Here is a 144179-nt window from a genome sequence, read left to right as displayed (position 1 = left end):
GCTTTTCCCACCGCTGGAAGAGCAGGGGCCCCTGCCTCCCTCACCTCTTCCGATGGCAGTCCCCTGACAGAGCCAAATGCTGGTGGTGGGGTGGGTGTGTTCATTTTCTGGAATACTGGCATATGTTATTCAATTAAACCACACTGCGGTAAAGCTATCTTTCTTGGTCTGTCCACGTGTCAACTGTGCTTATTTGCTAATCTCTCAAGGAGGACTGTTTCCAAGACTGTTGGAATTTTTGTGCATGCCCACCAAATGTGGAGATATGTACCAGGTGTAGGGTAGTCCCTCTAGCAACGTGGTGAAGTGCCAGGATGGATCATTTCCAGCTTCCTAGGGGTTAGATACCACCTGCATATGAGTTTTAGGGTTAGTTTTCTACTGTTCACTCAATTTATACACCTGTTCTAGCTCTACTGTATCATTTTTCAGGTGAGGCAACCAGGACTCTACATAATATTCCAAGTGTGGTTGCATAATAGATTTGTATAAGGGGATTATGATTTGGGCAGTTTTATTCACTTCCTTTTCTAATGATCCTAAACCTCAAATCCACCCTTTTCACAGCAGCTGCACACTGGATCAACATTTTCAGTGAGCTAACCACCATGAATGACTCTAAGATCTCTTCCCTGGTGAATCCTGATATTCTTTGCTTTTAGCTCTATAGAGATGGAAGACTGGAAACAGATATTTCTGAATCAATATATGAAAAATGTTGCTTCAGATCTTTGTGATTTCATGCGTTTGCATGGACCAGATCCAGATTTGAGTACTGTATCCTTCGAGTTAAGATTGTCATTTATTAATCTGAAAATCTCAGTTTGTTCTTTTCAAGACTATGCCTACTTTGTTGTTGTTGTTTAGTCGTTTAGTCGTGTCCGACTCTTCGTGACCCCATGGACCAGAGCACGCCAGGCACCTCTGTCCTCCACTACCTCCCGCAGTTTGGTCAAACTCATGCTGGTAACCTCGAAAACACTATCCAACCATCTCGTCCTCTGTCGTGCCCTTCTCCTTGTGCCCTCCATCTTTCCCAACATCAGGGTCTTTCCCAGGGAGTCTTCTCTTCTCATGAGGTGGCCAAAGTACTGGAGCCTCAGCTTCACAATCTGTCCTTCCAGTGAGCACTCAGGGCTGATTTCCTTCAGAATGGATGTGTGCCTACTACAAGCCATGATCAGCTACTTGTAGTGAGAAAAATTATTAGCATCTGACTTAGAGGACAACAGTAGAACTTACTAGCTTTGGTTAAACAGAAGTGCTGAGTGCATAGGTTTAGAGGATTAGATGAGGAATTCACTGTGAATTTTGGTACCTATTGGCTTTCAACCATGCTGGCTTAAATAATAATTTAAGCCAGATTTAAGCACATGGGTGGTTAGTATTGCTCAGACAGAAGCGTTTTGTGGTCCAAGGTGCACCTCCTTTCAAACACTCATAGATTGGGAAGTTCCCTGGGAAGAGGTATTGATTGTCAAACCATTCCAAGAATTGTAGCTCTTTGAGTTGAATAGGGGTCTCCTAACTACTCTCAGTGCTCTTAAACTGCAGTTGCCAGAGTTCTTTGCAGGGAAAGCATTTAAAGTGGTAAAGCACTGCTTTGGATGTATGGGGTTTAAGATATTTCCCAACTGCATGGAAAAGTCACCACAATTTGAGTTGGTGGCACTGCAACGTTAAGCTTCCAGGTTTGCCCAGGTTTCTGTGCCACAGCATAATTAGCACAATGATTACTCCAGTCCTATTCTGCATTCACCTATACAGATCTATACCCAAGCCACCCATTATCTGCTTTAATGACCATCATCCAAACAAAATGTATATACTGTACATTGAATATTCAGCTTCTAAATTCATTGGCAAATCTTTGGGACATAAAATGGTAAACCAAGCATTTTGGGGATGGGGGAGTTGGAGGGGAACCGCTAGATTGTTACTGAACCAGCGGGATGCATTACCAAACGACAATAGGTTCACTTTCATGTGGATGCTGCAGCAGGCAAGGCCGTCCGAGGGGAAAAAAGATCTGAATGTGAATTTAGCTAGTTTTGGATAAAGACGCCTTTCAGCGTCAATAAACAGCATGAATGCAGCCACGGTAGAGTTACAACTTAATGAGATGAGGGGAAGTGCACAGGGTCAGGCCTCATCTCCCAGCCTCTGTGATGGTAATGAGCCGGGCAGCCCGCAGCTGAAAAACTGCTGGAATTTTTATTTGCATTTCATTTAGTTGGAAGGAAATTGACCCAGATGGTCCACAAAGGCAATGGAAGGCTGGCAAACAGTCCAGTGCTGCACACTTTTCGGAGGGATCACTCTTGTCTCCCCGTCCCTTTCGGAGCCGGAGGCATAAAAGAGTAAAACAGCGTAAGGGAATTGATTTCATGATTTTTTTAAAGATAATTTCCCCAAGATTTGAGAAAGGGGACTTGGAGAAACTAATTTAATCAGCCAGGACCTCAATAGTAATTAAAGGGAAGAAAAGCCAGGCTAATGAAAGAGGTGGTAGGGATTTTTTTTGCTGTTGCTGGTGGGAACCTTTCTTAATTAGGAAAAGTCTAAAAACTAAATGATGTTAATAGAGACAACCATGAACATTTATTGCAGAGCCCCCGTAGTCATGGTTAGCTTGGATGATTGATTGCCCAAACAGCTGACGGTACTTCATGAAAGCTTGAAATGAATGGCTGAGCCAAAGACTGGTCTAGAGCTGAGGAACATCAGAGCTGTTGTCCACCAAAGTTTGTAGAGCCGACCATGAGGTTATACACCTTCTGTTTGTGGTTCTCCCTGCCAGGCTTCTTAGATGGTGCTACCTAGATATGCAGGTGATTTGCTAATAAGACGGGGAGGCCCTTTCTGATGCAGAGTCAAGGAAGCTGACAAAAGCATTGCTTTGAGTGTTTGTTGCATGATATGCTTTGCTACAACAATATAAATGGAAAGCGTAATGGTCAACAAAAGAGGTTTATAGACTCTCTCAAGGCAAATCTATTTTTTAAAAAAAGTAGTATAAACACAGACAACTGGGAATCACTGGCCTGCAGTTGCTCCAATTGGAGAACAGGCTTTACCAAAGGTGTGATGGGCTTTGAAGATGCTCAAACTCAGGACGAAAGGGAGAAACATGTTAAGAAGAGTTTGGATTTGATATCCCGCTTTATCACTACCCAAAGGAGTCTCAAAGCGGCTAACATTCTCCTTTCCCTTCCTCCCCCACAACAAACACTCTGTGAGGTGAGTGGGGCTGAGAGACTTCAAAGAAGTGTGACTAGCCCAAGGTCACCCAGCAGCTGCATGTGGAGGAGCGGAGACACGAACCCGGTTCACCAGATTATGAGTCTACCGCTCTTAACCACTACACCACACTGGCATGCTTTGCAAACCCTCACCATGATCAACTCCCACCCGGAAACCTACGTCCCCACTGTGGAAGGACGTGTAGATCTAGAATTGGCCTCCACAGTCACATATGGACTCACTGTTAAAACAGTGTTGATGGAAGACAATCTTACTCGGCTACGAGGGATAGAAGAAGAAGAAGAAGAAGAAGAAGAAGAAGAAGAAGAAGAAGAAGAAGAAGAAGAAGAAGAAGAAGAAGAAGAATTACTTGAAAACCAACAAGATGTAGCATCTATGCCTAACATACTTATGAATAAGGAGCACAGGGCAGGCTCAACTCTATCGCCAGTTGCTGGGAATCACAAGTGAGGAGAGTGTCCTGCGCAGGTCCTGCTTGCAGGCTTCCCCCAGGCATCTGGTGGACCACTGTGAGAACAGGATGCTGGACTAGATGAGTCATTAGCTTGATCCAGCAGGGCTTTTATGTTACATCAGTGGTTCCCAACTAGCTAATTACTGAGGACCCCTTATTTTTCAAAGTACCACCTACTTTTGAAAATTTTGGTAACTATGGCAGTTACCTGTGCAAAGCAATTTTTGGAAGAAAATGTGGGGTGGACCCTAGTAAGCAAGGGATTTTAGGTATATGGGGGGGGGGGGAGAGACCATACAATTTGTGATATTATCAAAAATTGCCTATCTCCAGACAGTCCCTCCATTGCTCCACTACAACTGAATAATAACAACAACAACAATAATAATAATAATCAATTGTGCCCCTCACTTGCAAGTGTTCTATATGCAGGAGGCATTTTATATGAGAGAGTATGCTATTCCTTACTTGTAAACTGAGATGGTACATCTTATAAAACTTTGCAGCATGTGGTTCTGCTAACTGAGGGATCTTGCACCTTCAAGACATAGGTGAAGGCTTGGTCAGGGCTTGATACAGTATTAGTGAAGACTGAGCAGAAAACAGCTGGAATTTTGTAATGTTGGTAATAGTAGTAGTAGCAGCAGCAATTATAATAATTTATTATTATGATTTAGTCCACACTTGAGCCTGAGAGGCATCGGGACTCGCTCACCATTTAGGGCTGGGTCATGTATCTCAGAAGAAGCAGCCAAGATAAATTCCAGTCATCGTGATATATCAGCATATTTATACTGTTATTTAGCTGCTGATATATCACGATGTTGAAAACAAAGTATTGCCCGGCCATAGCACTAAACTAAATCATCAGAGGGTGAGCTGTTATGCTAACCATAGTGGCAATTTGCTTAGCTATTTCCCCTGTTGGACTTCCAAGATGAGACATGAATCCCAAACGCATAAGGCAAGATTCACTGAAAACCCTCCCTACAAGCAGTGGGAGAGTCCTCTAAACCGGATAGACCTCAGGGGTCCCAGGATGCCTAATTGGGAACCACTGTGTTAAGTAGTAAACTCCAAGTGATTCTAGGTTAATCAGGAAAAGCCTACAGCACAGATGGGGAACTTGTGACCCTCCAAATGTTCTTATATTAAAACTACCACAACCCATAACTATTGACCATATTACTGGGGCTGATGGAAGATGGAGTTCAACAGCATAGGGTGGACCAGAGGTTGCACTGAGCTGCCCTGCCAGGAGAAACACAATGGTCCACTCTAACCTGTAGGACAACAGGGTGTAGGAGGAAGGTGTAAAGGCATTTCTCAAACTCCCATAATTTCCTTAGACAGATTTTTCTCTCTTTTTTTCATTGAAGGAGCAGGGGAAATGGACTGCAAATTGTACGACTACAAAATGGCAGGGCACGTTGGAGAAGAAACACAGTTGCCACCACCAACTTCCCCACCTCAAAGAAAACAAGATCCGATGAGAATCTTGCAAAGCTGCATGAGGATTCTGCTCTGAGGATCTTGCATTCATTTCATCAGGGCTTTCATAGAATCGTAGAATTGTAGAGTGGGAAGGAATCCCGAGGGTCAGTGCAGGAATCTCCACTAAAGCAGCCAAGGCAGATGGTCACTCAACCTCCCAAAGGAGTCCATTCCACTGTTAAACAACTCTCCACCCCCATTGTTCAGCCCGGACACTGAGGTCCAGCGCCGAGGGCCTTCTGGTGGTTCCCTCACTGCGAGAAACGAGGTTACAGGGAACCAGGCAGAGGGCCTTCTAGGTAGTGGCACCCTCCCTGTGGAACGCCCTCCCATCAGATATCAAGGAAATAAACAACTACCAGTATATGACTTTTAGAAGATATCTGAAGGCAGCCCTGTTTAGGGAAGTTTTAAATGTTTGAAGTTTTATTCTGTTTAATATTTTGTTGGGAGCCACCCAGAGTGGCTGGGGAAACCCAGCCAGATGCGTGGGCTATAAATAAATAAATAAATTATTATTATTATTATTATTATTATTATTATTATTATTAGTTCTTCCTGATGCTTAGTCGAAGTCTCCTTTCCATTGAGATGTGATTAGATGCTAGGAGAGTATATAATTATTAGATATTATCCTTCCTCCCTCAAGTTTATCCATTCAGCAGTGCCATCCCTTTGCATCTTAAAAGAGAAGCTTAGATTAGCCAGTGTTAGCCTTTTAGCTAACAGATACAGCAGCTTTGTTCAGGAAGGCTTAAAATGGTAATTCAGTTACCAAGACATACTTAAGGACTTCGCTATACAGCTGCAAATACAGTGGTACCTCGGGTTAAGAACTTAATTCGTTCTGGAAGTCCGTTCTTAACCTGAAACTGTTCTTAACCTGAGGTACCACTTTAGCTAATGGGGCCTTCTGCTGCTGTCACCGCACCACTACCGCACAATTTCTGTTCTCATCCTGAAGCAAAGTTCTTAACCCGAGGTACTATTTCTGGGTTGGCGGAGTCTGTAACCTGAAGCGTCTGTAACCCGAGGTACCACTGTAAAAGGTTTTAAGTGGGTTTTAAGTGCAATATACAATGTGACACTAGATGGTGATAGTGAGCCTTATGGAAAATTCTATGTATTTTTTTAACATGCTTTTTTAAAAAAAGAACTTTCATAACATTTTAAAAATATGTGTGTAGATTCCACCTAAGCCTAGCTTAAAATGGTGTCTGAGCATTGGTGTTTTTCAGACATGCAGGTGTTCTTCACATTTCTGGCTTGGTGATGAAAGAAGAGGAAGAGAAGAAAGAAGAAGAAGAAGAAGAAGAAGAAGAAGAAGAAGAAGAAGAAGAAGAAGAAGAAGAAGAAGAAGAAGAAGAGTAGTAGTAGTAGTAGTAGTAGTAGTAGTAGTAGTAGTAGTAGTTTGGATTTGATATCCCGCCTTTCACTCCCTTTAAGGAGTCTCAAAGCGGCTAACATTCTCCTTTCCCTTCCTCCCCCACAACAAACACTCTGTGAGGTGAGTGGGGCTGAGAGACTTCAGAGAAGTGTGACTAGCCCAAGGTCACCCAGCAGCTGCATGTGGAGGAGCGGAGACGCAAACCCGGTTGCCCAGATTACAAGTCTATCGCTCTTAACCACTACACCACAAGGCTCTCAAGAGGGTGTGCCCAGGCAGGTAAGAGAATCTATAGGAACGCACTTCTGCCTGTTAGGGCACAGTGGGAGTGTCTCTCACAGAGCCCCCTCTAGCAAACTTGCAGGAAAACTCTGTGAGCTTCAGCTCCTATTATGTACCTATCTAGCAAAACATGACTTGTTGGTTTGACTGCATTTTAAATATCCCACAGTTCTGTAGGCTCCCTCTGGAACAGATTTGAGGAGGACACTAAGGGCCTGTGCAGGGGAGAGAGGGAAAGTTTTGTTGCACAAGCCTTGTGGTAGCAGAAACACTTAGTTGGATATGGTCCAAGGTAATCAAATCCCCAAAACAATTCCATCATCCCACAACACAGGTTTAGCCACCAGTGAAAGCCACCCCCAAAATGGGGAAGGTATACAAAATTCAGAGAAGTGAGACTTTGGAGGGATAATTTGTTTTGGTTTGCATATTGGTTTGAGCAGGGCAAAGAGAAGTTATTTTCTCCCCCTTTCCTAACTGGAGTATAAAAATAAAGAGGGATGCTCGGCTGCCTGTGCATGCAGTAAGGAACTTTTAAAGGATACAGTGGTACCTCGGGTTAAGAACTTAATTCGGTCCGGAGGTCCGTTCTTAACCTGAAACTTAATTTATTCTGGAGATCTGTTCTTAACCTGAAACTGTTCTTAACCTGAGGTACCACTTTAGGTAATGGGGCCTCCCGCTGCTGCTGCGCTGCTGCTGCGCGATTTCTGTTCTCATCCTGAAGCAAAGTTCTTAACCCGAGGTACCATTTCTGGGTTAGTGGAGTCTTAACCTGAAGCGCCTGTATCCCAAGGTACCACTGTATAACATCATTATGAATAATATCTTAATGAACCCCAGCGTTACAAGTCTGTCTTCATGGCATGCACTGTTAATAGGGCAAATGTCTACATGAAAATAATTATTGTATTGTATTGGCAGTCACTATGAGTTTTCATGTTTTATCAAATGCATAGGATTTATTAAGTGCTGTGCAAAGCTTGAAAAACAAGACAGTCCCGCTGCCCACAGGCTTCAGAGGAATAATTGCTGAGGAGAGAAGAGGAAAACGAGGAACACGTAGGGACCAATTTTTAAAGTAACATACAGTGGTACCTCTGGTTATGAACTTAATTTGTTCCGGAGGTCCGTTCTTAAGCTGAAACGGTTCTTACCCTGAGGTGCACTTTCGCTAATGGGGCCTCCTGCTGCTCACGTGCCTCTGGTGCGCGACTTCCATTCACATCCTGGGGAAAAGTTCACAACCAGGAGGAGCTACTTCCCGGTTAGCGGAGCTCATAACCTGAAGCGTTATAACCAGAAGCATTCATGACCAGAGGTACCACTGGAGTTGGAATGGCTTCAAATAGAGCTCAGTTCTAGAAAGAGGAGGTGACATATGAACCCATGTTGAAAACATTTAACCAAATTCGATTTTAATGAAATCCAACGGTACTGTGTCCTTCACAATTTTTGTCTACCCTTATACCATTCCTGCTAGCCTGAGAGCCTGTCACTCGCAGCATTCTATCTAAGCATCTTAAAAGGGTGTCAGATGCTGGAAAGGCCAGAATCTAGTTTTACATGAATGAACAAAGCAAAAAGGGGGAAAGCAAAAGCATCTGCAGGTGAAGCCTTCAAAAGCCCCTCCCCTCCTCCTTGGCATAACACCATTTCTCCTTTTTCAAACCGGTCCTTAATTTATTGCCATTGACCTGGAGCAGAGGGAGGTGATGGATGCTTCCTCTTTTATTGCAATGTCACTGGGCAGCTTCTTGCTTTCAATGCCATTCTCCCTGGGTATGGAAGCAGGCAGTAGATCATGGGGGCTTTGGCATGCTTTGTCCTGGTTTGACTACAGCTTGGCAAAAGAGGCTGGCGGCTGCTTTACAGAGCTATAAACGCAAGAGAAACCCGCCCAGCATCTTCCGAGTGCCTTTTGCACATGAAAGTGAAGGCCACGCCAAAAGCCAGCTCACACAAGCCAAGTACATCACTTGATCTTTTGCCATCTCTGTGACTCACTTGGAGTTTTTTAAAAAAAACACAAAACAAAACACTATGGTCTAGGGCTTAGATTGCTTTTTGCAGGTGGGGGAAGTTGTGGGGGAGCCTTGCCTTGCCTTGGGGTGTGGGGCTGCTTTGGTCTGAATATGCTCTCCTCAGGATTCAGACAAAGCAGACACACAGCCCTACACATAGGTTCTCACACCCCAGTAGCTAAGCTAAGCCTGAGTTTCTTGTGTTAACCAAATGTATGAGATTACTCAAAGAAGAAGAAGAAGAAGAAGAAGAAGAAGAAGAAGAAGAAGAAGAAGAAGAAGAAGAGAACAAATATATGTATTTTTCATGTGGGTTCTGATAGGTATTGTCAGTGCTTTTTTCGGGGGTACTCAGGGGTACTCATACCCTAAACATTTTGTGAATCTAACAGGAGAAGAAACTAAAAAAATACTAAATTTTAGTTTCTTCTCTAGCATGGTGAATCATCAGTTCCATTGCTACCCCCAATGGCAGCCTCATTTCCTGTCACGGTGCTTCCTGATTCTTAGACGGAATGAGTGCTTTTTAGAAAAAAAGCACTGGGTATTGTACAGACATTAAAATATGAATTGAACCAAGCAAGCAACATTTGCAAGATCAGATGTTATGGTATGAGAGCGTGAAACACACACAATAATGGTAATTATAATGAGCAAATGCATTTCAAGGAAAAGCTCTCTAAGGATGCTTAAGAAGCTAGTCTTTCCTTTAGAATACTTACTCCTATGATCTCCCTGAGCTTACCTCAAAGATGGACAAGAGAAGAAGCCAAGAGGTTGTGCGCAGATGTCCAGAGCCTCCTGAAATTCTCTATGAACTGACTCTAACATTTGTAACTTTAAACTCACATAGATCAGCAATAATTTCTAATTTAAATGGTTTACCTCACTTAAGTAACGACGTCCAGTTTCATCATCTACATATTAGCATTTCCTAAGCAATGGATTTAAACTAAGATTCCAAATACAACACATGTCTTTAGATCATGTTCAGTTCCCTACCTCTGATTTCCAACGTGATTGCTCTGAAGCAGCAATGCTATTTTCACTATATATTCTTTTATTATTATTATTAGCAAGCAATATTAACAATGCTAGCTAAACCAAGTTCCTTTCAAAAATACTCATTTTCTCTTCTCTTTATTCAGGAATAAAGCAAGTGAAATGCGGATGAACAAATAAATCAAATACCGATTAGAAAATGTTTCGCTAAGAGGAAACAGGTAGCTGAAGAGAACAGGCCAAAACTGGGAAGTTAATTATACCAGTCATTATTAAAGTGAATACTCATTTTCATCATTTTCATCAAGACAATAGGCAATAGCTCAGTTCCTGAGCAAAGACTACTAGGCATTTAACAATGAGCAAAGACATGCAGCAAGAATTTACAAAGTTCATTTTAAACTAAGCGAAATGATGCATTAAGCATCACTGTAGAGACTTTTGGGATGAAAATCAATCTACTTTCCCACTTATATCCATGGCACATTCACTGGGGCAGTGCTTTTTTGCTTTGTGCTGCAAAACAAGGAGTGTGGGAATCTTCTGTGTAGTGATAAAACAGCAGCCTCATACAACATCACGGGGTCAGCACTTTGGACTGTCCCTTGTGTTTGAAATGGGGATTGGGCACCCCTGCTTTGCATGGCCACCTTGGGAAGTTCTTTGTGGTTACACGAGATGCCCAACCAAAGATCAGAAAGGGGAGCATGTGACATACAAAGGGGGTAGACCAATTGTGGGGGTGCAGCACAGGCCCAGGAAGAGGTGAACACCCAAAGCAAGAGTCACAATGAGTAGGCTTTGGGTGACATTTTCAACAAATAGCTCTGAATAATTAACAGATTAGTAGAAAATGAAAGTCTTTTTCCAGCTAACTCACAAATATAAAAGGGGATCAATTTGTTGAATAAACTGGTTTTGAATAGATCTCCTTCCCCCCCCCCTCCTCAGCTCCAGTCCCAGCTTATAATTTATATTCTGAACAGGATGGTTGGGGGAATGAAAATAAAAGTTTTCTTCTCTCTCCTAAAAGTGAACCAAAGATCCATGGGAGGTACCTGATTGACAAGTCTTGGAAGTGCAGATCCCGGTTGTTGTTGTTTTTAGAAGCGTTTCCACCGCCCCCTTTATTTTTCTCTTTAAATTGTCGCAGGGCTGAAGGAGCCCCTGTTCCCATATCCCCGCAGCTGCTATTTTTCATTAGCCGAAGTAATGGCCAAGCAATGCATTGCTGATGAGCTGGTAGGGAGGATGAAACACATATCTGTGTGGGTCATCGTTTCATCCCAGGGATTCAGGGCCCAGAAGGCTTTGCACAGAATTGTTTCCATTGACACACACAGTTTACAAAACCTTTTGTCCTGCTTTGTATGAAGACACCAAGACTTCCATGGTTTCATGTGTCCCAAGAAACGTCCCGAATTTACTGAAGGCTTTTTAGACCTTCGCTTACTTTCAAAACACATCTTTTGCCACCGTTTGCTAATTAAAGGCTTGGTAGGAATGTAACACGGCCATGTCCGCAGACCTAGCCAGAGGCTCAGACCTTGCTCATGCATACAGCAGACTGAAGTAGCAATAAGGTGGTAGAAAGAGGTTCAGCGGTAAATTTTGAAGTGCAGGAGCTGTTTGTGACATCCCATATAGACCCTAACCCTTGGCCAGCCACACCCCAAAGGCCCATTCCCAAAACATACTTATTTAGAGATTAATTTTAAAGTACAGCTAGGACTAAACTGCAAGGAAAGTTGCTATATTACTCTGTATTATTTCTTTTCTCTGTAATGTGTGTGCGGTTTGGCTTACGAACTCAAGTTGTCTGGGATTGTTTTTAGCTCAGAGTTTCTTTCTCTGTGGTGTATGATTAACTCCACTATGAGGAAAGCTTAAAAAAATTTTTTTAGAAAATTATTTTATTGAAAAATACAAAATACAAAATAACAAGTGCACAGAGTAAGAAAAGACACAAGAAAGAAACAAAAAATAGTACCCCTGTAATAAACAAAACATAACAACAACAACATAGTGTACATTATAAAAAAGAGGAACAATTGTTATTGTAGTTAACCAGACCTTAATCTAATATATTTATAAAAATGAATTCCAAATGTTGTTAAGTTTGCCCATGGCAAGTCTACACAACTTGTTCATGTGTAGCGAGTTTGTACATATTTTCAATCCAATCATTAAAGGGAGCTGCATTTTAATTGTTTCAGTTCATCGCTTTGAGGAAAGCTGACCACACAAGGGACTTTTTTTTAGTTTGGGGGGGAGAAGGAATAGTGAGCAAGAGGAGGACATGATAGAGCTGCACAAAATTAGATACGATGCAGATAAAGTAGACACAGATAAATTTTTCTTCCTCTCTCATAATGCTAAAACTCAGTATCATCTGCCAAAACCAAATGGTAGCAGATTTAGGACTGGACAAAAGGAACATAGGACATAGGAACCTAAGGCAGACCATTGTTTCACGTACCTTAGAATTAAGTAGATTGCCTGGCAGTGGCTCTCCAGGATTTCAGGCAGCAGCTTTTCCCAGCCCTGCCAAGTGATACTGAACCTGAGAACTTCTGGCACATAAGGCTGATGGACTACCAATAAGCTGCGGCTCTCACCGTCCATAGCTAAACTATGGTTTTCACTACCACACCAGCCACTAACTTGGATTGTTTCTAAATGTTTTAGACAAATTTGTGGAGGATAAGACTACTTGCCATGATGGATGGCTATGAGCTACCTCCAGTGATGGAGGTAGCATGCTTCTAAGTACAGTGGTACCTCGGGTTACGGACCATAGCTGTCTACCTTCCCTTTTTTTGTGGGAAATTCCCTTATTCCAGTGCCGTTTCCTGCTGCTTTCCTGCTGCTATCCTGGATTGTTAGATATCCCGTAGACTATCCCCAGGACAGGTGAGGCTCCTGATCCCTTATTTTCAAATCTGAAAGTTGACAGCTATGTTACAGACACTTCAGGTTACAGACACTTCAGATTACAGACTCCGCTAACCCAGAAATAGTTAAGAACTTTGCTTCAGGATGAGAACAGAAATTGTGTTGCGGCGGCGGCAGCAGGAGGCCCCATTAGCTAAAGTGGTGCCTCAGGTTAAGAACAGTTTCAGGTTAAGAACGGACCTCCAGAATAAATTAAGTTCTTAACCCGAGGTACCACTGTACTAGCTGGTGGGGAAGACGAGTGGAGAGGGTGCTGCTGCATTTACATCCTGCTTGCAGGCTTTTCATGGGCATTTGGGTGGCCACTGTGAAGAGGATGCTAGACTAGATGGGCCTTTGACAAGGCTGTTGTTATGGGCTGTATTCAGTGAAGTCATCTCATTCATGCAAGGACATCCACTTGCACAACCAAATTTTCCTTCCCTCTTCTCTCCCCACCCAACCATGGTGAATCTGCTCTGAAGGGTTGGGTGAACCTCCAGAACAGATCTGGGGAGGTTGCAGGGGAAGAAGTGGGAGCAGAAGTTCTGTTGCGCAAGTCTTTGCCTAGCTGGGACAACTTTGTTGGACAGAGGCCTATGCTCTTGTGTTCTTGCCCGCTCTCTGATTGCGTGTGGAGTGCAGCGATTACTCGACAGGTGACCCCACCTTTAGGAGAGGAGACAGATTGTCCAAAAGTCTTTTCCTACCTCCTTTCCCAACGCTAGGATTCTGTTTACTCAAGAGTTAGACTGCTCCACAGTAAAAAGGGTGGCACCAGGAGGGACCCAACCTTTTTGCAGGTGTGTAGATCTTGCAGTGCTGCAGCCGGCTTCTTGGGCTGCCTGAAGCTGCAATCCAAAAACATTTCTTTTTTAACATTATTTCATTCCTCCCAGTTCATGCCGGTAGTTTGACATGTTAAAACTGAGTGACTGCCGCAGAAAACTTGCAAAACTAGATGTGGGTCTATTTTACATAATTGGTGCTAGCATCACTTCCCCACCAGTGGCAGAGAAAGTGGGGTGGGCGAGGTGCCCACAGGGCTGCTTCGCCCCACCTCATGGGTGTGCCAGCCCTGCCCAGAATGCAATGCTGTAGAAATGGCATTACATTATGAGTAAATTAAAATGATGACAAGGGTGAAATTCTATTCAGTGCCACTGGATGTTTGCTGCTTCTGATGTCTCCCTCAAGGCAGACATTCAGGCCTACTTCAGTCATGAGCCAGTTACTTGACCAAAGTATTTCTTCCATTCCACTCCACAGCTTCTGGAGTGATTACGTTCCCCATATTAGACCCCAAATAGCCCCCTGACCAGGAAAGACAATAACAGCTTCCCGTTCAAGCTGGGGCTGTGTGTACACACTATACATTTAAAGCACATTTGTAGCACATTCTTTCCTTCAAGGAATTCTGGTCATTGAAGTTAGAGTTAGAGTTCCCAACAACCCTTAAACTGGCGTCTCCCGTTAAAAAAGGATCCAGTAGCAGGAGAAGTTAAAAGCTTCTGCCTGAGACCTCAGAGAGCTGCTTCCAATTAGAGTCGGAAACACTGGCTTAGAGGGACAAATTCCAATAGTCTGGATAAGACAGTTTCCCACAAAGTGAGTGCTCTGTTGCGAGGGTCCCAGATCTGGTCAATCCAGGGCTTCATACTGTCTGCAGCTCATTCTTTCCCTCAAATAATTCTGGGCACTAATTTGTTGAAAGTTGCTGGGAATTGTAACTCTGTGAGAGGTAAAATACAGTGACCAGAATTCTTTGAGGGAAAGAATAATCTTTAAGTGTGCTTTAAGGGCATAACATACAGCCTAGGAGTGGGAAGGCATGGACCCAAATAGCCACTCAGTCACAAAGCTCCCTGTGTGGCTTTGAGCCAGATACTATTTAAAATTACCTATTTATTATATTTAACAAAGTTTATATGCTGCTTGATTGTAATAAACCTCTTGGCAGTTTACAATGAATATTAAAATTATATATAAAAGACCCAGTTAAAAACAAGTAATTAACAAACATTTAAAATATAATCTAAATTAACAGTAGACTAAACAGAGATTAAAACATGTCAGCATCTATGTGTCTGAACAGGGTTGCCTAGACAGAACTGTTTTAAGCAGGTGCCAAAAATAGCACAGAAGAGGCACATGCCTGATGTCAATAGACAAGTGTGGAATGAGTATTGTGTCGCACCTGTAACAGTGCTGGTTCTCATGGCACCACCTGTTTTAATAGGGTTGTTCTGAAGAGAAAAGGTGGAGGGAGACTTATGTACACTGCCCTGAGCTTCTTAAAGGAAGGCAGGTTAAGGGTGCAGTAAATGAATTGTTGCCCAATCTGCACTATTTCATTTTATATTTAATTTGTATACCGCCTTTCTATTTCACTATACCCAAGGTGGTTTACAAGCTGAAGAAACAAAGAATGTACACATTATAACAATCTAATCCAATACAAAAATATGATAATAAAACATAACTTTAAAATAAGCAACATATCAAATACAGTAATATTCAACAACCCATTAGAATAGTATAGAATATTAAATATCAGCATATAAAAATTAAACAGAAATCCACTCTTAACAATTACAATAAATAATTTCTAACCTATAATCAATAAAAACAAAGGCAAGTCACAGTGCATAAAATAATACAATACAAACTGAGAAGCAGAGACTGGAAGGCAGATGGAAAGGGCCTTGGCTGATGCATGGCTGGAAGTCTCTCCCCTCACAGTTCTTCCTCTAAGCACAGCTCCCTTATGACTCCTAGGGCTGGAGGGTGGGGCAAGGCATTTAAAGCAGCATCACACCAATTTAAGCAGCCATTCTGGGAACTGTAGTTTGTTAAGGGTGCACTGCTGAGAGTTGTTAGGAAACCTCTGCTCCCTGAACAGAGCGACAATTCTCAGAGTTCACTGGGATGGCAAATTGATTGTTAAACCTCTCAGGAAATTGTAACTCTGTGATGGAAATAACATAACCTCCAACATTTCTCTGATGAAAATAGGGACTCCTATTTTTTTATTATTATATTGGTTGCTCCAGTCACTCTGCTCAACATATATAAAAACATATATATATATATAAATAAAACATTAAACATTAAAAAACTTCCCTATACAGGGCTGCTTTCAGATGTCTTCTAAAGGTTATATCTCCTTGGCTCAGGGGTCGCATAACTCCATATCCTCCAACATTTCTCCATTAAAATAGGGAGATCCCAAGGAAAAGAGGGACATTCTGGGATCAAATCAGAAACCGGGGCGACTTCTGTAAATCCAGAACTGTCCCTGGAAAATAGGGACACTTGGGCTGTATCTAGACACATCAAAAAAGCATTTCAGGAAAACGCGTCGTAAACCTTATACAGTGGTCCCTCAGGTTAAGTACTTAATTCGTTCCGGAGGTCTGTTCTTAACCTGAAGCACCACTTTAGCTAATGGGGCCTCCTGCTGCCGCTGCACCGCCGGAGCACGATTTCTGTTCTATTCCTGAAGCAAAGTTCTTAACCTGACGCACTATTTCTGGGTTAGCGGAGCGTGTAACCTGAAGTGTATGTAACCTGAAGCGTATGTAACTCGAGGTACCACTGTAGTGGAAAATCACGTTGGCGAACGACAGGACTCCACAGCACCATCTGGTGTCGCAGTGTTATAACGCATATTGAACGCTTTTTCTTTACTAATGTAGCTGAGTCCTTGGAGGGTCTGGAATAGATATCTCCTAACAACTCTCAGCAATGCACCCTTAGTGAAATACAGTTCCCATGATTCCTTGGGGGGGGGACTATGACTGTTTAAAATGGTATTTATACTGTATAGTACAGTGGTGCCTCGCAAGACGAAATTAATTCGTTCCGCAAGTCTCTTCGTCTTGCGGTTTTTTCGTCTTGCGATGCACGGTTTCCCATAGGAATGCATTGAAAATCAATTAATGCGTTCCTAGGGAAACCGCCTTCAGACCAGGTCCGGGGACAGTCTGTCCCCCGACCTCTTCTGAAGGATGGGGGGGGGGGGACAAGGGCTTTTCTTCCCACTGCCAGCATTTTAAAAAACCCTGGGACAGCGGAGGGCTTCTCCGCTGTCCGGGGCGATCTTAAAATGCTGGCGGGAGGCATTTTAAAATCGCCCCGGGACAGCAGAGGACTTCTCCGTTGTCTGGGGTGATTTAAAAGCCCCTGGGAAGGCAGGCAGGGGGGACAAAGACTTTCGCCCCCTGCCCGCCTTCAGAAGGTGTTCCCGCCCCCCGCCCCGCTTCGGAACAGCGTTCCGAAGTGGGGCGGCTGGGGCAGGTGTCCCCGCCCCCCCGCCCCGCTTCGGAACAGCGTTCCGAAGTGGGGCGGCTGGGGCAGGTGATCCCGCCCCCCCTCCCCGCTTCGGAACAGCGTTCCGAAGTGGGGCGGCTGGGGCAGGTGATCCCGCCCCCCCTCCCCGCTTCGGAACAGCGTTCCGAAGTGGGGCGGCTGGGGCTGGTGTCCACGCCCCCCCGCCCCGCTTCCGAACAGCGTTCCGAAGTGGGGCGGCTGGGGCAGGTGATCCCGCCCCCCCTCCCCGCTTCGGAACAGCGTTCCGAAGTGGGGCGGCTGGGGCAGGTGTTCCCGCCCCCCCTCCCCGCTTCGGAACAGCGTTCCGAAGTGGGGCGGCTGGGGCAGGTGTTCCCGCCCCCCCTCCCCGCTTCGGAACAGCGTTCCGAAGTGGGGCGGCTGGGGCAGGTGATCCCGCCCCCCCTCCCCGCTTCGGAACAGCGTTCCGAAGTGGGGCGGCTGGGGCAGGTCTTCCCGCCCCCCCTCCCCGCTTCGGAACAGCGTTCCGAAGTGGGGCGGCTGGGGCAGGTGTCCCCGCCCCCCCTCCCCGCTTCGGAACAGCGTTCCGAAGTGGGGCGGCTGGGGCAGGTGATCCCGCCCCCCCTCCCCACTTCGGAACAGCGTTCCGAAGTGGGGCGGCTGGGGCAGGTGATCCCGCCCCCCCCCCTTCGGAACAGCGTTTTAAAATGCTGGGGGTCGGGAGCGAAGCGCTGCCGACCCCAGCATTTTAAAATCTCCCCGTGTCCCGGGAAGGTTTTAAAATGCTGGGGGTCGGGAGCGAAGCGTTCGCTGCCGACCCCAGCATTTTAAAATCTCCCCGTGTCCCTTGGAGATTTTAAAATGCTGGGGGTCGGCAGCGAACGCTTCGCTCCCGCCCGCCAGCATTTTAAGATCGCCCGGGGCAGGCGGGGGGAAGGCAGGCGGGGGGGAGCAAAGACTTTTGCCCCCCGCCGGCCTTCAGAAGAGGTCCTCTTCTGAAGGCCGGCTGTGGGCGAAAGTCTTTGCTCCCGACCGCCAGCATTTCCCTATGGGCTTTCGTCTTGCGATGCAAGCCCATAGGGAAATTCGTCTTGCGAAGCGCCTCCAAAACAGAAAACCCTTTCGTCTTGCGGGTTTTCCGTCTTGCGAGGCATTCATCTTGCGGGGTACCACTGTATAGATGGACCCTCAGTGAATAGTAAAATAAAATGTGTGTACAGTGCCTGGGTCTGATTTTGTATTGAGATTTGAGTTCACTTTTTATTCCAGTAATAAATCGCATCCTAGATTAATAAAACCCTTGATAATATATCAGTAATTGGTGAATAAATGACTGGCATAAACTGGCAAATTTTATTCTTGAGGCCACCTTTGCCTCAAAGTAGCACTTTGTTGGCAGTAGGGATAAACACAAAAAATGACGACCTTCAACCATAACCTATTTTTTGCTACTCATGCCGAAGAGGGCTGAGGAAAGAATTATATCATTCCCCCCCTAAATGTCACAAGGAACTGCACAAAAACAGCCTCCTCCCTACATAACTCACAATTCCAATGGCCAGAAGATGTCCTTTCCCCCATTGAATGCTATATAGTTCAAGGAGGCAGAAAAATACCCTAAAGAAGGTTTTTGTATGGGCACTTTAGCTTCCCATCCCATTTGCCTTTTGGTCTTTAAAATACAGGTCAAATCAATGAATTTAATGAAGGCCATTTAGCACAATAGCTTTGCCTTGCATTTTGACCCAGATAAAGGAGAGTCAGTCTAGGTCAAAAAGCTTTAGCAAAACTTTAAGTGGTTAGTACACAAATGTGACAGAATGTTTAGAATCTCAGAGTCTTGGAAGTGCCATTGACAAGCAGTTAAAAGTATTTGAAATGGCTGCATGAATGAACTTTGATAAGGTAGAGCCATTGTCTTCCATTGTCCCTTCCTCTTCATACTAAAACACCCCCCAGAAAAGAACAAGAGTCGATGAATGTATAATGCAGTCTCACTTTTAATGGAGTTCTTTGGACTTTTTCCTGTGGGCTGTTCACTCTATTTAAATGCCTCGCCACACATTAAAATCTTCCTCAGTTGACTGTGACTGTCAAGACTACAAACCCCTTTGATTATGCTTAGGAAACTATGGAGGGTTTATAGAAATCAAGATTTAAATTAGGGATCCTCTGCCTTTCTCACAAAATGGCCAAAAAGAAAATGAAAAATTCCACCGGTGCCAAGTTGCTTAGATACCACAATGTTAGGCAGTGTTTGACAAAACAAAATTTGATGAGGAGCCCGGGTGCAGATTCATATTTAATGCTCAAATGATAGCTTTCCGCACTTTGGCGACCTCACAAGAGTTTTCTGCAATGTAGTCAATATCCGTTTCAGCTCAAATAAACGTGTCTCAAGCTTAAGGTGGAAAAATGGAAGAACTTCAGAGATGCTCCGTCCTGATGAAAAGTCCTGTTCGCTTTAGAGGGAGAGGGAAAACTTCAGCTGCATGATCTGCAGTCTAATAAGGCTTGTGTGAAGTGGGCAAGAAATGTGATTTAAAAAAGAAAAACCATAACTTTGCCAGGTCAAAGATTAGGTTGATCTTTTATTTTGGTCTTGGAAGCCCTATTCCAAAGCAGCACATGTTGATTTCACATACGTTCTAGTGCTAAGGTCTAGGGAATGACCCCCCTTTTTTTCTCTTAGAGGCTTTTACCCCCAGTAATTCTCTATAGCTAGATTTTTATTGTATTTTACCCTTTTGTCTAGTTTTTGTGTTTGAAAATTCACTCCCCCCCCCACTTCATTCATTGACCGGCAACTTTCTGTCACCCATCTTTGACTTTTCTCCTTACATCTGCATTAAAGGCTGTCATTTACTTCTACTTCTCTCCCCCCCCACCCCACAATCCCCTCTCCATATTTGACAGCCAAAAGCCCTCGTTTGCTTTTATAAGCTTTTTGTTCGCATTATGACATAACCTGTGCGAAGTGGCAACTGCTCCCCGATCCCCGCGTGTAAAATTTGCAACATTTTTCGAGACGGGTCAGTGCCCATTTTGGGGACGCTTTTCTTTATTTGAGGACCGTGTTAAAACTTTTTGCAGATGTGAGCCATTCAGGAGCAGTCTGTGGCTGCACGCAGAGATGGGAAAAGAAGAAAAGGCTTTCCTATTTTGCGATTGCCATAGTAACTCAAACATTGCCAGTGTGTTGTGGGGGGGGGGGGGGAGTGTTTTTTTGTTTTGTTTTTGTTGGAAGTTTCTTCTTCTCTTTTTTTGGCTTTCTAGGCCAGAGCCAGTGAATTTTGATTTCCTGTGCAATCAAGCCATCTACTGGAGATCATGGCTTGCAGGACACAAGGTTACCACGAGCACAGTGTGCTTGTTAAGTCTGAAATTAAAGCATTTCGGTTTAAAATAATACCCATTTGTATCCATTTTGTTCAGCATAACAACAGCTGCTGTCCCCGGGATGACAGGCTTGCCTTTTAAACCAAAGCCTCATATGACATTTATGAATGAGGCAGACCCTATTCATTTTCACTTTGAATTCATAGTCATTATTTTGCGTTGTTCGCTGCTATTTCTCCGTCTTCTCTCGCCGCCCTGCTTTAGGCACCATGCACGATATCTAGCTTTGTGTGTATGGTTAGCTACACACTTTAGGGATGGAAATAGCTTTATTTGAGAAATCAAGTAATTTACGTTCAGAGAAAGAAAGAAAGAAAGAAAGAAAGAAAGAAAGAAAGAAATGTATACCCTCTAACATTTATCTGATAAAAATAAGGACATCTTATTCCATAATAATAATAATTTTACTATTTATACCCCATCTGTCTGAATCGGTTGCCCCAGCCACCCTGGGCAGCTTCCAACATATATAAAAACATAATAAAACATCAAACATTTAAAAACTTCCCTATACAGGATTGCCTTCAGACGGCTGGTGCATCAAATAACTCCATACCCTCCAACATTTCTCTGATGAAAATAGGGATGTCCTAAGGAAAAGCAGGACAATCTGGGATCAAATCATAAACCAGGATGGCTTCTGTAAATCTGAGACTGTCCCTGTGCTAGATAGGCACGATAGGAGCTGAGGCTCACCGAGTTTTCCTGTAAAGTTGCTAGAGAAAACACTGTAAAAGAGGGAGGGTGGGGGGGGAAACCCCATTTCACAAGCAGAAGTCATGCCATAGGGTTTCCATTGATGGTGGATGTTAGGTGAATCCCTCTCATAAGGTGGGAGTAGCTCCCTTTTATTCAGAGTTAGACCCAGAGAAATTATTGAACCCAAATAAGTTAGGTCCATTAATTTCAATAGGTCTACTTTGAGTATATTTGTTGGCATATCACCCATAAATTATAATATGCAAATGTTATGCTAATCAGTGCTCTCTATTGTCCTCATTTGGGGGATTCCTTTCACCTGTTTTGGTGAGAACACCCTAGTGTGTATACAGCCCACTGTTGTGAGAGAGGATCTTCAGATCAGAACATTTGCAATGTATCTTCCATTAATGAGGAAGCCACTGGATGAGGGTCTAAGTGCTGTTATTCTAAAATAACCCTCCTGTCCACACAAACAAAGAACTCGAAATCATTTCTCCAACCCTCTACACTGGACTAGCTTGGGACATTCACAGGTCACTGTATTTAACCATAGAACTGTGAACTCCATCCAAACATGGCGACTCTCCTGGCCACAAACCAGAAAGAAGTTTGCTTATGCATGTTCCACTGGAACAAATGGAAAATATGAGAGCATTGAAGGAAGTGGACATTTTATTCAATGAGATTGAAAGTTTTGGGAATCCTTGATTATTTTTATGCTATTTCGCTTCTAGTGTGTTAATAGTGTTGTTAGTATTATTATTATCATCTGTTGTTGGCATCCGTCTATCTTGGGCAGGGGTCAGCAAACCTTTTCAGCAGGGGGCCGGTCCACTGTCCCTCAGACCTTGTGGGGGGCCAGACTATATTTAAAAATAAAATAAAAAAATGAACAAATTCCTATGCCCCACAAATAACCCAGAGATGCATTTTAAATAAAAGGACACATTCTACTCACGTAAAAACATGCTGATTCCCAGACCGTCCGTGGGCCAGATTTAGAAGGCGATTGGGCCGGATCTGGCCCCCGGGTCTTAGTTTGCCTGCCCATGATCTTGAGAGACAATAGATGAGTGTGCTTTTGGGGGTGAAGTCAAACTATTGGAAGGATACAGCGGGAGATATGTGTTTTGTTGCAGTTAACTTTAACCCTCCCATCAGATGTCAAAGCGATAAATAACTACCTGACATTCAGAAGGCATCTTAAGGCAGCCCTGTTCAGGGAAGTTTTTAATCTGTGATATTTTACTGTATCTTTGGTTTTTATGGAAGCCGCCCAGAGTGGCTGGGGAAACCCAGCCAGATGGGCGGGGTACAAATAATAAATTATTATTATTATTATTATTATTATTATTATTATTAACTGGGGCAGTTAAAGGCACTCTGATGTGCAGTTCTGGGGCAGATTGCACTGTTCGGTTCGGTTTGTGTTCGGTTGCACTGCTGCATCATCTAACTGGGACCATTGCAAGAACCAATGCAGTTTTTTAATGTAGCCTTTTACACATTAGAGATACCTGGCAGGGGCGGGGCAGGCAGACAAACACAGATGACAGACAAGCACAGCCATCCTTTTATCATATTGACAGGTGATCAAGCCGAGCCATCTTCCTTGTTAAATGTAAAGGTAAAGGGGCCCCTGACCATTAGGTCCAGTCGCGGACGACTCTGGGGTCGAGAGGAGTGATTACGGGAGCCGGCATGCAGTCATGTGGCCAGCATGACTAAGCCACTTCTGGCGAACCAGAGCAGCGTACAGAAACGCCGTTTACCTTCCCGCCGGAGCGGTACTTATTTATCGACTTGCACTTTGACGAGCTTTTGAACTGCTAGGTTGGCAGGAGCTGAGACCGAGCAACGGGAGCTCACCCCGCCGTGAGGATTCGAACCGCAGACCTTCTGATCGGCAAGCCCTAGGCCACAATTTTGACCTTAAGCAAAGCGCTTGAAAGTCTGTACCACCGTCCAGGAGTAACACTGGACAAAGCAAATGAAGTTTCCAGCCATCGCTATTGGTAGTGGCGGCGAGCGTGGAGTCGAATAGCTGGTTTGACAAATAGCTGTGCTTCTTTTCATATCTGTGAGGGTGGGGGGTTCTGGTAGCTTGCAATAGATATTAAAGAGTTAAAAAATGGTTTGCAGGGGGAAATGGAATAATCTTCATTCCCCCCCACCCCAAACTCAGTTCTGTGTTTAAGCTTGATTGTATTGACACCTGCACTGTGAGGAGGAGAGTGGGATGGTCTTCCTTTGTCACTTATAATAGCTCATCATTATTGTCCTAACATGCTTTTAAAAAGAAAAGAACGGGGGGGGGGGGGGGTAGGGAAACCCAAGAAACCCTAATCTTCCCCTTGGTGCCAGTGACGGTTACAATGGCGAGATAGTTTGTTTCCTTCCTCCTCCCCCCCAACCCCCTTGCTTTCTTCTGTTATTCTCTCCCTTAACCTCCTATTGTCCGTGTAGTCAGAATACTCTGGCACAGGGCGGCTAGTTTGGGGGTGGGGGCACTTTCTTCTACTGTACTGCCCTGTTCTTGATTGCTTAAATCTTTCAGATTCAACTGTTCTGAAGATTTACATTTTTAATGGCTCATTTATGTAATCCCATAAATAAAAGCAGGAAAAGCACCCCGCACACAAATGAGCGAATTGGGGGGCCTGCGAGGAAGGGGCGGCGGGGGTGCGGGGGGTGGGTGGAAGCCGCTGGCGCAGGTCACCCGGGGTCTCAGCTGCGGAGGCCTTGATTGGTATCAACCCTCCATAGCCACTGTGGCAATGGACTTAAGACCACCCAGTCAGGCCCCAAACCGTGCATTACCAAGGAATCGGAGGAGGATGGTTCTATAGTTCAGGCTCTCCTATTTAGAGTTCTGCGGCGAAGTCTCATTTACCTTATTGCTTGGACAGCTGCATGTCTGCAAAAAAAAGGGGGGGGGGAGTTGCCATGATTAGCTTGCCTTTCTGCTAGCAAGCAGCTGATGTTGTCAGGGTTTCGCTGACAGCTACCCGCCCCCCCCTTCCTTAAGCAATGTCTTCCTCGGACCGATATATTCCCTTTTAAAGAGTCTGTGAATTCAACCACCTGCCTGAAGATTCTATTTGACATCCCAGGCAGGAAATAAAAAGGAACTATATTTCTATGACCTCCATTCCACCGACACCTCCGCCCTGCTTTTTCCCTTTTAAAGACAAATCCCAGAAGGATAAATACATGAGATATATTTATAAGTTGGTGGGGAGTGGAGAGAAACCTGCAAATGGCAACTTGATGGAGATACTTTACCTTTAATAGCCCCTTCCATTTACAGTGCAGCTGTGTTTCTGCTCCATACAAAAGCCATTTAGTCCTGCGTGTTCACTTTTGTGAATTCAAACACTGCTTAGCTGGCATCTCCAAACACGCCGAAGTTGCTGAGGACAACAATGATCAGCGAGTTGCTGTGACTGATATGTGCTGGTGGAACTGTACTGAACCCATTTTGGAGTGCATCGATCGTGGATTAGACCAGCAACCTCCTGGATATATAAGGGATAAGGTGGTCTCTCAAGTAAACTGGTTCTGAGCTGTATAGGGCCTTATTATGTCAGTGCCAACATATTGAACTTGCCCAGGTAGCAGATTGGCAGCCAGTGCAAATCTCATTCAGTAAGGCCTCACATGCTGGTGGTAGTTTGGCCCCACAAGCAGCTTAGCCACTGTTTTGCTTCAACTGCAGCTTTCTGGTATGGTGCTTTATGTTACTGCATGCACTGTTGTATATTGTTTTATAAAATATATTGTATTGTATATATTGTTAACACCACCGTTTTATATTGTAGTATTTGGTGGTATACCAATTTATTAATTTCATATTCATTGCTCTGCTTACTTTTCCCCCTCCCACCATTTGCCAAGAAGGGAACATGGTCTCGTGTTGATAAAGGTTTTTCTGCTCTGTCTTTAAAGTCTAGCTCCATCTGTCTGGGTGCTTGCCTGATCTCTCATGCTCATCTTATGTATGAGTAATTATACTTGTTTCGTGTATATACATATCCTGCTTGCATATTCATTATTTTTTAAAAAATAGCTATTACGGACACCATACGGCTTCAGAATTTAGTCTTGTAAATGGGAAATGGCCTGCAAATAGCTGGTCCTGGAAATTCCTACCAACTCAGGGAAAAGGGAAAAACACAAAGCAACATGCTGAATCAAACACATTCTCCTACAGTACAGCTTGTGTTCGAAAGCAGGTAATCCACATGCTTCAGAATTAGCTTGATAAAAGCAACTAGTTAAAATAGATTAAGGCGGCCTTAAACTACAGAGTAGTCTGTTATACTGGGACAGCAAGCAAACAGCATATGCAAGTCATTGCCAGAGGCTCTCATTCCTAGGGTAACCTATTAAATATTTTTGGAAAGCTTTGATTGACCCAGTGATCTGGCCCAGGACCCCCATAAATGCATGGAGTTCTGTCACCTGCAAGCGGTTTCTCCCTATGCTTTAATGGGATATGGAACTGCATTAGCAGACAAAGACATACACAACGCCTGCACAAACCTATATGGAGGGTTTTCTCCTTTCAATACAAGGAACTCTGGATACAGGCACTCAGCTGTTTCCAGATACCAGTTGCTGCAGACCACAGGAGACATACTCAGATCCTGCTCGCGGGTTTCTCACAGGCATCAGGTTGGCCACTGTGAGACTAGGATGTTGGGCAAGAGGGGCCATTGGCCTGATCCAGCGGTATCTTACGTTCTTAACACCTAAAACGAATGCAGTGCTGATTCCTACCTTCATATTTCCAGATCATCTTCACCTTGTGAAAAAGAGGTTGGTTTTTCTTGCCTGTTCTTTTATATTTTCATTTTAACATTAGTGCTGAAAGATTTGCCCTCAAGACCCTATTGTCTCTCCAACACTATTAAAAATTATTCTCTTTTTTGTGCCTCCCCTTTGAGATAAATCTGAGCTTTCCTAACATCTTCCCATACTCTCCGTTCAACATCCAAGGTCCTGCTTTGGGTCTCCTTGACCAAGATTCAGCAGGAGAAAAAAGGAACAGGATATTATTGGCTGTCAAGTGGAGGCTGTGTAGTAATGATATGCTGCTGTGTGTCTTCCGGCACCTGCTGATGACCTGGCTCTTTAAGAGAGAAGGCTGGACCAATAAACCATTCCTAATGCAGTCCATTACTGTAGTGGTGTTGTTGTTTTAAAACCAACCACCTTATTTTCTATTTCTTCTTGGTTAACACTTTTGAGTTCCCCTACTGCAAGGGTAGCCAACCTAGAATCATAGAACTGTAGAGTTGGAAGGGACCCCAAGGGTGATCTATAGTCCAACCTGCTGCAATGAAACCTCCCAGTTGTTGTTGGACTACAACTCCCACCATTCCAGATGGTTGAGGGAGCTGTAATCCACATCTAAAATGCCACAGGTTAGCCTGCTCTAGTGGATGAAATGCAGGATAGAATGATTAAAAAATAAATACCCATGGCAGCAGGCTGGCTTCCCTCTTCCTTCCCCATTCATTTTTCCTTCTGTGTTGAGCCTTATTAGACCCTAACCAAGGGATTGCCTTGTTTTTAAATATCTGTACAGAGCTTTATTACTGATTATAATTTTAAGGTACTAGTAACAGGAATGATTTATTTCTGCCCATATAAAATAAAAACATTGACTAACTCGGTTAACAAGATTGCTAGCTTGTTGTTTATTTGTTGCCATCATCAATTAATTGGGGACTGTTTACAAGAGGATTAGACAAATTCATAGAAGGGAAGGCTATCAGAGACTCCCAGCCAGAATGGTTAGTACTGTTGCTGGGATTCACAGGTGGGAAGAATGCTGTGTTCTCTAGTCCAGTTTGGGGCTTCCCATCAGCATCTGGTCACTGTGAGAGCAGAATGCTAGACTAGAGGTGTCATTGGCCTGAGCCAGCAGGCTTGTTTTATGCTATTAAGTGCTTTTGAGTACATTAAGGACTAAGACTGTACTAAAACAACTATTTTAAAGTTAACATTTCAAAGCTTAAGACCTCTTTTTTTTTCTCCCCAAGAAACAAGTTCTAGGATGACCATTTGCAGTATGCTTAATAAACCGAATATGTGTTTTGTTTGTCTTTGGCAACAGAATGTGTATTAATTCTGAAAGACTGATGAATCTGTTAACATATAAAGGAAATGAACACAACACATTTTAGTAACACAGTTCAAGTTTAATGTTAACTCAGGAAAACTACCCAAGGTTGAAAACAGCTTAACCATACAAACAACTTTGCCTAAGGATTTAAATGTTAATGTTTCCATACAATAGAGAAATGACAAGGATCAATTATCTGCAGGTAAGGAAACACTGAGAACTTGACCAATACAACTGTAACTAGACAGCAGTCAGACTTTAGGTGGCAATTGTCTGTATTGTTTTGCAAAAGCATTCAGCAATTTGTGATGAAAAATGTATCCCTCAAGACTTTTCATTCCATTGCCATTCAAGAGATGTCCCAATGCAGTTGCATTCATTATTGATCCTTCACAAATCATCATTTACACCAATGGATGCAAAACAATGAAAGCCAATTTCAGATCCAGCCCACAGCTGTGATTTCACAGGTTCCAAGTGTACACACAACTCTAGGTCAAAAAAGGGTGCCAGAATTCACTTCAGCATTGGGAAATATTCTGTGCACACAAACAGATAACATGTCCGATGCCTTCTCCCCAAGTTTGAAGTGAATGAGGATCTATTGTTCATGCACAGTTCCATGTGGGCAGTGGAGTTCCCACATGGACACAAGAGTCACTCAGTCTGGGTAGTTTGTTTACCAATATACATTTAGCCTAACCTGCATTTACTTATCTGTAATATCCAGGTGCCACATCAGTCATTTTCAGGTTACAAGCACAGTAAACTTATTCAAATTCATCTATGTGCAGGCCAAGAAGCATATCACATTTTCTGTACCTGGAGTATCTTTGTTTTGTTTTTTGCTTTTACAAACTAAGATTTAGTAGCTTCCTTGAAGGAATTGGGAAGCAAAATAACTTACCATGTACCGAATACACCGCCGTGTATATTTGTCTAAATAAATTGTTTCCAAACGGTTTGTGCAAAGCACTCAACATGTTACAACTATACAAAGTAACAACTTTAATTGGTTGAAGACTGGAGGGCAGGGGGAGAAACAGAAGGAACACACTGACAGCTTTAAAGAATACAAGAACTCCTCAAAGAAAGTTCATGAGAAGCGGGATTTGCTTGTCTCTAAAAAGCTGTTGCCAACATGGACATCTGTACTGAACAATGCCCTCTATTACAAAATAGTTAAACATTCTCACCCACCCACCCAAACAGTTCAGTGTTTAATTTCATTCTTGGAATGGCACGGGTTCCTCCTCATTTGCTTGATCGCTGTTCATGCTTGTCCTTTGAGTGCTGGTTCCTGTTCCGGTGGTGCCTAGGAGGAGAAGAGCTCACCCTTCTTCTGGACCGAAAGCTAGGTTTGTATGGGTGGGATCTCTGTCTCTTTGGCTTGCTTTCCTCCCTGCTCTGGTTTGGTTCAGATTCCTTATCGTCTTCTTGATTGTTTTGTCCCTGCTCTTGCTCCTTCGGGGAGTGCAGTGTGTTCTTAATAGTATTAATCAGAAACCTTTTATTTGTGCTGGCAAGAGGGCACTTCATCCTGCATTAGAAAGCAACAACATAAATATCTCACACAAGAGACACAGATGCTGCGAATATCCAAATCAAGTAGCTCAACTATGCACGCTTTTGGCTTTCCTTGCATGCCACCTAGTGTAAACTTGGAGTACAGAAAGAAACAATCAAGATGTTTGCCTTTTAACACTGGCTTCAAAGCAACAGCCAGATTCTATACAGAGGAGAAATATATTAAGATAACATAGTAAGATTTTATGACACAGATTTCACAGCCACAGACCTGAGAAAAACATCACATGAGCTACAAATTGTATTCTATTGTCGTCTTCCATAGCCCCAAGACAGTTTAAAATGCTAAAGAGTTGAGAGTATTGTTGGCATTTGCCATTCCTCCTCTTTGGTAAATGGCTACCTGAATACTCCTTTTGCTTGAGTGCTCTGGAGATGGTAGAAAGTCCACTCTTAAAAAAAAAAAGTTTGCCAGTGGTAGCGCACATTATTTGCATGCAAATGGTTTTGGGTTAATTTCCTGGCAACTCCAGCTAAAAAGCAGAGCTAGGAAGGACTTTTGCTTGAGACCTCAGAAAGTCAACGCCCATCAAAGCAAGTTAATAAGAAAATCATCATATACAGAAATGCAGTTCAAGAATGCTATGAACTTGGGACCTTGATTAAGAACAGGCTTTATAGCAGTTTTAAGTAGCAGGCTTCATTGAAACAATTATTTCAATATGGCAAAATTAAGAAACCCTGTGTATTCTACACTTCTAAGCAGTTGCTAGATATTTAAGTCCAATTTATGCTGCTCATCGAATCACACTGTTGCTGTTAAGGGATCTCTGACAACTAAAAAAAAAACTTTTTTTAAAAAAAGCCAGCTCACCATGAACCTTTGGACATAGCCACCTTTCTCTTCCCCTGCCTCAAGGCCCGTTATTTATCTTAGAGAAAGGGAATGAGATGGAAGAGGTTCTGGAAGAGCTTGCTTCCACATTGGGTTTGGGATAATCCGTAGGGAGGAAACAAGCTCTGCTGGTTTCTTGAGGCATCTCAAAGGAAAAAGAAAATGGTAAAAAAAAATAGGAGTGGTGGCAGAGTTGGACACCTCTTGAAGCAACTAATGGAATGCTTCTGCACTGGGGTGTTCTACTACTTTCAACAGCACAGAAACATAGGAGTATTTTGCCAGGAAAGTGTAAAAATGTTTGCCTAGCATGATCCATGGTCACTAACTATAACAGACTATGTTTGCTTTCAGAAAAATGAACGCTTGCTCTAACAGGAATTACGTGGACTTAATTCTCATTAATTTCAATGGAATTTCTTGCACGTGCACTTAACATAAAACAGCAAAAGATTATCATCCAATTCAGCTATGGAAGATTAACAGTGCTGTCTATATGCATGTTCAATATAACATATTTCCCACCATGTCCAGTGGGGCTTACTGTCTAATAAACATATTTACGATTGCAGCCACAGTGTCTGTTTTCCCCCCAAAACCGTATTTTAGAATAACACCAACATTGGTTTAGCTTCAATAACTTACCAGCCCATGGCTCCCATAGTTTCTGCTCTGGTTTTCCCACGCTTCGCCTCTGTTAGAAGTTCTTCCACTGCCTTCCTAAACATTTAAGGATATTAAAAATAATAATTAAATTTGATCAATTTTCCACTATTTTTGCAGTTGCTGATGGAAAAAGAAAGCTAGTGCAAACTACTGACCCACTGCAAGCTCATTAAAGCTACTGTTCTAGAATCAAAACAAACTGAAACTGTAAAGTAAGCATTTAAAGGCTGTTTATCCTCATTCAATTAGCCATACAGACCTGCAAGATATAACCATTTCTTTTCAAACAGCAGTTTATCCAGAGGAAAGACCCAAACTGGGATGGAAAGATTCAGCACCAATGGGGGACTGAAGCAATCTCACTCCATTTATTTATATAATAGTCTATTCAGTTACATATCAAGACAGTTTAAAATGGTCAGTTCTGCGCCACTGTTTAACAAACATATGCAGTTATAAAGAGGAAATTTGATTTAAATTGGTCTTTACCATTGCCACTTTAAATTGCTTTGATTTAAATCCCTCCATCCTGCTATCCTTCTTTGAAGGCTTCTACCTTCAGCCCCAATTACTTTCTCCTTTTCCCCTTATCCGGCTTTAGGACTTCTTATGCCATTATCCTCTGTACCTCCCCAGGAGTTCTTAAGCTCCCTACCTGTTCAAGAATCGCCTCCTGTTCCTAGGCCCTGCATGAGGCTTTTCCAAATCCCAACTATCCAAGGCGATAAAGTGAATGTGGTGCTGTGATTATTCCCCAGGCACTTAACCGAAGTGAATAGGAAAAGATGAGGAATACAGGAGGATGCTACACTTAGAATGGGCCTGTCACTGCCCCATAGAACTCTGAATCACAACTTAGTGTTTTGAGGCCATGAGACGAGTAATATGAGAACCTCTGTTGAACTGCTGGCTTGCCTACTAGCTTTGCTTCAAGATGTCCCGAAATGGATGCCAAATCCTTCAGGACTCCCATCTAGCACATTATATGTTTCCATGCAGGATCCACCTATTGGTCCCACTTGCTTCCTTTCAAGTCTTTCAAAAAGCAATTCCAGAGCGGGTAACAATAAAATATACATAAACTGACAGCATAAATGGGGATTCCCTTGAAGATGGCCTGAAAGCTGTGGCTGATGCAGAATGCCACTGCCTGGATGTTGTTGAGCACAGTGAGATGGGATCATATTGCATCGATCCTGAAAGAACAGCACTGTGAGCTACAAGACCCTTGTAGCCAGTGAGCTACAAGACCCAATCCCAAGGCATTGGTATTAATGTACAAAGCCCCTAAATGGCTGAGGACCAAAGTACTTGAAGGATCACCTTCCTACTACCAGCCAGCCCAAGTTTTAAAACTGCCTGGGGATGCTTTGCTGGTGGTACCTTTGAGTGCAGTCCACAGGGCTACCATATCATGCAGGGCCTCCTTGGTAGTAGCACCCTAGTGATGAACTCCCTATAGGAAGTCAGTTGCCCCCAACACTGGCATTGTTCAGGAATCAACTAAAAACTTATTTGTTGCTGCATGCCTTCAGAACCTAAGCGAAAATGGTGTTACCTCTTCATGATCTAACATGCTGTTAACTGTTATACCCATTGTATTTTGTTGATATGTGGTTTTAATTGTGATTTTAAGATTGTGTTTAATGCTGCTTTATTATGGATGTTAGCCACCCTGCAAGAGCCGGTTTCAAGATAAATAAATAAATACCAACCTAAAACAAGGCAAATACACTGCATGCCTTTGGGGTTGTAATTGGACCTAACACTCCTGCAAAGGCCTGGGTGAATAACCAAGGCTTTACCTGATGCCAGAGTTCCTGTACCTCAACAGTCGTGCATGGATGAGAGTCCACACGAACTGATCTAGAAACATTAATTTGCTCAAAGTAACACCGAGATGTTGGAGTGAGAGCCACTGAGCAGTTTACTCTTCTAAGTAAAGATGCATAAGATTGTACTGGAAAATACCTAAATATTTATTATATTTAAATATATTGACAACATTATTATCATTATTATTACATTAATTATTCTGTATACTTTCACTACAACTACTACCAAATACTGCTATGCTAATGCTGTGATTCTTAACCCATTTTCCATGGGCGTAAGGCCCATGGAACTCAATGGAATTTACTTTTCACTGCAGTGGTTTGTGCATTGTAAACTTCAGTACTGGATTACTGCAATGCACTCCACATGGGGCTTCCCCTGTGCTCCGTTTGAAAGCTGTAGTTAGTGCAAAAGGCAGCAGCACAATTGCTGACAGGAGTAAGAATCTGTCAGTGTATTACACCTGTGCTTAAAGATGTACATTGGCTGCCAGTTTGCTGCTGGGCTGAGTTCAAGGTGTTATTATTAGTATATAAAGCCCTGAATGGCTTGGGACCGATTTACTTACCCCATACAGAGGTGGATTTAGGAGAGCCCAACTGGTTCAGTCACATGGGGTGCGGAGCCTCAGGGACGCTGCAACTATGCTTTAGAATGGAGCATGAGATGTGGGGAGGGGGCACCAAATTTTGGTGTTGCGCAGGGTGCTGCTGAAATTTGAGACCCAAGCTCCACCACTGCCCCACACAGACTTGATCACTTTCATCTGCAGAACTTGCACTTCTAGAAGTCCAAGAAGTGAATGTTCTGCATTTGGCAGTACCTATAAAGTACTTTTGGGACGCGGGTGGTGCTGTGGGTTAAACCACAGAGCCTAGGACTTGCCAATCAGAAGGTTGGCGGTTCAAATCCCCGCGGCGGGGTGAGCTCCCATTGCTCGGTCCCTGCTCCTGCCAACCTAGCAGTTTGAAAGCACGTCAAAGTGCAAGTAGATAATAGGTACCGCTACGGCGGGAAGGTACACGGCATTTCCGTGCGCTGCTCTACTTCGCCAGAAGTGACTTAGCCATGCTGGCCACATGACCCGGAAGCTGTACGCTGGCTCCCTCGGCCAATAAAGCGAAATGAGTGCCGCAACCCCAGAGTCGGCCACGACTGGACCTAACGGTCGGGGGTCCCTTTACCCTTTTATAATGTACTTTGGAAAACTCTGCCTATTGATGTTAGGCAGGCAACACTTTTAGACACCCGCTGAAAACACTTCCGTTTTGGCAGTTTTATCCAGACATATGGTTCGGTTACATCTGTTTTTACAGATGTTCCGTTGCTTTTTTAACAGTTTTAAACGTATTTTTATTTTTTATCGTATTTGCTATTATTATCATACTACACATGCACTTGCCACCCATGAGCTCCTCCGGGAGGGTGGGATATAAACGAAATAAACGAACAAAATAACAAATATTAGGCGTGTACTCAAGTACTCCAGATGCATAGCGATAATTCATTAAAAAAGTCACTGCTGTGCGGAAGATTGAAGGGAGGGCAATAAAATGCGAGACCTCGACATTCCAAAGTCTGTCTTGAAGCTTGCTCCGCCATAAATATAAATAAAGGGCCGAAAAAAAGCTGCAGCTTTAGACACGCTGCCCAACCTGGGCGTAAGCACCGTTGAATTCAGCAGGGCTTACTTCCAAGGAGACAACGTATACAGGATTGCAAGGCCGGCCTGCGAGGGGGAACCATGTTTATTACGTAATAAACGGTATTTTTTAAAGTCGGCCTGCCGAGGTCCCCCCCCCCCCCGCTCGCTTCTCCCCGTTGGATTTAAGGCAAGGCGCTGGTTCCGCTTCTAGTCAGGCGCCCACCGACTCACGAAAGCAGCTTCTGCGCAGCGCAACGAGGGAGCCCTTTTCCCCGAGGCCTACCTTGGCGCCTCACCACTGCCCACCTCCGCCTATTCGAGGAGTAACCCTCCGCCTTCTCCCGCCGCCCCACCCGGCGCCTCTCCCCACCCGCCAGCCTCACCTTTCCAGCTCCGAATCCTCCGCCATGGCGGCCGGTGGGGTCGGTCGTTCGGTCGTGCGGCCTGGCTGCCTCTCAAGCGCCTCCGTCGCCCGTCATCTCTTCCTGCCCCAGCGGCGGAAACGGAGACGAGCGCTCGCGACAAGTCCAAGCAGCCGCTCGCGATGACCCCCGGGAAGGGGGAGGAGGCTCCTCTTCAAGGCGAAGCGGAAGCGCCGCCCTTCCCCTGCTACTCATTGCCTGCCTTCCCGGGCGGGAGGGGAGGAAAGGTTGGCCGTTCACACGTTACGGATCTCGCTCCGCACGGCGGGCACCCGCGAAGGTTGCCTTGCATTGGTGTTCGCGCCCTAGGGTGCTGCTCGGGCCGCAGTCCTACGCACGCTCCATGATTCATCCCAGCCAAAAAAACAACAACAACCCAAAAGCTTTGCGCTTCTTTCTTTGATGGTGATGTTGGTTTATTGATTCACGGTGTATGTTCCCCTCCACACACACTCCCTGTATTGTTTCGGCATGATTAATCACCTTTGTAACACCACCCTGTCATCTGTATGGATAAAGGGTGGGTTATACTTAACTTTTAGTACATGATTTGCAGGTTGCAACCATACACACTGAACTGAGAGTAAGGTGGTGTACACACCCTGTATTTAAAGCACATCACACACACACACCAATAATTGTGGAAACCCTCGTTTATCCCCCATGGAGCTACAATTCCCGGCACCCATAATACACCACAGTTCCCAGGATTCTGCGGACGGGGGAGAGCTATTCAGTGTATGGTGTCTTTGCAGCCTATGTCCCACTGAATTTGCTAGGAAATGACTTCGGAGCAGGCAAGGCATAGGTTTGCAGTGCAATAGATCTGTGGCTGTAATGCAGGGTGGTGGCCTTTTTCAGCCCAAGCACCACATTCCTTAATGAGGGCTGCATTCCCATTGTTGATGTAGCCAGATGCACAGCAATGGCACAGCAATGGATGCAGCTCCTATGTTTGCACGGTAGGATACATTCCAGCCATGCAAAAGTTGGAGGTTTCTACTTAAGCATACAACTATGCAGTGGTACCTCGGGTTATAGACGCTGCTAACCCAGAAAAAGTACCTTGGGTTAAGAACTTTGCTTCAGGATGAGAACAGAAATCGCATGGCGGCAGCAGTAGGAGGCATCAGTGGGAGGCCCCATTAGCTAGAGTGGTACCTCAGGTTAAGAACGGACCTCCAGAACGAATTAAGTTCTTAACCCGAGGTACCACTGTACTACGCACCTCTACAAACCCCCTTCAAGGCAAGCGAGAGGCATGATCACAGCTTAAAAGACACATTCTAGCCAGGTCAAAGTACTCAAGGAGTGTGGGGCCTGGAGAGAAACCATATTTGTTCCCTGAAAATGAGGCTCCTTGCCTCTCTTGTAAAAATTTATGCTACAGTAAAGCTGTTCAGTGTTTTAAAGGCAGTGATGAGGAGCCTCCAGATGTTATTGGAATCTAACTCCTAACAGCCCCAGCCAGCAAGGCAAATGAAGATGATGGGAGCACATTTTGGAGGACCAGAAATTCCACATTCTTGCTTGAAAGTGGCTCAGAACACTTGGGTTTATGTAATCCAAGAAGATATTATTGGAAGAAAGTCCCTTTGACATCAATGTAGTCTGCTTCTTGGGTAAGCATGGATGAGAATGGGTTGTAACTGAATTTTCCTTGTAACTGAGTCACACCCTGTAGTTGTAATGTGAAAAAGCCAGTTATAGGGTTCCATTTTGAGAGCCTTAAAAAAAACCAACCCACTACAAAACACATAAACAACATAATCCTGCACAGGTTTACTCAGAAGTAGCCCACATTATCTTCAGTGGGTAAATGTGTTTTGGACTGCAGTCTAAATCAATTGGTACTATTTTTGTTGTTGCTGGCATCCATCTGTCTTGGGAGATGACGGAAGAGTGAACCTTTGGAGGTAAATTAAACCTGTTGGAGAGAATTTATTTAGTAAGTCTGGTACTAAATAACACAGCTAATAAAGTTGCTTATTTGATTTGTAAACCACGCTTTAAATATATAGCTGATTAAGCTAATAAAAATGATATTTGGTTCATACGATAAATAGTAACCCATTAAAAATGCAAAACTTAAATGTAGAAGCCAGTAACCCCACATCAAATCAATGCAACAGTGACCACAGTAGAGATCTTAATTCCATCACAGTATACATAAACAACTAACTTGGTCCCAAAGCACTTATTTAAAAGCCATGCCTGAAACTCAGTAATGAGGTAGCCAACCACACTTCTTGGGAGGGAATTGCACAGATGAAGTGCCATAACTGACACAAGTGATCATCCAATGAGCAATGCTTGCTGTGAGGATAATGGGAAGAGTCTCTTCAGCAGATCTTAGAGCATGGTCTGGCAGTTAATTGGGACAAGTAACTAAGACCCAAGTAGTTCAGAACTATGTAAGTTAGCATTTGGACTAGTAGAACAAACTATCACAGTTTGCCCAGAGCTGATGTAATATGGTCCCATTTAGAAGCACCACTTACCAATGGTAGCCATGTTCTGCACCAACTGAAGCTGCTGGACTGTCTTCATATGTAAACTCCCTGTTTCCAAGACAGCATTACAGCAATACAGCATAAGGTTACCAGAACAGTGGTAACTGTGGCCAGGCTATGCCAGTCTGTGAACAGCCATAGCTAGAACTTGGCACTCATTGCTGCTGAGGTTCCCTAGGCAGTTCAGAATCAAAGAGTGCCCCCAACTATGAACATGCTTTCTCAGATGGGAGAGTGATCCTATATAGAAGAGGCTTTCTCCTCAGATTCTGAACCTATCACCCTTTCACAGTACCATTTAGCTTCATTTTATTGGTCCTCACCCAGCTCATTACTGCCTCCAGACACCAATCTTGCACCTACAGAGATTCAGCAAATTTAGATGGTATGGAGAGATAGAGCAGGGTGTCCATGCAACACACGATACTTGAATAAGCTTTGGGGTGGACATGCTGCTAGGGAACCCACTTCAAAGTGTCCCAGTAGTAGGAAGCCATGATTTGTATTTCATTGCTTTAAGAGTTGCCTCATTTAATTTCAACAACAGTCATCCAGAGGTCTCTGAATACTCACAAGCAGCATGATAAGGAAGACACCACCATTCTCTAACAGAACTCATTGCCACAAGATGTGGTGCCAGCTGCTGGCTTAGAGATAGTTTTAAGAGAGAAACAGATAAATCCATTGAGGATATTTCTGTCAATTGTGATAAGGCAGGATAACAAAATCCAGATAAGGAATGGCTGTTGTCTAAGTGGATTTCCTAAAGGCACCTGACTGGTGCTTACAAAAAACAGTATGCTGGCCTAGATGGATCTTTATTATATGACCCAGCAGGCCTCTTCTTATATTCTTACAATGGCCTTCCTCTACCTGTTTGTCCTCAGCAGTAAGCATCCGGATGCAAAAATCCCAAGCATTTTTTGGAAACACTTCTGCACTCACTGAATGAGAGTGTAGAAGCCTCCTCTTTAGCCCTATGGACATTTTGCTGCAACAAGCAGGTACCACACAAAATGTAAAAATAAAGAACTCTTGTGGCATCTTAAAGAGTAACACATTTATTATGTCACAAGCTTTTGCTCCATGAAACCTTATGCCAATATGTCAGCCTTTACAGTGCCACAAGACCCTTGGTTTCCATAAGAAGAGATTAACATGGCCACCCCTCTAGAAACAAAATAAAGCACAAATAACACCATTAAAACACAAATAACACCTCTAAAAAACCTTACATTATGGAATCAACCTTTTGCATGAAGCTGGGTATCATGCCCTAATCTGTTCAGTTTTGTCATCAGATTCTTGGCTGGTTTTGTTGAAACACCTATCAACGGCTCTGCACTTAGCTAGCCCGGCCAGCATGGCTTGCATAAACTAACCCAATAATTTCTTGTCTGGCACAGCTCTGCAGCTTGTATTTTTCTCTTCGCATCCAAATATGATCTAAATGCTACCATTTATCAACTTCCACCCTTCCCTAACAGACTCTTGTTACCTCAGATCTACGATGACAACAGCTGTGGTTAAGGCATACCAATACTATAAGGCAGCCTGCCCACTTGACAGTTTTCAGACTTATTAAAATGCAACATAATAGTCACATTTTAAAAACAACAACGGCAACAGCAACCCTGCAAAGTATTATTTTATTAAAACCCTGTACACTGAAGGAGACCAGAGCAGCGTGAATGGAAAGCAGTACAAGGTGAGCAAGGAGGACTGAGCATCCCGCCTGCCCTTTCCACCCTCTTCCTCCTCCTCCTTCCTTCTTCCCTCGCTGCTCCGTTGGAATCAGGCGGCTGACAGGGACAACCCCAGCGAAAGCCAGGACTCCGCTGGCCTGCGCAGCCGGCTCCCGCCCCGGCCGGGCTCCCATAGGCGGCAGGCGCTTCCTCCCCCGGCTCAGGGGCGGCGCTGAGTGGCTGAGACGCGCCGCCAGCCCCGGGGAGGAGGAGCGAGAGGAGCAGGAGGCGGAGGCCACGCGCAATCAAGAGAGACGCGCCTGCTAAGTCCTGCCTGGAGTTTGGCTGCTTCCAGGAGCTCCGCGGCGGCGGCGGCAGCAGCAGCGGAGCCAGAAGGAGGAGCCAGAGGCACGGCCGCTTGCAGCAGCGGGGCCAGCAGCTGCCCCGCTCCCGGTGGCGGCTCCCCGCACACCCCGCTGCCCTACGGAGCGCGATGGGACGGTGCAACGAGACGGGAGCTCCTGCCCGCCGAGGTGAGTAACTTCCATGGGCAGCAACAGCCGCTGGCTGGAGGGACCAGCGCTACCCCCTCCCCATGCAGCCCAACCTTCTGGCCAGGGATGGTCTCCTGGTCCACCGCACCGTTCCGGTGACAACGTGTTTCAGACCAAATCCCATCTCCTCCCCCTCCTCTCCCGCCGCCGCCTTTCACCTCTCTCCGAGGCACTGCGGTTCCAGAGTGTTCCTTCCTTGTGAATGTTGATCTGGCAGAGCTCTAGCTCTCTGCAGTGGGTGCTGCCCTATGCCTCTACCCCGTGACCAGCTGCACTGTCCCCAGGGCGCCTCTCTGTGTCCTTACCTTTCCTGGGTTCAGCTTTGATCTGCTTGCACCTCCGTTCATAGCCTTTTTTTTGTTTTTTTTTTTTGCCCGCAGGTCTTGTGACACCGACGCCTTCCCTCTCCCTCCTTCAGGCGTTTCTCTCCCAGTTTTTGTCTGCACGCTAACACAGTTTAGCAGGGTCCCCCAGGGCAGTGGAAAAAGAGATGCGGATGGTGGCTCCTTGTTATTAAAGGAGATGAAGTTCTCTCTTTTCCGCCCCTTATTAGATCTAGGGGTGGTTGGATTGGGAATCAGTCCCGATATACCTATAAGAATGGAAGGCCGGGTGATCAGTTGTTTCTCCAAGTTACAGTAATTTCCCCCCTATTTATTAATATTTGTTTTAGGTTGGAAGTGAGATTTAGCATTGCTTCTTAGGCTGAGAAAAGATGGTCAGCTCTGGCATTTTGAGGGCCTTCCCCAGCTTCTTCATCCTGCTTAATACTGCTCAGTGATAAATCATCACACCACCTTTGATAAACCAACAGCCTTCTAAAAGGACAGTCCTCAAAAAGTTTGTGAGGTGGGTCTCTCCCTGAAGGCACTCTTGGTTGTTATGACACAAATGTGCCCCCGCCTCAGTAGGGTGCCCAGATGGAGAAGAGGGTGGGACTCCTGCACCTTTAATAATGGTATAGAAGAAAAGAATTTCCCTCTTCTACCCAACTATTAAACATGCCCAAGTCCTGTCCTTGTTTTCTGTCTGGCCAACCTACTTCCAGACCAGTTTTGGAGTGTTGAAAGAGATAGATGCCCTGATGAGCTGTTCTCAGCTTGTAATTCTGATATGTGGTTCTCTGTTAACAGGACCTCCATGTTTTCCAAGTTAAGCACTGCCTTTTTGCTCCCATAATATCCCACAATTAAGGTGGATCGTGTATCCTCTTGCAGACATGTAAAGTTCTCTCCTTCCTAGGCTACTCTGCCTGTTTCCTGACGTGAACTGAGCCTCTAGCTGAACTCCTGGACTTTATTTTGATAATTGAATACTGTATCTACAAATCTCTCCCTTCCATGACTTGACAAAGCTCAGGGAACAGAATCTGAGAAGTCTGAGATCTATGATTGGGTCGCTGGTCTGTTGGTAGCAGATAATGTAGCATGGGGGACAACAAGCCCATGAAACAAGCCGACAAGTCACAAACCAACACGGAACTCTCTTGTTGAACTCTTTTTCAGGCAGGGGTTTAGAAACCACACATGAGTTGGGGTGTCCATCCAAAAGGTTGTCAGCAGGAGCCTGTTGCTTTGTTCAGTCTTTATAGGGCCAGCCTCTGCCCTCAAGCAATGGGCAATTTTAAGACATAGGTGGTGCGTGGGATCTCTGACCTGCATATATGTGTAAGAGCCTTATGTCAGGTGGATAGGGGACCATGGGGTAGGCTACTTGGTGGAGTATGTAAAATAATAGCCTACAACATAGAATGTATGGGGTGTTAGTGAAGAGGTAGTACCTCTGGTGGGGGGCATGTTGTGTTCCTTCTGGGGTAGTTTTCCCACCTTTGGTTCCCACCCTGCACTCAGTTCTCACCTGTGGCTCCTAGAAGCTGTCAGCATGGGACAGCAGCCACACCCTGGGAAATGGCTTTAACTGGCCAGCTAAACCAGGTGAGGGTAGCCGATGGGTCTCAAACCCACTGTGAGGGGTCCCCTGCATGCGAATACAGGCTCTGGTGGACGAGACCAATAGTGGGTCTGGTGGTCAGGAAGACGGTTTCTGCATGTGTTGTAGAGGGAAGTGATGGGCAGATGGGGCTTACCAACCTGGGAAGGCTGCCCATCTAAGAGAAGGAAAACTCTGATTCTAAACCTCCACTGCTTTGCATTGCGGGATAACTTTGGGAGAAGAAAAGGCTAAGGAGTAAATCCGGCACAAATCTGGAGTGGAGTCCCTAAGGCGGTTGGATGGCGTCTTGTACACCTCCTGCCAGGAACTCCTGCAGCCAAGCTGGTGCCAACTGTATTTCTCTGTTTTCCTTTGAACCACATCAGCGAGGCCGAGAGGGGGCAGATCTTGTCATCTGGGCAGCGCAGGACCTCCATACACATGGCCCAGGCTTGCGCCCCAGGGAGGTCACTTGAGTGCTGCAAATGTAGCATTCTGACTTCACTCCTGGAGGAGCACTCCATTGTCTCTTGAGACAGACGGATGTCAACAACAACATAAAACTGGGATGAACATGACTGTGGCCGTGAGAACTTGCTTTTATGCCAGTGCATAGAAACATAGGTAGCTGCTTTGCACTGAGTCAGACCAATGGCCCATCTAGTGCACAATCTTCTACCCCGGCTGCCAGTCACTCTCCCAGAGTTTCAGATAGGAGCCTTTCCTAGTCCTACCTGGACATGCCAAGCATTAAATCTGGGACCTTCCACATTAAAACCATGTGCTCTGTCACTGAGCTAGGACCCGCAGTAATATATTATACTGGTGTGCAAGGATGAGAAGGAACACGAGTTATTTTACCAAGACAACTTTAAGAAAAGATCCTTCATTCAGATTACTGTGTGCCATTGGCAGAGAGTAAAAATGAGCAGCGTTAATGATGCCAAGATGACTTGATTCAATCCCTTTCTCTTCCTTCTTCCTTACACCTCAGTCTTAGGGAATGGATTGAAAGACAATCCAACTATTAAACATGCCCAAGTCCTGTCCTTGTTTTCTGTCTGGCCAACCTACTTCCAGACCAGTTTTGGAGTGTTGAAAGAGATAGATGCCCTGATGAGCTGTTCTCAGCTTGTAATTCTGATATGTGGTTCTCTGTTAACAGGACCTCCATGTTTTCCAAGTTAAGCACTGCCTTTTTGCTCCCATAATATCCCACAATTAAGGTGGATCGTGTATCCTCTTGCAGACATGTAAAGTTCTCTCCTTCCTAGGCTACTCTGCCTGTTTCCTGACGTGAACTGAGCCTCTAGCTGAACTCCTGGACTTTATTTTGATAATTGAATACTGTATCTACAAATCTCTCCCTTCCATGACTTGACAAAGCTCAGGGAACAGAATCTGAGAAGTCTGAGATCTATGATTGGGTCGCTGGTCTGTTGGTAGCAGATAATGTAGCATGGGGGACAACAAGCCCATGAAACAAGCCGACAAGTCACAAACCAACACGGAACTCTCTTGTTGAACTCTTTTTCAGGCAGGGGTTTAGAAACCACACATGAGTTGGGGTGTCCATCCAAAAGGTTGTCAGCAGGAGCCTGTTGCTTTGTTCAGTCTTTATAGGGCCAGCCTCTGCCCTCAAGCAATGGGCAATTTTAAGACATAGGTGGTGCGTGGGATCTCTGACCTGCATATATGTGTAAGAGCCTTATGTCAGGTGGATAGGGGACCATGGGGTAGGCTACTTGGTGGAGTATGTAAAATAATAGCCTACAACATAGAATGTATGGGGTGTTAGTGAAGAGGTAGTACCTCTGGTGGGGGGCATGTTGTGTTCCTTCTGGGGTAGTTTTCCCACCTTTGGTTCCCACCCTGCACTCAGTTCTCACCTGTGGCTCCTAGAAGCTGTCAGCATGGGACAGCAGCCACACCCTGGGAAATGGCTTTAACTGGCCAGCTAAACCAGGTGAGGGTAGCCGATGGGTCTCAAACCCACTGTGAGGGGTCCCCTGCATGCGAATACAGGCTCTGGTGGACGAGACCAATAGTGGGTCTGGTGGTCAGGAAGACGGTTTCTGCATGTGTTGTAGAGGGAAGTGATGGGCAGATGGGGCTTACCAACCTGGGAAGGCTGCCCATCTAAGAGAAGGAAAACTCTGATTCTAAACCTCCACTGCTTTGCATTGCGGGATAACTTTGGGAGAAGAAAAGGCTAAGGAGTAAATCCGGCACAAATCTGGAGTGGAGTCCCTAAGGCGGTTGGATGGCGTCTTGTACACCTCCTGCCAGGAACTCCTGCAGCCAAGCTGGTGCCAACTGTATTTCTCTGTTTTCCTTTGAACCACATCAGCGAGGCCGAGAGGGGGCAGATCTTGTCATCTGGGCAGCGCAGGACCTCCATACACATGGCCCAGGCTTGCGCCCCAGGGAGGTCACTTGAGTGCTGCAAATGTAGCATTCTGACTTCACTCCTGGAGGAGCACTCCATTGTCTCTTGAGACAGACGGATGTCAACAACAACATAAAACTGGGATGAACATGACTGTGGCCGTGAGAACTTGCTTTTATGCCAGTGCATAGAAACATAGGTAGCTGCTTTGCACTGAGTCAGACCAATGGCCCATCTAGTGCACAATCTTCTACCCCGGCTGCCAGTCACTCTCCCAGAGTTTCAGATAGGAGCCTTTCCTAGTCCTACCTGGACATGCCAAGCATTAAATCTGGGACCTTCCACATTAAAACCATGTGCTCTGTCACTGAGCTAGGACCCGCAGTAATATATTATACTGGTGTGCAAGGATGAGAAGGAACACGAGTTATTTTACCAAGACAACTTTAAGAAAAGATCCTTCATTCAGATTACTGTGTGCCATTGGCAGAGAGTAAAAATGAGCAGCGTTAATGATGCCAAGATGACTTGATTCAATCCCTTTCTCTTCCTTCTTCCTTACACCTCAGTCTTAGGGAATGGATTGAAAGACAATCCAACTATTAAACATGCCCAAGTCCTGTCCTTGTTTTCTGTCTGGCCAACCTACTTCCAGACCAGTTTTGGAGTGTTGAAAGAGATAGATGCCCTGATGAGCTGTTCTCAGCTTGTAATTCTGATATGTGGTTCTCTGTTAACAGGACCTCCATGTTTTCCAAGTTAAGCACTGCCTTTTTGCTCCCATAATATCCCACAATTAAGGTGGATCGTGTATCCTCTTGCAGACATGTAAAGTTCTCTCCTTCCTAGGCTACTCTGCCTGTTTCCTGACGTGAACTGAGCCTCTAGCTGAACTCCTGGACTTTATTTTGATAATTGAATACTGTATCTACAAATCTCTCCCTTCCATGACTTGACAAAGCTCAGGGAACAGAATCTGAGAAGTCTGAGATCTATGATTGGGTCGCTGGTCTGTTGGTAGCAGATAATGTAGCATGGGGGACAACAAGCCCATGAAACAAGCCGACAAGTCACAAACCAACACGGAACTCTCTTGTTGAACTCTTTTTCAGGCAGGGGTTTAGAAACCACACATGAGTTGGGGTGTCCATCCAAAAGGTTGTCAGCAGGAGCCTGTTGCTTTGTTCAGTCTTTATAGGGCCAGCCTCTGCCCTCAAGCAATGGGCAATTTTAAGACATAGGTGGTGCGTGGGATCTCTGACCTGCATATATGTGTAAGAGCCTTATGTCAGGTGGATAGGGGACCATGGGGTAGGCTACTTGGTGGAGTATGTAAAATAATAGCCTACAACATAGAATGTATGGGGTGTTAGTGAAGAGGTAGTACCTCTGGTGGGGGGCATGTTGTGTTCCTTCTGGGGTAGTTTTCCCACCTTTGGTTCCCACCCTGCACTCAGTTCTCACCTGTGGCTCCTAGAAGCTGTCAGCATGGGACAGCAGCCACACCCTGGGAAATGGCTTTAACTGGCCAGCTAAACCAGGTGAGGGTAGCCGATGGGTCTCAAACCCACTGTGAGGGGTCCCCTGCATGCGAATACAGGCTCTGGTGGACGAGACCAATAGTGGGTCTGGTGGTCAGGAAGACGGTTTCTGCATGTGTTGTAGAGGGAAGTGATGGGCAGATGGGGCTTACCAACCTGGGAAGGCTGCCCATCTAAGAGAAGGAAAACTCTGATTCTAAACCTCCACTGCTTTGCATTGCGGGATAACTTTGGGAGAAGAAAAGGCTAAGGAGTAAATCCGGCACAAATCTGGAGTGGAGTCCCTAAGGCGGTTGGATGGCGTCTTGTACACCTCCTGCCAGGAACTCCTGCAGCCAAGCTGGTGCCAACTGTATTTCTCTGTTTTCCTTTGAACCACATCAGCGAGGCCGAGAGGGGGCAGATCTTGTCATCTGGGCAGCGCAGGACCTCCATACACATGGCCCAGGCTTGCGCCCCAGGGAGGTCACTTGAGTGCTGCAAATGTAGCATTCTGACTTCACTCCTGGAGGAGCACTCCATTGTCTCTTGAGACAGACGGATGTCAACAACAACATAAAACTGGGATGAACATGACTGTGGCCGTGAGAACTTGCTTTTATGCCAGTGCATAGAAACATAGGTAGCTGCTTTGCACTGAGTCAGACCAATGGCCCATCTAGTGCACAATCTTCTACCCCGGCTGCCAGTCACTCTCCCAGAGTTTCAGATAGGAGCCTTTCCTAGTCCTACCTGGACATGCCAAGCATTAAATCTGGGACCTTCCACATTAAAACCATGTGCTCTGTCACTGAGCTAGGACCCGCAGTAATATATTATACTGGTGTGCAAGGATGAGAAGGAACACGAGTTATTTTACCAAGACAACTTTAAGAAAAGATCCTTCATTCAGATTACTGTGTGCCATTGGCAGAGAGTAAAAATGAGCAGCGTTAATGATGCCAAGATGACTTGATTCAATCCCTTTCTCTTCCTTCTTCCTTACACCTCAGTCTTAGGGAATGGATTGAAAGACAATGATGCAGCCAGCAACCAACCTTGCTGAAGCTAAACAGGCCTTCACCTTGTCAGGGCCTGGAAGGAAAACTGCCTGGGAAGCCCGTAGAGCACACACTCCTCCCCAGGTTTGGTTCATGGTCTCACCAGGCAAAGGGAAATTCCCCTCTCTGGAAAGATGTTGCCTGGGTAGACAATACTGAGCTGGACAGACCAATTGCCTGGCTTGGTATAATTCAACTTCCTGTCTTCCTAAACATTCCTGTGTTCATGATACTGTTTCCAGAGGGATAGCTCTCTTAGCCAGCTGTAGGAAGAATAACAGAGCCCTGTGTCACCTTGAAGACTAACAGATTTATTATGGCATAAGCTTTTGTGGACTACACCCACTTCATCAGATGTAGGAAGTGCATTTTCATGCATCTGATTAAGTGGACTGTTGTCCATGAAATCATAAGGTACCCCTGCCCGTACGGGCCAGTCTTGACAGACTCTAGGGTTGTGCGCCCATCTCACTTAAGAGGCCGGGGGCCAGCGCTGTCCGGAGACACTTCCAGGTCACGTGGCCAGCGTGACAAAGCTGCATCTGGCAAGCCAGCGCAGCACACGGAAACGCCGTTTACCTTCCCGCCAGTAAGCGGTCCCTATTTATCTACTTGCACTTTGACGTGCTTTCGAACTGCTAGGTTGGCAGGTGCTGGGACCGAGCAACGGGAGCGCACCCCGCCGCGGGGATTCGAACCGCCGACCTTTCGATCGGCAAGCCCTAGGCGCTGAGGCTTTTACCCACAGCGCCACCCGCGTCCCTATAGGTATATCGGGACTATGAAATCATACGGCATAATAAATCCGTTAGTCTTTTGGTGACATAATACTTTTTTTTGTACTTGATGCAGATGAGCCCTAGAAATGTCCTGTCTGGCATATTCAGGCATTTACCTGCTTTGCTGCTGGATCATGACCCCAGTGGTGCAGTTAGGTCATTTTGGACTCTGGGCCTAAGCGTCTTACTTGGGGCCCCTTCTTTAGATGGCAATCTGGATTTGTTTTACTTCAAACGCTGCTAAGTCAGCCTTACCGTTCTGCCTGACTGTCTCCCTCCCCAATGCCTCAGTTCACTGGAGTTCTGGACCCCAAAGCCTAGCCTTGAGAGCATCACTGTGTTGCTCTCTTGTGATTGATGAGGATCCCTGGACCTTTTTGCCCCTGTGTTCTTTCTGCGTAGGAGTCACTAGTAAAATATAAAACCTAGTTGTTGTTCCCCAGAGGCATGGCTCTGTATTCTTGAGTTTAATTCCATTTTATATCGCTCCAGTTCCTAAGGTCGTCTGTTTCATCCTGCCTACCTTTGGAGCTTTTCTCTCTGTTATCTCTGCACCTTTCCTCCCACAAGGGCATTGATGAAAAAAATATGGAATAAAACAGGATCCCCCAGAAGCTCCACTAATTGTTTCTTATTTTCCTGGTGACAGTTGTGATCCAGCAAGGTTGGGAGGGTCACTTGTTTCTCACCCTGCGCTAACTTTAAAGTTTACTTTTGTAAAGGTAAAGGTGCTTACGTCCATTAGAGGGATGGTTCGTTTAACTCAGGCATCCCCAACCGTCGGCCTTCCAGATGTTTTGGACTACAATTCCCATCATCTCTGACCACTGGTCCTGTTAGCTAGGGATCATGGGAGTTGTAGGCCAAAACGTCTGGAGGGCCTCAAGTTGGGGATGCCTGGTTTAGTTCCACATTCTTTCTAGCACTACTAGCCCTGCTAATGTCTGGGGAGGGGTAGGAACGCGACAGCTGAGAGATGATAATGACACCAGACTCTTGTTTGACGTTGGGTGTGCTACCTCTGAATGAGGAACTTTTTATTTTCGACTTTTGCATCCTGTAGCTGCTGGATCCATGCACTTGTCTCATTGATGTTTAAAGTCAGTTATGCAAGTTGTAATTGCAACAATACCGCAAAATGTTGTGATTACAACTTGCACAAATGAGTTCCATATGTGTGTATGTGTGCGCGCGCTTCCATTTGTCCTGGGGCTGCTTCTTTCTGGTTTTTGTGGATGACTAAGTTTTTTTCTCCCTGCCTCTCAAAATTATTATCCCCTTATACAAGCATTTTGAATTGAGCACGAATGTATAAGCCTCAGTCATGACCTTTTTTAAAAAGCTGAATTTCTTGCATTCTTCTCTTTTAAAATAGTTTCCCAGATGCGTGTTTTCTGGTTGACGGATAACATGGGGCGCAGGGTTACTTAAAGAGGAGAAATGGCTGGTGGAAGGGGGCAAGTGTACTTAATCCTTCTCCTGTGATTCTGCTAGGATTCTTTCCTGTCCCCATGGATGGACTTATCCACTAGTATTGGAGTCCAGTTGAATCAAATTAAAGGAACAAATGGCCAGGCTGTAGAAATGCAGGGGAGACTTTGTGGGTGAGGAAGGGTTAAGCATCCCTTCCCATCAGCTGATTATTACCTGCCAGTAGCCCTTTGTGCATCCCTGTGTTGGTGTTACACAGCAAACAGAGGCTTGAGAACCCCTTGTTTGCTGCATAATGTTTGATTATACCCCTAAGCAAAGGAATGGTTGTAACTCTCCCATGGGATTAATGGTGCAGAATTTCACTATTCCGTTGCCTTTGAAATTGCACGCTGCTCTTGTTTAAACTTACCTGTCATTATCAGAGGCTAAGTATGGTTATTAAGCCAAAATAGTCGGTTTGTGGATGTTGCTTATGTATGGAAGACTGTGTACATAAGTATTCCCCCCCCCCTCGGAGACTGAAACGTTGCTGTGTTCCCCTGATGCTGTTCTATAAAAGGGCTCTAACGTGAAAAGGAATGGAATTGCTGAGTGTGGGTGGAAGAAAGAACAGCTGCAAATGAGCCCCTGTTACAGGAGCTGGATTCAGGTTGTGTGTGTTGCAGCCCTGCCAAAGAAAACCATAGCTGTGTCTAAACTTCTCCGGGGCACATCAGAACAGACAGTTAGTTACTTGGAAACTCAAGTCTGGAAGTGTGCGCCTTAAAGAACGATTTTGCAATCTCTCTTGGGCACTTTTTGCTTTTTCAAGCCACCGTATAACTGTATGATCCTGCTTTTATTGAGAAGGCGGGGAAATCACGTGGGATTAAAGGAGATGTTGGAATTGCTATTGGACTGAAAATAAAATTTGTAGGCAGTGTGGTGTAGTGGTTAGAGTGCTGGGCCACAACAGTGGAGACCCAGGTTCAAATCCCCCCCCCCCCAGTCATGAAGTTCACTGAGTGACCTGGAAGCAGTTGTCATCTCCCAGCCTAACCAGTGCAACTGGGCAGTTTTAGACCAGGGGTGAGAAGCCTGTTGGACTACAACTCCCATCATTGCCAAGCCTTGTCCATGCTGCCTGGGGCTGACAGGAGTTGGAATCCAACAGCACGTGGTAGACCATAGGTTCCCCATCTCATAAGAATGTGAAAAGAACCTGCTGGATACGGCCAATGGCCCATCTAGTCAAGCATCCTGTTCTCACAGTAGCCAGAGCACTCTTTCCTCCAGCAGCTGAGATTCAGAAGCATCACTGTCTCTGACTGTGCATAACCATCATGGCAAACAGCCATCAATAGCTATGTTTCAGACTCTGGACTTAATGGACTTAAAGCCCCCCACTTCTCTTTAGATCAGCTTTTCCCAAACTTGGGTCTCCAGTTGTTTTCGAACTACAGTTCCCATCATCCTTGACCACTGGTCTTGCGAGCTAGGGATGATGGCAGTTGTAGTCCAGAAACAGCTGGAGGCCCAAGTTTAGGAAACAGTGCTTTAGATGGTAATGTTAACTCAAATCGTGGTGGGCCAGACCTGCTGTGCATCTGCTCATTTGGCAGAGGGATGCCATGAACGTCTTAAGTCCTCTGCTGACAGCATAACCACCTACCTTGTAGGGTAGTTGTGAGGATACAAGCAGTGGAAGAGGACCTTTGGATTTGTTGGCTGCCCTGAGATTACTTGTGCCAAAGGGTGGGATTAAAATTGCACCAATAAATAAAAACTAGTGAGCACATGAATTATTTCAGACGTGGCATGGGCAGATACAAGCCTGCCCTCTTTGATCCACCCCCCTTCTCTTCTCCCATTTACTAATGCATGCTCAGTGCTATTTGATTGTTTGCTTTTGTAGAAATCCGCTATTAAGTACTTCTGAGCTTCCTTTAATTCCTTTTTTAATTACATTATATTGTGAGCTTAGTGTTTTTCTTTTGTACGCAGTAAAAAAAAAAATCTGTTATGGATTAGCTGAAGGTATGTTTGACAATCTGCTTCTGAAAATGATTTCCTAAATGATAAAGTGCACTTAACCTTTTGTTGTCGTTTGTTCAGAAGGGAAACTGTTCCCGGCCAGACCTTCATTCCATCCCTTTAAACAAGCAATGTGGCCAATGTGAATTCCTGATTCTTCCTGACTTGTTGATGTTTTACACTTCCTAAGCATACAATCAGACAGGAGATCAAGAGGGCTTAGGAAACGAACATCAGATGGGGGTTGAGCTGCTGTCCCAGTAAAGATGCTTGTGCCATATGCTGCTCTGACTTTGTGGAAACAAATTCCCTTCCGATAGAAAAGAAGTGCATGAAATATTAGCATGACAGAAGATTTCTGTTGCAGGTCTTTGCCCTCCTCCTCTGAGGCTTGTTCTTTGCCGCTCCAGAGGACAGGATTCTTCATCTCAGGGTGATGGGTTTGAGCCTCACATTGGGCAAAAGATTCCTGCGTTGCAGAGGGTTGGGCTAGATGACCCTCCTGGTCCCTTCCAATTCTATGATAAGCCAATCAATCAATTAATCAAGTTGATTGCCGCTGTAGATAATAATAATGATGATGATGATGATGATGATGATAGCAGCTCAGTAGTAGATCACAAAGGACACGGGTGGTGCTGTGGGTTAAACCACAGAGCCTAGGACTTGCCGATCAGAAGGTTGGCAGTTCAAATCCCCGCGACGGGGTGAGCTCCCGTTGCTCGGTCCCTGCTCCTGCCAACCTAGCAGTTCAAAAGCACTTCAAAGTGCAAGTAGATAAATAGGTACCACTCCAGCGGGAAGGTAAACGCCGTTTCTGTGTGTTGCTCTGGTTCACCAGAAGCGGCTTAGTCATGCTGGCCACATGACCCAAAAGCTGTACGGCGGCTCCCTCGGCCAATAAAGCGAGATGAGCGCCGCAACCCCAGAGTCGGCCACGGCTGGACCTAATGGCCAGGGGACTCTTTACCTAGTAGATCACATGCTTTGTGTGCAATGGGCCCCAGGTGTTATCACCTTCCCTTCCAGGTAGGGCTGTCTGAAACACTGGAGAACGGCTGCCAGCCAGTGTTGACAGTACTGAGCTAGCTGGACCTGTGGCTTGGTTACAAGGCAGCTTCCTGAGCTCTGTTGCCAGGGGCGGATGGGAGTTGTGGTCTAAAAACATCAGGAGAGCACTAGGTTGGCAAAGGTTGCTCTAGACTCACAGACAAGAAGGCTCCTATCTCCAGCCTTTTACCAATTAATATGGCAGCACATTCATTAAAGTTAATGCATTGGAGCCTTTTGGCCCCCTAGCATGTTGAAAGTGGGCATATGGACGTGCATGCAAAGCGTTAGGGGAAATCTCGCAAAACAAGCAGCCTGTTTTCGGCACTTGAATCAGCAGCAACTTTTGGGCCAGGGAGTTACGGTTTCTTTTAGGAGTGATTCCTATGCCAGCCCTGGGAATTGCTGTGAGTGAGGCTACTTAAAAAATTGGTGTGGAAAGCAAAGTTCTGAATCAGCCTGGCGACTCTTGGTTAGGATATTTAAAAGTATCACTGAATTCAATTTTTAGCAGTTTAGTAAGATATAATTGATGCTCATGCCTCTTGATTCCCTTATTAAATGACTGGTATTTGTTGTGTATAAATTATAGCCCCTTGCAAATTTGAAAATTAAATAATTTCAAATGCCATTAATTACAAGCTGTAAATGTTAGGTCATAATGTGAAAGCAACTAGTAATGTTTTAATGTGTGCTGATTTGGGCTCTAACCTTGCAAGCATTCATATAATTAACTTAAAATGTGAATATTTCCATAAGAGCCCATACAACGACTACACTTTTCTGTCAAATTAGGATTGTATAAATGTTTCAAAGATGGAGCATGTGGATATAGTGTAGCTGCTTTATTGCTTTGCATTTTCCATTGAAACATAAAATATTTTCACCTGGATCATTAGCTTAGCTGAATAATGAACAAATCCTCTAGATCCTTTTTGTCATTTAATACTTTGCTTTTTGCAATATTTGTTCCAGTAAAGGTTTAATTCTGCAAATAAGCAATGTGGCACATGAATAACTTTTCGCAATTGTACAGCTTGCTTTTTTGGGAGGAAGTGGGGGTACAGCAAAGGTGCACGAGTGGCAAAGATAACTTGAGATAGTAAAGGTAAAGGGACCCCTGACCATTAGGTCCAGTCATGGCCGACTCTGGGGTTGCGGCGCTCATCTCGCTTTACTGGCCGAGGGAGCCGGCGTACAGCTTCCGGGTCATGTGGCCAGCAGGACTAAGCCGCTTCTGGCGCACCAGAGCAGCGCATGGAAACGCCGTTTACCTTCCCGCCAGATTCATCTACTTGCACTTTGAGGTGCTTTCAAACTGCTAGGTTGGCAGGAGTAGGGACCGAACAACGGGAGCTCACCCCGTGGTGGGGATTCGAACCGCCGACCTTCTGATCGGCAAGTTCTAGGCTCTGTGGTTTAACCCACAGCGCCACCCGTGTCCCATAACTTGAGATCCCTGGACCTTAAAGAACATTCAAGGCCCAGGGATTGTCAGGGACTGCTGGTCTCTGATTGGCGGTGCTTGCAAGCCTCACTTTGTCAAGGAACAGCATCTTTACCTGTCCCAAACCATGACATCACATGTGACATCAGGTGTTCGTCAGCTGCGCATACCTTGGGGAGATGGCCTGGTGGGCCACATGGGGAGGCCTGGTGGACCTAGTGAGGCCTGCTGGCCAGAGTTTTCCCTCTGCTCCTTTGTAGGAAGTGTTCAACACCATCAACTTAATTTCATGGAGTGAAGCATCACATCTTGTTATAGAAATCCAGGTAACATGGGAAGGGCGTCCTCTGACTCACATATAGATTGTTAGTTTAGAGCAGGTGAGTGGTTAAAACTGCACCGTCCGTTGAGGAGTGCCTAACACTTCCCATGAGCTTCCTCTGATGGTTTACAGTAAAAAAAAAAGATTCAGGAGAAAGCACCCCTTTCTTCACTTTTTTTGTACAGTTGGTGATACAGAATAGATGCCCACCTGATTTTCACTCAGCAGTAGTATGGTAGCCACAGGCAGTATTTTTTGTTTAAAAATGAGGTACCTCCTATCTTGATAAAAGTACAGTACTGCGTAAATCTGTAGAGACTGCATGTCTCTCAAGAAGTCCAACTCCCTTTAAGGTCTAGGAAGTTCCTGCTCCAAATCCTTGCATTAGCAAAGTAGAAATGCTTGTAGCTATTAACAGGAGCTATTAGCCGTCCTGAGCTTTTTGAATGAGCTCCTGAAGGTGATGGCATCAGTTCACCCCTTTTGAATTTTCTGGAATGGATGCAAAGTACATCTTTTTAATATTTCCTTTGGGATCTGTTATAGATTATGATCTTTAAGCTGCTTGCTATTTTGGTGTAAGCTTTTATGAATTTTTAACTTCTTCTTTTTAAATAGCTCTTACTGCTTGGATTGTTTTTATTGTGGCGAGCTGCTTAAGCCATCTCCAACACAGGGTGTGATACAGGAGTGCAATAAATAAATGGCACCAGGTTGAAAAAGCCTACACGGATTGGCAGCGACTTTCCAGGGTCTCAGGCAGAAGGGTCTTTCCCCACCCTATCTGGAGATCCCAAGGATTGAACCTGGGTCCTTCTGCATGTAAGCAGAGGGGCAAGCAGCACCAGTCACTACTAGGTCCTGCGCCAAAAGGAATGCTGGGTGTGAAGCAGCCAAGCTCCATCAATTGGACCCAAAGAAGGCAGTCCATCCTAGTTAGACTCTAATCCTCTCCAGAATGGACCGAATTTAAGAAACAGACTGACACCAGTGGGAAGACATCAGGCATCCTCATTCAAGCTACCGTATTGGCCCGAATACTGTATAAGCCGCACCCGCAAATAAGCCACACCTTTAAAATTTGGCTGCTTGGGGGAGGCTTGGGAGCCGCAGATGGGACAGGACGGGCGCTGTTGCCCCATGCTCCTGGGCTGCTTTCTGGGGGGGGGGGTTCATGTTGCTTTGCCAGCGGCCTTCTCCCTCTTCCCCCTTATCTCTGGCGGCTCGAGGGAGGCTTCGGCATCGCGGGTGGGCTGCACATCATTGCCCTATGCTCACAGACTGCTTCCTGAGGGGGGGAGCCATGTTGCTTCACCGGTGGCGTAAAGTCGCGAATATAAGCCACACTTTAACGTTTCACGATTGGAATGGGGGGGGGGGAGTGTGACATATTTGGGTCAATACGGTACATGTTGGCCAGTAGAACATCACATTTTCTCTTGTTAGGCTGGTGTTGGAGTAGTATGCTCCGCCCCCCCCCCCACTGGAGAAAGCTAGTTTTAATTTGGTGGGAGGGAACCTTTTTTGGGGTGGGGTGGGAATCAGGCTTCCCCCCACCCCCTTCTTTAGTGATGATCCTATTACCCATCTCTTGCATCAGAGGTTCGTGCTCACTTAACTAATGATAAAGCCGAATTTTACGCATGAAGAGCTAGCTGTTCTGCAGATTTACTTTTATAACTAGGATTATATTTCATTGTGACAGTTGAGCACATCTACACATTAATTTTATATCCTTATTAAGGTGACTTAAAGCTAAAGTTGGAAACAGTAACTTGGTGTTCTTAATGTGCAATTTTTTAAAAAAATAGTGAGATTTATGAAACTTTGAATGTTAAACGTGTCGGAGAAAAGTTATTTTCAGGGAGGGAGGGAGGAATAATAATCTACAATTAGCAGCACCGGCTGTTATTCAGTATATGTTAAATGTTTACTCACAAGCTGCTGCAGAGAATCTGCTCAATAGAACCCATGCAGTCTGAAAGGTTAGAAAAGGACTGGGAAAATAATCCAGGTAAAAATATTTGGTGTATAAAACCAGACCAGTGAGAAGTATGGCATGGGTAGGCCTCCAAGGGCCAGATAGATAAGCTTGGAGGGCCACATTTGGCCCCCAGGCCTGCGATTCCCCACTTATGCGTTAGTGTGTCAGGCATAATAACAACAACAACAACAGCAACAACAACAATTTTGTACCCCTCCCATCAGACTGGGTTGCCTCAGCTACTCTGGGTGGCTTTCAACAGAATATAAGAAAACATAAGAAAACATCAAGCATTAAAAGCTTTCCAATACAGGGCTTCAGATGTCTACAGAGAGTCTTATAACTGTTTATCTCTTTGACATCTGATAGGATGGCGAGTGCCACATCCAGGAAGGCCTTTTGCCCTGTAACTTCATTTCTCGCAATGAGGGAACCACCAGAAGGCCCTTGGGGCTGGACCTCAGTGTTCAGGCTGGACAGTGGTGGTGGAGATGCTCCTTCAGGTATTCAGGCATATACCCACTTGGCCACTGAGCTCACTGAGCGGCCTTCGCTGCCTCATAGCCTACAGGTACCACAGGGTGGTGGTCGGGGTGGACTAATGGGGAGGGGGAATGTACCATAACTCACATTGGGAGCTCCTTGAAGGAAAAGTGGACTATAAAGAAATTAGATGTCAGCACTGAAAGTCCTTGAGCCAAACTGGGACCTTGGAATTGTGGGAATTGAATCTACACCTACTAAGAGATTTGAAAATAGATCTGAGTTGCCAGTGGCTATGGCAAGGAAGGGGGCATTTTTCAGCCTAAGGGCTGCATTCCCTCATGATTAACCTTCTGTGGGCCATCACTGGACATAGCCAATGCCAAAAGTGGTTGGGGCCACCTACACATACTGTCTGTTACCCCCCCCCCCACACACACACATAACATCCACATGTACCCACTCATATTTTCATTTTGCTCCACCCTGTCTCAAACTTGTTTACTTGGAAGTAAGTTCCATTGATCGGAGTGAGACATGGTTCCAGATAATTGTTTTTAGGATTGCTGCCTAATGTACATTTTTTAATAGCCATAATTGCTAGTGCATTAAACTGAACCATTACCTCCCAAGAGCTGTACAAATCTACTTAAATCAATGTCAGGATGTCTGATGCATCTCGGCGTACTTCTGAGGGGAGAATAATGCTGATCTAAGAACTATTACACTCAATAACATTGCGTGAAGAGAGGCATTCCAAGTTTTCCATCTTTGGGCTATTGACATGGTTGTTTTAATAATATGTAGATCATGCTTGTACTTCAATACCAGACTGACAATTTCTAAAACTCTTACAGGACAGTATCACCCTTTAAATTATTTTGCCTAGGAGGTGGCTGTTAACTGTTCTTGTATAGTAATATGCCTTTTTTTGTGTGTAGTTAAAAACATAGAATTTCTAAAGGCCACTACTTTTATGCACTGGCTGTGGAATCCCGTCCATGTTTACTCAGAAGTAAGCCCCATTGAGGTCAGTGACGTCCAGGTAATTGGGTATAGAATTGCAGCTTGAAAGCGAAATCCTCAAATTCTCTGCATTGTGATTAGCAGGATTTTACCACTGTAGTGTCTCAGGGGCATACTACAGTGCCCTCTGCTGCTCTGCTTAGTTTCTATGGGACCATTGCAGGGAATCTTCCCAGAAGATTGCACTCCAGAGCTGACAGCTGTTTGAAATGCATTTCCTTAAGGTAGGGTTCTCATTGTTGGATATAAAGCTGTCAGTCAAGTCCAACATTCCGAGAGAGGACTAACTGCCTCTATGTGGCAGGCAGTTTTGTCAGTTGGTCTGTTGGTCAGTTGCTGCAAGGAGTGTTAACTGGTAACTGCTCGGTTGCAGTCTTTTCATGACTCACTACGATCTAGTACAGTGGTACCTCGGGTTACATACGCTTCACGTTACAGACTCCGCTAACACAGAAATATTACCTCGGGTTAAGAACTTTGCTTCAGGATGAGAACAGAAATCGTGCAGTGGTGGTGCAGCGGCAGCAGCAGGAGGCCCCATTAGCTAAAGTGGTGCTTCAGGTTAAGAACAGTTTCAGGTTAAGCACAGAACTCCAGAATGTATTAAGTTATCTTTTTTTCAATTTTTTTCAATTGGTTTTCCAAATTTATAACAAATAAAACACAAAATGACAAATAACAAAACATATAAAAAAGAAAAACAAACATACAATCAAAACTTCTTACAGGTATAAATCCAAATTAAAAGAACGAATTAAGTTCTTAACCCGAGGTACCACTGTATATAGTTTATCTGTTATGTAACCTAAGCCTGCCTTCAGGAAAAACTCTGTAAACCTGAATGAAATCTGATAGTAAAGTAGTTTATGTTAATATGATTCAGATTCAGGTGTGTGTTCTTTCAGAGGGACAGAAAGGGATTATCAACCAGGAAGGTATAATTATTGAAAAGACTGTTTTAATGAAATTAATGAAGCAGTAGGATCAGAAATTGAAATCGCAGATGGAAATATTGTCAAAGCGAGAGGGGCTGGTTCTGTGAATTTGAAATTTAATGTAGAAAATCAACTTCTGCGATTTCAGTTTCGGATCCTACTGCTTCACTCATTGTGTTTGACCAGATCCACACCACACTGTTGCAGATTAACACTTTTCTTATTGATTTTGGTGTGTAACAGGCTGAGAGTAGAAGCAAATTAAATGGTCTGTTGAGCTCAACAGTGACCATTAAAATAAATAGTACCAAAACTTGAGGTTGATTACTTGGTGGGGCCCAATTTTAATCAGCTGGGATGGTAGTTAAGAACATACTTGTCCCTTGTTTGTGGCTACTTTGGCTTTAGTGTGTTACTGTAATGCGGAACAAAAAAATAACATGTTAAAGATGGCTATTTATCATCTTTTTAATGGAAATTGATCAGATTAAAAATTTGCCTTCTTATCCAGTTAATCAGCAGACTTATTCCTGGCAGACTTCTTTGGGTTTGTATTTGTGTGTGGTATGCTTTTGTTTCTCCTGCTTTCCTAAGGTGTGTGTCTTCCTAAACAAAACTGGCATAGCATAATTTTTTTTTTAGAGGTGAGGTCTTGTGAATCAATGTAAAATAACAAAGAATCTGGTGGCACCTTAAAGACTAACCAATTTATTCTGGTATAGGCTTGTGTGAACTAGAGTCCACTTGATGAGATACAAGAAGTCTAATAGGGTCACTTACATTAATTTGCATACATTCTAGCTGTAATTGAATTGTTAATCGGTATCCTTTGCATTTTATTTCGCTTACAATTCCACCCATGTATACTTATCCCTGCAGCTGATAATTCTCCTTCATGCATTTGATCAAGCCTAGATCATGGAAGTTCATTCCATTCTAAATTTGTTAATTTTAAAGGTGCTGCTCGACTCTCTTTGTTATAATCTTTTAAAAAACATCTTTACTGTGCTGAGATTCACAATATCCCATCCATATCCTGTTGGCTAATTATATCATTGGGCTTCAAAGCTCTGGTAGCGATCATATATTTACTTACTATGCATGGCTCTGTTCTGCTTCATCCTTCTGTACCGATAACACCGTAGTTTCTGGGTTGCATTTACTGCTTGTGGAACTACTTTCATGTAGAGGTGCACCTGGTATCTTCACTATACAGTTGTTGTCTTACGCTGAAGATGGACCCCCTTTGCTCTAATCTTTGACAAATTGAGATGTTTATATTTTAGGACCCATCCTGTTTGTGTGATTGCAATTTAACTTATTGTAACCTGCCCTGGGACCTTGGGGGTGTGCAATAAATCAAAACCAGAATGGTACAACTATACAAGGAATGTTGAAGCCGGGCAGATTATTTAGCTTTTAGTTCAAAATGCAAGCAGAATGCTTATGAAATGAGTTTTAAGATTATAGAGGGTTTTTTTAAGCTCCCCCCCTTCACCTCCCCACATTGTTCAGATGTTTAAGCTCTGGATTTACTGAAGAGCCAAGGATGAATTCCTAATTCTGTTAAAATCAATAGGACTATCATGCCATTGATTTAAGTGAATCCAGAATTCATTTATTGTTGGAAGCGGTTGTGGAATTGGTCTCGCTGATAATGAGTTTTCAAATACATGCAATAGCTTTCCAGTTTTAGAAGCAAAAGGAGGCAGTTCAGAAACCATGTGGAGTTGGTGCAGCTACACCAGGATGAGTGATTTGCCATAGACTGTTTATGTGCATTTCAAAAAGTCTAGGTGAGGGGTGGGAAACATTCCGGGAAAAGTAGCCTGTTTCTGTAGTTTTTAACGGAGGAGTTTATAGGTACTCTGTTCATGGCTAGAAATTATTATTATTACTAGGAGTAGTAGTGGTATAATTCCGATACCACTGTTCATCTGAAGATCATGGGGCAGTTTAAAATATGAAAACACAAATATATATATAACATAGTAACAAACAATAACAATACCCCCCAACAGTTTAAAAGGCAATAGATTGTTTAATGAACCAGTGGCAAATAATGCCTATTTTCAGACAGTTGCTCTGGTTGCCACTCAATGTTCTTGTGTTGACATTTAAAGCACTGAGCAACCTAGGACAGCATCTTCTTCCCTTAGCAGCCTGCCTGTGTATTAAGATCAGCGCAGGAGGCTCTCCAAGTTCTTGCATTAAATGGAGTTCATAGTGCAAGAGCCTGTGGAAGAGCCTTTTTAGTGGTGACTCTGTACCTGTGGAATGACTTCCTCACTTCCAGGAAAAAGCCCACCTTTTAGTGGCTAATGAGGTCATCTTTGTGGTTTTCAAAAATGGAGCTTCTTTATGTAATTCGTGAGAATTGCTTCATTGTTTTTGTTTGTTATGTATTTTGTTTTTAATATTAGGTTTATTTTCTGTGAAACTGCTCTGTGACCAATTTTTTTTTGGGGGGTGGGGGTGGGAAGGTGGTACAGAAGTCGTTCATTTCTTTATAGAAATCTGTGTGCGCAGGACTTTAGATCATGCTCAGTATCAAAGAGATCTGGGTAATATAGTAGAAAAATGTTCTAAGAACAGCTCGGAGTAAGCCGATTACAGGGAATGTGGAACTTGTAGCTTTAGAAGCTTTCAGAAATATTTGTCTGTTTATGGAGACTTCTGAAAACATCTGAATCTTTCTCCCCCAACCCACTACTCTCCTTGGTACAGTGCCATGTTCTTTTGCAAGTTATGCGTAATATCCTAAAATGTGCATACTAGTACATCACCATGGTAATTACCACTTTAAAAAAATATTGTACAGAATTCACTCTCTAAAAATCTGTTCTGTAACATAATGAAAATAACCGTGTTTCCTTTAAAGATTGACTGGGTGCACCTTGAACAAAAGCTATTTGTGTGATTCCATACAGAGAATAGTTATTTAGTAACTTAATGCGAGCCTCCACATCACCGTTTTATTTGTATGCTGCTCAAGGTGGTTTGCAACATGACAAGATTTACATAATTACAACACGTAACAAAAGTCATAAACAGTCAATAAAACAAATCAAAAAGTACACAACCAAAGTGAAACAATTTCCACATAAATAATAAGATCTAAAAATAAAGATACAAAAATTAATGTCAATTACAACAACAAAACCCCCTAAATAGCCCAAGGGTCTATTCAGCAGCTTTTGTAGCTGGAGTCAGTCAGGGCCCCACCCTCCCAGACCAGGTGGAAAAAAGTTGGCAAGGCAGGGAGCAGGTCTTCCAGGACTCACAGACAAAATGGTCTCTGCAGTTTTGCCTATTAGACACATTTTTTGCAAACCAATTTTCCATAATATAATGAATTTTTGTTAGGTCCTTTTCACAAATATATGTGTTTTTATGTGTGCACACTTTACCTTATCATATGCATTTTTATACACGTTACTCAGCTAGAGAACTGCACTGCAAAGTTCAGAGAAAAGCAAATTTCAGAGAATGGCTGTGTTTCAGTTTGAGCAGCCTGCGGAATCAGGCCCACAGACCATCAAGTGCATCATCTTGTTTTCACAGTGGTCAACCAGATGCCTGTAGGAAACCAGCAAGCAGGATTCAAGCACACGAGCACTCACCTGTGGTTTCCAGCAACTGGTACTCAGAAGCATTGCTGCATCCAGCTGTGGAGGGCAGAGCACAGCCATTGTGGCTAGTAGCCATCCAATAGCCTTCTCCCCCATGAATTTGTCCAATCCTCTTTTAAAGCCATTCATGTTGGCTTCTACCACTCCTGTGTTAGCGAGTTCCATGTATGCTGCCTGAATCTCCCAACATTCAGCTAAAATTGGATGCAGTGTTTTTTTCCATGGGTATTCAAGGATACGCACATTATTATTATTTTTTTTTTAAAGTGTGGCACTTACTGTAACAACTTCATGGTGAGTACCGGCACCTATTTTTTTATTTATTTATTAAGAAAGCACTGATTGTATGTCCATGATATTGCTTTGGAAAGTGAAGACTAGGTACATTTGCTTTTAAATGCAAACTGGACCCCCCTATTCCTAGGAAAGGATTGCAGCTAATGCTACAGCCACAGACAACTGCAGTATATAAAGTTCCCTTCGTCTGCTGGCTGTTTTTAAAGGTTCCTTTTCAGGAAGACTTTTAGGCCACGAGTGGTTGTCCTTTCATTGAATTGTTTCAACTTGTGAGAAGCTACTCTGGTTAAATTAGCTTTTATGGCCTTCAATGTACTTCTAATCTTTTTTATTCTGCTGCTTTAGTGTTTAAATGCTGCTTTTATTCTTTTGCTTTATAGTTTTTAAAAACTGTTTTACTTTATTGTTACCCACCTGATTTACAACCAGAAGAATACCATATATCTCAGGTGTCAAAGGCCTGGATAAAAAAAGCTAGCTTGTACAATATACTACATCTTATAATTTCAGTACCTAGGGAATAATTGGGAGACATTAAATGAGTTTTATTCAGGCACAGTGACTTAATGGTGTACTTTCCCTTCAGTATAACCCAGTCTCCTCCCCACTTCCATCTCTTCCTTGGCTCAGGAGAAACCCTGCTGCAGGCCTGTGTTTAGAGGCCTACTGAAGTGCCAAGGCCTAACTAAACAGGACAACACCACACAATACATTCTAAGCATTGTAGTTTATGCCTCCCAGAGCTACAGTTCCCAGCACCCTTATCAAACTGTGGTTCCTAGGATTCATTGGAGGGGAAGCAATGTGCTTTAAATGCAGGTGGTGGACGCAATTCTGGCCATGAATCTCCCCACCATAGATTTCCTATAATCTCACCTCTTTAATAAACTATTTCACAATTGCCAGCAACTCTTTTGAGCCCGAATCAGTAGTCCAGATTCAAGAGGCAGCTCATTAGTTGACTTAACTAGCTATCCATGTGTTTATTTCACATGCTTATTTCAGTGGGACTTGAGCTCATGTTAGTGAGATGCGGGTGGTACTGTGGTCTAAACCACTGAGCCTAGGGCTTGCCGATTGGAAGGTCGGTGGTTCGAATCCCCGCGACAGGGTGAGCTCCCGTTGCTCAGTCCCTGCTCCTGCCAACCTAGCAGTTCGAAAACACATCAAAGTGCAAGTAGATAAATAGGTACCGCTCCGGCGGGAAGGTAAACGGCATTTCCGTGCGCTGCTCTGGTTTTGCCAGAAGCAGCTTAGTCATGCTGGCCACATGACCTGGGAAAACTGCAGGCAAATGTCAGCTCCCTAGGCCAGTAAAGCAAGATGAGTACCGCAACCCCAGAGTCGTTCACGACTGGACTTAACTGTCATGGGTCCTTTACCTTTTTTTACTGAGCCCAGGTTAGTGAGCCTAGAATTGCTGCATGAGATTCAAAGATTGCAAAATATCAAATTTTAATGTATCCAAACATATTTAGGAGTCAGTAGGCACTGAAGACTATTGTGATTACCTATATTCAAGGCTATCAGACTTTGCATCATGAAAGGTGCCTCAATTTATTTATTTATTTTTAAAATGCTATTTATATTGTAGAGCCAATGGGGAAAGGGCCACTAGAGGAAACAAAGCAAGCAGCGATAGCCTTAATTTTCCAGGCTGACAATGGTATTCTGTCCTCCCGTATCCCCTGGTATTGCCGTCGCTTTATGTTTCCTCTCTAATGGCATGAGCCAGGATGTCATAATATCCAAAATCAAATGTACCAGAAAATGTAATAAATTAAGAGTCAAGCCAGCAGAGTAATTGAAGAATAAAACTGGATGTTAAACAACAATAGACCATGTTATGGGGTAGTTACGGATCGACTGCTGTGCAGCAAAACACGCTGGAGGTGAGAGAGACCGTGTGATTTTGCTGTTGATGGCAACACTCCTCAGACTGCTTGCTTAAGTGAGGAAATAATGAGGGGGAAATAGCTGGAGTCAGTAGAGCAGCAATATGGTATCGCAGGAGGATTACAATGCCAAATTTGTTGTGTTTTGGATTTCGTAACAGCCTTTTATGTAGCCCATTGCAAGGCATGCAATAGCTTTTGAGAGAGATGTGTTGCTTCGCATGCTGTATACACACACTTTGTTTGCCCCCACAGCTACCCGTGATCAAACAAATTTTGCAGGTTTCCTAAACAGTTAAACAACCCTGCATATTCAGAGGTGAAAGTGGAATAAATGTACACATTATGAACAGCAATCCCTCTTTCAAACTTGCTAGCTGCTTCCAGGCTCCGGAATCCTTAAAACAGATCTGTAAAACGGCAAGCAATATTGCCCCCTTGTTACCACCCACCCTTCATCATAAGGCCCTTGGGGGCGGGCGTGTTACAACAGTTTAATGCTTCTTGCATGCCTGGTTGGAGGACAGAGAGGGATGTGTGAATGTGAAGAAACCATCCTGCTGTACAAAGGTACAATTCACATATAATGCTCTGCTTACTTTTGTTTGGTTTTTAATATGGTTAGAAGGGGAAAATACGAGTAAAAAATAAAAAGGAGAATTCCTTGGATGCCTAAATCCAGGTTTGGGGCAAGTAGTCTTTGGTGAGAGAGCCCCAGCAGAAATTTAAGATCACAAAACATTAAGCAAAGTAAAGCATGAAAATACAGGCTGTTAGACCTTTAAAATACCCCCTTCTAAGTTGCTTCCAAGCTTTCTACTTTCTTTAGCATAGAAAGAGACTACATGTTTGGTAAGTTAAAAATGATTTACTTACAAACTCTTCAATGCATGTGCTTTACCATACAACAGCAAGAAAAGACAGGTAACACAACTTAGGTTGGCTCCAGAAAGGTAAGTGTTTCTAAATAGTTTGTATAGAAACACAAAGGTGGCTGGCTAAAGCCATATGGTCTTAAGCTTGGAGCCAAGCTGGTAGGATTCACATGGTGGAATAATGGTAGAAAGTGGGAAAATAAAGAGTACATTAGCCATTCCTCCCAGAGTGAGGGAGTGTGACTTAGCTAAGCCTGGCAGGACAGCTTACTCTATGGTCTTAACCCCTTCATGCATTAATTAGAGTTAAGCATGTTGGTTATATGAGGCTGGATACAGTGGTACCTCGCAAGACGAATGCCTCGCAAGACAAAAAACTCGCTAGACGAAAGGTTTTTCCGTTTTCGATTTGCCTCGCAAGACGAATTTCCCCTATGGGCTTGCTTCGCAAGACGAAAACGTCTCGCGACTTTGTTTTCTGTCGAGTTGCAGCTCGGCATTCAAAGAAAAATCAGTCTCACACCTTATTAGGTTCCGAAATATGGCTGCCCTAGGGCTAATGCAGCACAGCTTTTATTGTGTGAAATAGAAAGATACAAAGTACAAGGACCTTCGCACTAGACTTATGCGAGCATCAGGCCATGCCACATTAGCCAATCATATGGGACAGCACGAGCTGTTCACGCGCTGTTCATGCTCCAAGGATGCTTCTAGCTGTGAGATCACCCTGTAACAATAAGAACTTTGCTCATGCCCTCCTGTACAAGCAATCATTTTCCCACATGTCCCCTTTTCTTGTTTATATTATTAGAGGAAAAGAGGGACCATTAGTCCAAACCGTATACTTCATTGCCTAAGCGTCTACACTTTGCAACATAAATTCCTCTTGTAACCCCTGTGGTGGGCCGTGGTCGGTACCACCATGCAGTGCATTGGGAAATCAAAGAGGGTATGCATTGAATGCAACAACACACCATAATGAAGCCAGCAATACATGCAATTACAATCAATAATATTTTTCTTAACCATAATCCATTAGGTAGCCAAGAAGACAACCACTCCCATGGATCAAAACCTTCAGGTGGATTCAAAGGATTATGGGCTATCATTTGTTCCATATGATCAATAGTAGCAGAGATATTGGTCGATTGATCAGTTATATACATGCAGCAATGAGAATAAATTAAGGCACAAATTCCACCTTTAGAAGCAAGGATCACATCTAAAGCATAATGATGTTGAAGAACTACATTTCTTATTTCTGATATTTCTTTGTTAATCATTTTTAAAGCCAAAATGGTGGAATTAAACAAATTTTCTGTCCAGTTTGCCAATTTATGCAAATCACGGTAATTCATGGCTGCACCTAAAGAAGGCAGAAGGGACCTAGAAATGGCTGTCCCTGTATATTGAGAAATAGGTGATTGTACTTCCCTTCTGTTACGCAAACGAACCGCTGGGAGCTTATCTATTTTATACACCAAGGGTACTACTATACCTAACGTGCAGGTACCAGAAAAGGCAGAGGGGATTTCTTTGTAGGCATGTGTGCCACAAAATAACCATAAGTCAGATTGAAGCAAACATGTAGTTCTGCTGCTCTTTCTCATCCAGTCGAACCAAACATAAAAGTCTCTACACGCAGCTTGTTGTTCATAGGTCATGTAAGTTGTGACATTATTAATTAAAACCTTTGGTCTGCCACTCATGGTTGTAACATTAAGAAAACAAGAAGATCCATTAATGTATTCATATGTCCAATTACAATATGGATAATGACCTAAAAATTTTTTGCTATTGTGATTAAAATGAAAACAATACGGAGCTAATTCTACAAGCGATAGAGATACAGGAGGTAAACTTATGCGATTGTCTTTCATATTATTGCTAATCTTATATGAAGCATTTATAGGAATACCATGTAATAAAATGCCAGATCTTTTTGATTGAGGAGGGATATGCATACACATCCAACAATCAGAAAGGTTAAGTATAGAAGCAAAATGATTAATGTCTCTAACGTAAGTATTGTTAGTCCAAATCTGATGATAAAGTTCAGGCCTCCTGGCCTTCTGCAAAAGAGCAGCACGACGAAAGCGGCGTTTTACAAAGTTCCCGGAGAGGCTCCACCCGTGTGAAGTGGAATTGTGGGGCCACTCAGGACGATGCCATATTGGTTGCTCGGGGGGGCAATAAGGGTGAGAATGGTGAATTATTCCAATAGCTGTTTCCGAGCAACCTGCGTGATATTTCGTGGCTCGATTATTGGCATGTAAAAACCACAATCCAGGAGAAGCCACACAGCCATTTCTGCAGATACAGGAGCCCATTTGCTGTAAATAGGCCTCATGTACTGCTCCGTGCACTGCTGAGCCAAGAATCCAAACCCAACGAAACGTGGTGACACAGATGGGATGGTCGCTACTGGGGGGCAAAACCCAAGCGATGCCGGTCTGACGAGGGCATCCTTCAAAGCCAGGCTTATTTCCCAAACAAGAAGCAACAAAACTGTAATGATATTTGATGGTTGAAGTGGCTTCCCAGAGAAAAAGGGGTAGGAACGAAGATGGTCTTTCAACGTGCCAGGAAACACTGGAACAGCTGTGGATCTGGAAGCAACCTGTACGACACTAAAGGACGCTGCAATATTTCTTCCTTCCAGAAATGAAGTTCAGCAGGCGTAAAATTCCTGTTGCCAAATAACCAGGGTGACCAATCTAAGATGTGCTTCAGAAAATTGACAAGTCCTGGCCTGTATCAAAGATGGGGCACTTTGTGCTGGAGTGACATTGCTGTGCGGTAGATCTGCACTGCGCACGAAAATAGTCCACTTTGCCACATCCAAAGCAGGTTTTATCCTTTGCAGGATTCTGGGACACGGTGGAAGACAAAGCTGTGGCTAGCAGGCAAGCTTTATGTGTCTCAGTGTCCACTGACTGGCAGGCTTTAAGCGCATCTGCAATGGCTATATTTGGCGTTGTCATCAAAGGGCGTAGTGCTTGCTTACAGTCCTCAAACGCAAGCTGGCGGACAATCAGTTCTTGGGCTGCTTCGTCCTGAACTTGCCGCTTAAGAGTGTTATCCAAGCGATCGACAAATTGTCCATAGGGCTTTGTAGGGCCCTGTCTGATGCTGCCCCAACGGCCATCTCGCTCATTCTTGTCATCAGGAACAGAGGACAGGGCTTCTTGGGCGGCAGCAGTAGTAGCTGTCCAATACATGGGATCAAGGGCCAACTGTTGGGCAATAGTAAGAAAATTGCCTTCGCCAGTTAAGCCATCAAGAACATCAGTTTGGTTCAGCATAATGGGGGCTGGGGGTGCAGGGCCATTGTCCTTGACAGAAGAATACAGTTCCTTTATGAATCTCAAATCAAACTGTTCGTGCCGGGCTGGGCCTCCCCCTGGCGCGGCAGGAGCAATCACAGGAAAGAGATTAGGAGTTGTAGAATCAAAAGCTAGCAACGGAGCAGCGGCACGGAGAGATTCTTGGAGAGGAGTAGTAGAAGCAGTGCCAAATGCCTTGGGCGGAGGAGGTGGAAGAGCAGGGGGTGCTGCAGGATTTGAAGAATGCAGGGGAGTGACAGGATGAGGCGAAGAGAGAATGTCCGGAGGTTTAGGAGGAAGGCTTGAGGCAGGCAAAGCGGGAGCTGGGAGGGCGGGCGAAGAAGCTGTTTCAGCAGCCAGAAGAATGTTTGAAGGAGTTAAGCATGACATAGCTTTGTAGACGTTACCCCAGGCATGCAAAACCTTGACATCAATCTGAGGATGATTTTGAAAGAAGTGTCCAATTTTTTTCCAATCGTCTAACTCCCAATTTCCGTCCTGGGGAAACCAGGGACAGTGAGTGTCCAGGGCTTTTATAAGGGACTTAAGGTCAGCTTTCCGAACAGTAAGGTTGTTACTGGCCAAAAGGAATTTAAGGTCTTTAAAAATTTTTTTCTGTGGTGCAGAGAGAGATTTTCCCATGATTGCAAGAGTTGCAAAAAGAGCAGGGAGCACTTACCGAGGGATCCTTAGGAGGATGAGAGAGAGGCGCCTTTTGCCCTGTCCGGGCGGAGATAAGTGCTGATAAGTCCGTAACGTAGTCCAGAATCACATTCACACGGGAGCTCTCACCGGGGATCCACTACGTGGATGAACGACGCGTCTGCAGCCCTTGCGGGGCGAGGTGAGAGCTGAACGTTGTACACACGGGAGCACTCACCAGGGATCCACTACGTGGATGAACGACGTGTTGGTGAGTGCGGGATCCGAAGCGGATGAAAGACGCGTGGTGAGCGCTGAACGATGAGAAGCAACGTGAAATCCGAAGTCAGTCACACGGGGCACCAATTGTCGAGTTGCAGCTCGGCATTCAAAGAAAAATCAGTCTCACACCTTATTAGGTTCCGAAATATGGCTGCCCTAGGGCTAATGCAGCACAGCTTTTATTGTGTGAAATAGAAAGATACAAAGTACAAGGACCTTCGCACTAGACTTATGCGAGCATCAGGCCATGCCACATTAGCCAATCATATGGGACAGCACGAGCTGTTCACGCGCTGTTCATGCTCCAAGGATGCTTCTAGCTGTGAGATCACCCTGTAACAATAAGAACTTTGCTCATGCCCTCCTGTACAAGCAATCATTTTCCCACAGTTTTCTTTGTCTAAAAACAAAGACATGTTTTGTTTATAAAGTTAATTTATTTTCCCTTCAATTTTTGAACTGCTCTTTACAGTATGTGTGACTTTAAAGAGCAGTTAATAAACTGTTGTTGTACCAAATTTGGCTTTGTTTGGACTTTTTTTGACCATAGGAACGCATTAATTGATTTTCAATGCATTCCTATGGGATTTCGTGCTTCGCAAGACGAAAAATTCGCTAAACGACAAAAATTGCGGAACGAATTAATTTCGTCTTGCGGGGCACCACTGTATATCCCAAAATCTTTACCTCTGACCCTGTCTACTACAGTGGTACCTCAGGTTAAGAACTTAATTCGTTCTGGAGGTCCGTTCTTAACCTGAAACTGTTCTTAACCTGAAGCACTACTTTAGCTAATGGGGGCCTCCTGCTGCTGCCGCGTCATCGGAGGACGATTTCTGTTCTCATCCTGAAGCAAAGTTCTTAACCTGAAGCACTATTTCTGGGTTAGCGGAGTCTGTAACCTGAAGCATATGTAACCGAGGTACCACTGTACCAGCATGTGGCCCCGGGGAGGTTGCCTAGGACCTAGATAAAAAACTAACTGTGAATAAAAGATGAACTTACCCCCTAGCAGTACAGTTTGGGAGCCAGTGGCAAATTTTCCATTCTTCTATTTTTTATTATATTTATGTTAGATTCCCATTTTCTTGCAAGCTCCCTACTTCCCTAGGGACCTTCAGTACTTCCCTTTCCCATTGGGCTGAAGGGGAGTCTACATATTTGCTGGGCAGGCCATCTGTGCCCTCGTCTTATTGCCGTATACTGGGCAAATCTCTTTGGAATTAAGTTCTGTTCGTTTTCAATAGAAATTACTTCTAAGTAGGCGTTTTTAGGATTGCATGTCTAATTGCATTTGAGGGAGCTCAAACTCTGGGTTCCTGGCATGTTGACATAAAAACCCTTCTGTGGAAGGCAGTCTCATTAAAACTAATGGGACTCGCTTTCAAGAGAGGGCAACTTTGGACGTATGCTTTACTTCAGTCAGTGAATTAGTGCAACACATACAGCCATGTCGACCAAGCACTTTCTTATTTAAGAACCTAAGAGCCTGCTGGATACGGCCAGTGGCCCATCTAGTCGAGCATCCTGTTCTCACAGTAGCTGAGGGAAACCTGCAAGCAGAATTCAAGCCCAAGAGCATCTTCTTCCCTCCTGTGGTTTCCAGCAACTGCCGTTCAGAAGCATTGCTCCTCCAACTGTGGAGGCCAGAGCAGAGCCATCTTGGGTTGTAGCCATCAATAGCCCTTTCCCCCATGAATTTGTCTAATCGTCTTTTAAAGCCATCCAGTGGGAGGGAGTTCCATAGTTTAACTAGGTATTGCATGAAGAACCACTTTTTAAAAATCTGTCTGGAATTTGCCAATATTTAAGCTTCACTGGATGTTCATGAGTTCTAGAGTTATGGGAGAGGGAGAAAATCTCTTATTTATCCGCTTTTTCCATGCCTTGCATAATATTATGAACTTATTTCACACCACCTTTTACCCACCTTTTGTCTAAACTTAAAAATTCCCCAATTTTGCAACCTTTCTTCATAGGAGAGGCACTCCATCTGCTTGGTCATTTTGGTTGTCCTTTTCTGAATCTTTTACTTTTTTTAATAATAAAGTTTTTTATTCTTACACCTTTGCTGAAAAAAGCCAAGTTCAACATTTAACATAAAAAACGAAGCACATTTTACACATAAACTAAAAGAAAAGAAAGAAAGAAAGAAAGAAAGAAAGAGGAAGGAAGGAAGGAAGGAAGGAAGGAAGGAAGGAAAGAGGGAAGACTTCTGATTGATTCTCTTTCAGCTTTATAGACTTATGCAAAACCCTTGCTCAATAATAACATCCAACTCTTCTACTTTCCATAAACCAACCTTTTTTCAGTCTCCAAACAAGTTCATTTTCCTTTTTGTGCAAAAAGTCCATAAGGGCTTTTGAATCATTAATAAACGTCAACAATGATTTCCCTCTAATTAGACACATCAAGTTGGCCGGCTCAGCCAAAGCCATTAATTTCAACAACCATTCTTCCACAGTAGGTAATGATAAGTCTTTCCATCTTTGTGCATGTAACAAACTCACTACTGTGAATCTTTTCTGAATCCTTTCCAACTCCACAATCTCCTTTTTGAGGTGATATTTGATACTATATTTGTATAGTGGCATTATGATGCTGGCGATTTTACTTTCCACTCCTTTCCTAATGATCCCTAGCAAGGAATTTGCCTTTTTCACGGCTGCCGCACACTAGGTTGGCATTTCTTTCACTAGCAGACAGTTAAAAAGCAGTTGGTTTTCAGTTGTGTTTTTAACCTCTAAGGACTGCTTTGCACATAGGAAGTTCTAGAAAGTTGAGTTGTCAGAAAGTTTTCCCTGATGTTTAGTCGGAATCTCCTTTCTTGAGTGTTGATGTTGACTCTTTGACAAAAATGTTGAAAATCCTTGGTTTAAAGATCTAAGTATGCAACTTGCCATTGTACTTCTGAATGCTTAAGTCTACTTTATAGTTCTCTGGATGGGGGGGGGGGAATCAAGTTGGAGACCAATAAATAGCAAAATCCTATTAAGCTCTGCCTTAATAGCTACATTCCTCTGAGCTAAGCATAGCCATTGGGTTTAGGTAGCATCCATCAATGTATTTTGCAATGTTTTAAATTAACCTAATGATGCATCCAGGTTTTATTAAATCCAGTGCAATTTTTAAAACAAAGGGGCCATTCTTGCTCTTCTTAAGGTTGCTAGGTAAGCTCCTTCTTGATGAGACATTATAATAATTCTATACAACTAGAAATTGTGGGGACCTTGCTTGACAGTACAAGAGAGAGCTTCAATTGTTCCTTGGCAGTTTCTAATCAGAAAACAGTGAAACGCTGAACAGTATTTCATTGTTAATACGGTTGAAGCAATTTTGGATCAGCATTGGTAAAAGAAGCTATTGTTATTACCGGTATTATTGTAATTACTATTTACCCACCTTTCACCAGCTGGTCCCAGGACAGGTTACAATTTATGCCACTTTTGCATTTATAAAAAAAATAAAAATCAAATTGATACACTTTTTCAGTGTGTAGTAATGTTCATGTACCTTTAGCAGTTTCATGTGCTAAACTATGATTGATTGATTAAAATACCTTTTATCCCATTTCCTTTTGAAGCTTACTTGAAGGGTGGGAAGCATTAAAATGGCATTAAAAAACGGTGCTCCATAAAACAGAGTAAGTACAGTCAATAAATCTTGAGCAATCAAGTCATTGGGTTGCTAAAATGAGAAAGCCCTGAATCATTTTGAAGACTTTGGAAACCCATTTTAAGGAGAAACTTCCACAGCATCAGACTCGGCTACATAATCCATATCTGCCTTTCCTAATTCTCTTGTTGTTCACTCACTGTCTGATGGCTTACTACATCAAGGGTAGTCAATGTGGTGCCTCTCAGGTGTTGTGGACTACAGCACCTATAATCCATGGCCATTGGCAGTGATGACTAGGGTTGATGGAAGTTGTAGACCAAAACATCTGGAGTGTGGCAGATGGCTACCCCGGTCTACGGTCTCAAAGGCCATTGTGGAATATTCAAAGGTCAACAAGGAAACAGACAGCAATTGTCGAAAAGAGTTGATTATTTCTTGAACTATGCTGCCAGGTCTTTCTTAATTGTTTTGTTTTGATATGACCTCATCCACATTTCCACTGATTCAGAAATTACAACAAACACTGGCATTTGTCATTAATTTCCATTCAAATTTGTGTGACTATTATAGGTGACTATGGAACATTATATTGGGTTGGATCCAGACTAAGAGTGCAATCCTAACTATGTCTACTTAGAAGTAAGTCTTAATTAATTCAGTGGACATTCTCCCAGGTAAGAGCGGTTAGGACTGCAGCCTAAACTGCTTGGACTTAATTTCCATTAAAATCAATTGGTCAGGCTAGTCATGACTGACATAAGTCCCATTGAACTTTTTGTTGCCATCTATCTGTCTTGAGAGACAATGGAGTGTGCCTCGGGGGATGAAGTCAAACTGCTGCATCAGCAGCACTGAAATGACCTCCAGGAGTAAGCCTGGGCAGGTTGTACAGAGGTCCAAGGCCCCTATGTTGGCTCCGCTAATGTGGTCCAAAGGAAAGCAGAGCTATACATTTGGCACCAGCTTGGCTGCAGAAGTTGCTGGAAGAAGGTGTACCAGACGCTATTGATCTAAGGCTTCCACTCCAGATTTTTGTAGGGTTTACTCCTTATCCTTTTCTTTTCCCCAAATATTTACAAGGCAGTGGAGGTTTATGATCAGGGTTTTCCTTCTCTTAGATAGGCTACCTTCCCAAGTTGATGAGTCCCATCTGCCCCTCATTTCCCTCTACAGCATGTGCAGAAATGACCTCCTTGACCATTGGACCTACTATTTGCCTTGCCCGCTCAATCTTCCGGTGCCTGTCTTCACAGGCAGAAGAAGTTCCTAACTCACTGAGGGTTTGAGACCCGTTGGTTACCCTCACCTGGTTTAGCCGGCCAGTTGAAGCCATTTCCCAGAGTGTGGCCGCTGTCACATGCTGACAGCTTCTAGGAGCCATAGGTGAGAGCTCAGTGCAGGGTGGGGACCAAAGGTGGACAAAGTACCCCAGAGGGAGCACAACGTGTTCCCCACCAGAGGTACTACACCTTCCCTAACACCCCACATACCCCTTTGACCTTAAGTTCCTTTTCAGTTGACTTAATCTGGATCCAGTGAATTGGTTTTTTAAATAGTCAGATTCCCCCCACCCAGTGGACGTGATATTGAAGACTTCCAGAGGTTGTGTGTAAGTTATGTCCATAGTCCTGAAGGGGTAGAATGGACTGTCCCACTTGAGAATGCCATTTTGGGCAGCTCTTCTATGGTGTGTGCATGTGCTTTTTAAAATTGTTCCTAGTGTAAAAAAAATGAGTACGTTGGGGAGTAATTTGGGCTAGAATCACTCTGCCTAATGTATTAGGTTTTGTTTCATTTTCGCTTGCAGGTTTGTTGTTTTTTTGAGATGTGGGTGCGTTGAAAAAATGGCACCCCCTACCTGCAGCTGAACAAATTAAATCCACTTTATGGCCTCTTTCTGCTTCATGGGTAAACTAGACCTCATTTTATGACAGTCATGCTATCAGACAAACCTACTCTATAGGGTTGTTGTGAGAGGACAGGGAGGTTAACCCAGTTGTTTGCCGCCATGAGCATCTCTGAGGTGGGGTAGGGCACAAACGTGGTGACAGAAATAAATGAATGCACTCCTGTGTCTGGAAATTGCCGTCAATGCAGTCTTTTGTTCAAAGAAAAATCCTTTCCTATGGCACTACGGCTCAGAGCTTGTCATATCTGAAGTGGTTTATATCAGGCAGGATTTCTGATAGAGGAGGACAGGTGGGGGTCAGAGAGCTGTAGGCTCCGATTTACATGGCGGCAGCAGATGCCCTTGCTTAGAATATTATTACAGTGACAAGTCTCGGGGGCCCAGTTGGTATCTGTGTCCTGAAGGCCTGTATGAAACGCTTTCAGTCTTGTTGCCAATTTTCAGCGAAAATTGCAAAACCCTGATGCTACCTCCCATTCAAATTGGATGTGTGCCCCTGGACCAGGTATAATGGGGAATGTTTTACATCCTGAAGTTACTGCAGGAGGTGGACAGCTTATAAATAGAGCTGTTGTTCTGTTTTACATTCAGCCAAATTGACTTTGAGAGCTTGGTGTGGGCTGGAAGGAATATCAATTGACAGCCCCTTTCTTGTTTATCTGAGAGAAGTTTGAAGATGAAGGATGAGAAAAGGAATTTTATATGGGGTTTTTTGTGTTCAGAATTTTGCTTCTCTGCTACAATAAAGACAGCAGAATGTGCTGAGTTGGTGTGCCTACAGTCCTCAAGAAGAATTTGGTTTGCCACGCCTCTTTATCCTGCCCTCAGTACTCCCCTAAAACACACACACACCCTTGGCTAGGAAAGGGACCTTGTGGCCCACCCAATGTTGTTGAACTACAGCTCCCATAATCCCTCACCACTGAGCACACTGACTGGGGCTGGTGGGATTTGGAGTCCAACCACATTTGGAGGCCTGCAGGTTCCCCATCACTGTTTCAGGCCATATATGATGTCGGATTTGGGGCAATTGATCAGCTGATTGTTGGTGATTACAGAGAAGTGTGTGTTTGTTCCAACTTGTGGCACATCTCTCCAGTCTTTGGGGGGGGGGTAGGGAGAGGGCACAGCCAGGCCACAAACTCAAACTGGTTTAATAATCTTTCTACTAGGGGAGCTGTGGGAATTATAGTTCTGTGAGGGGGACAGGAGTCTCCTAATAATTCCCAACACCTTTAGCAAACTGCAATACCCAGGATGCTTTGGCGAAAACCAAAGCAGTATAAAATCAATACGAATGATTAGTGTGGATGGAGCCAAACTGATGAATAGCTGCTCACCTGGTCCCCACATTGAATAAAAAGTTCCAGCAGACAATTATGCAATGAAGATTTTGTCTGTTGGAAAATATCTGACTGCTTTCTCTCTCTCCAGCTCTTCAGGATTTATGTATGACATAAATGTTAGGCACACGGAATAAGGAAAAAATAAATAAATCCTGTAAGCTACTAACTTTTCTGGACTTGTTTGTAAGACTGCTCTAACAGCACATGCCAGGAGGTCTCATGGAAGGGAAATTTGAATCCCATTAATTGTCTCTTGATTGCATTGTGCCATCTATTTCCACTCTATGCACATCCTTGCATTCTAGACAACCAGGTTATTTTGGCTTAGTGGTCTATGTACGTTTCAAAACCACTGGTGCATATAGTGGTTTTGGAAACACCCCCTACTATATGCAGTAAGCACATGCTCTCAACAAGTACTTAAAATTTGGAATTGCAAGATGGCATTGCCTTGCTACACCTGGAGAAGCATTTATATGCCTAATCCTAGCCTGGAGCATGTTTTTAAAGTCTTGATTTATTTAATATGCCCTCCAGGGAAAGCAGTTTGAATACTAACGCCCTGTGGATCCTTTTAACTATGACAGGTGCCACTACAGCACGTACCGAGCCGTGGTTGTCAAGGCTGAGCTTGCATTTATGTGCCATTATGTGCGAGAACCAATTTGCAGTGTTTAAAGCAGAGCCTGCAATAGGTCGCTGTGCTTAGAGCCTGCACTAGGTTGCTGTGGCTGGCGCTCTTTTAATTATTCCACTGGTGTATTTTGCTTATACTAGCACGCTGGCAGCCTTTCCTCTCTCGAACTTCTGTGTTATCATGTGATCTCCTCCTCCTCCACTGGGAAGAACAATGCCTCTCGCCCTATGGCTTTACACGTTGCTCAGGTATGTTTTGCTCCTGCTTAAATTGCAATACAAAAGTGTGAGAGCACAGGAGAGAAAGGGGAATCGATATTAAGGTTGCTTTGACATTAGCAGCTTCTGTGGCAGCTGTTCTGAGCTATCAGCCTACCTTCCTGCGGAGGGTTTGCAAGGAATCCTACTTAGGCGTTCCTCCTCATGATCTCGGAAGTGGGAATGGTGTTTTAGAGACTGCATTCACGTTGGGGTGGGGGATTGTTTCAGAGAAATCTCCCCAGAAGCAAGAATGCATGGGATCACTCCCCCTCCAAACTGCCTTTGGAACTGAAGAGGGTAGACCTGGTAGCCTGAAATAAGGTTCACTTTTATGTTAAAATGCACTGTGCTTGAAAGGTAGCTTGCATTCATATGGCTTTTGCATTTTATGTTTGGCAGTCCATTGTAGCCATTACCTTAAGAAAGGGATAACAGCCCTCCAGATGTTGTATACTGCAACTGCCTTCAGCCATAGCAAGCATACAGGCGTGTTTTGTAGTTGAACCAATGGCTTCAAGTTACAAGAAAGGAGATTCCAACTAAATATCAGGGGAAACTTTCTGACAGTAAGAGCTGTTTGACCACGGGTAGGCAAACTAAGGCCCGGGGGCCAGATCTGGCCCAATCGCCTTCTCAATCCGGCCCAGGGACGGTCCGGGAATCAGCGTGTTTTTACATGAGTAGAATGTGTGCCTTTATTTAAAATGCATCTCTGGGTTATTTGTGGTGCCAGCCTGGCGTTTTTACGTGAGTAGAATGTGTGGTTTTATTTAAAATGCATCTCTGGGCTATTTGTGGGGCATAGGAATTCATTCATTTCCCCCCCAAAATATAGTCCGGCCCCCGACAAGGTCTGAGGGACAGTGGACCGGCTCCCTGCTGAAAAGGTTTGCTGACCCCTGTGTTTTACAATGGAACACTCTCCCTCAAGAGGTGATGGACTCTCCTTCCTTGGAGGTTTTTAAATAGAGGTTGGATAGCCATTTGTCATGGATGCTTTAGCTGAGATTCCTGCACTGCAGGGAGTTGGGCTAGAGGACCCTTGGGGTCTGTTCCAGTGCTATGATTCTGTGATTCAAAACAAGATGGAAGGCCCCATATTGGCTATCCTTGCCCTAAGAGAATTGCTGTTTCAACACAGAACATCTTCGTTGAACGTTAAGGCTTCTTTCAGGGGAGCAGAACTGGACCTAACCAGTGTGCCAGAGCCTTAATTCCCCCACCTCCTGTGGGCCAACTTTGCTCTTTGACAGGTGAATGGCCCTGCCTGTGATGATCAGTGGTTATGGCAAAGGCCCTTTGAAGGCCATCTGCAGGGGCTGTTTGATTCCAAACCATTTCTGCAAACATACGAAGCAGGACTTGCTGACAGTGAGCCCCTTTGGGGAATGCCTTAGTGTAGCCCATACCAGCAGGGCTCGCTGTCAGCACTGATCGCTTACAGCAGGCTCCCTCTCCCCCAGTGACTCAGGTGTGGGGCAGGTGGGGCATGGCTTGGTGGAAATGGCCTTGCAGGCAACGCTGAGACCTGTGCTGGCCCTAATTTGGCCTGTGGGCTAGAGATTCCTTACCCATGGTTTATACTTTAAATAGTCCAGAATCCCAGCCATCACGATGCTGCTGACCTCTCCTCTTTTGCTTTTAAATTCAACCCTAACAGAGGGTCGTAACTTCTCTGTAGTTAGCTTGGAAGGAGGGAGGGGAAATGAGAGATATGTAGCAGGGATCAGAATGTGTATAATTTGCAATGCCAGACAAGCAGAAATACATATTTAATGGGTCCCAAAGTAAGAGATTAACTTTATTTGTCAAGCTTACTCTATTATTTATAGAGCCTGTACTTTTTGTATTGGAAACAGGGGAAAGTGTTGTGCCTTTTAGGTATGAGAGCTCTATCTAGTCTCCTAGGATACATACTCGGTAATCATTCTACAGTTACCTATTAAAGTTCTTGACTGTAATGAATGCAGACATCTCTCTAAATAGTCTTATTGTTAAATCACCCCCTGCAGAAAGCTTTTCGTTTGCATGTGTGTGTGATGTTAGTGTTTGCTCCGTTTGGAAAGTTTTTACTTAAAATAACATACTGTCAGATTTAAAAAGAGAAAATGTTTTAAAAGCAGGGGTGGAAATTCTACGGCCCTAAACCTCGTTCCATGTGGCCCTTAGCACAGTTTCATGTGGGTGGGGGAACGTGAGACAGAGAGAAATAGAGGAGGGGTGTGTTGGGGAGATGACAATATGAAAGGAAATGGGGAGTCCGATGTAACAATCAGGGCAGATCACTGACCAGAGTAGGGATTGGGGAGAAAATCTATTCAGTTTGCATTTAAAGTTGGACTTGCTGAATTCTCACTTTCTGCAACAAAATGCAAAGCGAAACCCAGCCATCTTTTGAAATTCGCGCTTCTCTGAATTTTGCAATGCAGTTCTAAAATTTAAGAATAATAAAGCTAAATGATGCATTGAAAAATGCATATCCTATGGTAAAGTGTGCTCTATGTGCTTTTATGTTTTAGTGAAAACAACCTAGAAAAATGCATTATATTCAACACATTTTTGCCAAGCAGTTTTCCTGTTAGGCAAAATGGCAAAGAAAAAAAGTACCGTATTTTTTGCACCATAACACTCACTTTTTTCCTCCTAGAAAGTAAGGGGAAATGTCTGTGCGTGTTATGGAGCAAATGCCTGCGGGTGGCTGGGGGGATCTGCTGCAGTCGTGAGCAGAGGATCCATGGTTCCCCTTCCTTCCCTCCTCCGTGGTTACAAAGCATGGATCCACATGGATCCTCAGGATTTTTGCATTGGGCTACTCCAAACTCACTGTCAGATCACATGTCTGTGGCCACAGCATGAAGCACAAAAATCATATATCCACTATTTCGTTTAGAATATTTTTTTCCTTGTTTTCCTCCTCTAAAAACTACGTGCGTGTTATGGTCTGGTGCGTGTTATAGAGCGAAAAATACGGTATATATTAGAATAAATTCACATTAAAACATTGATGGATTCCCATGAGGATTTTGTACTAAAAAAATACAAACTGATGTGGGAATGTGGAGAACTGAATTTAAGACTGGAAAATTAACAGATTTACCCATCCCTAGGCAAGATCTATCCCTGCTGCAACAACCTACTGGATAAGAAGAAAAATTGAGAGAGTATAAAAGAGAAAGAGGTGCCAGAGAGAGACAGAGACAAAGGGGTGGTCTCACCCACCAGTGATTCTGGCTCTACCCACCTTTGGTTGCAGCCACAGCCGCAGCCATTGCCAGACTATACCTGGCAGAAAAAGGGGATGTGGAATGAGCTATGGTCTCAGGGGATGGTCTGAGAGCATATGAGGCCACCACTTGGCTAGATCTGTTGGTTTCTGCTTTCCTTCACTGTGCAGCGAAAGGGCTTGTCACGAGACAGGTGTTTACATTCCACAGTCTGTACAGATTTAACAGATTTACCCATCCCTAGGCAAGATCTATCCCTGCTGCAACAACCTACTGGATAAGAAGAAAAATTGAGAGAGTATAAAAGAGAAAGAGGTGCCAGAGAGAGACAGAGACAAAGGGGTGGTCTCACCCACCAGTGATTCTGGCTCTACCCACCTTTGGTTGCAGCCACAGCCGCAGCCATTGCCAGACTATACCTGGCAGAAAAAGGGGATGTGGAATGAGCTATGGTCTCAGGGGATGGTCTGAGAGCATATGAGGCCACCACTTGGCTAGATCTGGGATGGCAAACTCCCTGGGAACCACATGTACTCTGTCTTGGGTTCTGTGATGGAAGAAGGGGTTGGGGGATATATGCATAAATGAACGAATGAATCAAATACCACTTCAGTATTCAAGATGGTGCCCATTTTGAATGCTCTACCATGTGAGTAAATATCTAGCACCCTAGATATCCAGCACTCATTCTGTTTCCTTCGTTTTACTTTTGCACTTTCAGGGAGGTGTGTGTGTGAATTAAATCTAGGAGGCATTCAAAAAGGCATTCTGCTTTTGTAGTCTGAATGCGAAACCGTCCTCCTGTCTCATCCTCAATTTATTCTATTGCAAATGTAGACAAAAGTGGTGTTTCCCCCCTCCCAGATTATGAATTTCAGGTTGACTTCTGATTATGATTATTTTGTGGTGATTCTCATGTTTTTAAGAAATGAGATACATTGCCAATGAAAACAGGGTGCTAGACTTGGATAGCCCGACAGCATGATGCAGCAAGCTCTTTTTATGTTATAAAAGTAGTGTTCAGAACTCCCATTTGGTCTTAGAACAGGTTTCAGGGGAACAGAACTTCTGTTCCAGTTAATCAACGGAAAGCAAGTTGTGTCAGCATCTGGTATCATCGTGTCATGCAAGATTAAAAATTAAACCAAGAATGTGAGTTGGCCATCTATTCTGGTGAACTGTGTACTATGGCATTTTTCATAGTACAGCCTTGCTTGACTCACCCTTTCCTAGACTTTGGCAATCTGTGTTCCTAAGCATGGAAGTACTTTGTTTCCAATAGCGCTTCTGTGAGCTGCAAGTGATATTTGCTGATAGGGGGGCCACATGCAAAGGAAACTAGAACTCCTGTACCTTTTAACAGCTATGCTGAAGAGTATATGAATGTGTCTTATACCAGGTGAGATTAATGGTCTCCAACCTGCTGCCTTCTAGAATGCTGCAACTAGAATGTTTTGGCTTCCGAATGCCGGAAACCCGGAAGTGAGTGTTCTGGTTTGCAAACGTTCTTTGGAACCCGAACATCCGACGTGGCTTCCATGGCTTCTGATTGCGTGCAGGAAGCTCCTGTAGCCAACTGGAAGCCACGCCTTGGTTGTCGAACATTTTCGGAAGTCAAACTGACTTCCAGAACAGATTCTGTTCGACAACCAAGGTACGACTGTACCATTTCCATTTTCACCATGTGTGTTTCTCCTTCTTGCATACCGGGACAAGCGAACTGTTGTAAGGGCAAGCTTACAGTCAAGCAATGTAGTAGAGATCATAGAATCACAGAATTGTACCATTGGAAAGGACCTTGAGGTTCATCTAGTCCCCTGGCAAATAGACAATCTGTTGTGGCAACTGCAACGTAGGCTTTAGGTGCCATTAGGTGCCTAGCTTATATATAATAATAATAATAATAATAATAATAATAATAATAATAATAATACAACAACAACAACAACAATAATAATAACAATAACAACAATAATAATTTATTTATTTCTATACTGCTTTATATTTTTAAGAAAAATCTCAATGCGGTTTACAGTATATTAAAACGTCAATAAAGCATCAATGAAGCAATCTGAAGAAAGTCAAATGTAGCGTATACAGCCAAAGCAACGTAATTAATGGAAAACTAAAATATTATCTTAAATATTTCAAAATAAAACATTACTAAGGAGGTCAACTACAGAATACATATTTAACACAAGCAAAGTTAACAAAAAAACACCTTAAACATTTCCAAAAAAAAAAGTCAAATACAAAATGCACATTTAAAACAGCACAACTCACAAAAGAATAAAATATTGTCATAAGCATGACACGGCTGTTTGACAGGCACAAAAAGATGGGGCAAAAGAATCCAATAGTTAGGGGTTGTTGTCAGGCATAGCGATGTCCCTCTGGTCTCACCAGGAGCCTCTTCAGTCGGGCTGGTGAGTGTTTCCAACACTGTTCTGGAGGTGGCCGGATGAAGAAGGCTGGTCTACAGTGACTTGGCAGCAGCTATGTAGGGTTTCCAAAAGGACACTTTCTCAGCCTTACCTGGAGATACAGTGGTACCTCGGGTTCCATACACTTCAGGTTAAATACGCTTCAGGTTACAGACTCCGCTAACCCAGAAATAGTACCTCGGGTTAAGAACTTTGCTTCAGGATGTGAACAGAAATCGTGCTCCGGCGGCGCGGCAGCAGCAGGAGGCCCCATTAGCTAAAGTGCTGCTTCAGGTTAAGAACAGTTTCAGGTTAAGAACGGACCTCCGGAACGAATTAAGTACTTAACATGAGGTACCACTGTACCTGGAGAGAACAGAGGACCTTCTGCATGCAGGGCATGTGCTGAGCTACAATACAGGTGCATCTCTACAAGCAATAGCCACTGAAACGACAGCCTTCCCTCCTTCTCTGCAATGGGTCACTTGTTTGCAACATGGGGCAAGCTTATCATGAAAAACATGATTCCTGCAGATTACAATGCTTTTCTCCAACGCTCCTGATATTAAAAAGTTATGATTGCACGGAGGAGGTCCATAAAAGGGAAATGATCTGAATTGTGAATGGTTTATTAAGAGTAGACAAGCATAACGTGCATTTGAAAATAGATCTGGAAAGTGGAGGGGCACCCAGGTTTGATCTGACAAAGGCTTTCTTAGAAGGCTCTAATGCTTTTCATGGCTATAGAATTATGAAGATTAAAATAGAGGGGTGTCTTATGCCCGGCTATTGACTTGAACAAATACAGCATTATCGTAATTTGTATGTTCTTTTTCTCCCTTGGATATAGACAAGAGTTTACATAATCATCTAAGGGCCATTTGCCTTTGAGACGCCTGTCTGCAGGCTGTGTTTAAAATCCTTTCTCTAATATTGATAGTGTAGCAAGCTGCATAAAGAGTTGTTAATCTTTCCAAACATGGCTTCTATTTAAAAGAACACTTCCCCAGGAGAGTCACGTGGACTTCGTTCGCATATTCCTTTTGCACTCCATTCCTTTTTCCTTAGCATAAATGTTTTGCTCAGTTTTGCTATTGCTTGGGGCTTTTTTTTGGCCTAAGATTATCTTTATTCCAGTAAGACGTCTTAATTAATTTTTTCAGGGTGCCAGAATTCACTGTTAACTTTCCATGCCCCTACCCCATTTCCTCTTCTGTTTTGTAACGATTAGCAGTGGAAGCCTGTACATGTCTACTCATAAGTAAGCACAGCCGAGTTTTATTTTGTATTTTTCAAATATTTATAAACCACTAAGACTGATAAATTATCAGACTGGTGCACATAAGACAAAATAAATAAGTATTAAAGAGACACCAGAAATTGCACAGTTAAAGTAACAGTTCAATACCAGAAGATGATGAGCAGATGACCCCCCAAGCCCACAGATACGCATATATTGAAATTTTCAGCAAGAAGAGGCTTTGGTAAATAAAGTCTTAAGCATGTATCTGAAGGAGTAAATGGCTGGAGGAGGCCTTATCTCAGATGGAAAGGGTTGTAGTTCAGTGGTAGAGCACCTCCTTTGTATGTGAGAATGTGGCACTTGAACTGGGAGAGGTCTACTTTCTCTGCCTCCATAACTTGTACCTTAGCGGGGCCAGATCAAAATGTTCTATGGGGTGGATCTAGCTCATTAGCTGCCCATTGGACCATGCTGACTTGGGCTGGAAGTTATATGATCGGTAGGTTGCACATTTCACTCCTGGCAATCCTTAGTGGAGAGGGTTCTCCAGATTCTGAGTAGCTAACAGCCCACAGCCATCAGTCAGGAGCTTGAGCTGTTTGCAAAGTTTACTGTCTGTTCTTTCTATGCTGGCTGATCTTTGCTTTTTGCTGAAAAAAAGCAGGCAAAACAAATTGCACCTGCTTCGTTTAGATCACACGGATAATTCTACCCACCCACCCTTAATCTTATTCCATTTTCACCTTACCAGAAAGGAGCTTGTGAATTAACTGTGCCTCTGGGGCTGCTTTTCATACTTCTCATACAGAATTTGGGGGTCTTCCAGTGTAAACGTTCTAGAGCAGCCCTTCCCCAGCCTGGTGCTCTCCAGGTGTGTTGGACTATAATTCCCATCAGTCCCAGCCTGGCCAGAATACCAGCATCTTAAGTTCAGGTCCTCCTTGGCAAATAGGTGACCACTTCAGATGCAAACTTTTCAAATGAATTGCATCTGTAGAACCAATTACAAAAGCATTCCAGTGATCTAATGGAATTTTGCTGTGCTTGAATTGGAGAATAAGGATGTTGCATCAGTTGAGAATGTTGGCAGGATCAAGACTTAGAGCAAGAGAATCCAGTTTCATGTTTGTTATCTATTAATGTACAGACATGGGAATCCTGGCAATAGGTGATTTTAGAAATGGAGCTATCCTGTCTTGCTCCATCTGGACCAAAGAGGCAGAGAGTCCTGAAAGATCTCTTGGGGCAGGTGGGTGGAGTTGGAACTATCACCTATTGTTGTGACCCTGCCAACAAGTTATATATGCCATGGAATAACTTGGTACCTAATGTGCTTTGCTAGTGGAATGCTCTCATTTGGATTACTGTGACTAATTCTTTTTTTTTTTTTAAGGGACATGGAACTTTGGATTGAGAAATTTTCCAGTCTCCTTTGAGAGACAAGTGCTTTTCTGATGATGCACAAGATCAAAGGGCATGCATTACACTCTCTGCTTCCTTGTCTTTTTCAGATTAGCTGCAAAGCAAAAGCTTGAATTGTAAACCAGCTTGAGCTTTTGGAAAGGCAAGGTAAAAAGAAAAATGTCTTAAATAAAAGATGCAGTTGTGTAAACGTACGAGTAAATGGAACTGCAACCTTTGGTAAAATACTTTTTTCTGCTTTAAAAGGTTCAGCGTTAACAGTACAAAAGGACTATTGTCATTTCAATAATCATTAAAAAAATCTTGCAGCTTTCTCTGTTCTGATCTTTGGAAGCACACGCACTTGTCAAAAAGGAAAGGGTTTGACGGAATGCATTAGACTTTCTAATCTGAAAGAGCATCCCATATACCGTATTAAGAGTTCTTGGACAGATTGAAATTCCTGTGCAAACAGATTTTTCACCCTCCTCCCTCCCCAAACTCACTTGACCAGGTGGGGGGGGGGGGAAGGGTCTGGTTAATTATTCCCTTTCTTAATTGCATGACTGCAAGCATAAAACTCTACCCTTCTATATATTCTGACTAAAAAAAGGTTTTGGTCTTTTCTTGTCAAGAGATCTTGTCTAGCTGGTTTGAGTTACTTGATTGTATAGCAGAAATTACTTCATAACTAAGTCATACAGGAATTTCTTAGATGGAATTGGTGAGCATGTGTGAAATAGGGTATGTACTTTTCCTTTTTGTTATAATTTGATCAATATGCAGTTGTGATTAATGAACTGTGATTACTGAATTTCTTTTGGTGTCTTTATGTTAATGATACAAAGCCTCATTCCCCCGCCCCCAGGGTTCACTGATACATATTTTTCTGTGGATTATGGTGCATTGACATGTATATTTTCTTTACATCTATGTTTCAGTAACTTTCAATGCAATCCTATGCACCCACAAGTAGACATCTACCATATTTTACACTCTATAGGACGCACTTTCCCCCTCCTAAAATGTAAGGGGAAATGTGTGTGCGTCTTATGGAGTGAATGCAGGCTTCGAGAGCTACCCCAGAAGCCAGAACAGCTAGAGGGAGCACTGCGCAGCGCTCCCTCTAGCTGTTCTAGCTTCTGGCTTAGCCGCGCGAAGCCTCCGTAGGGCAGCGGGGAGCCTTCATCCCGCTGCCCCGCGGAGGCTTCATGCAGCTATCCCTGGCTTTTGCAGGAGGTCGGGGGAAAGCCAGGAGGCTTGCTTTCACTGAAGCCAGGAGAACAAGCGGGATCAGTGCGCACTGATCCCGCTTGCTCTCCTGGCTTCAGGGATAGCCCTGCAAAGCCTCCTGAGCGAAGAGGAAGGAGCGCTCCCTCTTCACTCAGGAGGCTTCTTATTTCTTGTTTTCCTCCCCTAAAAACTAGGTGCGTCTTATGGTCGGGTGCATCTTTTAGAGCGAAAAATACGGTAATTCAGTGGGACTCGGTCCCAGGTAAGTGGCTATAGGATTGCAGTTCCCTCCCTCCCTTATAATAGTGGTTATACAGTGCATGCACAAGTGTAGTCTCTGGTTTTGCAGATTGTAAAAACTGCCAGAATTTTTAGTGTATTAGTTATTAGAAGATGATCCTGAGATGTTCCCAAGACACCAGATTTAGCATCAGGCACAGAACTCAGCACTGGTGATGAGGATGAATTTTGGGGCATTCGAAATGCAAACTCCTGCAGTTTGAGATGCTTTACCCCCAATACAAGGCAATCCCAGACCCTTCCAAAGTTGGGACAGGGCTTGGTTTGCTGTGTACCAAAGTTTGACCATCACTTCTGCAGATGCCAACAAAATCTGCCTCCTGATATCACTGTCCTCTTTTCTTCCTCCCAGACTTACTTGATGGTGGGGCAGTTATACATTGGGGCCTCGGGAGCCCTGGGAAACAGCATTTCCCATGGGTCCTTGAGACTGGAATGCTGCTGCTGTAGGGTTCTAAGCACCAGAGGGGAGTCTGAGACCTCGGGACAGAGAAGAAAATGACCTTGCTATCCCTGCCGCGCTGCCAGGGAAGGGATGGCATTGGGCACAGCAGTTGATGGGAATGGGGGAGGATGACCCGATCCTTGCTTTTTTGCAACTTTCCCTTTTGCAAGTTCTTGAAGGCTCAGTCATGTTTTGTTTTTAGTGCTTGCAAGTCTAAATCAAGGGAAGTTAAGGGGCATTTCCTTATCAGCACTCAGCAGCCTGAGCAGCTTAGTTTTATTTTATTTTACCCAAACGGCTTTAAATCCCTATTTGTTGCTGTATATGCTTGAAAGGACATGGGGCTGATGCTTGCTGTGATATCGCAAAGACACCAAGGAGGCTGGGTAGGACTGCCAGTTGTGGGGGTGGGGGTGGGGTAGGGCTTCATCGTCCCACAAATATCCTAGCCCTACCTCACAATGGCCACAAACAAAATTAAGTATTAAATGCACATTTCTTGGAACTCGGCGACTTACGTAGCTTGCAGAATTTAGCTTACTGGGGCGGAAGGGGTGGGGGCAGTTTTGATTCCCGTCCTTCTCTGCAGAGTACGCAGAGCTCTCTGTATAATTTATTCTAGAACCTAATATTAGCTTTTCGTAAGACAACATACAAGAGGTGTCCTTGAGAGAAACAGAAAGAGAGAGGGAGAGAGAAAGGAGTTAGCACTCTTTTTAAAGTCGCTGCTGTAATTAAAGCCTGAAGCTTCTTGTTACTATGGAAACGCCAAGCACCACAAATATGAAATGCAGGTTCCAAGGCCTCTGTTAAATGTGCCCTAATATTCTGCGTTCGTAAGGTTGAAGTTGTGCTTTCCGAATGTGCTTCCCCCTCCCCCTCTGCCACCAACAGGCAAGAGCCCTTTTGGCATTCACAAGCGCACGTGAATCTTGGGGGGGAAGGGGCATTCACAAGTGCATGCTGAAGCGGAGCTGTTGGGGGAGGGAGGGATGGGTGGCAGGGAGACCGAGGCTGAGGTGAAGAACATAAAAAGAGCTCTTCTGCATCAGGCCAGCATCCTGTTCTCTCAGTGCCCAACCAGATGCCTGCGGGAAGCTCACAAGTAGAACGAGAAACTATGGAACTCACTCCCTCAGGAGGCAGTGGTGGCGCCAGCCTAGATGGCTTTGAAAGAGGATTAGACAAATTCATGGGGGGATAGGAGGCAGTATTGCTTCTGAATACCAGTTGCTAGAAACCGCAGAGTGCAGTGGTACCTCGGGTTAAGTACTTAATTCGTTCCGGAGGTCCGTACTTAACCTGAAACTGTTCTTAACCTGAAGCACCACTTTAGCTAATGGGGCCTCCTGCTGCTGCTGCTGTGCCGCCGCTGCACGATTTCTGTTCTCATCCTGAAGCAAAGTTCTAAACCTGAAGCACTATTTCTGGGTTAGCGGAGTCTGTAACCTGAAGCGTATGTAACCTGAAGCGTATGTAACCCGAGGTTCCACTGTATTGTTGCCCTCAGGTCCTGCTTGTTGGCCACTGTGAGAACAGGACGCTGGACCAGATGGGCCACTGGCCTGATCCAGCAGGCTGTTCTTACATTCCTATTCCATTTTTGCCACTGCTAATATGTTCACTTCTTCCCCGGGCCCAATCCGTGTCTCTCCGAGAGGAGGAAGATGAGATGTATAGAAGTTATTGCTCCTCTCCTTGCTCACCAACGCAGCCTTGAGAGGGCAGGTAAACAGGCAACAACAGTAGCAAGGATGAGTAGCATCACATGGGACCCCTGTTGGGGTCTGGGCCTCAACAGATGCTCAATGATGCCAGCCTTGTCCATCAACCAGAGGTCTAATGGCTGCTGGGTGGTGTCTTGAGTGCTATGTATTCAGAAGCTGAGGGGGGAAATTGTATCCCTTTCCCAAGGTACCAAATATTGCCGTTTCAGTGCTGGGCAAACGTGATGTCTTTGCACCCGAAACTTTTCAGTCAAACAAGACCTCTTCCTGTGAGTGCACCACACTTTAGCTCAGCGTTCAGACTGCAATATTCCATAAGGTGAGGAGATGTGATTCATCTGGAGGCAAGGGGAAAAGGTCTGCCACCAATTATCCCAACTTCCCTTCTGTCTTTCGTAAACTTGGCACCTCTAATCTTAGCCTTTGCTTCTGCCCGTCTAGCAGCATTTTCAGCTTCCTGCTGTCAGCATCTTTCTTGTGGCAATGTAATATATTAGTCATTTATACCCAGTTAGAACTAGGAAGGCTTAGCATAATGCTGAGCCTGCCTTCAAATGCTTTGTGTAACAATACCGAGCAACATGGGGATGGCTGTGTGCGGATGTTTTCAAGTGTTTTTGTGGACATCGGGGGCAAGCCCCTCCAGATGTTGTTGGATTTCAGCTCCAACACCAAAGTGACCCCCCCCCCCGGGGTGCAAGCCTGGGCAGAGTGTAGGGAAGTCCTGGGATGCCCATATGACAAGACCTGCTCCCCCTCGGCCTCGCTGATGTGGTCCAAAGGAAAGCAGAGCAATACGTTTGGCACCAGCTTGGCTGCAGGAGTTTCCAGAAGCCAACTCCTAGGGGCTGAGGTCCCTTCGCCCCCACAATAGAGGCTGCTGGCCCCCCAAGTTGATGGGCATTGCCATTCAATTGGTGTGTGTGTGTTCTGTGTCTTGTGATCCATTATGCAGGGTGGGGCTTCGCTCCCCCCCATGTTTTATTCAAGTTGGCGCCCCCTGCCAGATGGAGGTGTACAAGGCACCTCCTTAGGGACTCCACTCTGGATTTGTGTAGGGTTTACTCCCTAGCCTTTTCTTCTCCCAAAGATATCCCTCAAGGCAGCAAAGATTAAGGATCAGAGTTTTCCTTCTTCTAGATGGGCTACCTTCCGAGACTGACAAGCTGCATTTGCTCCTCACTTCCCTCTGCAGCATGTGAAGAAACCGCCTTCTTGACTGTTGGACCCGCTATTGGTTTCAATCTGCCAGAGCCTCACATGCAGGGAAGTCCCTAATTCACTGAGGTTTTGAGACCCATCGGCTGCTCTCACCTGGTTTAGCTGGCCAGTCAAAGTGTTTACCGAGTTGTGGCCACTGTTACATGCTGACGGCTTCTAGGAGCCACACGTGAGAGCTAAGTGCAGGGTGGGGACCAAAGGAGGACAGACTACCCCAGAAGGAGAACGATGTGTCCCCCACCACAGGTACTGCCCTTACCCTAACACTCCATACACCCCAGCGTCAGTGGAAAATAGTGGCTGGATAAAAGTGGGCCCTGATTATTACTGTCATATAATTAGCACACTTAAATAAAAATGGTGGGTGGGGTGGAATCAAAAGAATATTCCTTACAGTTTTGCATCATTTGTCATTCCTGCCCACCCCCTCGCCATCAGTGCATCTTCAGTGATGGAGCAGATCCCCATTGAGGCAAGCCATGTTTGATGGAGGGTGAAGTCATCAGAAATTGACACGGAGCTTTGTTTTTGCTTTACAGCGCCAGATGCTTGTCATGAAAAATATGACAAGATCAGATCTGGAGCCGTTTATGTTGTCTCTAATTATCCTGCTATATCAGTGCCTAGTTAAGGCAGCTGGCTAAGCCCCCATGTAAGATGCTGTAATTCTGCTGAGCGCTGAGATGGGCCAAGCATCTGCTTCGGAGCTGCGGCGTAATTAGGCTTAAATCCGAACTCTGCTTATAGGGTTTTTGTGCTTTTTTATGTTTTGTTTATTTGATGGTAGTCAGGTGACATATAGATCACTGTCAGAACAGGTTCCTGTGGAGTGGATGCTAAGGCAAATGGAAAGCAAGGCAAAGGAAGTCTAAAGCGGAAATGATTCCCTATCCTGTTTAATTACTCCATTTGTTTCAATTATTTAAAATTCCATTCATAACTGATTTGGAACTAGTCATTCATTTCCGTCATTTTAACTTGTTTTTGTGCCTTCGGTGGCAGACAAAGCCACTTTACTGGCATGAAACTGTCAGACCGTATACATTTAAAGTTGTATCATGCCACTTCTAGCAGCCACGGCTTCCCCCAAAGAATCCTGGGAACTGTAGTTGGTTCAGGAACCCCTATTCTCACCACAGAGGTACAATTCGCAGAGTGGTTTAACAATCAGTCCCTCTTCCCAGGGAGCCCTTACCTTCCCAGCTATGACTTTCCAATGCAATTGGCTGCAATAGAAGTGGGGGCCCATAAGCACTTTTGGTGGCCAGTTCAGCAATCCGTGGGTTAGAGCAGAGTTTCTCAAACTCAGATCTCCGGCTGTTTTTGGACTACAAGTCCCATCATCCCTATCTAGCAGGACCAGGTCAGAGATGATGGGAATTGTAGTCCAAAAACAGCTGTGACTGCCTGTGAGGTGATCCAAGGAGACATGGAGTGCAGAGAAGAAATCAAGCAGAGTAAATGCATGTGAGAACCAGGCATAGGCTGGTGTGAATCATGCATTGGTTTTCATCACAGGATTGTTCTGTTGGCGCAGCCGCACCAAGCTCGGCGCCCAATTAGCAAATCTTAACACGACAGAAGCCGCATCGTCAATTGTGCCCTCCGGGAGAGATGTTCCCTGTCATACTATTTCTTAAAAGGATAAACTACAAGATGTAATTTGTTAGAAGCCACCTTCTTAAGGCTGCGCAGTGATGCTCACTGACAAATCGCAGTTACAAGCGGCATCGTGATCAGGAGCACGTCGTGCAAAATTTAAAAGAAGAAGAAGCAGTAGCATCAGCCATGCTATTCGGTTGTCATTCTGAATTCCAAGGGGCTCATTTCTGAGTGAATTATATGTTTTGAAAGGCAGATTTTATAGATATTTCTCGCTTTCCCTTGACACTTGCTATCATCTTGCTTGCAATTCTTTCACCAGTATTATTACTGTTATAATAATAAATCTACCGTGCTCAATGTACAGTGTTTGTGGTGGGTGCTAGATATTACATCATGGGAGGCTTGTGTGGGGGGGATAGCAAAAGGAGAAAGGGCCTTTTCAGTAGCAGCCCCTGGTTTATGGAATTCTTTCCTCAGAGAGGCTCTCCTGGCACCAAAAACAACATCTTTCTGGTGCCAGGGGGTTTCTCTTCTCTCAAGCATTTCACCGTTAAATTTATACAGCAGTTGATGGTATTTTGGGGCTTATCTGATTGTCTCTCTTGGGGAAGGCAAGGATTTGTTTTATGGCCTGATCGCTTTTTTGTTTGCGCTGTTTTTAATAATGTTGCACCATGTATCTCTTTGAGCCTTTCTGCATAAAGTGGCTCATGAAAATCCAGGCTGATCATCAAGGTCTGGTTATCACGAGCAGCAGATAAGATTGTAAACTTATACACCACAATTCAGGTGTCACTTGATTGATTCTTCTTCCTTATTAACAGATTCCCTGTATGTTGAAAACTAGTTGTCATAAAGAAGGGTTCTAGCCTCTTTCTACCTGCAAGTTTTCTATATTCAGGGAATCGGGACGCTCCTCTATACAAAAAATCATTTTAGCCCTTATCTGCAATAATAATAACAGTTATTATTATTTATACCCCGTCCATCTGGCTGGGTTTCTCCAGCCACTCTGGGCAGCTCCCAATAGAATTAATGATAATAATAATAATCATCATCATTTTTAAAAAGCAATAAAACATCAGACATTAAAAGCTTCCCTTTTAACGGACTGCAGTCATATTTATCTGTGTGCTGTTTTATGTACGCATTCATTCATTCATTCCCATATAAGCACAGGGCAGCACACACGGCATGCTTTTCTTCCCTTTTTTACCTTCACAACAACCCTGCGAGGTAGGCTAATTTAAGAAGACAGTGACTAGCACAAGGTCACCCAGTATGTTTCATGAAATAGGCCCAAATGACTGATGGAAGGCACCCAATTACCCGAATCATATTTGGCAGGTGATAACTGAACTGTTGCACGCAGGGCATACAGTGTACCTCGGGTTAAGTACTTAATTTGTTCCGGAGGTCCGTTCTTAACCTGAAACTGTGCTTAACCTGAAGCACCACTTTAGCTAATGGGGCCTCCTGCTGCTGCTGTGCCACTGGAGCACGATTTCTGTTCTTATCCTGAAGCAAAGTTCTTAACCTGAAGCACTATTTCTGGGTTAGCGGAGTGTGTAACCTGAAGCGCATGTAACCTGAAGCTTATGTAACCCGAGGTACCACTGCATGTACAATGCACTATTTCCCCCCGGGGAACACCTGGTAATCATTTCAGCTGTACATAGCAATGCCTCATCATGACTTGCAGGAGCCTTGTACTCCAAATTCAGGAGGGATGAGCCTTGTCACTTGGGATAGCACTGTGATGTGACCAATCTTCTCTCTAGAAACCTTGATGGGTAGCAATTTAGCGCTATGGTTCATAACCTATGGCTCTCAGGATTTTGCCGAACTACAACTCCCCTAATCGTCCATGACTGTTATCTGTGCTAACTGGGGCTGATGGAAGTTGGGAGTCCAATAACATCTGGAGCAGCTCTGGTTTCCCATCCCTGGTGTAGGTAATGACAGACTCTCCTAGTTGGAATATAAATGCCATTTACTTCCTCTTCCCTGCTCGTTTACTTTGCGTCTTTGTCCCTTTACCATTCAATCAACATTGTGAAGATAAAAACCATCCTCTCTCCAACTACGGTATACATGGCTGCGATTATGTTGGTACCTGCCTCCATCATCAGTGAGGGATGTTTTTCTCTCCTTGCTGGGCTAACGATGAGAGCAGCACATCTATTACGTTTGAGAAATTGGGGTTCTGTGCTAAGAAAGGTTCTCATTTTGCAGGCAGAATGTCTTACGTTTAGAGTGGGAGTAAATTTTGCATAAAATAAAATTACATGTTTTATTTTGGGTGCATGCCCAGATTGGCATGGCTCTTTCCTCCCCTCCTCCACCCACTTGTCATGTGTGCGAAAAGAAAGGAAAAATGAAATTGTAGAACAAGCACATTATTTTTGTCAGTCCATTGACAAGCTAAGAACTGACTTTCATAGCAAGTCTAAGAGGCATGACAACATTCAGATATTTTACCACCTGCCCACCGCTCGCCTCAAGCAAGGTACTCAGAAGGATCTCTAAGGTTCAACCAGGAAATAGTCATTAGAATATCTAGCATGCATTCTTTAACCCTATGCAAAAAGTACACTACATGAGAAGCTTTTGACTTCTGAGGGGTTGCAGAGACCCCTATCTTTAAGTGGAACTAGCAAATCTGCTGTCTAAAATCTTTCAAAGTAAAACACAAAAATGTGCCAATAAAGTATCTGTTTTTCTACTTGGGTATTGTTTGAAAAAAATTTAATATGGCATACAAGTATTGGGAGCAGAAGCATTGGGCCCAATATTATTTACATGATTAACATGATTAAGATTGCAGGGTGTACGTGTGTGTCTAAATTCTTAGTACAGCCAAACTAAAAGAATTCTGCATTTTTAAAGCATAATGAGCTTAAATTGGAACAGCCAGGTCAGAGAGGAAAATAAACAAACCAGTTAAGAAAGTTAAAAACATAGCTGGAAAAACATTTAGACGCTACCTCACCCCTGTCTTTTCCACCAATTGTTCAGGTATTTAGCAGATATCCTCAGTTACGGAAACATCCTGACAGTCTACCACATCAATTCAGTTTCCTCCAAATACTTTCAAAACATCTAATGCACATGTGATTTCCTGCCTTAACCAAATGGTGGCTGAAAAGGAAATGACATTTCAAGGCTCTGATGGTATAAGGCAAAATCATGATCACTATGTAATACACTGAATTTTATGGTCAGAGTTCCCTTTCTTTCTCTTGCTTGGAAACCCACACTGTTGGTACTCATAAGGAAAAGTTTCCATCAGCCGCATGAGGAATGAGAAAGAAAGGAACAAAGTGATTCTCACGGTAGCCGCAAGAGGAATTCATTGCACACCTTAGAGCTGTGCATGCCAGTTCAGATCTTGGCACTCTGAATCTGCCATTCGTCTCTGCTGCTGCCAGTCCTGTATCTTGATAGCATCTCCTTTTATTCCAAAGCAATTTAGTTTGCAGCCAATGGAAAACATGGCTTGCCTGAGAGGGTAGTTCAGGCATAGGCAAACTCAGCCCTCCAGATGTTCGGGGACTACAACTCCCATCATCACTAGCTAACAGACCAGTGGTCAGGGATGATGGGAGTTGTAGTCCCAAAACACCTGGAGGGCCGAGTTTGCCTATGCCTGGGATAGTTCATGAAACCAGCCAAGGGAGAATGCGGGAGAGAGTCCATGCAAAGGATAGCAAACTCACCACTAAAGCTGCACTACCTGCCCCATGACTGTTTGCAGAAGGCAACAAAGCTTTTGAGAATGGTCCTTTGGCACAATTGTCTGGGAATCTTGGATAAGAACCTATGAATCTGCCGTATACCGAGTCAGATCCATCTAGCTCAGCATCACTTGGCAGGGGCTTTCCAGGATTCCAGGCAAAGGTTCTCTCCCAGCCCTACCTGGAGATGCCAGGGATTGAACTTGGGACCTTCTGCTTGCAAGGAGCTATGGCCTCTACTATGCAACCAGGCACAAGTGGTGCCAAATGGAATAATAAGCTAATGCAAAACAAAAATAGGCAGATTTGCTTGAGTTGCATCATTATTTGGGAATTCCTTTTTGTGGTGCAGAATCTGGATTGCTGAGACACTGTATGAATATTTTTAGCACAGAGTATGCACTGTGCTGATAACAGTGATCTTCCTTTCAAGGTAACTGAGAAGAAGGGTGGTGAAACAAGGTGCCTTAAAGTGTCAAAGTCGCACAGGGCTGGAGCCAGAATGTATTGTAGCACATCTGGGCTAGTTTAGGCTGTGCATAGCACACCATTAGTTCCCCAGGTGGGGGAATGCACATTTCAGTCCACATCAACAGATAAATTGATTTTGGGATTGAGTATCATTGTGCTTATCCATATTTGCATTAATTGCACTCACAGATCTCCTTCACTCGACTGGGGCAAATACATCCGTTGTCAACTAATGCCAGGAGCATTTGTCATTTCGACAGTATTCCTATTAAAAATGGATTTGCAGTTGTCTTCATGATGGGTTTGCTGTGCTGTTCAGCTACGACTGAAACGTATAATACAAGATACAATATTTGTATAATGCAATATTTTGCTGAAACGTATAATACAAGAATATGCTGCAGCTGCTTCAATCTGGAATGTTCAAGAGCCTTATTGATTGCATAGCTTTGCATATTTGCTGGGAAATAAACATTTTTAGGATGCACCATGTGTTTTGACACCCCGCCCCTCTGGAATTATACTACCTGATAGGAACAATCTCCAAACCACTTAACTTCCCATTGATTTCAATGGAACTGCTTTGGATAGAATGATTTTGCTGATGGCAGCCATACAAGGCAATCCTTTTATAACCAATCTTTTGCATAAGTGTGATGATGCATGTTTTTGCGCAGAGCAGTGGGTGGTGTATATGATGCCTTGTTCTGGCTGTTGTTTTTTAAAATAATTTTTGATTTTGTGCAGAAATAAAAGGCTTACACTCAATCATGAAAAAAGTAGAATCGATACGACTAATTTGCTTATGACTAAGTCATCTGGAGGAAGGAATTGCTACTATGGAACAGTTTCCAAACGCAAAAGGTTACCTACAAGGAAATATGCCAATCAGAAGCCTCTACAGTGGTACCTCAGGTTACAAACACTTCAGGTTACAGACTCCGCTAACCCAGAAGTAGTACTTCAGGTTAAGAACTTTACCTCAGGATGAGAACATAAATTGTGTGCCGGTGGCACGGCAGCAGCAGGAGGCCCCATTAGCTAAAGTGGTACCTCAGGTTAAGAATGGTTTCAGGTTAAGAATGAACCTTCGGAACAAATTAAGTTTGTAACCAGAGGTACCACTATATTCCCAAAGCAGTATGACATCCAGGATTACCAGAGGAAATGGGGAGTCCCCAGCTGAACTCGGCCCCAAAATCACTAGGTTGCCTAAGGCAAACTATGGTTCCTTCCATTTCAGGTCTCCCTTTCCCCCTCTGCAGTAGGGGGCTAATAATACTGCAGTCCCCCACAGCAACGACCTCTAACCACCCCAGACCCCCAGCCACCAACCGGTGTTGCTTTCTCTGTTGCTAGCCTTCCTGTTTAAGACCACGGCTAGTTAACACGTGCCAGGGAGGCGACCTCATTAACATGCAAACGCAAAGCTACTTGGCTGGGACTGACATTTTAATTATCTCCCACCAGTGTGACTTTCTCTCCATCTCATCGTATCGCGTGTTTTATTTCATTAGAAAAGCCAGGGTATTGGCTGTCAGCTATTAATTATGAAACCTATTTATAACAGTAGCCTGTCGACGTGACTTGCTCTTTGTTCCACAAATCAAGTGTGTGTGTATTATTAATGCGCTCGGAGCAGGCTTTTTGCTAACCACAGCTAGCGCATTGGAAGCCACGCAAACTTCGCTCTCCTCCTCAAATTCCCCTCTTAAGCAGTTTTGCCGGCATCAGCCGTAATCGTAGCTGAGACCAACCAGGGTTTCTCTTTAAGCAAGAATCTGAAAGTACAGTTTGAAGTCACATAGGAAGCTGCCTGGGACTGAGGAACCATTGGTTCCTCTAGCTCAGTGTTGGCTGGCAGCAGTTTATCAGTCCCTCTTCACAGGGAATTCTGGGAATGGTACCTCTGTGAGGGGAATGGGGGTGTGTGGCCTAACAACTCTCAACCCTCTTTGAACCAACTCTAGCTCCCAGAATGCTTTGGGGGAAGCCATCAGTCTTCATAGTGGTATCATAGTGCTTGTTCAAGGAGGCATTGTGGCCAGGCAAAAGCACACAAGAAGGACTCAGAGGAGGGCCAATGAAGGGTGCAGCTTGCGGAGTGGACATGGTCTGGGAGACTCCCAAAGGCCGGAAAGAGAGAGCCACATCTGACCCCCCAGGCCTGAGGTTTCACATACAGTAGATACCAATGAACTGTCTAACCACAGTTACAGGGTAGGTGTGGATTTTGTTTCAAGGTAAGATAACGTCTGCAGAGGGAGAGCTCTGGTTTCCTAGCCTGATCTCCTGATATGGCTCACTGTGGTTACTGGAGAGCCTTCTTTACCGCAGGTTTGAAACAAAAATCCTGGTTTGTATTAAGCTAGCGCTCCCTGGGAAGCTAGCGCTTAGCCTGGGAATTGTAGCTTAGTGTTAGTTAACAAACCAGGAAAATAAACAGAAGATTGGGCTATATAAACACCATACATTTTAAGCTCCTGATTTCCTCTAGAGAAGGCTGGGAAGTGTCATTTGTTAAGGGTGCTGGGAATTGTAGCTATCTGAGGAATAAACCCAATTTCCCAGGATTCTTTGGGGGATGTCATATGACCAGTATTATGTCTGCATTGGTACACAGCACATTGCACAGATAGATGACAGCTGGGAAAGATCAGAAATGAGGAAGACCAAGTATTCTTAAAAGACTGGAATAATTTTCTAACATATTTGAGAGACCACTGTAAACAGTTGAAATCATTGGCAGGAATACAATGACACTTGTAAAGTAATATGGATTTTGGATACCATGATTATATGATAGATAGATTACAGTAAAAGATGCAGGAAAATGTTTAGAATTGGAACCCAGGGAGGGAGGGAGGGAGGGGGGTCTCAAGGTTCGAAAGAACCACTTTTTTAAGGTTACGTTTATGGTGTACAACTTTGATGTAAAACTAATAAAAATGTATATATAAAAAAGATAGATGACAACTGATGTTCCTCTTGAGTTTTGTTTTAAATTAAGATGTTTCTCCTGCCTTTCCATGTCTGCTGCAGCTAACGACAAAATAACAAAACACATTGCAAACCCCAAAAATAAGAAAACACAGACATTACTAATAAGCAGCAGTCATCAAAACCGTGTGTTGTTGTTGGTGGTGGTGGTGGTGTGTGTGTGTGTGTAGATTATAGAGCGCACAGAGTTTTAATTGCTAATCACTGAGATGGACAAACTTTCCACATATGGCTTTTGATATTGCTGACTATAAAATGCATAACAGGGCCGGGTGGTAGTGGTGGAAACGGAGCCAAATGTCTCTGCACGTATGTTTGTGTTTCCTCCTGTTTTAAAAGGCAGGTTTGATGAATGGGGTCTTCTAACCTCTAATACACAATAGGAGCATTTGTTTTGTGCTAAGTCAATGAAATGAATTGTTTTTGTTTTGAGCTTAAGTGCTCCTGCTGCCCCACGTAGCCTTGCTTGTAGCCAAAAAAGCAAATAATAGCTGGTGCATAGCACTGGAAAATGTTTTCGTTGTGGGAAAATAAAGGGCCAAGCGCTAGGCCTTCCCATTTCCGTATAATGTTTTGGAACAAGTGTTCTGTGACACCACTGGAGCGTTGGAAAAGTACAGAATGTGGTGCCTCTGTGTGACAAATTCAGCTATGATTCTTTTTACAGCAAACTTCTAGCTCTTAACAGCTGTCAAGGAATGTTTAAAAGTGTGCAGGCAATGCCAGGAGCCAGAAGAGAACATTTCCAGCTGTTGGGAGTGGGTTTCAGTATCCAACATAGCCTAGGACTGAACTACAGCTTACGTGCAAATACGTGAAAGAAAATCCTGGCAGCCTCTTGTAAGGAAAAGCAGCTTTGGAAAATGGAGTTACAGGAAATGTGCGCACACTGCTGCTGCTCTGTTCTGAATCACACACACGCAATGCTCAAAGGGGGCTGTTTTCATGGAACATGTAGCTACGCCCCTGTTGCCTCCCTAACAAACCAGAACGAATGATGTAAATAGTAAACAATTTCACGATATTATCCAGAATAAGACTAACCATGGAAATCATGCATAGCATGGAGAAGGAGGACAGAGAAAAGATTTTCTCCCTCTTTCATAACACAAGAACTCGTGGGCATCCAGTGACGTTGAATGTTGGAAGATTGGTCCAAATAAAAGGAAGTACTTCTTCACACAGATCACAGTTAAACTATGGAACTGTCTTCTGCAGGAGGCAGTGATGGCCACCAACTTCGATGGCTTTAAAAGAGGATCGGAGGAGAGGGCTGTTGATGGCTACTAGCTATGATGGCTCTGCTTTGCTTCCACGATTGAGGCAGTAATGTCCCTGAATACCAGTAGCTGGTAAATGTAAGAAAGGAAGAGTCCTGCTTGCAGGCTTCCCTCAGACATCTTGTTGGCCACTGTGAGAACAGGAAAGTGGACCCAGCAGGCTCTTCTTATGTTCTTTATGTTAAAACTGCTCATTTTGCATAATGTGAAACGGGTTGTTGCAGTCAGCTTTTATCGGCGCAGAAACTGGGTTACACGGACACCTAATTTTAATTCAGTTTTTAGGTTTGTGGTACACACACACACACACCAATTTCATGTCCCCATTTTCAGGGTACAAAAGTGGTGGAGGATTTCAGTGGCGGGTTGCGGACAAAATCTGCTGGTGCTCTTTTCCCTCCTGATGGCCACCATTTTGGTCGCCCCCAAAGGCTGGTGGCAATATCATTTTGGAGTGGTAGAATAGCAGCTACCAGTGGGAGGAACTAGTTGAAGATCTGTATGTTGCCCATACCCAGCCATGGAATTTGCACCCTGCCCCCAAATTGCAAAAATAGGGAAGCTGTTCCTTCATGAAATTTCTCCCTCCAGATTCAGCCAGAGGTTGAGCTCAAGTTTAGTACACACAGCAATGCTGAACACAGTTTCTCTTGCATCAGGTATTCTTGTTCACTTTCAATGAATCTCAATAATGATTATTATCTTTTTTACTTTTTCAGAAAAATGACTCTTTGCTAAACAGAAAAAAATCATGAACAAATAAAACCTCTACAAGCAAGTTCTCCATTGACGAGGAGGCCAAACCGGAGTGCTTTATAATGGGCACCACAAACGAGGAGATGGTCTCGGTGGAGCAGAACTTGAACCCTCTGTGCTTTGAATGTGGCCAACAGCATTGGACAAGGGAGAACCACTTGTACAATTATCAGAACGATGTAGACGATGACTTGGTCTGCCATATTTGCCTTCAGCCCTTGCTACAGCCATTAGACACCCCTTGCGGCCACACATTCTGCTATAAGTGCCTACGGAACTTCCTGCAGGAGAAGGATTTCTGCCCTCTGGACCGCAAACGGCTCCATTTTAAGTTGTGCAAAAAATCCAGTATCCTCGTCCACAAACTGCTTGACAAACTCTTGGTGTTGTGCCCCTTTTCTTCAGCGTGCGAGGAAGTGATGCAGCGGTGTGACCTGGAAGCACACCTCAAAAACAGGTAAGTAGGAAAGGCCATCCACCAGTGATAACTTAGAAGTTCTGCATCTTTCAGTCGCATTTGAAAATTGTGGGATTGAGCCGTCAAGACTAACATGCTTATATGCCATGGATGTCAATGTGAGTTGAAGTATGCTTTTCTTTCTCTGGATTTTGTATGTATGTGTTTTGGACTGAAACACTTTTCCTTTTCAGGAGTGTTGTTCATTTATTAATTTGTGGTGTTGTTGTTTTTTAAACACACCTCACTTCTTATTGCACAGCAATCCCAGGTCATGATACAATCAATAAAACAATTTTAAACTACAGTACTGGCAATAACATCCTAAAGCAAGGGTGTTCAGGGGTAATCCTCTCAGACTTTCCTTCAGTCGAGTAAGGCACTGAAAAACCTGGACAGACCTCTCAAAAGCAAGCCTGGTGCCAACTATACTGCCATCAAGATCAGGTCTTTTTCTAGAGGCTCACTTGCTGTGGGGAGAAGTCAACTACATCCTCTGGGTGAATTTATGAACCATGTTGGCTCCTGATAAGCCTAGGTTCATGGCGTATCATGAGCTATCGGGAACAAGCTGCATACTAATGCTTTCTGCCCAATCTTCTACTTCGCTCCTCCCTGGGCACAAGGAGGAGGGGGGAGGGAAACAGGAAGCAACAGTTAAGTTTGGTCTCCCACAATGTCCAAATCCAAGATTGTGGTTTGTGTCTCCCCAACAAGCTGGTACCAAAAGCAAAACATGGTTTAGGGCTGGCTAGCTAGCCTGACTTGTTAGGGAGAACTAAACCATGATTCCGGGTTCAGGTGTCATGGGAAGTCAAGCGTAATTGTGGGCGTCCAAGCTTTTTCTCCCACTCAAGCTAGGGGAGGGACAAAGAAGCAAGCACCCACCATGTTGCTTGTTCCCAATAAATCACAGTAAGCCTGCAACTTGGGTCACCGCAATCTGCGAACAATGCTGTCTGCAGTCCACCCAGGAGAAAATGAATGTCATCCATGGTTATCATTAGAAACCTAGGAAGCTGCCTTATACGAAGTAAGAGCACTGTTCCACCTAGCTCAGTATTTACACTCTCCAGGGTTTTAGGCAGGAGAGTCCTGCTTAGCCCTACCTGGAGATGCCAGAGATTGAGCCTGGGACTTTATGCATGCAAAGCATGTCTGTGAGCCATGTCCCTTCCCAAATGCCATCATTACCCTGCCATTTTCAACATGTAAAATGTTTTAAGCTGCAATCCTATACACACTTTAACCTGTGTGACTAATAACTACTGAATTGAGAGGGGGCTTCAAGAAGTGTAGCTGCAACCTGTCGTTCCTGTTTGCAGATGGGAAACCTGAGATCTGTCGACTGCCCAAATTCACCCCAGTGAATCTGTATGTGTTCAGGCTTGCAGCCTTACCTACCAGGTCCAAGGCCAGCACTCGCTATTATTCTGAACCACCGGGAACTAGAACAGACTCGACTGGCCTTGGCCTTGCAGTCATTCTGGCTCAAACCCGGTAGTTTCTATTGACAAAATAATCTGCTTCATTTAAGCATAAAAGATGAATGAAATGTCAATGTAACCCTGAGGCAGCTCTGGAGTGTGTGGCGAATCTCCGAGCTAGCTCAACAAGGAGATTAGAAGAATGGGGCACAAATGTAATTATTTCCTGGTCACTAACCCCGCCCCCAATATTACCCTATTGCCTCATTAGCATCCCATTGATTTATCAGATTTTCAGGTTCAGCAAGTTCTCTTGAGAGCCACAGGCCCCCTCAGAGCACTTTGAGCTCCTCTGAAATGAGCCAGCGCAAGTCTTGGGTGGACTTTTAATTCCCTAGCATGTGACATTTCAAAACCTTCTTAAATGTTTAATAGTCCTTTGGAATGCACTTTGCCAAAAAGTCAATTACTGAACAGAGGACCAAGATTGTTCTACGGGACTCAGCCGAGCTTTCATTTGATTTTTGCCAAGTGTTCAGCAAAACCATACAGATGTTGAAGATAGGCACAGCAACTCAGCATATAGTGCAGCGTTCAACAAGGGTGGCAACTTTGCTGAATCATTTGCAGGGGGTGGGGTGGAGAGACATGGCGCTGTCCGGATGCATCCGGTCACATCAGACCACACTCAGCCTGGGCTGGGACTCTGCTGGACACTTGGTACCTAACAGAGATCTCTGGGATTTGTGTACTCCAGGAGTGGGGGACCTTTGGCTCTCCAGATGTTGCTGAGCTAAAACTCCCATCAGCCCCAGTTAGTTCAGTAACATCTGGAGGGCCAAAGGTGCCCTGGCACAATCAGTGCTGTTTGCAGAATTTAAGGTCCAGTGGGTTGGATTCAAGCTAAGTTGAATTTAGGCCATGCTTGGAAATCAGTTAGTCATGGCTTAAGACCAAGTGATTTCAATATTAACTAAGTTCCATTTGGCTGGGATCCAGACCCTTATTTCCCATACCAAGCTATATCATTCGTGTGTGAGAGAAAGATTCAACCCTTGCGCAGTTTATTTAGTACTGGAATCCCTTCAAATTATTTTTTGTGGTGGACACATCGCAATCTCTGCCTTGTGCATGTTTTAATGACGATGCAGTTGCTTTAAGCAAAAGTTGTTCATTTACTTCAGAATACCTGTTCTAAGGCATTCCAGTTCTCCCTTGGGATTTGGCAGTCTGTGACATCATAACAGGTCAACCAATGGCAGCAGAGGAGCATAAGTGGCAGAAACAAAAGAGGACCGAACAGATCAGTGGATGAGGAATGCAGGATATTTGGGGGTGGGGAATACAAAAAGAACCAAACATCAATTTTCTATTATTTGTCACTGTGAGATACTGTCCACATGGCCACCCATTTTGACTTGTGCATATTACTTGTCAGGGCTCCCCCCCCCCCCCAGAAAAAGAGGTGGTGGAACTTGCTGAGCACCCACCATAAGTTGATTTGAGAGAAGACTGCTCCAACTTATATTTGATCTTTGGAGTCAGAGTTTGATGCATACATATAATACAAAGGGGATGGAGCAGACATCATACTCAGCTCATTCCCCAGCTGCCTGCCCCTCATGCCCAAGTATTATGGGCGCACATCATTCCTCTAAAAGTTTAAGCTAACCCTGGACTGGATTACAAGGATAGTTCAGTTTGGGGTGTACCAATGAGGAAGAGTGGAAGAGTTAGGGTTTCAAAAGCACATGGAGGTAGGAGGTACAAGTCAATGATCACCCAGCAGGAGTCACTCAGTCCCAGCCAAAAAAGTTGCTCTCCTTTTGTTGTTGTTCCTTGTCTGACAAAGAAGGACTTTCATGTTACTCTTTCCATACCTTTCATCTAAAAAATATAAGGAAGATTTAACATTCAGGTTGTTGTTGTTGTTTAGTCGTTTAGTCGTGTCCGACTCTTCGTGACCCCATGGACCAGAGCACGCCAGGCACCCCTGTCCTCCACCGCCTCCCGCAGCTTGGTCAGGCTCATGTTTGTAGCCTCGAGAACACTATCCAACCATCTCATCCTCTGTCGTCCCCTTCTCCTTGTGCCCTCCATCTTTCCCAACATCAGGGTCTTTTCCAGGGAGTCTTCTCTTCTCATGAGGTGGCCAAAGTATTGGAGCCTCAACTTCACAATCTGTCCTTCCAGTGAGCACTCAGGGCTGATTTCCTTAAGAATGGATGTGTTTGATCTTCTTGCAGTCCATGGGACTCTCAAGAGTCTCCTCCAGCACCATAATTCGAAAGCATCAATTCTTCGGCGATCAGCCTTCTTTATGGTCCAGCTCTCACTTCCATACATCACTACTGGGAAAACCATGGCTTTAACTATACGGACCTTTGTTGGTAAGGTGATGTCTCTACTTTTTAAGATGTTGTCTAGATTTGCCATCGCCTTTCTCCCAAGGAGCAGGCGTCTTTTAATTTCGTGACTGCTGTCACCATCTGCAGTGATCACGGAGCCCAAGAAAATAAAATCTCTCACTGCCTCCATTTCTTCCCCTTCTATTTGCCAGTAGGTGATGGGACCAGTGGCCATGATCTTCGTTTTTTTGATGTTGAGCTTCAGACCATATTTTGCGCTCTCCTCTTTCACCCTCAATAAAAGGTTCTTTAATTCCTCCTCACTTTCTGCCATCAAGGTTGTGTCATCTGCATATCTGAGGTTGTTGATATTTCTTCCGGCGATCTTAATTCCGGCTTGGGATTCATCCAGCCCAGCCTTTCGCATGATGAATTCTGCATATAAGTTAAATAAGCAGGGGGACAATATACAGCCTTGTCGTACTCCTTTCCCAATTTTGAACCAATCAGTTGTTCCATACCCAGTTCTAACTGTAGCTTCTTGTCCCACATAGAGATTTCTCAGGAGACAGATGAGGTGATCAGGCACTCCCAGTTCTTTAAGAACTTGCCATAGTTTGCTGTGGTCGACACAGTCAAAGGCTTTTGCATAGTCAATGAAGCAGAAGTAGATGTCTTTCTGGAACTCTCTAGCTTTCTCCATAATCCAGCGCATGTTTGCAATTTGGTCTCTGGTTCCTCTGCCTCTTCTAAATCCAGCTTGCACTTCTGGGAGTTCTTGATCCACTGCTTAAGCCTGCCTTGTAGAATTTTAAGCATAACCTTGCTAGCGTGTGAAATAAGTGCAATTGTGCGGTAGTTGGAGCATTCTTTGGCACTTCCCTTCTTTGGGATTGGGATGTAGACTGATCTTCTCCAATCTTCTGGCCACTGCTGAGTTTTCCAAATTTGCTGGCATATTGAGTGTAGCACCTAACATTCAGGTAGGGAATCCCAATCTTTGGACAACACCTATATCTGAAGTCATGAGATGGGAAAGGTTCTTTATCAAAATACCAGCTAATAACTGCCCTTCTCCAAAATAACACTGTAACTCAGCCCCTGCCAACCTGGTGCCCTCCATATGTTTTGGACTACAACTTCCATCAGCTCTGCTGGCAGGGATTTGTAGTCCAAAATATTTGGCGAGCACCAGGTCAGCAGAGGCTGCTGTAACTATTTAGCAGAGATGTCTGTTTGGAGAGTGTGTGTGACATGGATTGCTACTCAGTTGGATCGCAAGCAAGACTCCGGATTATTCAACCAAAAGCTTTGCTTTGTTTGTCCAGACATTTTGTGAGCCTCCTTATATCCATGTGAAGACATTGTTGTGTTTTGTCCTTAGGTGTCCTGGGGCTTCCCACCGAAGAGCTGCCTTGGAGAGAAGAAAAAACAGCAAATTGCAGGCAGACGCGGAGAGCGAGAATGAGAACAGCATGATAGATCGCCCAGGTTCTCAGTCTCCTGACGCAGAGCATTCTGGGACAGGAACAGCACCAGCAGAGCAGAACATTACATCAGCAACTGTCCCTGTGTGGACAGATGAGTCTGGCCTTGACAACCCTGCCTTTGAGGAGAACACAGGAGCTGACAGTATGTTCTGTTTCTCTTTTGACATCCTGTTTGTTCTGCCTGTATTAAACCTTGAAACGTAGGAAGCCCCCAAGCCAGATTTATTCTTGCATGCAATCATTTTCATGGTCAACTTTTTCCCGTTGCTTGTTATTTTTTAAACCTTTTCTCTCTCATTCTCACTCAGAAGTCGTTAGGGCTGCAAACCATGGTTTGAGAAATACTTTAATTAACTGGGCTTAAAAAAAAAATCTACCTGGTTAATCAGGTCACATTTTTAAGTAATCAAGAAAAAAAATGAATTGATAAATCTAATCATAATCAGCTCACTAAACTCATAATTTTGCCTTAGAAGGGTTCAAATACCATTCAGGAAAGAAAATTAAGAGAGAGAGAGATTGATTGCCAAGCCAAAGGTCCTTCCGGAATATGCTGGGATTTGAACCAACATCTCCTAAGACTTAAGAGTGACATGATGTTTGAAATTCATCCTAGTGTACTGTTTATGCACACGTGAATAACTGTACAGTAGTACCTCGGGTTACAGACGCTTCAGGCTACAGATGCTTCAGGTTACAGACTCCGTTAACCCAGAAATAGTACCTCGGGTTAAGAACTTTGCTTCAGGATGAGAACAGAAATCATGCTCCGGTGGCGCAGCGGCAGCGGGAGGCCCCATTAACTAAAGTGGTGCTTCAGGTTAAGAACAGTTTCAGGTTAAGAAAGGACCTCCGGAACGAATTAAGTTCTTAACCTGAGGTACCACTGTTGTGCTATTTTGGAAGCAGGGTGAAGTGGGCACCTCAGGCAGCCAGGTGATTTGGGGTATCATAAGAGTAGACCAAAGGCTCATCTGGCTCAGCATCCTGTTCTCAGAGTAGCCAACCAGATGCCGTGGGGAACCCTGCAAGCAGGACCCTCCTGCGGTTTCCAGCAACTGGCATTCAGAAGTGTACCACCATAGCTGCCACCAAAGCAGAATATACCATTTGGGTCGTCCCCCCAACCTCAATGGAGCCTTCTAAAATTGATCTGGGATGATGGAAATGCTCTGCAAAGCAGTGCATAGCTCAGCGCACTGTATGGCCTTTGCTGTCAGTGCACTGAGTATTCCAGTAAGCATCTTCTAGAGCAGGCCTGCCCAGCCAAGACAGACAGACAGATGCAGAAGTGTAGGGCATTATTAGAGGATGTTATTAGAGAAGATAAAACATTATCCAAGGATGCAGATTGACACCCATGCAAAACCGTGGATCTCCATTCAGCCTCCCTGCACTTTCCTTTGAAGTATCCATGCAATTTGCCCTCTATCTATCACGGTGACCACAGTGGCAACTTGGAGAAATGCCCTCTGGCACCTGCACAAGTTGGTACGTAGCCATCTGATTCACCCAGGCTTGCTTACATAACCCAAGGGCAACCATAGCACTTACATTGCACTTTGTTTCCTAGATTGAGCACCTCACCTTGGGCTTTCATCCTGCAGTTTATTTCACTAGATTCTATCCGTTCCTCATGCCCAAGTTACTGCCAGTTCAGCTTTAGCCCAACTGGTTGTAGGAACTTCTTTTACCGCTTCCAGCAAGGTCCATCTTGTCCAGCCTTTCCTAGCCTGGTACCCTCCAGATGTTGCTTTACTCTGGCTCACATCTGTCCCAGCCAGCATGGGGAGTGGCCAGGGAAGATTGTCCAAACCACCTGGAGGGGTTGAGATTGGGAAACGCTGGTCCAACAATCAGCTGCCTTCGGGAGTTGTGGAAGCAGAGTGTTAAACTTCTCTCACTGTCTGTCTACCCCAGCATGTAGTGGTATTCAGAAGAGTGCCCCTGAACATGGATAAATCATTTCATTATCATTCATTGACTTGGCTTCCATGACTTTTCCTAATCCTTTCTTTAAGTCAGAATTTGGGAACCTATCGCGTTCCAGGTGTTGTTGGTCTCTAATTTCTATCATCTACAGCCAGTGTGGCGCAATGGTCAGGACAATGGGAGTTGTAGTACAGCAACATATGGAGGGCCACAGGTTTCCCACCCCTGGTTTAAAGCCATTTGAGCTAGCGATGCAGATGACATTAGGAAGCTTTTCATTTGGTTTTTTAAAATGTATTTATTCATGGCATTTTTCTACTGCCCATCCCCAGATTCCTCGATGTGGTTTAGAAAAGTTATGAATCAATAAAATAATGTATAGATATACATATTAAAAACAATACCTATCTGTATTAAAACAATATCTATACAGTCAACATAAAGCTATTAGAAACCAGCACAAAACCAGTATAAAATCAATATAAAACCAACCAGAAAGCAGCGTAAGAGAAAAACAATTAGCGCCACAGAGGTAAAAAATACAACTAAAAAGGCTCTCCATCATCCATTGAAGGGTATTGGTGGTTGCTGCTTCTGAATAATGAAACCCTAGTGTGAAAATATAAAATCTCTCTTTTAATGCAGTTATGGGAAGGATAGTTTGTAATTCCTCCCCTCTTAATGTGCTTCCTCTGAAGCACTGTGTTTTCTGCAGATATCATCAAACATCTTGTTAAAATTAGATTCCCCATTATCAACTCTCAGCTATCGGATGTTTTTCTACCAAAAAAGAAAAAAAGAAAAAAGGAAAATGAATAATATCAGCATTCACCTGCAGTTACCCTATGGTAATGTTTCAGTCTGGGGTTTTAGAGAGGAAGCAAAGTCTTATCAGAGAGGAAAGGAGTTCTTCCGCTTCCCCTTCCTAGAGTGGCGTGCAATCTGGTTAGCCACTCACGAGCATCCCATGTTCGTTACAGTTGGCTTCCTGTATTTGTGCCTCAGGGCCTTTCTGAATTAATCCTTCCGCACCTAGGATGGCACCAGTTACTGCAGCTGAACTCCATAGACTCCAGGGCAATTTCACTCATCTTACTAAAATCCTGAGGGCCACCTTTGCCCCCGACTTGAAGCTCTCCACTCCTGTGCTGTGCTGGTCTCACCCATGTCTAGAGGCCCATCGTAGTGCAGTAAAGCTCCTGGTTTTGTTGTCTACCTGCGATTTCAAAAGTAGGCGGGCTGATGAGAATGTGGCAGGTCACAATCCTGTACATGAATCTAGTGGGCAGGGCTTAGCCTGCCAGGTGTAAGTTGTGCAAGTTTGGTTTCAGCTGATCTGCATTACGATATGTCAGGTATCCTGTTGTTTGTTGCCCATGAGTTTCCTCTGCTGAGGGACGAAAATGTATTTAGGCATCCATATTGTTCTCTTTTCCAATCGGGCAGCAACCCATCAGCCGCCGAGTTTGCCGGAAGGTGAGATCACCACCATAGAAATCCATCGGTCCAATCCTTATATCGAGCTGGGAATTAGCATAGTGGGTGGCAATGAAACACCTTTGATCAACATTGTTATTCAAGAGGTTTATCGAGATGGGATCATTGCCAGAGACGGAAGACTCCTTGCCGGAGATCAAATACTGCAAGTACGTATCTAATTATATATTCTTCTCAACTTGCGTGTGTCCGGACTGTGCTGTTCTATATCAAACGGTGGGTGGGGAAGAGAGAGAGAAAGAGAGAGAGTGTGTTATCATTTCCTGGCAGTCAATTGGAATTCTCTATTCTGGACAAATGTTAGCATGGCAGTCTCTGGTTGGGAAACATTATTCAGGCAATGTGAGTTTGCCCTTTCAGCATTGATACTGGTGATTTATGCAGCTCTTGGGGGTTTCTCATCCTATAACTCTTTTCCATTCTGGTGCATCTTTCTAAATGTGGCAGTCAGACTGGATGTCTTGATGTCCTTTTGTAAAACGATGTACTTATGTTTCCTTTAGCTTTCTATGCCCCCCGAGGGGTTTTTTTATAAGACGTTAATGTAATTTAACTAGCAGAGCAGTATGTATTACCAGTGCTATTTTTCTAGAAAAAGAGGTGCCAGAATGCACCATGAACGCCTCCCTTGTTCGCTTATAATGGCAATGGTGCCCACCTGAGAGGTACCAGAAGTGAGTTTCGGCTGAAAAAAAGCTCTGTGTATTACTATTGATCATTTCTATAAATTGCACATACACACCCTCATTGATCTTAAAAACTGCAAGAAAGAGGTTAGGCTCAAATCAGGGTATGTGAAAATTGTAACTTGGGAGCATCCAAGCCCTTTCAAGTAAGAACTGTGTGTGTGTGTGTGTGTGTGTGTGTGTGTGTTTTGGGGAGGAGACATTTTCAAACTAGAACATCTTGACAAGTGGAAATAGTTGGCTGGTACCCTAAACGGTGCACTCCACACTCCAACATTTTGTTGCATGTCCCACTGACATGGCCCTAATTCTTTTCTTTCAGGTCAATAACTTTGATATCAGCAACGTGTCCCACAACCATGCCAGGGCCATCCTTTCCCAGCCTTGCACGGCGCTGCACCTGACCGTGCTCAGAGAGAGACGCTTTGGGAGCCGAACTCACAACCACAGTGACAGCCCCCCGCAGCGAGAGGATAGTTTCCACGTGACCCTGCACAAGCGTGACTCCAACGAACAACTCGGCATCAAGCTGGTGCGCAGAACGGACGAGCCTGGGGTTTTCATCCTTGACCTTTTGGAAGGCGGCTTGGCTGCTCAGGACGGCCGGCTCTGTAGCAACGACAAAGTGTTGGCTATCAATGGGCACGACCTGAAGCATGGCACCCCAGAACTGGCTGCTCAGATTATCCAGGTAAATTTCGGCTGAATGTTGTAGGGTGAGAAAGCAGTCACAACGGTCTGCTAGTTACCAAGGATGCTGATGTTGCAAATTTTAAGTGAAACCTAGCGATATAAGAGTATAAGCCAGAATGAGGAACCTGTGGCATGTTGGACTCCAACTCTCATCATTCCTGACTGTTGGCCATGCTGGCTGGGACTGATGGGAGTTGGAGTCCAACAACATCTGGAAGTCCACAGGTTTTCCATCTCTGGATTGGATAAATGTCATATCTGATTCTCATACCACTAAACCAGACATGTCCAACGTGTCAATGGATTCTGGTCAGTCATGACCAAGGCCTCGTTGTATCCACCCGGAGCCCTCTCCCATGGCCACTGGGCGCCCTCAATGTCTGCTCGGCTGTGGCCGGAGCAACTCCTCAGGCGGCATGGCCCATCGAGGTTCTGCTTAGCTAGGCTTGCTCACCACTGCCGCAGCAAGTGCGCTGGCTGGTGCTAGTGCTGCCTCTGCCTCACAGCCAACTCCCACACCCCGCTCTGGCTGCTGGCTTTGCCCGACACCCAGCCAGCTGGCCGGCCCTGGAAAGGCGCAAGGCATCTGCCTCCGCCCCCTACAATCTGCAGGCGTGGGGCAGGGAGGTGAAGATGAGGCACATGGGCTCTACATGGGCTGCAGCGCTGCGGAGGGAGCTGCGGGAAGGGCAAGAGACAATGATGCCCCTCCTCCTTCTCTCCCCTCCCGCCAGTTCCCGTAGAAAGAAGTTCCCGTAGTTCTGCATGGATGCTGAACTTTCCCCGCCAGCTCTTCATCTGGTAAAGGGGGAATTGCAGATTTTGGGGCGTGTTGTCTTCCTGCGTGTGCCAAGGGCCCTAGGAGGGGGCTGCTGTGGGGGTAATAATTTGTTATTATTTTTATCATAATAAAAAATTATTATTTATACCCCGCCCATCTGGCTGGGCACCCCCAGCCAAATATAATATGTTTAAGTTGAAGAATGACAATGGGAGAGTGTGGTAGATCACTGCCAGTTTTTGATACTCAGTAGCAGATCGCAGCCTGCTAGAAATTGGACATGACTGTGTTAAACCAACTTGTTAGCATGGAGTCTCCTTGGACTCTTACTTGTTCAATGAAGGCTGTTTTCCATATTAAAATGATATGGTTGGTTTCCCTAACACAAGGAGTTGTTTTTGTTTCACTAAAGGGAGGAAAGCATGGGTTTGCTCACACACTCTTAGGCTGTGTATAGAAATCAGTTTTTAATGCTACATGAACCAGTGCTTTGACTGGGTGTCATGTATCTTAATAACAGGAAACGTTCTCAACTGGCAAGACTTCTGCCAGGGACGCTGGAGAGCTGCTGGCAGTGAGATTAGATACTGCCAGTCTGGCTGAACTAATGATCTGACTTGGTGCAAAGCAGGTTTTTAGGTCTCTTTTAAAACCAACGTATAATGATGTACCCTGTCCAGTTCTTTTGATCTACAGTGATCAACATTTACGGCTCAGGGAGTTGTACGATCCCCAGCTAGGCTGGAGCCTTTTGATGATATTCTGCATCCACAGAGTTTGAACTGGAACGATTGAGCCCTGTAAATGGGAATCCCCACCTAAAATGCAAAATGGGGGGGGGTCACCCCAGGGACCCCTGTGTTACTGCACTGGCATTTGAGACACCCTCTTGCTTTGTGAATGAGTGCATGGGAAGAGACTGGGTACATCAGGAAGGAGAAGAGGGGAGCAAGTAGTTAAAAGGGGAATTTTTAAAATGCCAACCTTTCAAAAAAAAAAAAAAGGTATTACTTCAAGCAAACTACTAGGCAACCCATATTCATCCATCCCAGCTCATCTCCTCAATCACTGTGTCTCTCACACACGCACCATCTCAGTTTCCACAGGAAAGCAACCTTTAACAGGACATCTTGTGGTGTACTAGAGAAACAGCATTGTTTTCCTGCTTTTAGGGAAACTGCTATGGCATCCTGGAGCATAATATCACAGACCTGCAAATGTAATAAATCACCGTTCCAAAATACTGAAAATTGTTCAGGAATGGGTTTTTGTGCAGAATGGCTGTTGAGTGCAGGGGCAGATTTATAGGCATGAACTGTGTTTAAACCTCTTAGGTTGCATCATCATACTCTGATTGGGTAGAACGTTACCTGCATATTTGCCACCTCAGCCAGCCAGTTGGCAAGATCTTTTGTCTTTGCCTCTTTTTTAAATGAAACAAAACAGCCCACCAGAAGTTCCTAGTTTAAAATTCTAATTTTTAAAAAATGTTAACTAGTTCGCTTTTATGCATTTAGCTCCATCATATTTTCGGACATAGTCACATTTATTTAGGTGAACAAACAGGGCCCTCCAAAAGGGTTGTGTGCACAGGGCCTAGTTCAGTTCTGGTACTCAGAAGAGATTCCTGGGCTCAGAATACCTTTTGCATCAGGCTGCAGTTGGTGGCTAGTTGGCTTGTGAGAAAAAGCAGAAATCTCCCCCGCTATTGCCCTGCGTCATGCATTGCCCATTTTATTTTAGGGCTGTCTGGCTGTGGTGCTGGCAATAATGCTGATTTCTTCCCAGCTGCCCTTCCTGTTCCTTTTTTTTTTTTTTTGTTCCCCACAGGCCAGCGGCGAGAGGGTGAGCCTAGCCATTTCCAGGCCTGCCAAGTCACAGATTGTGAGCATTCTCAGAGATGGAGGGATTCACCCCATCAGCCAACACCAGTCTCATTCGCTGTATCACAGTAACAGGCCCAGCCCACATAAGGTAAGCTGGAGGGCGGTGGGGCTTGCTGACCACTGAAAGTAGTGCCTAGTCGTTACTAGAAAAGTTGTGACAAGCAGTTTCATGGTGGGGGGTCATGAATTGCTGGAGAGAGGGTGGAAAAAACTGAACTGCCCTGAGATCTACGGGTATAAAGCGGTGTCAGGAGGCTGCCATCAGGGGAGAGGAGAGAGGCAGGAACGTATAGACAGCCTCCCCCTTTGTTGAGCAGCTGTACCTCGTCAGAATCTGGTGAAGGCGAGCCCTCAGGAGAAACGGATGAAGAAAAAAAAGGGGGGGTTGATGCAAAAGCTCACTGAGGCTGAGATGAGCCACAACATCGCTCCCAAGGAGTTGGAAAGGCCTCTTCCGTCGCATAGTTTTCGCCAGGGAATTAAGCGTAAGGAAAAGAGGCGGAGAGGGGGTTTTCCTGGGCTTTTGTGCTGGAGGGCAAACCAGAAGAAACTACTTCCGGAATCTGCCAGTGATTGAGGCAGACATGGATTTTGGACTTATGCACTGTACATAGTTTTGCACTCAATAAAACCTGTAGAAGACAGGTTGGAGTCCTGGCTGTTATCTTCGTGAGCAACCACACACATTCCTCACAGGCGGTATACAGAATTAACAAATAACAACAGTAATGTCTGCTCCAGTGGGTAGTGTGGCTCTTCCTATGAGTGGTTGACTGGCACCTATCAATATCAGTGTCAGAGGCAGTATTTTATTTTGTTTATTTATTAAATTTATATACAGTGGTACCTCGCAAGACGAATGCCTCGCAAGACAAAAAATTCGCTAGACGAAAGGGTTTTTTGTTTTTTGAGCTGCTTCGCAAGACGATTTTCCCTATGGGCTTGCTTCGCAAGACGGAAACGTCTTGCAAGTTTGTTTCCTTTTTCTTAACACCGTTAATACAGTTGCGACTTGACGTCGAGGAGCAACTCATAGAACGCGGTGTGGTAGCCTTTTTTGAGGTTTTTGAAGACTTTGGTGATTTTTGAAGCTTTTCCAAAACTTTCCCGACACCGTGCTTCGCAAGACGAAAAAAATCGCAAGACGACAAAACTGGCGGAACAAATTAATTTTGTCTTGCGAGGCACCACTGTACTGCCTTGGAATTCCAGTTGCTGGGGTGAGTGCTGTTGTGCTCATATCCCATTTGCTGTCCGGCGGCAGAGGAACCAACCCCCACGGCAGGTTGCTAGGAACGGATAAGACAAGGAAAAGTCCTTACCATCTGCGTTTTATTCAGTATTTACAGAGAGAGGCTTGAGAATGCAGCCTCTTAGAATAATGGTATCCCAAGTAAATCTCCACCCCCTTTTCTTCCACTTCCTCATGCCTCAACAGCACACACACACCCTTACAGTTGCCTCTTAGGGCCATCTGTCTCCAAGCCCTTTGCTCTCCGGAATGCAGCCTCTTAGAATAATGGTATCCCAGGTAAATCTTCACCCCCCTTTTCTTCCTCATTCCTCAACAGCACACACCCTTACAGTTGGCACTTAGGGGTCATCTTTGCTCTCCTACTTTGAAGGCTCCCCGAGTTCTGGGAGATGGAGGGTCTGGAATGCTTGCTAGTGACATGTCAGCCAGCTGCTGCTCTGGCTCTGCCTGCTCCTCCTCTCCCGTTATTTCCCAACTTTCCCCCTCATCTTCCTCTGAGCTGTGACCTCCCTCAAACCCCCGTTGTAATTCTGAACTGTCTTCCTCTTCTCTGGAAGGGTCAGGCTTGGAGGCGGTCTCCACCATTCCTCCTCTGCCCAGTCCCTGACACTTGCAGGCATCCTGTTGGCCACTGTATGAACAGGATGCTGGAAGAGATGATGGACCTCTGGCCTGATCCAACAGGTGGCTCTTGCCTCCCTATGTTCTTCCTATGTTCTCACATTCTTCTTATGTTCTCCTGTGATCCTTTCTTCTATGAAAAATTAGTACTCATTGCAGATCAGAGCAGAGTATAGTGAGCAACACCTGAGCATATAATTTCAACAGCTGGCACTAGTTGTGAGTCTTTGTTGCTGGACACTTCCACACCTCCAAAAGATAACTCTCCTAAACAGCCCCCCCCCCAAGGGTGGAGTGATGCTTCGCTATTGTGCAACCCAGCATGGTATCAGAGGCAGACGACAGGGTACAGCAACATTTTGCATTTCCTGGGAAGTTTATGGAGGTGCTCCAGATCTCAGCTCCTCTTCTTCTTTTTGCTGGGGCAGGGTGGGTGGAATAAATACCACACCTTTATAAAAGGCTAAATATGGATTTCAGATTCAACCTGCCTAATGGACGGCATTTGCCTTTTTGCAGGACCTTTCCCAATGCGTTACTTGCCAAGAGAAGCATATCACGGTGAAGAAAGAGCCCCACGAGTCCCTTGGCATGACAGTAGCGGGAGGCCGAGGAAGCAAGAGTGGGGAGTTGCCAATATTCGTCACGAGCGTGCAACCTCAAGGCTGCTTGGCAAGAGACGGCAGGATCAAAAGAGGTGGGACTAGAATGGGCTCCTCAGGCAGCGTGTTGCACTGTTCCCAATTAGCCAAAGTGCAAAGCTCTCTCGCTCTTCTGCAACCCCCATTGAAATGAATGGGGGTGCCATATCTCTTGCAAACCTCCTATTGGTTTCATTGGGAAGTTCACCATTTCTGTGCAAAGATTTTATGGGGTAACAGCTGTTCCTGTAATCATTAAAAACAATGTCCATTGCATAGGCAAGTTACAATAGAAGAGTCCAAGCTAGATACCGCATTAAATATGTGTTCCAGTATCTAAAGAATATTCCTTCCTGCCAGGGATGAATGGGATTGTAGGCTAGCCCCATCATCCTTTCTGAGCATCAGTTTTAATACTTGAGGTGTATAAATTATTTTTGGGAAGTGCTTTCCTCCTCCAGCCCTTTTTATTCCCCCTCCCCCTTTCCAAATGAGTTCTGCATGTCTCTAAAGCAGAGACACACATTTATTACTGTTTATATGGAGGAGGGCAGAAGGAAGAACTTTGGGGCTTCTCCCACCCCACCCTAAAAGCACACTTTGAAAGGCTTGAATGTATCGCACAACGTGCATAATTTTCACTCCTTTTTCTGGATCTGTTAGCCACGGGTAAAGAGCAAGAAGTTGTTCATGACTTAAGAGATGCATCCTCTGTGCATTGCAGAGCTGGCAACACCGCAATATCCCCATAAACGCTGTGCATCTTGTGTCACTGTTGTAAAAATCTATTGGCAGCTGACAAGCAGCCTAGCAGGTTGGACTTGCATCGCACAGGACCTACTAGCCTCATTAGGATTGGATTAGAAACAAGCCAAGATGTTTCCCCTTCCCAAAATGCAGGTAACTCTGCTTATTTCCAAGCCAACTCAATTAGGCCATCGAGAGCCTCGGAACCCCCTCTCTTCCCCCTTCAATCTTGCACTGCATCCCTTCCACCTCGCTTACCTGGCTGCTATTGATGCTTCAGCAATGGCTGCAAGTGGGAGGCAGGAAAGGAGGGAGGTCTCCCCCATCAAACCATCTGGTGCCTGGTGTGCAACATTCTGGCCTGCAAACATGTCGTTTTCCCAAAGACTGCTGACTTTGCAGTCCAGAAGTGGACGTCACTATGCCAGATGCTTCTGTTCCAACCTGGGTTTGAACCACCTTGCGTACCATCACAGGTGCATGTGCCTGTAGGGTCCAGGTGCGAGTGAGGAGCAGAAAACAACAAGCTATGCATTTGCACAGGAAAGCCACAGGTTTCTGGACCAACTAATGGCTTCTGTTTTCTTTTTTCCACCAGGCGATGTGCTGATGAATATTAACGGCATTGATCTGACCAACCTAAGCCACAGTGAGGCAGTGGCCATGCTGAAAGCCAGTGCTGCCTCTTCTGTCGTTGCCCTCAAAGCTTTGGAGGTCCAGATCGCTGAAGAACAGCCCCAGGCCAATGATGAGCAGCCCAGCACTATCAGTGAAAACGAATACGATGCAAGTTGGTCCCCATCATGGGTTATGTGGCTGGGGCTTCCCAGGTACTGCTCGACAATCAGACAACCCTACTTTGACTTGTGGTCTTCTGCATTTCTGGCATTTTTGTTTGGCCAGGCCTCTGGAGTAGCCTTTAGGCCACCCGATTAATATTTCTTAGTTAAAAAATCAGTGCACCGCCCATTTGCGAGTGCACATCTCTTCTATGTCTTGGTCTGGCTTTGCATCTAGTGTGCCATATTGGAGAATGCAGAGTAGCACCACACAGGAGAAGCAGACCTCTCTTCTGTGACTGTTGGAAAGGGAGGCCCACAGCACCCAACTGCAGTGTCCTCACCCTAACAGAGAAAATGCATCCCAAAAACGAGAAACAGAGAGAACATTGATTAGCATAACATTTGCATATTATAATTTATGGGCAATATTCAAAAATTATACTCGGAGCAGACCTGTTGGAATTATTAGACCTAACTTACTCGGGTTCATTAATTCCTGTGGGTGCACTGTGGATGCTCGGGTTGTGAATGTGATCCGTGCGGGATGCAGGTCCGCAACCTGCAGCAGCGTGCATGCGCGGGTTGCGATTCAGCGCGTCTGCACAAAGCGCAATTTAGTGCTTCTGCGCAACCGCTGAAACCCGGAAGTAACCCGTTCCAGTACTTCCGGGTTTTGGCGGTCCGCAACCCGAAAAAACGCAACCTGAAGCATCTGTAACCCGAGGTATGATTGTACTCTGAATAAAATTGAGCTGAGTACCACCTTATGAGAGGGATTCACCTAACATGCCCCATCAATAGAAACTCGTTGCTTGTGCAATGGGGCTTTCCCCCTCTACTCCCTTCCCATGTCCCCTGAAATTGGCAGTAGGGATTTGGAAGAGCCCCCAGAACAGCACAGGATAGGAGGGGGGAAGGAGTGTTCTGTCCGGCAAGCAGCAATGATTGCACAAATGGAACATTCATCGTAGTGTGATGTTGAATTCTACCTGTTAGGTGTAGATTAGAAGAGATTACTAGGGTAGATTACTGTAATACATTATACATGGGGCTGCCTCTGAAGATAGTTCAGAAACTTCCACTGGTGCAGAATTCAGTGGCCAGGTTGCTCACTGTCAGGTAGGACAGTTTTGTGTATCTAATGCCAACCCTGGCTTGACTTCACTGGCTGCCAGTTCGTTTCCAGGCCTAATTCAAAGGGCTGGTTTTTGACCTATAAAGCCCCAACACCTCAAAAACTGCCTCTCCCTATATGAACTGACCCAGATCCTGGGATGATGTTGAAGCCCTTCTGTGTGTGCCTCCTCCACGGGAAGCCTGGAGGGCAGCAAGCTGAGAACGGGCCTTTTCTGCAGTGGCTCCCTGCTTGTGGAATGCTCTCCCCAGGGAGGCTCACTTGGTGCCTTTGTTAAATATCTTTAGACACCAGGCAAAACAATTCCTCTTCACCTAGGCTTTTGCTAATTAAACAATCTATGACCTTTTAAGGGACGCAGGTGACGCTGTGGGTAAAACCTCAGTGCCTAGGACTTGCCGATCGCATGGTCGGTGGTTCGAATCCCCGCGGCGGGGTGCGCTCCCGTTGTTCGGTCCCAGCGCCTGCCAACCTAGCAGTTCGAAAGCACCCCCGGGTGCAAGTAGATAAATAGGGACCGCTTACCAGCGGGAAGGTAAACAGCGTTCCGTGTGCTGCGCTGGCTCGCCAGATGCAGCTTGTCACACTGGCCACGTGACCCGGAAGTGTCTGCGGACAGCGCTGGCTCCCGGCCTATAGAGTGAGATGAGCGCACAACCCTAGAGTCTGGCAAGACTGGCCCGTATGGGCAGGGGTACCTTTACCTTTATGACCTTTTAAACTGTGCGTGGAGGGGGGTGGAATTGTTGTTTGTTACTATGTTATGTGTTTTTGCATTTTTATATTGTAAATTGCCCTGTGATCCTCACATGAAGGGTGGTATAGAAATTTTATAATAATATTATTTTCACAGCTGCCTGCATAGTTGCCATGATGTGGTGCTACGGAGGAGCAATTTAGCAAGCTGGGGCTTTAGCATTGTCGGCGGCTATGAGGAAAATCACACAAATCAGCCTTTCTTCATAAAAACAATTGTCCTGGGAACACCAGCGTATTTTGACGGAAGACTCAAGTAAGCTGTTCTGGTTCTTTCTTTTTATGTGTATCTGAAACAAGGAAGGACAATAGCTAGAGCTTGTATGTGATTCTGCAAATTCTTTGTGACATTCTGTGGAATGTTTAGATTGTGTGCTCTAAACGTATTCCCGTGTAAATTTATAATGTGTTCGTACTGAGCTTATTTGCATGTCCATTCTTTTTTCGTACACAACATAGTCACCTTTCAAAATTGATAGTTTTTTAAAAAAATGAAAATGTTTATCCACCAAGGTTAGGGCATTTAGGGTTGATTTCAAGTAAACTAGCTGAAAATAACAACCTTGTGAGTGAAGGTAAGCCAGGAACCTTGTCTTAATAAACCATAGCGTGCAGAAGCTGTGTACTAGCACACAGCACCCAATCGCTTTTTAGAACTGTTGTTTTCTCTTACGCAAATGTATGGAGATTTAAGCCATAGAATTAATCCGTCACAGTGCATCCCTGTGTGTGCCTGTTCAGTAGTACATCCCAGGGTTGTGAATGATCCCAGGGTTAGGCTACCGCGACTGCGTCATGTTACTAGCCCTCACTAGCTTCTCTCCCTCTCTATCTCTGTCTTTTAGATGCGGCGATATGATTGTTGCTGTCAATGGACTTTCAACTGTGGGCATGAGCCACTCAGCACTGGTTCCTATGCTGAAGGAACAGAGGAACAAAGTAACATTGACAGTTATCTGCTGGCCAGGAAGTCTTGTATAGACTAGCAAAAAAAGGAAAACAAAAGGAAAACAAACACCACTTTGATTCAAGCAGCTTAATTTTTCTAGATGGCTGGTTCAAAATCTTCAAGCTGTGTTTTCTCTCTCCCCCCCCCCTTTTCTACTACTTATGCAGCTGGTAATAAGCTGGGCCAAAAACTGCTACATTCATACTTTGCGGGGGAGCTAGGGATGGGAAAGGAAGACTCTCAACCTCACTGTGTGTCTCTTTACATCTCAAAACCACCATTTCTGCCATGTTTGTTGTGTTTTTGCTTTGCTTTGTTTTTCCACAAGTTGTCCCATCCAAGCATCCACGTGCACAACACACTTTAGGGCAGGCATAGGCAAACTCGGCCCTCCAGCTCTTTTGGGACTACAACTCCCATCATCCCTAGCTAACAGGACCAGTGGTCAGGGATGATGGGAGTTGTAGTCCCAAAACAGCTGGAGGGCTGACTTTGCCTCTGCTTGCTTTAGGGCCATGGCGGGGTTTGCTTGCAGAGGACAGCTTTCCCCAGCGACCCTAGTGTTTATATTCAACCAACCAGCACGATGGCATGCCAGCATGTCCAAGGCCAGCTTTGCTGATCCTGCTGCTGCTAAGTGTTGGCCCAATTGTACAAGCAGGATCCTGGCAGGATCCAATCTGCAAGCTGGATCTGAGGGCTTGAACTAGGCAGGATGAAATGTGCAAGCAGACTCTTGCCACGCAGGACTCTCAACGGTAGCCCCCAACTCCAATAAAATATATCCGATTTTGCTTCCCCATGTTGTGGACACCATCACTTGGGAAAGAAGCTTTTAAGAAGCACCCTTTCCTGTGGTTAACGTGTGCTCTTGAGCATTCAACCAGAGAACGGTCGTACAAGTTGAATCCTATGTCTTGCAATCCCTATGTCTCTATCAGAAGGGGGCAATTCCTTGTGTTATGGTGAGCAGCAGCTGGCACAGTGGGTAGGGGGCATGGAGCCGCCCTGCTGGCCGTGGTGCCGCTGCTGCTTACCTAGACAAGGTGGAGGCAAGCTTGGGACTGTGCAACCACACTGGTGGAAGCACTGCATTGGTTACACTGGCTCAGCCCTTCCCCATCCCAGCAGGCAACTCAGTTGTTGGTGTCATGCTGGCCACAGCTAATCACGGCTCCAGCAAACAAGCTGCAGGCAACTGTACAGGGGGAGGGGCCATAGCTCAGTGGCAGAGCAGATGCCTTGCATGCAAACAAACCCAGGTTCAAAGCCTTGCATCTCCCAATAAGGCTGGAAAAGCCCCATCGGGAAATTTAGGGTGGTATTCAAAGTTGCACCAAGCATTTCTGCTTGCCAGACAGAATGATCTCCCTTTTCCTCCCTCTGAGTGCTCTCCCGGCCATTCTCCTGACCGTCCCAAGTAGATTCTGGGAGGAGAGAAATCCTGTTGCGCTAGCGGGACTCATTGCACTGCCTTCCGCTAGCACAGCACCATGTCACCTGCCACCACCATGAGATGCAGCACTGGCATGGAAATCCAAGATGGGGGGGCAGGGGAAGACCATGAGGTGAGTTTTGTCCCACAAAATCATTTGTGCCAGGAAACTCCACATCGCCTTTGTAGTGTATGAACCTGTCCCTAGTTCCATGCAGTCAGCAGGCCCATGTTTCACTGTCAAGCATGGCAGCCGGAGTTTGCCACCCAGTTAGTATCAGCCCCTAGGCTGCGGCTGCTATTTGACTTAAGTCATGAACACATCAGTGTGCCACTAGTCAGTGAGATCTGCACTGTGTCCTGAGTTGTTTCTGCATCAAATGCGTAACCGTGCACACATTCTCCATGCATCGTCTGCGCTGTGCTACGGACAAGGTTGTGAACCCGCTGTGATAAACCAAAATCCTGTAATCTGAATAAATTATGAAAACTTGCAAGTATATGTCTGTGCTTTGCATAATTTATTCTGCCTTGCTAGTCATATGGTGAGATGGGGAGCCACGCTGCAGAATGAAGCTCCAGCTCAGTGCCGCTAGAAGTTTGCCCCAGACTTCCAGGATTTACTCAACACCAATTCAAATTAATATCTTCGGTCATAAGGTTTAGAAACTTGCTTTTTCTTTCTTTAAATGAAAGGCGAGATTCCTGTGATGCTAATACACAATGCCCCTTCTCATTCCTGCGCAACGCTGTTGCAGGATGCTCAGAATTGACACAGGCCTGGTTGTGATTACATTGGGTGGTTTCCAATATTCAGCTTTAGATTGCAGATAAGTGCTGGTGCAACCACTGTAAACGTGGCTGTTCTGGGTTAAGATCAGTGTCTGCACCAGGTCACCCCATTCATGATGTGAGTGGTAGAGGGTATATTGCAACCTCCCCCCTCCCCACTGTATTGGACGTATAGTTGTTATTAGGGTAGGTAAGTGGCATCCTGGCAAAATTGGCGAATTCTCTATGATATATATATCAATCAAATGATCCTCTAGTTCCCTTTTCTGCAGAACAAGATTTGACAACAAGATGCAGCAACCGGTATCTTTTTGTAATTCGTAATACAAGTTAAACAAAACAAAGGGGCAGACACTTACAAACATTTTCATATTCACCTACCATATTCTTCCATAATCTTCTAAAAGTGTGTCTTTTTGTAAGAAGCCATTTTCATCCCATAGTTTTATTTGCAGGTCATCCGTTCTCATGAAGTAGGACAAAAGCCTAGATTTTTTTAAAAAAGAAAATAATAATAATGAAGTGCAATAATTAGATTATTTCTTAGCAAACTATTTAGTATATGAAAAGGTTTGTACCCTACAATGAAAGCTTAACATTGATGTGATTACTAAGAATGCTGGCAATTATTTTAAAAAGGGGGGGAGGTGACCTTTGATCTGTTAGTGTCTACTAATAATTACTGTTCCAAAGTTAATGTTTTGCTATGTAAGAATTTTGATGAAACGCTTTTTTCTAAAAACCATTTTTACAGTTTATACTGCAGCTGTCTTTAGCTCTCTTGAGTGGATTGTATACAAAACCAGAGACATGATTTAAGCAAAGGGGGAAGCTGTTGCTAAGTGTTCTACGTTACTACAATTTCAGGAAGTCCAAAGGAGAGATTTTTTTCTATCTTGCTTTTCCCCCCAAGCTGAGAGAAGGAACTGCACCCCCCAAGCCCTTGCTCTGTCATCTGCTGACAAAAGCCCAAATGCCTTCACGTGAACTGCTGGAAAACAATCTGTCGTCTTTTTGCGGAATAATTTTATCGGCGAATCGCCTGTCATTCAGCCGATGACAGCTACCTTAATTTCTACCTAGAGTTGACTCACGTTTACATTTCTAAACCAAACTGCTAACTTCTCGCATGTTTCAGTCAGTCTGTGCGACTTGGACACAAAGGACACCCTTTTGTAAGGTGCTCCTATGTTTGCTCCTGACTGGATCTAGATTTTTGCTTGGGTCAGGGGTTTTGCCTGCTTAAAAAATGCAACCAAGGTCCAAAAACGGTCAGCCGATTTCATCAATTATCTCTGTATTATATGAAGCTTGTATTAATGATCGGAGAATGTATTTCAATCCCATTACATCTATCCATTGTGAGGCATGAGATTCCCCCCCCTTTTTTCTCCCCCCCTCCCAATTTAGAAGCTGTGTAATGCAGGATATTACAGCATGTCATTCCCAACCCCCACCCCCCGAAAGTACCTTTGTTCATAATAAAACTACAGACCTTTGATTTTTTTTTTTTAAAAAAAGAAAAGACCACTTCTCTGTATAATAGGAAATTATTTTGCTTTCATACTGTAGATTCATGCAGTATAATACTGTGTTAATTTTACGCATTTGTGAATGTATTTAGCCCAGATGCATACAATGGTAGACCTCCTCCATAGGGCAGGATCCACAGTTACTTTGGCTTGCAAAAGGTATTGGCACTCACTCTCTAGAATGCTTTCTCCGAACAACCAATTCCCACGCTTTATGACAGGGTGGGGGGAAATGTGGCCCTTCAAGACTCATTACCAGGCTCTCATGGGGACGGGGGTGGCGCTGTTGTCTAAACCACTGAGCCTCTTGGGCTTGCCAATCAGAAGGTTGGTAGCTCGAATCCCCGTGACGGAGTGAGTTCCCGTTGCTCCCGTCCCAGCTCTTTTCAAACTGCCAAACCAGCAGTTTGAAAGCACACCAGTGCAAGTAGATAAGTAGGTACTGCTGCAGCGGGAAGGTAAACTGCGTTTCCGTGCACTCTGGTTTCCGTCACAGTGTTCCTTTGCACCAGAAGCAGTTTAGTCATGCTGGCCACACGACCTGGAAAGCTATCTGTGGATAAACGGCGGCTCCCTCGGCCTGAAAGCAAAATGAGCACTGCAACCCCATAGTCTCCTTTGACTGGACTTAACCGTCCAGGGATCTTTTACCTTTACCCTATCAGGCTGTCATGTAACACACCCTTCCCAGTCACACCCATTACTGGCTCTGCTTTGCACTGTCCTTGAGTGTTTTTAGCCTGCTGGAATATGTTCTTGAACTCTGACGATGCCTCTCGTTTGTTTGCCTGCCTGGATGGAGAACAAGCAGGTGTGCACGGAAACTTTGCTGTGCAAAGGTAAAATTTGCATTCATTCTCAGGCTCACCTTTGCCTCTGGCCCTGCCGGCCACTGGCATGTGGTCCCCAGAAGGTTGAGTAGAAAGGAATGCTACTCTTGGGTGGAAAACATTTCCCCACCCTGCTTTATCGGAAGCTGCTTCTGAATTTCCCCTCAATTTCAAAAGCAGTTTGCCATGGTGGTGCACGGAGGGGTGCGTGCTCTTGTTGCAAGGTCAACATTAGCAAAGCTTCTTGTGGATCCATCCAATTTCAGTTTAATGGTCCTCTACATCCTGTGTAGGGCTGTAGCACAGCCGCAGAGCATCGGCTTTCCCTGGGAAAAGTTCCGAGCTCACTCTCCCAAACCTCCAGGTAAGGCTGAGAATACCCCTGCCTAAAACCCTGGAGAACTGAGGCTAGTCCTTTGCAGAGCTACATAGACCAATAGCCTGATCTCAGTATAACACAGCTTTCTATGTAAGTGATTAGGGGGCACCTTAAATGCATGGTGCACCTCAGGATCCCTTGTCCACAGTAAATATCTGGCTTGGCAGCAGGCAAGTGAGAGGGTACATCATGGCTGTGGATGAAACAAAGCCAGTACAACAATTACATGGAATGACAAGGTATCACCGTTGCACAGCCATTATGGGCAGGTATGGAGGCACCAAGGTTTGAGAACAGGATAAAGCCCTCTTTTTTTAATATATATTTTTAAATTTTTCATTAATAACACTTCAATATGGGCCACATTATTACAATGTCAAATCATACCAAATCATAATACAATTTATAAAGCCAATTATACATCCCAAATTAAACAATTCGGTGACTTCCCGTGTACTGATCATCCAGAGATAATTATTTCTAGGTCCTGCGCATATAATCCAAATACAGCAATTCCGATCTTGATCCTTTCTTCTATTTTTGCAGCAGCTGGTGTACTGACTTTCACTCATATTCCAAAAAATCCATAGCCATTAACTAGGGTGAATGAGTGTCATCCCATCATCTTCCCAAAAGCTTGTGGGTGTGGTGAAGTAACCTTTGAGGTTTATTGCAACACTTTGCAAATAATTTCACTGCAGGCTACGATAAAGCCTAACAGGTGAGGAAGCATACCTGCTCCACCTGATACATTCTATGTGAAACGGGGGCATCGCACTGAATTCATTATTATTTCTTCTTCTTCTTCCGCCCATTTGACTGGGTTGACCCAGTAAAATGTCCTCTTACACAGACAAAACCAAAGTGTTCCTTCCTCTGAATGCTTGATCTAGTAATTGCAAGCAATGCAGACTTCCCGTTCAGGGGAGCTACTGCTATTGTTCATGATCTTTGGTAATGAAAACTAGTTTGGTGTGGGTTCTCCCTCCCTTGCCCTGTTGATACAAAGACAAATTTCCTTCCTTTATAGTGTTGTAGTCTATATGATTGGGTTTGTTCTGCTGTGCCTTCCGTCTTAAATGATGAGATTCAACAGTGTCATATATAAACTGAAGGATTGGAGATTTTTTTAAAACCCATTCTCCCTTAACAAAAATATTATATTCATTTACATTAATTAAATTAAATTATTTATATTAATAAATAAATAGAAATAAAAATGTGCACCCCACCCCCAAGACCATTCCATTATAACTATCCAACCTCCCAAAATGACAACACTTTGCATTTCTTGTTTTCCCTTAACAACTTCTTTGTCCATTGCTCCAGTTGTATACAGTTAAAGCAAGTTATTTTACTTCCTGTTAGAGCTTCTATTATTTGTTATTTGCTTCTCATTTTCTCCACCCATTCCTTTATTTCAAGTATTTTCTTCTCTTTCACTTCTTTTTCAGTGTCCTTTTTAAAATTTGCTGGGAAATCTTCTATCACCACCACCGGGGTTAGTGGGGAATTTACCGGTATCTGTTTTCCTTTATATTTTGCCCATATCTCAATGATGTTTTTTAATAAGGGATTTTCAATATTCTGCCACCAATGCCTATTCTGTTTGACAGAAAATATATTCACTAATTTCTCCTTCATTTTCTGTGTACCACTCTTTAACCATGCTAACTCTCCTTGTTGTGTTATCCCATCTATAATATATCTTAACTTATTTGCTATATAACTTTATGTTGTGGAGACCTAGTCCACCTATTTTCTGGGATTAAGACCATCTTCTTTTATTAATTCTGGGTTTCTGATCCCCATTACAAAATTTATTAATCATACTTTGCCAACCCTTTATCTCTGTCTCCAATATCTTAATTGGTAACATTATAAATAAAAAATATATTCTAGACAAAATTTTCATTTTAATTATCGCTATTCTTCCAAACCATGAAAGCTTAATTTTATTATATTCCTCCAGTTTTCCCTTAATTTCCCTTTTTAATTTGTTAAAATTCTCTTGTTCTAAATTTTCTCAGTTTCTTGTTATATTTATTCCCAAGTACTTTATTACATTTCTTAATTTTATATCTATTTTTTTTTCTTCAAAAGTTTTCGGTTTTCATCTTCATCATAATTAAATCTCATAATCTCTGATTTGGACCAATTAATTCGCAACCCTGCTATTTCTCTAAAAAAATTCAAATGTGGTTCTATTACCTGCATATTTTCCAACAGATTGTTTGCAAGATGTCATCTGCAAATAAGCTTATTTTCTCTTTTTCTTTATTGCTTATTCCTTTTATATATCCATCTTCTCTAATTACATTGGGCAGAGTTTCAATGACCAATACAAATAAAATTGGGGAAAGGGGCATCCTTGTATTGTATCTCGGGCTAGTGTTATTTGTTCTGTTATACCATTGTTCACTACGACATATGCCTTGTTCCCCAAGTATAATTGATCTAGTAATCCTTTAGATCGTTCTCCAAATCCTAAACTTTCTGTAATTATTTTTAACACCGGCCATTCTACACTGTCAAAAGCCCTATAGATATCCAATGCTACTATACCAGCTTTCAATTTATTTTTTCTTATTATATCTATTTTATTCAACACTCTTGCTATTTAACTAGACATCTGTCTTCCTGATACAAAGCCACATTGGTTTTTATTTATATATTTACACATGAAATTATTCGTCCTTTTTGCCATTATTGCAGTCAATATTTTAATATCTTGATTTATTAGGGAAATCGGTCTATACAATCCTGGGCCCTTCAAATCTTTACTTGGTTTTGGAATAATCATTGATTGTTCCATGATGGTGGGATCCTCTCAACCTCTATTACTGAATGATATAATACTTTTAATTTAGGAACCAATATTTTTTAAAAATACCTTATAATATTCTGTTCCCAATCCATCTGCTCCTGGGCTTTCCCCCTTTTTTAGTTTCCCTATAACTTCCTCTATTTCTTTTTCTGAAATTGGTTGTTCCATAACCTCTTTATCCTTCCTTTCTAGCTTTATCTTCCAGTTTCTCTCAATATATTCTTTTATCTTCCCCATAGAATTGTTACCTGCAGGATATAACTCTTGGTAAAACTCCTGAAATACTCTCATCATTCTCAGCTCCCATTGCTCAATTTTCACATTATGTTGCTTTATCTTTTCATCATTGTTTTGCACTCTTTCTTGGATTTGGTCCATCTTTTCTTCTACTTTATCTACTTTATCTTACTTTGATTTCTGAAATTGCTTTGTCTATTTGAGTGGTAATGTCTGTCACTATCTGGTTTCTGAGAACCTCCTTGCCTTTCTGCATCATTTCTTTTATTTTATCCAAGATATCTACTTGTTCTTGATGCCTTTTTACTTTAGATTTCACCCCAACTCCTCCTTGCTCCCCCTCTGAGTTCCATTTTTCCTGTTTTTCTTACTTCCATCTCCACTTTGTTTCTCTTGTCTACTTGCCATAATTGCTTCTGTTGATTGGGCTCTGGTTAATCACTGGACACTTCGATCTGATGGGTGTGTCCCCCCCCCCCCCAATTTATTTTGGATTGCTTTGCCTCATGGGAATTGTCTGTTGGCATCTAGCCAACTCAACTGCTTCACCGAGTTGCTATTTACTGTGCCTTAAAGTCACAATAATTTCCTTATAGTTTAATGCGAATGTCTCGGTTTGGATTTTACAGTGGTGCCTCTCAAGACGAAATTAATTTGTTCCGCGAGTTTTTTCGTCTTGCGATTTTTTTCGTCTTGCGAAGCACGGTGTCGGGAAAGTTTTGGAAAAGCTTCAAAAATCACCAAAGTCTTTAAAAACCTCAAAAAAGGCTACCACACCACGTTCTATGAGTTGCTCCTCGAAGTCAAGTCGCAACTGTATTAACGGTGTTAAGAAAAAGGAAACAAACTTGCAAGACGTTTCCGTCTTGCGAAGCAAGCCCATAGGGAAAATCGTCTTGCGAAGCAGCTCAAAAAACAAAACAAAAACCCTTTCGTCTTGCGAGTTTTCCGTCTTGCGAGGTACCACTGTACCCGCTTCTGTTATCTTTGTAGTATTTATTGTTGTTTTTCCCTTTCAAGTTCTTTTGCTTCAATTAAATCTAGTCTCCAAGATGCGATCAGGCTTCAGGCCTGGAGACCAGAAGTAAGAGCAATTAATTATATTCAATTATTTACTCCAAGATTTCCAAATATTTTGCTGTCCTGGGTATTGATCCTCTTTTTCCCCCTTCTGCTATTTAAATGTAAGATGTCCAATCATTTCTAATTGTCCATTTTTTGTCTTCACAAGCTCTTTGCTTTAGATTCTTTTCCAGCCGATAAGTTTGGCGTCCGGCCCAGGCCTGGCACCTAGCCCAGAAATTAAGCAGTAGTGTTTATTGTTTCACTACTCCAAATTACATTCCTGCTTGAAAAGTTCTTAAGGACTGACCTGTATTCTTTGCTTCATGATACTTGTTCCCCATTCTCCCTTTTTACTGGTGCCTGGTTTTGGCTTTTGCATTGTCTCTGTTCTGGGGAAAGACTATGTTGTTACGTTACCTGGTGAATCAGGCCACAAAACGGTTAGGTGAATCTCAGTTGTTTTAAAGTGCTCATCATGCCCTGTGCAATCTCGTATGTTTCCTGCTATCATTATCCACCATTTCCAGCTAGAGCACTTTTATTCTACAAATTGGTCCATTTAGCCACAGAAAAACCCAATGAGGCAAAGAATTGGTTCTTGCAGTGCACTCCCTGGTTTTGTCTTGACCAGTTAAGAAGTAAACTCAATGTATGGGAAATCATGATGAGAATGCTGAACGGCACTATTCTGCAGCCTGGCTTCTGTGAGCAGGATATGCTCCTAAATTAGAGAGCTCCGCTCATGGACTCTGATCCTCAGAGATCTATAAGTACTCTTCCATGACCTCACACGGCGACAGCACTCTCTGTTCTCGCAGATTTCTTGCTCTTGTTTTTAACCCAACTGCATGTCAAAGGGCCAAAGAATATATGGTGCAAGGCAGGGGTCTGCAACCTTTAAGACAAAAAGAGCCACTTGGACCCGTTTCCGAAGAAAAAAAAAGGGCCACAAAACTTGTCATTATAAAAATAACTTTTTTGTCACTTTTTTATTATTTCTTTGTTTGACCCCTCAGAATTACTCCTCCTTATAGAAATAAATGTTAAATTAACAAGTTACCTTTTGTGTGTGTGTGTGTGTTCTTCACTCCCCTTCAAAACAGTGACCAGCGTACATGCCCCCTTTCAATGTAGCGGGCGGGCAGGAAGGTGACGTCAGGACGGTGCGTGACTAATGCACGCACCGCCCCCATGCGATGTCACAGCCAGTACAGTGCCCGCCACAGTGGGGAGTGTCAGGGCGCACAATGCACCTCCTCCCCTCGGTAGTATCTGCCCCGGAGCCGTGGCAAAGGTGTAAAAGAGCCACATGCGGCTCCGGAGCCGCGGGTTGCAGACCCCTGGTGCAAGGGATCAGCAATCCTATCTCCCAATCTCATCTTGTGACCTTAAAAACAACTGTATCAGCTGTGTGATGTGGATCAGGACCACAGCACTGGGGACGTGTGCAGAATCATATATAGTGGTACCTCAGGTTAAGTACTTAATTCGTTCCGGAGGTCCGTTCTTAACTTGAAACTGTTCTTAACCTGAAGCACCACTTTAACTAATGGGGCCTCCTGCTGCTGCTGCGCCGCCAGAGCATGATTTCTGTTCTCATCCTGAAGCAAAGTTCTTAACCCGAGGTACTATTACTGGGTTAGCGGAGTCTGTAACCTGAAGCGTATGTAACCTGAAGCGTATGTAACCCGAGATGCCACTGTAGTTGAAAGAGACCCTGAGGATCATCTAGTCCAACCTCCTGCAATGCAGGAATATGCAGCTGTCCCATATGGGGATCGAACTTGCAACCTTGGCATTATCAGCCGCATGCTCTAACCAACTGAGCTATCCAGGTGGTTTGGTCCTTTCCCAAATCCATCCTCAAATCCATGCCACTAACCACCATTACACAGAGGAGGTTGTATTAGACCTAGCTTTCCCCCTAAACAACTAATAGTAACCTGATGATCTCTGTAACTAAGGACTGCATCAGAAGGCAACCCAATTAATTGCAGTAGGATTTACTCCCAAATAACCCCACTTAGGACTTTGGCCTTAGCCTCTCTGCCACTCCAACCACCAACTCATACAGCAGCAGCTGCCACATGCCCAGTTCAAGTATAAAATTCAATATTGCTTCTCTCGGGAGAACATCCAGTCTAGATTCTAATTTATTTCCACTAGGAAATACAATGGCATAAGAACACCCATGTATCAGCTGCTCAAGCTGCGGGATTCTGTGAAAATAAGGTACACTGAGTAACGGGTTCCCTAAGCAACCATAGGCAGTTTTAGCTAAAAATAAAGCACTTCAATGCCTTGGTGCAAAAGCAACGAAGGAAAACTTGGAGGCTACACTTGCCTGGGTGCAATCTCTATCCACCGGAAGGAATGCAGAGAGAGAGTGCATTCTTGTAAAATGTAGCCAGGAAGAAACAGAGCATTCATTCTCAATATAAGTAAATATTAGACGAGCCTTTTTGGATCCAACCAAAGGTCCACTTTGTCCAGCATCCTTTTTAGCCCATTTTTGTGCCCTTCTTCTGCCTCTTCTCATGCCATGTGTGCTTGTTCCTTCTTGTGTGTCTGCAATGCATGTATTAGTTTAATCATGGCTAGAATTATTTAGTTAACTCTCTCACTGGGAGCCAGTGCAGTGTAGTGGTTAAGAGCGGTAGTCTCATAATCTGGGGAACCGGGTTCGCGTCTCCGCTCCTCCACATGCAGCTGCTGGGTGACCTTGGGCCAGTCACGCTTCTTTGAAGTCTCTCAGCCTCACTCACCTCACAGAGTGTTTGTTGTGGGGGAGGAAGGGGAAGAAGATTGTTAGCCGTTTTGAGACTCTTTCGGGTAGTAATAAAACGGGATATCAAATCCAAACTCTTCTTCTTCAAACCAAAGAAATTGTATGCTTTGTTTCTGCTGAGCCACTCCCCACTGCTGTAGTAAATGTGCAGATTTCCCTGAGCTTTTCCCCACTGCGGTTGCATATTCTTATTCTGTGTGTCACCAATAAACATTTTGCTTTATAACTTATGTAAGTTCCTGGACAAATCGGCTGAGATGCAGGACTGTCGCTGCTCAATACGAGATTCTTAGAATGTGTGTTTACCAAGGGGGATCACCAAAAGCCTGAGAGTACCATCAGCTGCAGGCAGCATGGCCACTGCTCGGGGATGATGGGAGTCGCAGCCCAAAACATTTGGGGGAGGGCTGCTTTGGAGCTACCCCAAATTGGAGTCATAGGGTTTAGGATTAGAGTAAATCTCCACTTGTCTTAAAAGCAAGTGTCATTCCCAGATTAAGCATTGCATGCCAATGCCCAAACCCCAAAGTTCTGCCTGTTTTACCTGCCCATTCAAAGTATTTGAGCAGCGTCAAGAGCATGGAGAAGGAGCCACAACCTTCACTCGTCTTGCCCTCTCCTCCTAGTCTGTGGTGCTGATTGGGCCCAGAGGGAGAGGGCAAGAGAATGAATAGTGGGATAATCACAGGAAGAAGGGGAGAGCTGTAGGCCAGTGTGATGTACTAGACCATTTGTTGGAATAAGGCAGGAATAGACAATGTGTTGCTCTCCAGAGACTGTCAGACTCCAATTCCCAACAACATCTTGAGGGCACCACATGGCTTCCCTTGGACTAAAGAAACCTGGGTTCAGTGCTTCCTGGGAAAGTCGCTATCTTGAAGTCTAGCCCATCTCGAAAGGTTGCTGTGAAAATAAAACAGGCTAACTGTGGATAATTGGATTGTATGTTTGTAAATCACCTTGTGACTCATGTGAAATGCAATCCATAAATGTATAATAATATAATAACCCCCTTTGCTTATTTGAGCTGCTCAGATGAAGGCAGAGGCTTACAAATGTGATCAATTATCCTGGTACTTCCAAAGAAATGCATTTAGGATTGAGATGCAAATATTTGTTTGTCTAACCACCTTTTTTAAACTGTGTTTAGATGGGGCTCGGCATCAGATACCTGTCTGGTTTGCAACACTGGAGATTTAGATCATACCAAGCACAGCTCTTTTCATTTGTGTTTTACAGAGGCTTTCATAATTACTTATGATGATGCTAAATGTAATTCTGATCATGCCCTTCTAAAAATGCCTTGGATTAAAAGCTTTTACGGTCTCTTTAGGCCATGGGCCTGCAATTACAGAAAATGAACTGCATTTTAGCTTTCCATTGAAATTAATAACAGCACTTCTCCAATTGACTCAGTGAGTAGTTAATGGAATAAACTGCATATTTCACTACAATATGGTTTTAAAGCCATTTGAGATATATTCTGTGCTTCAAATGGGATAATAATTCATACGGTACAAACTCTTATTTGGGATTCTACAAAATCTATCCCAGATATGTCCAGAATTTAAGATGTTATTAATGGTTTGACAATCATTACCTGCTTGAGTCTAATCCTCCTTACCTTGCATATTTGGGAATGTCTCCCTTCATGCATGCGGAGGTTCAACGAGACAGCCTAATAAGAGTGCGCCTAATGACATTTAGGATCTTGCACCTAAGATTTCTGCATTTTAGCATGTTTCTTAACATAGTGTCATATATACAAAGTCCAGTTGATTGCCGTTCTCTTGGTCACACGAGATATCCCCCGTAGTGTCTCCACTTCTCCCATAGGGGATGCACAAAAGTTTGTGCCATCTATGACTGAATATGATGCATGCAACCTGTATTGGCCATAAAAGTTAAGGGCAAATATATTTCCACATTGGCTTCAAAGCCTGGTGACTAACTTCTTTAAAGTGCTCAAATACCCCCTCAAGACAGACACACAAGCACACACAGCCTCCACTTGAACACCATAATGAGCTGTTTGCATTTATATGTAAAGTAGCACATTAAAGCTGCAATCCTATGGGACTTACCTCCAAGTAAACATAAACAATTGCAATTGACAAATTGCAATCCTAGACACACTTAAGGGTATGGGTACAAACCACCATACCTTTAAAGCACCCACCTACCAAAAAGAAAAAGAATTCTGATTATTGCTTATGATGATTTTATGGTGGGAAATGTGTACTCAGGGGTGGGATGCTGTGTATCGTCACTTTTGGTTGCTATCGCTGCATTGTTTTAATATTTATTTGTTTAAGTAGCCCTGATACCTTTCAGCATAAGGCAATGCATAACGTTATAATAATACTATTCTTTTTTTATAAAAAAACCACACAACTTCTATCAGTACTGATTTTCAAAAAGAACAAAACAGAATGGCTGTAGATTATGTAGGATTCTTTTTCTCCCCCCCCCCCCCGTGGGGGTGGGGGTTTAAAGGTATGGTGGTGTGTACCACATCCTTAAAGGGATGCGGGTGGCGCTGTGGGTTAAATCACAGAGCCTAGGACTTGCCGATCAGAAGGTTGGTGGTTCAAATCCCCGCAACAGAGTGAGCTCTCATTGCTCGGTCCCTGCTCCTGCCAACCTAGCAGTTTGAAAGCACGTCGAAGTGCAAGTAGATAAATAGGTACCGCTCCGGCGGGAAGATAAACGGCGTTTCCGTGCGCTGCTCTGGTTCGCCAGAAGCGGCCTAGTCATGCTGGCCACATGACCCGGAAGCTGTACGCCGGCTCCCTTGGCCAATAAAGCGAGATGAGCGCCGCAACCCCAGAGTCGGCCACGACTGGACCTAATGGTCAGGGGTCCCTTTACCTTTACCACATCCTTAAGAGTGTTTAGGATTACAATCCTATTTATGTTTACTTGGAGGTAGGTCCCAAAGGATTGCAGCTTTAACGTGCTGATTTATGGCATATAAATTGCAAACAACTCTGCTCATTATGGTGTGCAAGTAGAGGCTCTGTGTGTGCTGAGGCGTCACTTGAGCACTTTTTAGAAGTTAGTCACCAGGTTTTGAAGCAAACATGGAAATATATCTCCCCCCACCCCACAATGAGTTTCTCTGTTTGTTGAATTTTGTCCCCAGTCAAACTTTACAGATGTATGCTGCTGAAGCTGGGGGACTGGATTTCCTAATGGAAATGCTGACAGACCTTTACTTATAGCGCTATAGAGAGTGCCCCTGTAATTATTCAATTGCCTAATTCCATTTATCTTCCATGAACCATTATGGGCTGCTGACACGCTGCAGCTTCCTTAGCAGAATACACAGCCGAGTCTAATGGACTGCAGGGAAAGTCAGTTAAATGGAATAAGGTTTGTGCCTTACTCTCAAAGGCTATTATTTTATAAATGAAGGCAGGTGGATGCATTTACGTTATTAGGATAAATATTTATGAACTGTTATCACTGATACCCTGCATTACAAAAACATTATCTTCCATATTAAAAAAATAAAATACAAAGAACAATCCATGCCCGAGTATATTTTGATTAGGATATTGATTATGGTGCTCCTTACACAAAGCCACAAAATAGCATGATCTTAGAAATGAATGCTTGCTGTGTTTTTTTCCTCCCCCCCCCCCCCTTCTTATGCAAGGAAGGAAGGTGCTGTTGAGAAACAAAGACTGAAAGCTAGCATATTGTGACACCATTTTAAAAACAAACCCTCAAACTCATAACTTTCCATTTCTATCTCCAAGCATGTGTGAAAATATTTAATTAACCAAATGTGATCAGCATACTTTGCTACTATGCGTGGGACTACAGAAGAAAACTAATATCTGTTACCTCGTTGAAAAAGAATATCAAGTCACTGTTTTTCTCATGGCATTAATCTTATACAGTGGTACCTCGGTTTAAGAACAGTCCTGTTTACGAACAATTCAATTTACGAACTCCGCAAAACCAGAAGTAGTGTCCCGGTTTGAGAACTTTACCTCGGTCTAAGAACAGAATCTGAAGGGTGGAAGGGTGGTTGGAGGCCTCATTAGGGAAAGCGCCCCTCGGTTTAAGAACGATTTCGGTTTAAGAACAGATTTCTGGAACAGATTAAGTTTGCAAACTGAGGTACCTGTAAAAGAAACTTTTTCTTATACTTGGAAACAGAAACTGAATGCATAACATTTGAGAAATTGAGTTTGTTAACAGCACATATAGCTATGCATTCAAGACTCCCGACCTGAAGAAGTTAGTCATGCTTGAGGGCCTTGACTACGTTTTTTGTTTTTTTAGGTTTATACCTAAAATGATTTTGTGTATTTTGTAAGTCTTGTTGCTTATTTTATGATTTGGAGTTGTTCTTATTTTTGTGTTCTGTACGCTGCCCTAGCATCTGCACCAATGAAGGGCAAATTATTAATCTATCTCAAATGTGTGAAATAAGATTGGCTGCAGCTCCCTGGTGATGGATCATTTGTATGACATGTGAAAGGGCCTTACGTCCCAATGAAAATCAACTTAGTTGCCACGAACCTATTCCATTCAGTTTAATGGGACGTAAAATGCAACTACCTTTCTCTGAGTCAGGCCCAAGGTGGGAGAACTTCTCAACAAAATCTAGAGCTGCAATAGGGGTGGGGAGAGAGAGTGTCCCTCCTTTTGCTGTTGTCTTGCTGCTGCCTGTTTTGAAGTGGCAGCCACAGCATTTGTCCGGGCAATGTTCCCACAGCTCCCTTTCTAAGATTATTACCATACTTTTCTGTGTATAACACGCCCCTATGTATAAAATGCCCCCTATTTGTGGGGACTCAAATTTAAGAAAATGGCCCAAAGTTGTTGGGAGGATTGCCAGAGGTTGTTCATGATTTTGGGGGAGGAATGCAGTAAATCACTAACCCGACAGCTACAACCGCTCGCTGAAAATCAGTCCAATAAACAGCAGCACAGGAAATTGTAAGGCAAATTGCGGGAGCCAATCCAAAACAGCCCTTGACGCAGCAACCAATCACACTCCTATTTACCATATACGACGCCCCCAGTTTTTAAACATTATTTTACAGTAAAAAAAACACCCTCATCTTATACACGGTATATATCATTATGTAGAACTAATCCAATGACAGTTCTGGGGGCAGCCCCTGGCAGCCCTCATTAACCCACAGAATTCTGTTTCCACTGCTACAAGCTGGTTTAGCTCTCCCAAATATCGCCACCCCCAAAATACCACTGAAAAATGGTCCACAAAAAGACAAGGAGGGTTTCAAGCCAATCCAAAATTCCTTTGTAAATGTGAACACTTCATTTTTCTCAGTGAAAGTTAATCTCAGCATGCTTAGAAATAACACTTCGTTTCCTAGAAGCCTTGATCCTTTATCACAAATGTGTGTAATAGGCTATTATCTTTCAGGGAGTAAAAATAAACTTTCCACATGTCCAGAGGCATTCTCTTATTATATCACATTGTCTTGAGACTGACAACTGAATTTGGTGTACACTCAGGTAGGTAGCCGTGTTGGTCTGACGCAGTCAAAATAAATAAAATAAATAAATAAATTGTGCAGTAGCACCTTAGATACCAACTAGGTTTGTTCTGGTTATAAGCTTTCGTGTGCTTGCACACTTCTTCAGATACACCAGTATACAGTGCAACTTGCTCATGCTGTATTTATCTTAGTGAGACTTCATAAAGCAAAATATTATACCTCATCTCAATAGCAGTACAAAACCCAGGCACAGAGTCATGGGAAGTAAAAGAGGCAGGAATTGAAGGCAACCACAATCGAAAAGTAAACACATTTACAAATACTCATTTTTACCCTTATAAATGCTCTCTCATTTGTTTAGATGATAATCATGTCAACAAACCTCAATCAAAAGGACCATTTCCCAGGGCTAATAAGAATTAAATGCAGTAGAACATCCTGTGTATTCAGCTATCACTTTGGATGAAAATATCTTGTGAACTTTAAACACAGATGATACTCGGGGAAATAGGTTGTGCTGGTGGGTTCCCCCCTCCCCTTCTTGTTGTTGCGGTGATTATTATATATTAAAGCATTTGCACTTTCCTAGACATTTCATGAAGCATTTTGTTTTCTTAATCTTTGCAAGAAACATGACAACATTTAAATTTCTTTGCAATTAGATTTGACTTAATTATGACCATTGTTTAATACCACCTTGTTTTACCTGCCTTGGGTCATAAATAGCCACCAAACTCATCATTTCATAAAGAGTTGTTTTTCTACCTGATGTTCGCTATGTTCAGAATGTTAATAGCTACTACAGCGGAATATGAATAGGCTTGGTGCAGCCACTTGAAATATAGAAAAATGGCCCAGACATTAAAAAAGATAAAAGGGAAAAGGGCAGTAATGAATTTAGAGGAAAATGAACATTAATGGCACTAACATTACTCATGTTCCACATAACAAATTATTGGAAGTCTGTCAAGCACACCAAATTACCTACTCATCTGCTGTTGTGGGGCCCTTTGGAGCTATCCAAAACCAGCAAAAGCAAGACAATTTGAGCTAATTTTACTATTTATAACAATAGAACAGACCATTAAGATAAATTAATGTCATTATCAAGTTTCTATGAAAATGACAAATACTGCTATTTCGAGCAGCTTTAGAAGCTGTTGACTATAATGAAATCTGCTCTAGAGGTACTAAAAAGAAACACTCCATGTAATTATTTTCTAGTAGCTTGTTTGTTTCCTTCCTATTCATTTGGCTTTCACCACAATTAGTTCTGTACACAATACGTGGTAACTAAATAGTCAACACTACGTGGCATTAGGACTAATTGGGCAATTAGGAGGCAGTTCCCATCCTTTTAAGTCCTAAAGAGAGTGGGGAGTAGACGTTCTCCAGGCAACAATAACAGTACCACACAGGCCAAGATTGTCCAAGTTTAAGGGAATACAAAGTAGAACGAGGAACAAAGTGCAAATCAAATGCTTCACCTAAAGCAACACACACATGAGGTGCTTTATTCAACAATCTAATTGATCACACACAGAGAGAAACACAGGGCACTGCGGCAAATAACTTTGCCAAAGCAAGTCTATCTTAAGATACCAGTACAATAGCTTTTGGGTTCTTCTTAGGTCACAAGGTATTTCAAAGATATCCAGCATCGAAAGCCAAGGTTCACACGGTGTCTCATGTGCTCTGCAAGTGAAGACTGTCATATAATAGTCAGGGAAGTTGTGGTCACTGCCCTTTAAGAGATAAGTTCTTGAGCCAAAGGGAACTCAACACAACACACAGATTCACCCGTCCTAAGATCTGCTTTGTTCAGCCCAGCTGTGCTGTCATTGCACCCTTTAGTTAATTCTGACGCTTTCCAAAGCCACTAGTGCAATCTCTTTGCGCACACCTTGCAGGTTCACTGCAAAAATTGTCTGGCATCACCTCAGATCCATTATCTAGCTTCAAGCACCCCCACAACATCAATAATAGCACACCACACTTCTCCAACAGTGTACCTTCCTTCTCCAATTTTGGAGTTGCTTCTTTTCTCTCTGTTGTGCACATCTGGGCGAAATGAGCCCTTGTGACACATGGCACCTCAGGCTGGGCATGCTCTAGGCTTGCGAATGTGTCCACACCCTGTTTATTCTGTGCTGTGCTGCTATCTTTTGGGGGACTTTACACAAAACAAATGAAATGCCGTGAAAATCCCTGAAACGAGAAGTAATTGACTAGAAATATTATCTTATAGAAATAAACTAAATAATAAAAATCAAAAAGTTTAAGAGAAAAATTAGGAAAACCTAGAATTGTACAAAGCCTTAACGGGATGCCGGCTACAAACCTCATTTCACTAAGCTATTCAGTTTCCTCAGAAGGAAATAGAAAAATCATAAACCTTAAATGACCAAAATTCAAAAAAGGGGGTTAAAACTCCCAAAAATTCTTAAGTATTATAATCCTAGCTCAACCTAGGTGAAGCAAAGCGCAGTAATAAAGGATTAAGGACTCAAAGGTACAGTTTCCAATATTAAATTTACAAAAAATGTTTGAAAACCTAAATGGCAAGTTTTAGACACAGCCCAACTTAAAGAAAGCCAAACACAGTAATAAGAGTTGAGGACTCAGCTGTGAAAGTTCTAGTATTGCCTTTACACAAAGGTTTAAAAAAATTGGCACAAATTCAAAGAAAGGAATGTCAGCATCGCCCTTGAGCCAGTGCCACCGACTGGACTCATCCACCTCAGCCCCGACTGGGCTAGGCGAGCTGGGTAGCACTTCCAGAGACCACCTTCTGCACAGGAACAGGTCAAAGTGCTGTGGACTCACAGCTTAGAGTTGTGAGCACCAGATTCACTCCAAGAAGACAGCCGTCGCACAGCAGAGTATAGCAGAGTATAGCAGAGCATAAACGACTCGGAGAGCAGCTCTGTAGAATATCTTCTTTATTCTATCTACAACTATTTTACACAACTATATACAGAGCTAATGAGGTCTAAACATAAATGAATGCTGAACTGCACTGAGTGTCTGCAGCTGCTCTTAGCAGCAACCTTATCTATACACACGATCTCTAACGCTCAGTCTCTCTCTCTCTCTCCGACACACTGACTGACTGACTGATGTTAGGCTGGAGCGGAATAAGTAGAGAGCAGAACACCGCCCCCCTCTCTGGAAAATCACCAGACTCATCAGCAGATTCTTGGATATGGGAGGGGTGAAATCTCCTCAAGGAATACAAGATAAGCTGTTTTAGATTTTAAACAAGAACAGGGCAGCCTCGTTTCTTAACATGACGTTTCCTACAGCTTCAAATTCACAATCTTGAAGTTTTTGCCTTAGCTCTGTTAGAAAGTGATCTATTCCTGCTGCCTCTCTGTCTGGGATACAGCTTCACTTTCTTTTGGCTTCTGCAGTTGTTTAATTTTACGTTGCCACCCATTCACTCAGAATGCTTTCAAAACCTCTTAGTAGCTGGTATAGTAGGATTAGACATGAATTGGACAGAAAAACCAGAGGCAGGATGAACTTTAAAATGAAATTGTTGCCTTGATCAAGGGGATCTTATTATATATGGAAATGCTGATGTTTACATTGGGGTCTTAATGGTGCTTGTCGACAGTTTCTGAAGACTCAAGAGACATTGTTGCTGATACCAGCCTCTAAATGACTTTTACCGCTGGCCAAATTCTGAAAACGAAGCAAGCTGACTGACCTTTTCCTTACCCTGTTTAACGAAGATTCAGACAACAGACTGGGAAGTAAGTTTATAATACGATTTGCTTACTCACAATCTTGCATTGGTTCTCAGCTACAGCAGCAGGAAAAACTATGCAGGTAAAATACATATATTTGCAGTAAAAACAGTCTCAGACATGTGCCTGAGCCAGAGCAAGTGGAAGGTGTAGCTGCACCCATTGCTGGTCAAAGGAAGAGAGAGGGGGGAGGAACAGGAAACGCTTCTTTGATTCTTCCTGCTCAAGAGAGGAGAGGAAATGACATCACACAGAGCCCTCTCTACTAATTACATTTCTAAGGCCTATCAGCTCTGTGGTCATTAGCCCCTAAACTTATTAACTAGCAAGAATATGCATTGTAGAATTTTACTGCAATCTCCCACATATCCCTTTTGTTTCTCTGAATGCACGTTGGGCTTTTGCAAGGATTATATGTGCTGAATCTCTACAGGTGTTTGGCATATTTTCAATGTCCTATCTCCAATGCAAACGGGGCATCAAAGCAATTTTAAATTCCTCAGGATGAGAATTGGCTTTGGTGCCTGTTAGATAGAGCTGGAGTGTCTTTTTCCACCCTCTCCAGCTTCCCTCTCCCCCAGGATTGTGGGGTTGTCAGGGAGGAATGTAGGGGCAGAGAAAGGTCCTTGGCCCCATTTAGCAGAATAAGCATCAGGGAACCCAAATGCAAAAGCGCTATGTTACCACATTTTGAAGCAGGATAATTTACATTAACGACTAATTTTGCTATTGTCAACCTAACACCCTCCAGATGTGTTGCACTATAACTCCCATCAGCCTTAGCCAAAATTTTGGCCCCAAACACCTAGAGCGCACCAGGTCAGAAGACTAGTCTGGAACACGGTGGCTAGCACAACCTAGAGCATCTCTGAATCAAAGCTGCAGTCACTGCCTCAAGAGCAAGCCCGTTTTGGAAGACCCTGTGCAATCTGCTGTGATGGATTCTCCACCACTGGAACCTGTTTCCCCCTCTTGGTTCCTATTCCCTGTGGCTTTCTAGCTGGCAGGCAAACTGCTTGCCTGGCACTGGTGCTCACCTCAGCTCTGGGTCCATATGCCAGCATAAAGCTCTGGGCCCACTGGTGCCAGCATGCTAATTATGCCAGCCCCAGCCCTGGCACAAATATGCCAGAAGAGGGGCCAGCCTAATTAAGATACAAGTGCTGTTGGCAAGCTGCTGTCCGCAAGAGCCTGGTAGGCACTCCACTCCAGTATTGACTGTATATGGTTTTACAATGGCTTTAGTATGGCGTGCTAAAGCAACGAGGCTGCTGGAGGCTTGCCTGGTGGAAACTGATGGCGCAAGTCATGTGTGCAGGACGTAGCTAGGACAATGCAATGAAATCATCAAGCCAAGACTGCAAAAGCATTCCCCTCCGGAGATTGGGCCCATCACACAAGAGCCTCAATCTGATCATACTAAGGAGTGATTGACACAGCTGGTCTCCATAAAAGAAACTAAGGATGTATTCACACATGAGGTTTATTGCATTAGTTTTACTGATTAGAACTGTAACCCTTCTGTTCTGATTTCTAACATCCCTTTTACACTGCAGTATGTCTTTTGGCCGTTCAGCTTTCCACTAAGTTTATGCCAGCTGCACACAATTGAGGCTTAGTCTGCAATGTGAGCCCAGAGAACATGAGAATGTAATGCCAGGATCTTAACATGAGGTCCCCCATCCAATTTGAAACCAGACTAGGCCCTGCTTAGCTTTGCAAATGTGCTAGCAGTTTTATTGCTGCACCACTAGGATGACTTTATCCCAAGATTAAGACAAGTGTGTGTGAAAACTGGTGGGTAAATCTGTCAAGATACACTGCTGCTGCTGTCAAAAGAGACCTGCTGAGTGCCACTGCTGGGCTGTCATGTTGCAACACCAGCAGTGGTAGTCATGGCTCTGGGGCACTAGAACCTGCCTGCATATTCGGTCTGTTGGTGTCAGGCCCAATCATAAGATGCACAGGTCTGTTCACAAATTTCTTGCCTTGCCTTACCTTTATGTATGTGTGTGTGTATATATATATATATATATATATATATATATATATGCATATATATATATATATATATATATATATATATATGCTTTCGTAGATTTTCACGGGTACAGGAATGCAGGTTTTGGTGTCCTCGGGTATCTTCCCGTGTAAAAGTTGGGGTGTCTAGGCGACGTTTCGACGAGGTCTCACTCGTCATCTTCAGGCTGGTGCTTTCGGCTTCTTGTTACTGGAACAGAGTAACAGAGTCTGTTCCAGTAACAAGAAGCCGAAAGCACCAGCCTGAAGATGACGAGTGAGACCTCGTCGAAACGTCGCCTAGACACCCCAACTTTTACACGGGAAGATACCCGAGGACACCAAAACCTGCATATATATATATGCATATATATATATATATATATATATATATATATATATATATATATATGCATATATAAGAGGAGAAAGGAAATGCATGTTTGTTTTTGCGTGTGGTCAGAAGCAGTGTACTTCTGAGTACACTGAATATAAAAGGTCCATAGGTCACAAGCAAAGATCCCAGATTTTATCTGCAGTATCTCTATGTGAGGCTAGGAGAGGCCCCTGCTTGAAACCTTAAGAGAGCCACTGCCAATCTGTGTACTAAATAATGAGTTATACTGACTCAGTATAAGCGCAACTTTCTATGTTCCTCTGACCACCAGATGCCATAGGTAACCAAC

General features: G+C 44.1%; 3 protein-coding genes across 5 annotated transcripts; 1 reads left to right on the top strand and 2 right to left on the bottom strand.

The window, feature by feature from the left end:
- Positions 1-27420: 27420 nt before the first annotated feature.
- On the bottom strand, positions 27421-34482 carry POLR1D (RNA polymerase I and III subunit D). The gene is made up of 3 exons (XM_028726392.2): positions 34318-34482; positions 30433-30507; positions 27421-28905 (listed from the first exon to the last, which is right to left on the bottom strand). Exons 1-3 carry the CDS (start codon positions 34341-34343, stop codon positions 28620-28622), a joined length of 387 nt encoding a protein of 128 aa, XP_028582225.2. The 5' UTR covers positions 34344-34482; the 3' UTR covers positions 27421-28619.
- Positions 34483-38856: 4374 nt separating this feature from the next.
- On the top strand, positions 38857-122286 carry LNX2 (ligand of numb-protein X 2). Of its 3 annotated transcripts, none has more exons than XM_028726388.2 (10): positions 38857-39087; positions 100232-100725; positions 105885-106132; positions 109369-109568; positions 110428-110796; positions 113410-113553; positions 115861-116038; positions 117328-117559; positions 119500-119658; positions 120248-122286. In XM_028726388.2, exons 2-10 carry the CDS (start codon positions 100331-100333, stop codon positions 120381-120383), a joined length of 2061 nt encoding a protein of 686 aa, XP_028582221.2. In that variant the 5' UTR covers positions 38857-39087; positions 100232-100330; the 3' UTR covers positions 120384-122286. The 3 variants fall into 3 exon arrangements, with proteins under 3 accessions (XP_028582221.2, XP_028582223.2, XP_028582222.2); XM_028726390.2 differs by lacking the exon at positions 38857-39087 and adding an exon at positions 76171-76190; XM_028726389.2 differs by lacking the exon at positions 38857-39087 and adding an exon at positions 85112-85237.
- LOC144327475 (syncytin-B-like) lies at positions 64715-66739 on the bottom strand. The gene has a single exon (XM_077927106.1). It carries the CDS (start codon positions 66510-66512, stop codon positions 65010-65012), a length of 1503 nt encoding a protein of 500 aa, XP_077783232.1. The 5' UTR covers positions 66513-66739; the 3' UTR covers positions 64715-65009.
- Positions 122287-144179: the final 21893 nt, after the last annotated feature.

The sequence above is a fragment of the Podarcis muralis genome, chromosome 4, assembly GCF_964188315.1.
Source record: "Podarcis muralis chromosome 4, rPodMur119.hap1.1, whole genome shotgun sequence".
Lineage (NCBI taxonomy): Eukaryota > Metazoa > Chordata > Lepidosauria > Squamata > Lacertidae > Podarcis > Podarcis muralis.
The sequence above is the reverse complement of the archived record's forward strand: the minus strand, read 5'-3'. Positions and strand labels throughout refer to the sequence as shown.

What these genes read in the sequence shown, in the direction of transcription:
- POLR1D (XM_028726392.2), bottom strand. Translation starts at nt 34,343, where the DNA reads ATGGCGGAGGATTCGGAGCTGGAAAG. An exon ending in GAGGATTCGGAGCTGGAAAG is followed by an intron (nt 30,508 to 34,317) that starts GTGAGGCTGGCG and finishes TTAAATGTTTAG; the next exon opens with GAAGGCAGTGGAAGAACTTC. An exon ending in ACTATGGGAGCCATGGGCTG is followed by an intron (nt 28,906 to 30,432) that starts GTAAGTTATTGA and finishes TTTCTAATGCAG; the next exon opens with GATGAAGTGCCCTCTTGCCA.
- LOC144327475 (XM_077927106.1), bottom strand. Translation starts at nt 66,512, where the DNA reads ATGGGCTCCTGTATCTGCAGAAATGGCTGTGTGGCTTCTCCTGGATTG.
- LNX2 (XM_028726388.2), top strand. Translation starts at nt 100,331, where the DNA reads ATGGGCACCACAAACGAGGAGATGGTCTCGGTGGAGCAGAACTTGAAC. An exon ending in GGAGAACACAGGAGCTGACA is followed by an intron (nt 106,133 to 109,368) that starts GTATGTTCTGTT and finishes CCAATCGGGCAG; the next exon opens with CAACCCATCAGCCGCCGAGT. An exon ending in TATTTTGACGGAAGACTCAA is followed by an intron (nt 119,659 to 120,247) that starts GTAAGCTGTTCT and finishes TCTGTCTTTTAG; the next exon opens with ATGCGGCGATATGATTGTTG.